This window comes from Semicossyphus pulcher, unplaced genomic scaffold, assembly GCF_022749685.1.
Source record: "Semicossyphus pulcher isolate SPU_LCO1_2020_fin unplaced genomic scaffold, fSemPul1.0.p SCAF_23, whole genome shotgun sequence".
NCBI lineage: Eukaryota > Metazoa > Chordata > Actinopteri > Labriformes > Labridae > Semicossyphus > Semicossyphus pulcher.
The window spans coordinates 9432157-9554052 of record NW_027211697.1 but is presented as its reverse complement, the minus strand read 5'-3'; the positions used below and the strand labels follow the sequence as shown (position 1 = coordinate 9554052).

The 121896-nt window shown below is 44.3% G+C and overlaps 1 long non-coding RNA gene across 1 annotated transcript; it reads left to right on the top strand.

Annotated features, from left to right (window-relative positions):
• Positions 1 to 18110: 18110 nt before the first annotated feature.
• On the top strand, positions 18111 to 72946 carry LOC138603077 (uncharacterized). The gene is made up of 4 exons (XR_011309229.1): positions 18111 to 18686; positions 54683 to 54744; positions 69647 to 69711; positions 72185 to 72946. It is a non-coding gene; the product is annotated as an uncharacterized lncRNA (long non-coding RNA).
• The last annotated feature ends 48950 nt before the right edge of the window (positions 72947 to 121896 follow it).

Below are 121896 nucleotides of genomic sequence, written 5' to 3'. Positions count from 1 at the left end.
CTTTGCAGAAGTACTGTTGTCTTTTGTAAATAATGAGCAATAAGACATATCCAGCTGTGAAGAATATGTTCAGTATACTCTGCCAGATAAAACGGGGCTGAAAGGTACCACTGGGCTTCACTGTTTTGCTTAGCTGAATTAATTTCCTCCAGGTGCACGAGTGGAAACGCTGAAGGGATCTCGTGAGTGATGTGCCATGGATTTCTTCCTTTTTCAGCTTGTTAAACTGCACTCCCAATGTGGTGATGGAAGCTATAGATATAGAAAGTGTTTTGACATATTGCAAATACAGAAACCTGCTCAGCAGACATGGAAATCAAGGAAGCCCTTGAAAGACGTCAAGTGACAAATTATTTGAACAGTTGATTTGAGTTTTATTGTAATAATGATTTGTAAAATGTAAACTGCATGGTAAGTAAAAACCCTGTCACAACGAGGAAAGGGGTTGTTAGTAGAGAACCTTTTTCCTAGATCCAATTAAAAGGGGATTATACAGTATGTCAGTGTTGTGTTTATAACTTCTTTATGCTGCCTTTAAGTGACCCCAAAACAGAAAAAACTGAACTTGCAGTTGTGAGTCCTTCTGCACTCCAGATATTATCAGACTCACTACAGACAGTCAGGAACAGCTGAGGCAGCAGTACGCTCTCTTCCTTATTAAAGGCTTGTGCGTCATCAATCACAATGCAACTGGACTGCAGACAGCTTGGCTTAAGGTTCAGGTGTATTATGCTAATAGCGGCACAAGTAGCCTCTATGCTAGCCACAAGTCGAATAAGAACCAGGTTACATTTACTGACTACAGAATTTTAAAATGTACTAACTTGTAGTTTTCAGGCCTGGTTTACAAAATTTCACAAGTTTACAGACTTGCACATCCTTCCAGAACAATGTATTTTACATGTGTAGTCCTCAAGACCTTAAGACATACTTTGATGTGTAAAATCAGTGCTATTCCCATTGAGGTAAAAACTGGAATTAAGTTGATACATGATTTATAGTTTATGTATTTTTCTTTGCCATTTTAGGCTTCTTTTGAGAGAGACAGCTGGAGAGAGACAGAAAAGGCGAGAGGGAGAGAGAGGAGGATATGCAGCAAGGGGCCTGAGTTGGAATTGAACCAGGGCCCCTACGGTAAGGACACAGCCTTAGGACATTGGGAGCACGCTATACTAGTGATCCACTGGGGTGCACCGTCGGGGTCAAAGTTGAGCACATCACAGTACATGGCCATCCAGCGCCAGCTCCAAAACTCCCATCATTGCTACTGAATGTTAGCACTGGAGGTAAGTTGTGTACGACAGAATGGTCCAATATGACTGTTATTTCCTGAAAGTGTCCATTTCCAGAAAGAAACTTTATTTTCAAAGCTCAGAGACTTGCTCCCCAGATAAAAAAAGATGGTTTTACAGCACATTTTCCCTTCATTCTTGTGGTCTGAATCGCCTGGCACCCTGAAATGGAGCATTTTATCATGCATTATGAAGAAGGAATCCAGAATGAAGTAAACACAAAGGCAGACACGCAAGAAGTCGTCCTTTCTCCCAATTTGAGGAATCTTTTAGTCCCATCAGCCAAACACTGTGCTTGGGATCATTTTTCATCTGCGGTACAAAGACTTAAGTTTGTCAGGCACTCCAAAAAGAGTGAGGTCATGCGCTGTGTGGTCAGGGAATGAAAGAGGTGATGAGGAGAGTGAGTTCACTGTGACCCAGGCCAACCCTGCAGCCTGGGACTTTGGTTTGGGGTTTGGACTCAGAGACGGGCAGAAAGGTCAGCCCTTCGCTCTTGGATCATTCATAGAATCCTACTTATGGACCAGTTTACTTTTCTTTGTTCTCTTTGTCTTATCTCTCTATCTCCATTTCCCCACTGAAGACACATTGTTCTTCAAGATCTTATTATCTTGACCTCCTACAGCATAAATCATGGTAGCTAAAACAAAAGTTTGACATTTCCAGAAATGGTTGTGTACAGAAGGAAAGCCAGAGGTCAATACATCACATTTTGTGAGGGAAAGCTTTGTGTTAGATGAGTATTCACCACACTGTCTGCTACAGGACAGAGAAGAGATGTAATGTCTAGACCCTAACTAAACAAAAACTGTGTAATTAGCTATCTTGCACCCTCCCCAGGATTTGGCAGAGGTGCTTTGCATGTAGAGCTCTAGCTGGGTGAGGTTGAATGGCTGTCATTGCATTCACAGTTTTTACAACTATTATGAACGTTTATGAGGTTTGAATTAATCTGTTTAATCTGTTTTTACTGGGCTCTTTTCTGACACACACTCACACACCTTTTACTCACACCTATCACTCCCACTTCCTCACCTTCATTCCCCCCACCCTGCGTTCTCCCCATCTTCCCTCTCCCACTCTTCTCCCGCTCTCTTTTCGCTCGCTGCTGTTGTAAAGCCTTTCCGTGACTAGCTGTCATTAATCTTCCCTCTCTAGGGGCAGGATCTTGACTGCGTGCCAGCAAGCGCTCATACAAAGCCAAGACAGCCATCCAAAAACAGAGCCGCTTTTCTTGTTTCCAGAGCACCACGTAGCTCAAACTCACGCTGCTGCAGCCCTCGGGGCAACACGGCTCCACACAACAAAGGAATGACTCTGGATACGGCCTCGCACATCACACCTTGACTTGTATCCATTTATTTAGACGCGCATGCAGGCATGCAGGTTGGCACATAAGAAACTGATCTGTTTCTTAAATTAAGGATGAAGGATTTGGATGCATAGTGAATGTACTCAACGCGATTTTGCTATCGTCTCCATTTCTTTCATCAGTACCTGCAGCTTTAACAGGAACTGCAGCAGCTTCTGGGAGGGGGAAATGATTATAGTTACTACAAATACATGAGTCAATCAACCACTGTTGACATTTGAGCATTATATCACCAACAAACACACACCTATGTAGCATAATAATACTGTTTGCAAGAAGGAACACCTATAGCATAAATACCTGGAATTCTTTCTCACGACGTTAAAGCCGCAGACCAGCTCAAGTTTTCCCTCCTTTTAAGTCAACAAAAAAGGAGTCATTTTATTATAATTTTCCTTGCATTTATTATATTTTTGTTCAGTTTAGCTACTTGTTATTCAGCATTTGTGCGTCCTCTGAATGACTCTTTGACCCAGAGAAGCCACGGGTCACCTGACTGTCGTCCTGTCCCAGTAATCCCCTGTTCAGTAGGTGAACCAATCTTCCGCGTCATCCTCAGTGTGTTGGCAGCAGACTCTGGACTTTGTGTCGCAAGCACATCGCACGTCGCAGAGCTGGAAAGAAGAATGAGTAGTGCTTTCAACAGTGGAACGTAATAAAAATGCAGATCTTAGCTGTCATAAAAAGCTACCGTGAGGTTAACAGCCCATTGTTTGTGCTATAAATGTCAGTCAATGGTAAGAGAGCAGGAGAGTGGAAATGTAGATGTGTTGCTACACCTGTTGTGTGTGCACCTCGAGGAGCATGTGTGTCTCAGGGGTTACTCTTATGAATAGACTGGATGAGGCTTTGTTAAATCTGGTCCCCTTGCTTTCTCCTTTCCCGTAAGAGGAGACACTGTGATCTGCACAATAAACAGAACGAAGGGGCCACCAGCAGTGGATGTATCGCAATATCTCCTTTTAACAACAAGTGCCCCATTCAGCCCCCATCAACCACTCCAAAACACACACATACTTTGCCCCCATAGAACACATCATCAAACCTCCACCAACCACCACCACACACTACTTAACTTCCCCACTTCCCTTCACCCTCAGATCTTTTATACCTCCTTCACTTCAACCCAGCCGGACCACCATGCTTTGCTTCAAAAGTTCCCCACCTCTTGAATGATCCTACAGCAGGAACTATGCTCGGTTTACACTCCTGACTAAATAAACATGAAGTGATTATAATGTTGATACGGTTCTAAAAAGCTTTTTCACTATTTAAAGGTTTGCTTTTGCTCAAACCCACATGCTCTTCTATACGGGTGCACAGTAACGTGTTGTGGGTGTACTGCAGATGATGTAAAGAATGTTTCAAAGTAGCTGCTGTCACAGCAAATGGGAATACCTTAGCTTTACATCTGTCTTAAGCAACAAATAGGTGAAATCCTAGCAGTAAAAACAACATATTTGGATGCATATGGTGCATCGGGGCCATTGACGAAAAAATAGAGGGGAAGACATAATTTTCAGACATTCTGAGACAAAATTTACGAGAAAGAAATTCCCTGAGTTTAAAGGGGTATTCCAAAAATTTGTGAGAAAAATACTTGAACATTCTCTAAGGATACTTTAACGCCTGACAGGTTTGGTCCAGACTTTAGGACTTTACTCTGAAAGTCTGGTTTCTTTGGACAGGTGAGAACAAGAATTCGAACTCTGGTGCAGACCATGGTCCACCAGAAAAGCCTCCAAACAAACCACGGTCCAGTTCGATTCAGGTGAGAACATCAACGGACTTAAAGCAGGACCTAATATAGGAATTAAACCAACAAACATTGTGCATAGTGGGTTGCTAACGGGTGCTTACACTCCAAGTCGCCGCTCGCATCAAATTTAAAACCCTGTTGCTTGCTTTCAAAACAGCAACAAAAACTCCTGCCTACCTGAACGCCCTCATCCAGGTCTACACTCCGTCCCGCCCACTACGCTCTGCCAGTGAAAGGCGCCTGGTACTTCCATCACAACAGGGCCCTAAGTCGCTAACTAGACTCTTCTCCTCAGCAGTCCCCCGGTGGTGGAACGAGTTACCAAACTCCATTTGGTCCTCAGAGTCCCTTTCCATCTTTAAGAAGCTAAAGACCCAGCTCTTTCATGAACACCTCTGCACTTAATGATATTGATGCTATTGATGATGATGACATTGAGGACATAGTTTACGTTGACTACGATTTTCATGATGATGATGATGATGACTATACTGATCTTGTGCACAAAAATACGGAGGTATTCAAACAGTTCAGTGATAAACTAAAGGAGAATGGAATTAATCAAACTGTGATACAATATCGGTTAAAAGTAAAAAAAAAACAAAAAACGTTGACAACAAAACATTAATGTCCGCGTTTGTGTTGAGTGTGATTGAGGAGTGTGCTCTCTCTCTTTGTTCAGGGAGTTTTCCCACGTGAAAATTCTGACCAATCAGTAAGCGGTTTCCTCGTGCATTAAAACTTCTGGTCGGCTGGTAAAAGCTGCAGTGTGAACACAAACCAAACTCGAGGCAAAATGCATCATTATAACAATTTGGGACTTTAAGTCTGAAAGCACCCTAAGATAACCAAGTCATTAATTTGCTAGAATAACAATTTTTTGTCTGAAAATAACCCCCAAACTTCACCTAGAATAGTCCTAATACACTGTTGTATTGTGCACTTATATGCTTGAACAACAGTATTTCTCCTGTGTTGTTTCTCTTCTTAGCTTTGAATGGTTAAGAAGTTATGAACAGACACACACACTTTGGGGGGGATGTGTGTTTGCACAGATCCAGGACAAGGCCTAGGTTGATTTAGACAGCTGCTATTTGTCTTACGAGCCAGACATGTCACACACTTCTCTGTTATTGTTTATACAACCCATCCTCTGTTAACAATAGGATCAATTGTACCCTTTATCTTTAAAAAGCTGTACGTTTGGTGGAAGCCTTTGCTCTCCTGAGCAGCACAAAGTCAAAGATAGGCACGTTAAAAGTGTCCTCATTTTGAATAACTTTGAGTCAGTTGAGGAGTTAAATAAGGCACTTACAAAGCTTTTAAACAGAGCTCAGAGAGCACGCTATCAGCCCAGGGGCAGGATGGATTGTAATTGTAATGATCCTCTTCTTATGTGTGCACTGATGTGCATACAGTAAGTGTGTTTAATTGCACTATTTGCACTGACTTCTTAAGCACAAAGATGAGATAAGCCCCATGTAATTACTTTTTTTTAAGCAAAGGTCTTGCTAATAAAACCCCCAAAATGTTCAAACAGAGAAGTTTCCTTTCTCAGCGCTTCATGTCCTCTGCCTCAAGGCAACCGTCAGTCAGTCGTATTTCATTGTGTTTGTCTGGAGGGGGGAACACATTAACCTGCCTCGGCTGTCACGCTAACTCCTGGTTGAGTGAGTCTGCGTCAGAGAGGGAAGTCGGACCTCAGCATACCATTCTCGCACATCAAAGGCAAGCTAAAGTGACTCCATACGCTCAGTCTACATGCCATGGGATTCACAGATTCAACTCTTTTTAGCTGGGACATACTAAGTATTCGTGACTGCACCCAATTGCCAGGTAACCAAAAGGGCAATGATGACAATATGAGACCGAATGGTAATCATACCAGATTTGCCAGCCAGAGAAGCTCTTTGTTGTCCCTTTGAAGTGGTTGTTGGATGTGTAACCTGTGGGTGTTCCCTCACTGCAGGGAAACAGACACAAATGGTAATCCTCTATTGAGATGTCACGCAGCTGAACAGCAAGAACTGTGTCTCTGATGCATTGTAACTGATGACTGTACAGTATGTGTTACATACAAACAATCCGCAAACCAAATACTAACACCAAGAGCTTCCTTCTGTTAGAGGTGAGGATAAATTATGGCTTCTGTGGCTGAACCCGCTGGCTTTTTGGGGAAAGTTTGGTGTTAAGTATACCCTGTTGACTCGTTCATACCGGAGTTCTTGGATTTCACATGTTAAGACTAAGCTGTGAAAGCTACTATAGACATATAATGAGCCATATCTGTAGAAGACCGTCCATGCCTTGCATAAATATTCACCCCAATTAACTTTTCCATATTTCTCATGTTACAACTGGAAATTATATTGGGTTTTTGTGAAATGGTCCAGTGGTCCAGTACTGTTGCGGCTGTGGCTCAGCGGTAGAGTCGGTCGTCTCTCAATCGGAAGGTTGGGTGATCGATCCCTGAAGTGTCCTTGGGCAAGACGCTGAACCCCAAATTGCATAGCCATCGGGTATGAATGGGCATAGATCTGACTGGAGATTGGCACTTAGGCTGTTGCCATCAGTGTGTGGATGTGAGTGTGAATGGGTGAATGTGAGTGGTCGGATGACTATAAAAGCGCTATACAACTGCAGTCCATTTACCATTTACAACATAGTCAATTTTTTTTGCCTTTATTGGTAGAGAGAGGCCAGTGGATAGTGTCAGAAACAGGGCAAGAGAGAGAGGGGTTGACACGTGGGAAAGGGTCGAGCAGCATCGGGACTTTAGCCTCTGTATATGGGACGCACAATTTAACCGGCCAAACCAGCGCCCCAAAATAGTCCATAATTTTGAAGAGGAGAGGAAATATGGTGGTAATGAAAATGAATTAAGTTTTGAGCTATAACCAAGATCAGGTGCAACTAAATTCCTTCAGGTTAACACTTGTGCATCCAACAGATGTCTTCTCCTGTAAATCTACAAATTATTCCACAGGCTATCCAACCTCTGCGACGAGCTGCATGAAATGTCAGCCCACAATTTTTCATCTACATGCAGACAGACAGACAGAATACATTAAACAAATCAGCTGTGATTTTTATACTGTATTTTTTCTGATGAACCTCTCATGTTCGTGTCTTCGTGTCTGTGCTGTTCTTTTCTCTTGCTAGAGCGTGCCAGGAAGCAGCCATTGTATTCCAGCTCAACCCTGTCATTAGCCGGCGTGGGTGTGGGGAGTTCTGTTTACAAACAGCTGCCTGACGTGGTTAGAGGGAAAGTGACACACACACACACACGCACACACACTGTGAACTACAACACAGCCAGCTCGTCTGTCTCCGTCTCCGGGACGAGGTGACATTTTTCTTTCAATAACACTTACACAAGAGTGTCAAAACAAAACCACTGTGCTGGAGAGTCCTGTTAACAGTTAAGATCATTTGCATGGCTCAACATAAAAAAATCAGGCATCACTACATCAGTCTTCCAACGTCTAAAAGGCATTTTTTGCCTGACTTTATTTTGTGGATACATACTGAAATGTGTTAACCACTTAAAGCAGGTAATGAAAAGGAACAATGGCTCCTTTAGCAGCCATGTGGTGTGCATTTACAGAGAATACCTAATCCATCGTTACGTTGCCACGGTGTTGGTTTGTCTCCAAGCACACCTTGTGGTGTGAGGAAGCACAATACAGCTCTTTCACAGCCCTGACCCAACCGTCACACCTTATATCCAGGACATCCATTGGCTTCATAGACAATACCAATTGTTCTGAACAAGAGCAACAGATATGAACTAAGCCAGGAACAATAGGCACAGACAGCTGAAAGATTATAAGTGGAAAAACAGAGGGAAAATATTCTGGTGGAATTATGTGTTTCTGTTTTGTTTTTTTGTGACCTAATCAATGGGTTCAATGACAAACTGTTGATACTGTAAGAAGTATCCCTTTATTCTCCCGCACCAATTGCTTCATATTCCCAATCAAACAGCCCCTTTGTCTCAGTGTTTTGTCCGCGCACTGCAATGACGAGACGCAGACAGATTATCTTGTTTGAATGGCTTTTCCAGAGCAGCAGAAAGGCCAGCACAACAATAGGTAACTTGTTGTAGGCACAACAAATCTAATATTCATTTAACATAGCCTTGTTGCAGGCTACCCATGGGGGCTGCTCATGCTGGTACAGTAACTGTTTGTATTTGCATAATACGCTCCACCTCGGCAGAGCTGCTAATTGGGCCTCTTGCAGGGAGCCAAAAGGCCCTGATGAAAGAGGGCAGCGGCCACAATTATCATAGGAGACACAACAATGTAGGGATTGAAATAATTTCTTTTATGCATGCATGGGACTCTGTGCTCCTCTCTTGCAGTCTGACCTTTCACAATGAAAAGAACAGGCAGGAGTCAGCTCAAAGAAACCTTAAACTGTCCTCGATTCACCAAATCTCTGCTTCTGCGTGACTGAGTCTTAATAAATTGCACTCAGGAACAATGCAATAGCTTTGGTTACCCTGAAATCTGACTTTCCCTAATGTCTGGGTTTGGCAGCACGTGAGTATTTGTGCAGACACGTATCCCTGCGTGGGTGGTTGTGTGTTTGATACGAGCTTTAGAGATTCTTCTGTGCCCATACATTCATTATCACTGATTGAAGTCATATTTGCTGCTGGTAACATTGGCACAGAGGTCTGCGCTTGGACGTGATTGTTACCCACAATGTGTCAGAACCAGTCAGACCTTTCTGCAGTCTGGGAGTTTGTGCATTGCAGCTTGAGGGATGTGCGTGACTGAGATTGGCATTGGTAGCAGAGCTGGATCTCACACACCACATTTGGGCTTGTTTTATTACCTTCCCTCAGTGTTCAACATCTGTTAGATCACAATCATTCACACGCACCAATAAATATTTTGGATGTTATTCACACATGTTGTCTCTATAAGCCGTACCCGGAACCATTTAGCAACAACACACGATGCTGCAAACTGAAGGTGATAAAAGTTTAATGCTTTTGTTGTTCAATCAGTAAATCGCTATGTGAGGTCTACATATCCCCACGGACATTAATATTCATACTCATTCTGCAAACATAATAAATTGATGGATCATGTCATAAAAAAACAAACAAATTGCTTTTTCTGCAAAATACGTTTAATTACTTTGTAAAAATCCTCCCAAGGAATCTCCTCCTTCTCCCTCATTAAAAATTCCTGAATATGCATAGTCCCCGTCCACTCTGTGCTACGCTTCTCCTTTCGTAAAATTACAGCCGAAATCAAAATACGTCTGCCGTCGTTTAGTGGCAACTTGTTGAAACTTAGCTAGCTTGAAATTTAGTAATTAGCAGAGATGTGGACTTGAGACTTGGACTTGAGTCACTGTTTTCTTGACATGCAACTTGACTTGACAAAAAATAAATGACTTGAGAGTCGACTTGGACTTGCAAAGTTAATGATTTAATGACTTGTGTGTTTTCATAAGTTTCAATGTTAGCTGTTAAATATAAAATTCAATGTTGTCAAGTTTCTGTCTAACTATCAAGTATGTACGCAGCGCAAACTGGAAATCCTGATTGGACAACTCAAAAAGCTCTCCCGCTATGTGATTGTTATGATTGGATGACTGGCTGTCAGTCAAACTCATCGCTATGGCAACACGCAACATCAAAGCCCCCAAAGAGATGCCTCATCAGTCGTACTCGTTACTACTCAATACCGTCTGAGAGCAGACCATCATCATGGCTGCGTCTGTGCCAAGATAACACAGATACAATTCATTGTCATGCTTTTTGAACAGGTTATATAAATTGGCCAATAACATCATTATTAGAAGAGCTACTAATAACTTGTCTTTGCTCTTTATAAAGACCGGATACTTCAGGTAAGAGTGCTGTATGTTGGGTGGAAAAGAAGTGACTTGACTCGGGACTTGACTTGCCTTAACTTGACATAACCTGTGACTTGACTTGACTTGCCCAAGAAAAAATGACTCAAGACTTGCTTGAGACTTGGACCAAATGACTTGGGACTTACTTGGGACTTGAGCAAAGATGGCTTGGTCACAACACTGGTAATTAGTAGCAGTAACGTTAACATTAGTAGTCAGTAGTGAGTTTGCAAAAATTACGATGACTGTTACAGCTGGCTCGTGCATCGCCATTTGTGACGACTCAAACCTGCCAATCTGAAAAGGTGTTCAGCCTGTCCTTGGTACACTGCAGTTTAAAAGCAGACAGGCCCAGCCATGGAGATGACTGCTGATGTTGTCCCTGATATGTCTTGTAGCACATGATAAACACCACATGGAGATGTTTACAAGGTTAAGCACTTGATTTACACTGGAGGGGCTCTTTTACTATATCTATTAGTTTTACCTGTAAGAAGAAGCTCGCAATTTAAAAGTCGGTCTGAGTTCCGACCCTCACCTATGGTCATGAGCTTTGTGTAGAGACAGAAAGAATGACATCGCGGACACAAGAGGCCGAGGTGAGTGTCCTCCGCAGGGTGTCTGGGCTCAGCATTAGGGTAAGGAGCTCAGACATCCGGAGAGAACTCGGGGTACAGCCGCAACTCCTTCGCATGGAAAGGAGCCAGTTGAGGTGATTCAGGCATCTGATTAGGATGCTTCCTGGGTCGGGGTTTTCTGGGCACATCCAACTGGGAGGAGACCCCAGGGTAGACCCAGAGCTCGTTGGAGCCATTATACAGTATATCCCACCTGGCCTGGGACAACTCGAGGTGTCCCAGGAGGAGCTGTCCATCTGGTATGGACACAGAGAGAAAGCACAGGTTAAGGATAAACATTAAAGACCCTATTGAGGTAAAATATCCTAAAAAATAATTTATTTTTATGCAATTAATTAGGGCTCGAGGCTTTTGTAGGACAAACTACACTATAAAAGGTTCCATACCAAATTCATTGGTGCAACAAAGACTCGGGCTTTCAAGTTATTTTAGACTGGAAAAACACAAAGGTAGAAGGTGCTAGTAAAGCTTGAAAGTGGACAGGAGTTTCCAGTCAGTCAAAAAATCCAGTCAGTCACTGAGAACAGAGAGAGAGAAACCTCATAACCTTCATAGGAAACAGGTGCTGAGTCAGTGAGGAGAGGAATGTCAGAAGAATGGGGAGGGAAGGGTAGCGTGTCTGTGTGTGCGCTTGGGCGAGAGAGAGAGAAAGGTGTGTGTGTGTACATGAGTGTGTGAGAGAGAGTGTGAGTAACGCTGAGTGGAAGCCAGGGAGGCGAGGAGAGAACAAGGGGAGGAGACTCTCTGGGGATTGCGTGCGGACATCAAATGTTTACCTGTAACAAAAAGAAAGGGGAAGGTGTAGAAGGAAAAAAAAGGAGAGGAAAAAAAGGCCGTGGTTTACAGGGGTGGGCGGGGACCCAAAGCCTACAGCATGAGCTTCGCACGCAACTTAACAATACTACCTTTATGAAGACTGTATTGCGTTAGTCAGTGAGCACACACACACACACACACTTATTACCGTAAGATACCGCTGGTGTTACACACACACACACACACACACACACACACACACACACGTCAAGGAATTTAACAGGAATAGATAACTACACCACGGCACTCACACTGCAGCTATCCATGTAAAAGAGGTGTAGAAAGCCTTCGTGACTTCCAGATAATGGGATCAAAGAGGCTCTGAGTCTTTTGTGGCCACATATTATACACCAAATGGAGCCGAATAACCGACCCCATCTGTGAAACAGCTGGAGTTTCTGTTTGACAGAAGGGGTACTTGTGTCCGTCCAAGCTCAGATCCAAAACGTCTGAAAGCAGATGTTCAGCATTCCCCCTCGTTCCCCGGCCCTCTCTGTGGTCGCCCCGTTCATTTTTCCTCGTAATTGGCCAACAAATCAAGACAAAATGAGAGTCGGTCTTTGTTGTGGAAACCACAGAGGGGCCCGGTGATTTACCGACAGGCGGCCTCTCTCTCCTGCTTTCTCTCCGGGTCTCTTGTCTGACTGTCTGTCTCCTGCTGTCTTCACATGTACAGTATCTCGGCTCTTCATCTCAAGGTTGTCTTATCTTTACCTGGAACAAAAAGCTTGGAGAAACCTCGGCTGTTGTTGAACAGATAGTAGATTACTTAAAAATAGTCACATCATGTGTATATACACTCTTGTATTGTACACCTTTTCAGTAACACCTCAGAGCTGTCTTTGTGTCAGTGTATTTCGCTGTAAAGTCATGAAATTCATCATTTTAAAATTAAAATGCACACACATTTATTTGAACACCTATTTAATTAGGAAATATGATATGCTGCATTTAATTTAATCATGATATGCATGCAAAATATTATCCATTTTACCAAACACAACCTTTTTTAAGTCTGGCCCCTTTGATTGGAAGTCAAATCTGTCAATCGCAGCTCTGACTGGCAGCTTGCGTGTAAACGGCAGAGTTATTGGGATTTACCCCCGGGCGCCTGCGGTCAGCACAATATGTGTACTATAAATAATTTGACTCTGTGTGTCGTGTGATTGTGAGAGGGCGAGAGAGCTACGCACACACTGAGCTCAGGGCTTCCTCTCCTGCGAGCATCTGCAGTCAGAGCGCAGGTACAATAGAGAGCATTGTTCGCCTGGCAGGCCCATGCGTGCCGGCTCCCCCTCCGTACCTGAGCACAGAGACAGGTGTATTTCTCCTAGTCACGCATAGCCCTGCCACACTCCCAGCTGCTTACACACAGCCTGCCGCTGAGATAACACACACACCCAGAAGAGTGTCTGCAGACAAAAGCTAGCATAAACCTGCAAGCCCTCATTTATTTCTCCCAGTAGATCTTTTATTTAAAGCCTTACCTTCACCTTTCCTTATTCAAATTTTAACCTTTAGCTTGATGGTAGCAACTTTAATATTGGCTCTTTGGGGAGTGTTAATATTAATGCTTAACATTTGGTGTTTACGAGCCATCTTTAACTCAGAAACTCAGTGAACAGAGGCACCATCAGGTTAGAAAGATTCACATGGTCACACTATACTAAGTCTCTAGGATGGGTGTGTTTGTCCCCCAGTGTAATATTGTGCTTCTTGTAGAATACAGCTTAAAGTAACACCATGTTTTATCATGTTCAAATAAAAATGCATGCAACTGGAAAACAATTATTTAAATAAATAAAAAAATCATCCTTTGCATTTAAACTTGCATGTAAAATGTTTAGCATTTTACCAAACAGCCTTATTTCAAGGCTGAAACACAGTATCTTGTTTTTCCATCTCAATGGGGACATATTTTATCTATCAATATTCGAATGTGGTTTTTTTTATCACGTTGGTAAAGTTTGTTTCATTTTAAAAATTGTGTTCATATTTTAATTCAATAAGTTTTCAGAGCCTCTCCTTCCTCCTGAAACAAACAAGCCGCTTTGCCATTAAAAGGTGAGACCTTAGCCACGATTGGCTGACAGTATTTGGAGCGACTGCATAGCCCCTCCCCCACATGTGCGATCAATCTGCACCGTCACACCGAAGTTGTAGAAAACATGGCTGCTCTAGGATCGGTTATTCGGCCTTATATGTACGAGCCAGAATCACCAGGAGGTATCGGAGTGGTGAGTTGAAATCTTGACGACTTGACTACAAGCTAGCGCGAGAAGGCAGCCTGAGGTGAATGACGATTGGTCGTTTTCAGGTTCTACGTTGAAACCTGCAGCTGTTCTGAGCGGCCCATTTCAGAGGTGACCTTTTAAAAAATGTAATTCTGGAAAAACATGGAATTATGTAGTTTACACTTTTTCACTGTCAACAATAAACACATGAGAATACCCATTTAAACGTTATGGCCCCTTTAAGAGCCTTATTTCTGTCTCTTCCCTTTGCAGTCTAATTTTCTTCCTCACTGTAGATCCCTCATTTCAAACAATCAGTCAATCTTTTTTTTTTATAGCGCCACATCATAACGAAAGTTATCTCAGGACACAAAATAGAGCATGTCTAGACTGTACACTTTGTTATGTTTAAGGCCAAACCAGTTAATATCTGCCCTTTAAGGTGTGTTGACATTAATGCTTTACATTTTGTTTTTGTGAGTCGTCTTTGACGGAAAACCCGGGTACGCAGGCCTTTCCAGGTAAAAAAAGTTCTCATTGTCACATTAGGGCAAGTCTCCATTATGGGTGTGTTTGTCCAAAGAACACCCCCCCCTCGCCCAGTGTATGCGAGTGTGTGTCAGGGAGGAAGAAGGAATGAGTCATGTCGATGGTACTGTACAGCCAGTCCAAGCCAAAAGTTGATTTAATTTCTCCCTGAGAGGGAAAACATGTTTGGGTAAACTTTGGAACCCCTGTTGTACTTTAACATCTTAATGCAGGGCGAGAGGGGGAAGGTAGCGAGGGATAAAGGAAGGTGGCGAGCGCTCTGAATAAAGGAAGGGATCTGACCAGAATCTTTACCAATCGAACGTTAAGAATAACACGTTTCCTTTGAGAGAGCCTCCACAGATCTGACTCCCTGAGGTGCTGGAAGCAGTCCAGCTCTATCAGTCTCATAGCACAAGAGGATTAGCTCTTTATCCTGAGTGCTTCTATAGAAAAGAGGTACACGCCACATTATGCCTTATTATATAGAGCAGGCACAAGCCATTTTTTAAACCATTTCTCACATGAGTAATCATCACACACGTCGACTCTGAAACCTCTCCGTGACCCCTGCTTTTGCTTCACTTTGCCCGTTCCCACGGAGAGGCCAGCAACCTGACGGAAGTCCACATTTGGCCGAACACGAGCTGCCAACATGGAATCCAACCTCAGGTTTCCTGGCTGATATTTACCGAATTAATTCCCAGGCGGATGTAGAAATAATAACAGCCATGAAATGTGGGAGAGTGGGAAAATAAGGAGGGGAAACCAGCCCGAGGTGGGGGCCAGGCCAAAGAAAGGACATGCTGTTATTGGGAAATACTTGTCATTTCTCATCTACCCTCTGGTTTCCATGACTTCAGCTCGCATCACACTTTAAGATGATCTAAGCGCTTAAATAGCTACAGTATGGCCTGCATTATTGTAACATTCTCTGTCTGTCGGTCTCATAGGCTCTTACTCTCTATCCTGTTGCTGGAGTTCAGGCACTCAGAGCCACATAAGGAAACATTTGTTCCCAGTCTGCTTGAATAGGGCCTTGTGTTGGAGGTAGTCAAAGAGATACAAGGGGATAGGACATCCAAACAGTCCAACACAAGAGCTCTGCTCTGAAGCCCCTCTCTGTCTGAGCTGGGCCAGTAATGAATGTGCTCTAGTCTTAATCACTCTCAGAGCACACACTGGAGATATGACTGACGCCATTGTGCTCCTCTCTATGTTTTGTATGTAGAAAGAAGAAGTCGTGGAGGTCATAGCTTCCAGTAAATATTAGATTTGTTTCACCACCACCTGATGATAACAGAGCCTCTTGTATGAGCTCTTGGCGGGAGTAGTTTTCCACATTTTTTCTGTTCCTGCATCGCACATTTTACAGTTTTGCATGTGGATACGTTTGCTTAAAAATTTGTTTATGCCATTTAAAAATGATGTAAATCTTCTGTGCACTCAGTCAGCCTTTCGCTTCCCCTGGACGCTCTGATGTATTCCTCCTTTTCTCTCCCATCTGTGTGCAGCGTTCACAAAGGTTTTGTGCTCTCTGGATATGATTATCCATGTCGCACCAATCTGGAAAACATTTGTGCACACATTAGCGCACACACACACACACACACACACACTGGGCGTGAGTAGAGACATGATGCACAAAGTTGGGCACACACTTGCAGCCACTTGCACACGCCTGCAGACGCGCGTTATGCATGCACACAATGCTTTTTAATTTAATTTGGCTGTGTTGGTGAACATGCAAAGGAGGAACTGCTGGCTGTGTTGTTTACATTCATCACATTGTTCAGATAAGAGATAATTACCTCTCCAAGATAATTGCCCCTAATACTTTAATTCAGCCTTGATTAATGATTAATGAGCTAAGGGAGCTGAATGACTTTTGTGCAAGAAGCGAGGTCAACACAGTGAACCAGATAAAAATGTGTAAACCTTCCTTTTCTTTCCTTCTTTTTGTCTTAAACGGGAAAAAAAACCCTTCACACAGCAGCGGTGGCTTAGGAATGCGAGACAGGAATGCTGTTGAGTTACTATAAAGGGGGTTTGATCACTGAAAACAATGTCTTTGTGTTTTCATCCCCAGCTCTAGTCACGCAATGCTGTGCGCGCAAACCTCCAGCAACTTTTCAACCCCGGCACACAAGAAAGCCATCAAGTACCTGCAATTGACAGAATCGCGTGCAATTCAGGTACTCCAGGATTGTACTGGATCACGGCCAGATGCGGGGTAAAGCAAAAGGTGGAGTGGAGCTTCACCTGCTCAAAGTGCAACACAGTGTGTGCTGTGTGAATTGAATAGTGGTAAATGTATTCTTCACATCACACATAGTATTTTATGGCAGGAATAACAACGTGCGTGTTCCAGCTTCTGTGTGGAGGAAAAGTTCTTTTAAGATGGACATTTATAAAGTCTTTTTTATCACTTTCAGCCACATTATATTTAAACTGAATGCCATAACACATATAGTTATATACAGTGTGTTTACAATGGTTTAAACGTAGTGGTATTCACAATAAAATACATAATCAGTGTACTCAATAAGTGATTTTATTAACAGGGAATTTAAATCATCTTCTAAAACAGTCTATTACATTACAAACTGATACATGACGGTAGATATCACATTGAGGTTTTGTTCTCAACCATATTCAATAATGACAACCTTAATTTGACTCGGCTTTGTTTAACATCTCTGTATACTCTTTCAGTCAATATTTGCCTTCGCTCCACTCCAAGGAATCCACTCCTTGTTTTGGCGTTTCAAGGAAGCTATGATCCCAGAAATACAAGCAAGCCTGGAGGTGGTTAGGACATGAAAGTGAGGTGAGAGAGACAAGAGATTCATTCATGGGAAGGTGATTTAAGGCACCGACATCCCTGTATCTGTGCGCAGCGACAGATGATCATTATTACTCACTCACACTGCTCACACAGCGCTCACACGCAACCTGGGATCAAACTGACAGCTGATGAGTGATTGCAACAAGATTATAACAGCCTGTATGCATGACATAACACCTTACCCGACTGTTACAGAAAATAATAGTGATCATACTAATATACATTATGATCAAATATAAGGTGATTCATGACAATTTGATAGCACTTTCTGTATTCAAAGGGCGGATTTAATGTCAGTAAATGTAAGTGAAAAATCAGCTGGTAAACATATTTTCCTTTCAGTTTAAGATAAGTGAATTGTACAGTAGATTCAACTCAACTTTGTTTATAAAGCACCTTCTATGCAAACATGCAGCCGGATTTGCTTCACATAAAATTGACAAAAGAATAAAGGAAGTTACAACAGTATAAACAATAAAATGTCAGAATTCAAGAAAACATTAAAGAACATAACAGATTAAGCTATTTTAAAAACAATGTTAAAACCTCGGACCGCCACTGTAATATAATAACACAATGTTATGTTTACGTTTTAAAAGTTTCAAACCCTCCTGTTTTCAAATGTTTGTCAGCAACAACAAAAACTCCACATCCCATCATGCTTTGAGCGCCTACGTCAGCAGAGAGCAGCATGTGCTGCGCTGCTGTACTCCAACTATGGCTCAGTGCGGCTCCGGCTCTTCACAATAGCGCATCGTAGAGTTGGAACTCCAGCGGAGACCATCACTGCGCTGGACCACCAGGAGGAAACCGCTTCTTTTGTCACTTGCTGGAAATAATCACGCTGATCGATCTGCTGGATTTGCCAAATCACCGATCGATTAACGCAATAATTCCTTGGACGCGTTAAGAGGATTAATAACTGCCGTTACAGCGCTGTCACACGTGGAGAAGTTGTTATTATTACTAAAAGTAAAATTGGATGATGGCAGCAGCTGATGGATTCAACACTGCAGCTGTAAAACGTCCTGTGGGATTTAAGGAAATACTGTCTCTCACGCGGGATGAGGGCTGTCCATTACTCAGCTGCTGGACAAACCGTTTGGCGGACACAGGAGTCTCTTGGGATACTTCACGCGTGTTCAAGTGTGGCCAGTGGTGTCACACATTGCCAGTGCCATGATATGGTTTTGTGGAGCTCGATATTTGTTGTGGTGGATTTTGACACAAGGAAAGGAATATCCTGGAATATATTTTTCGAGCGATGCTCCGAAGATGTGCCGCAATTTGGATAATGACATCTCCTCATCCAGCAGGTATGTGGAGGGAAATTTCTACTTCTTGTGAGGGCAATGTAATGATGAGTTCTCAGGAAAGAGTTTTGTTAGTACTTTCCTGAAGTGTAAAAACTGTTGCACATTCAGTGTTATGTGGGCTGCTCGCGAGGGGTCCCAGTTAGGAATACCTTCATGTATTTATAGGCTATTATATCACAATCGAAATTAAACGTTCATCAGTGGATGTTTAGATCAAAGGTCCCTTTCATTATCTCCTTACACACCCATTTGGCCTACATCTTATCTTCAAAATTAAAGTTACCAATCAAACCCTTCTCCCATAGTATCCCTTAGGGCAACTCCTATCAAGTTAGGGTCTATAGAGGGGGGCGTGTTAGGTAAGTCCTTGTGGAACCTCTGACCTGCTGCACATATGAGGAGTTCACCTGTTATTCTCTGGGTCCATTAGGTGCAAAGGTCACCCTTAAAACTGACTGTTCACACTATGACTTGGACACATCTAATTCTTAAATGTGCACTTGCCCTTACCCGTGCATGTATACACCTGCAGTGCCAGGTGTCCACAGAGCTTCCACAGAGCTTGTCAGAAGTTGTGAAAACCAGGTACAGCATAAATGTTCAGTGTGGAAACATATGAAAAGCAACATTTACTCCTCCAACCCTCTGCTACAGTGACTCTATTCAGGTGAGAGTCAATCTGGGGGTGTGTGTGTGTGTGTGTGGGAAGGGGGGGCGGGGGGGTTTGCCATGTGAAGCTGCCTGTCATTCATGCACGCTGCTGCTTCCTGACGCATGGCCTGTGTAAGCCACTCAGGAGTTGGATGCTTCGTTTGAGGGCAGTCTACAGGTGCATGTAAACACTGATGGACCTTATGTGGAGGATGTTCCATCTTTAACGAGCACACTGTGACATAATGTGTCACAGTAGGTGTGTTTTCAAGCAAGTCGCGCGTTGTGTCCACCTTCTCCTCTCTGCGCCCTTCAGCTCTCCCTCCTCAATCTCGTCCACTTCCTTGTAGCGATGAAGAATTCCACCTATTGTTGGGGCAGAGGGACAGAGCCCCACTATATGTCCGTATACAGCTCAGAGCACCCCCCCCCCCCCCCCTCCCTCCAACTCAGCTCCCCCCACACACCCCCTCCATTAAAAATCTTCTCCAAACAAGACCCCCTTTCTCCACTGAAGAGGGACCCTCTGTCTAATGCCAAGTGACTCTCATGGCCAGCATTGACGGTGGGACACTCGCTGCACAAAAGGAGCTGAAGTGTCAAATAAACTCGGTCAGAGCCCCCGACACACAAGAATTCCTTTATCTGGCACCCTGGGAGGCAGACAAAGACAGACTTTGTGTCAGTGAGCAGGCCTTGACTAAACACTGGGCCTTTTTTTTTTTTTTTTACTCCTCTTCTCACAACTTCTGCCTCTCCTTCCTCCTCCTCCTTTTGTCGTTTGAACGGCGGAGCGGGAGAGCATGTCTGTCGACGTGACCCCGGCTCGCCCTGCATCTGTCCCGCACGCTGCCAACATCACCCCTCCTGTGCTGCGTTAGCTCCAGATACACCCATGCACGCCCACTCTCCTCTCGTACAACTCGCCTGTCTCGCTCAGACTTATCCGTTAGACATCAAAGCCGCCAGAATATTACAGTACATGCACTTTTTTTTTTAATGTGGGCACTTTTGTTTATGTCTCGGCCCATAGCTGAGAATAGCAAAGCTGGAATTTGCTTTCTCACAGGGCTGAGTGTGCTGGCTGGGCTGTCATATGATACGCTTGTGGTGAACCGCAGTACAGAGACGTATACACAGCAGGGTCGGACTCACTTAACAACCCTGTATTTACTCCTTCAACATTTCTAGGAACTTCCTCATCACTTGTCTTCTGTTTTCTACTATACTAGTTGCAGATGTTTCTGTTACCTTAAAAGGTTGCAGGGCCAATTTAGGTAACACACACTTCAAGCTGAACAGACACACTCTTTCCATGCCAGTGGTCTTATGCAATGATTGCTCCTTAGAATTAAAGAATGTCTCTCTGCGAGCGAGCCCAAAGTGCTGGAAAATGACCTCACACAGCTTTGAGACATCCCGGCCTCCAGCGACGTGCACCAGGCTCCCTTAGGCGTGCTAATACAGGCCTGCCTGAGGTCGCAGGTCCCCTGCACAGCGGTTCAGGTAAACAGATCGAGTTGCTGTGGTCGAGCGTGTTAATGGTGTGTTTATGAGCTTAGGTCGAGTGGTGATTTATCATGTCTAAACTTAAGCCTCGCCGCCTCGCCTCGGGGTCCCTGCTTGGCCTTGACCGAGCTCGGTGTCTGCTGCTTGTACGTGACATTGCACGCAGGTGACAACGCAGACGGAGCAGCGTGACCTCCAGGTGAACCGAGTCTCGAAGTCATGACCGCTTAAATGTAAATTGAAAGCAATAGAAGCATTTATTACGCATTAACTACACCCTGTTTTTGTTGCAAATTTGCCCTCAGCATTACCTCAGCAGGTCTGCAGGGGCAAAAAGCTCAAATCATTAGTGTCAGATAACCTTCTAATGAGCTATAATATCTAAAAGCTGGAGTGTATCCTCTCATATAGAGCGCCATTTACCCTGCGTGTGTTTAGAATGGGCTCTAAAGTTTGTCTGAACAGGAGAACTGTCATTTATTAGTAGTGCAGGAACAATGGGGAGCTTGTCTCCGGGGTGGTGGGGGCCAGAGGGGGGCCAGAGGGGGCCGGTGGAGCCAGGGGAGGGTGGCCTGAGATTGGGCAGCAGCCTCTGACCAAGAACAAGCCCCTGTCTGATGGAGAGAACTGCTGACCCTTCCTGAGTAAAATGGCACCTTTGTTTCGAGGTGTATGTGTTTGTGCCTATGTGTTTATGTGTGTGTGAGAGAGAGGGAGAAGGAGAGAGGTTTTTGAAAGCTCTGTGTAAAAGTGTGTGTGTTTTTTTTTTTCTCTCAGGGCTTTGCTGATTTTCCCTCCATTTGTGATTTTCTCCTCGCTGCGAGTTTGGTGATGGATTCTCACAGATTGTGGAAGAAATTGGGGCGAATTGATTAGTGATCTGGCACAAAAGCAAAGTTGTTTTGTGAGTGGTCATCTCCTCAGGATATGCCTTGAGTTTGACAATGCACAAGACTTCCAAAATGCTAACTTCATAACCGGGCGAATGCATTCAGTAATACACACCAAACTAGCACGTCTATCATGCTACACAAAGCCATAACCTTTGCGATGCCATGACACCAGACCACCGCTTCAGACTAATTAGCTATTTTCTCTTTTCCTCTGGCCTCCTGCCACATTGTCTGTGTGCTGCTTTCTTCCCACTGGCCTGCCAGCAATTGTCTCCTCTCCCTCTAATGATGCTCATGAGCGAGAGATGCTTTGTTTAAACAGGGAGGTGGGGGGTAAAGGGAATATGAGAGAGAAGGAGGAGGAGGAGGAGTAAATGCTGGTGGGGTAATGGAAGCAGATTGCTGATTTCCTACAGGGGAAACCACAACTTAGAGGGTGGCATGTGTGTGAAGGAGTAACTGCTTTGGGACTTCGCAGGAAGTGAGAGGGCTGAGAGAGACAGACAGCTTGAGTGAGAGTGTGGCAGAGTGCTTTTTAGAGGAAGTGCTGAACATGAGTGGGGGATTCTTCAAAATGATGCCCCCCGGGTGTGACACTTAAAGCTCGTCCTCTTTGATAAAGCTCTCTCTGTGCACCTGGTGTTTAGACCTTTAACTCCATTCCCTTTTGGGTGATACAATCTGGGATACTTCCCCCGACTTTCTCTGCTATCCCTTCTCTCCTTGACCTCCAAACATCCAAGAGCATAAGAAGCCACGCCGAGCATAGAAAGGTGACGGAAAGATGGGTGGAGGACTGGCCTCAACAAACAGCAAAGACACACAGTGCAGCACAGGGGCATCTCTGTCAGCGCAGACAGACAGCACTCCTTTCAAACTCAGGAAGTCTGCAAGCAACACCCACCTTACGACAAGGACGCTTCACATCTGCAGAATAAGAGATGCAAAGAATATAATGCATGCATTATTTTCCCACTGTCGATGCATGTGCAGCTAGAAGGTGTAGACCCCCGGGTGTCTTCTTGCATGCACAAAAACAAAATCTCGCGATGGTTTAAATACCACACATTCCTCCTTCTGTTTCCTCTCAAACTGACCCCACTTGTTCTTTTTTTCACCTCTCGTTTTGGAGGGAAAATTCCTCCCTTTTGTGTCCCGCTCCCACAAATGTCACATTCCACCGAACCTGTGACCATGTTCGGCCTTTACTTTGCCTGGGTGCGTGTTGCCATTGCAACGCGGCTAGTCGCACCTACACAAGTAAGCCATCCTCATTCAGCAGTTGGGTCTCCCTCTTTTTTTTTTTTCTCCATTCGATCCACTCTTTCACTCCCCTTCCCTTTTCTTTGGCTCTCAGTGGGGAGGATAAAGGAGACATTTTCAGTGTGAAGAGGAGCGTGAAATTTCCTGCGTGACCTCCCCGGGACACAGCAGACCACCAGGCTCCTCAGACGGCTGTGTGTTAGTGTGTGTGTGTGCCTTAAATCCTACCCCTGTGCAGGAGATCCGTGTGAGGCTGACAGCTTTTAGTGCGTGTATGTTTTTATTTGCTTTGTCTGACGGATTGAATGAGGCCGAATTACACCCATTCTTCACAAAAAGTGCAATTACAGTGGACTGGTTAAAGCCCTGACATTTAGAAAGGGCACACAAATTATCACGTCACATAAAAGCTGCAGATCGGGTAGCTGGAGGATAGATGCTCCTATGTTTTATGCTACATGGTTAAGCTACCACAGTGGGCCCTGTGCGTCTGTCAGACATGCCGTGGAAGAAGTGGCTGTCAGCGTCTCTGACCAGAGGAACAGATAAGCACGCAGAGCCAAAGTGCTGCGATGACAGCTAAATCAACTGGAGGCTGTCCAGACGTCAGGCTGTCATCACAGGTCATCACTCATTCACAGGCTGGGGAGAAGAGACAGACGGCTGTGTTCCTCTGAGGGCTGCGGCAGATTGGATTTTAAATTACGTTTGTGAGGATTAAAATCTTATCATAAACTGATAGAAAGCACTAAGACAAAAAACGACATTGAGTTATATGATGTTCCTGTAAAGTCTTTATCTTGTAGGAAAAAAGGATTGAGAAACGGGGGCCATACTGTCAGTGGACATGTGTATTTGTTGGACTCTGCTGCCCCCTTTTGGACAAAGTACTCAATGACAGACTGTTGTCTGTTGATGTGAGAGTCTTTTAGGCTGTAGTTCCTCTGTTGGCCACTGAAGGTGTGTGGTGCTAATTGAACAGATTTTTTTTTCAGCTGTTTGTGTTTCCAATGTCAGGTATGCTCAGAAATCACCACCCATAGAAATAAAAACATAAATTCTGCATATATTAAATACAACATTTGCCTAATTTACTTAGAATATAGAAACATGCTTCTTATAAACTAAATCTACATTCAACTGTCCCAGTGATAATGATTATTTGATTGATTGATTGATTGATTGATTTAAAAAATGTTTCAACCCTTTCTTGATGCGTGTAGGATGCAAAGAAGTTACCACAAACAGTAATGCAAGGGTGCACAACATCAAGGATTTTTGAGAATTACACCTCCCATAAAAATAACAACATTATAATAATAACATAAATACATTCAAACAACTGTGCTAAATAAAATATATATGATTAAAAAAAAAAAAAAAAAACAACCACTACAAAACAGAACATAAAAACAGAAACCCATCTGACCATGAAGATGCTTTAATTTAAGTCAAGTCACGTAGAGTAAAGGTGGTGATACACGGTGATCAACTTTTACATCAACAGAGCGTCAACATCAACAAGCAGCATGATGAGACACAGGGCAACAGGCCTATCTTTCTGTACTCCTGTGTTCCACTCCCAACTACGGCGTTACCATAGCAACTCCTGCTACAACCGCAATTTAAGCTAGCTCAAAGGCTCTAATACAAATCTGCTCACTGACAAATTTCACAGCAATAAACCATCTCAAATGTGTTTTTAGTTTATATTCAATTCTATTTTTTCCTGATAGATGTTTTCCACACATTCAGAGTAATTCAGAGTTCAGAGTTTTATCAGTATGAGTTCCTTCTCCTCGGTCCACTGCGCTTGGACTGCCGCCATTGTTCAGAAAATGTTTAAGGCCATGGGGCTGTGATTGGAGCATTTTTGATCTAATTCTGTATTTTGACCACAAGAGGCCGCTGCTGATCTGACATTCCGGGATCACCTTGATGTAAAAGTTGAAGTACATGTATCACCATGAATTCCAAACGTCCTGACACATGAGAAAACAGGCAGTGTAAGGCTTATTCATCCTAATCGGGGCGGGGTAACGGACAAGTTCTGAAAATAAGTGAAAAAGTTTCCACCTTTTACAGAATGAGCCCGTCGACCCTTTAACTAGAGAAAGTACATGGTGTCACACAGAGTGTAGAGGCAGAGTGGGAGATTTCCAGGACAAGAGAATCCTTCTTCTGGCCAGGAGCAAGAGGAAAGAGTGATCATGTCAGACACTGCAGTTTTACAAGGGAGCAGGACTCTAGGCACACTAGAAATTGCTAGCAAAGGGCAGCCATCAGTCTGAACATTTAACCCCTCTGCAATAGTTCTGAAGCTTCGAGCAAGACCAAAACATTTGTGTTTTTTGTGTATGAACCCTTTCCTAACTCTATATCCAATATAGACCTCTCACACAATCTTTAGGATCATCTGGAACAATGAAGGCTGCACCTGAAAGCAGCTTGTGTATCACACGTCTGTCCAATTTTCATGAATTCACATTTGAAAAAAACCCCAAACATTACAATTAATTACAATAAATACATTTTTGTGAAATCTTACAATGAGTAACTAACTGAATATAAATCCTTTTTGTGAAGAAAAGACGTTTTATGAACAAGGATAGCTGATTTGCCACAGCCCTCTGCGTCTCATACAAGGTTCCCTTCAGCATCTGCATGAGACATACTGGGCTTCAAACCATCTGTTATCAAACCGATCCAACTGAGTTGCTGAAGGAGTGTGACATACATACAGCTGGTTGGTGCACAGTAAATGCAGTGCATAACCTTTTGTGTCTCAACTTAGGGAAAGAAAAACTCTGACAAACGTATTTAATGGGATCTCAGTTCTGCTGAAAATACAGAGCATGAAGTTTGACATGACATTTATTACACTGTAATAGTTATATTTTGGAAAGGTTTATGTGTTAAGGTGGGTTAAATCTAGAAACTAAGGTATAGTGATAGCATTAGTATTAGCATTAATTATATAGTAGATAATTAGTATAGTATTTTTCCTTAATGTTCCTTTAGTAATATTTTCTACAAACTAACAAAACGTGAAGTTCATGAAGGTCAAGTTCAATTCTTCAAATGGTTTTAAAAACATGTTACTTCCTGTCTTACCACTAGAGGTCAGTGTTTGTTCATTGTCTGGAGACAGAGTGAATGACTTCACTGCTTGCCTACTTACTGTTACAAACATGACAAAAAAGCATAAAATACAGGTTTAGTTGGATGTAATTGTTTTTCTTTAGTGTCAACAAAATGTTTCTGTACACTTTGTACAGTTTGGAACATTATCTTGAGGTCAAACCATGCTCATGTACAAACTTCACCTTCCGTGCTTGTGTTATCCTGCTCTCGGCTTGGCTGCATGTGACCACAGAGCTTCTTTCTTTTCTAAGTGTGTGCAATGTTATGGCAAAGCTATTGACTACATTACCCACAAGGGGTCACTCTTGCATAAGACTGTGAATATGTAGCAGCAACCATGTCCTCCACAGTGCATAGAGCAGTTCTCTTTTTGTTTTAGTAGATATCCACAATGGTCATATTGCTTAAGATATAAAATATTAAGATTCAGTGATTAGTATTTGTATTCCTTAAACGCTTTATACTTAATTTTCATCGTCTTTATATTTTAATGTAGTAAGAAAAGTTAAGCTTTAACAGGTAAAAGTCTCTCCAGTGCACTAAAAGTCAGTCTCAAATGTCACCACTAGATGGCACTGTGGTAACATGAAATACAGTCCCCCCCTCTAGAAAGTAAAAGTTACTTAGCATGTCGGAGTAACCCTGTGATCTCTGGGGTAATTGAATCAGATTGGCATTATTATCTTCTTATTGCCCCTCATTCCTGCTCATCTCCCTTTGAAGATCAAAGTGGCCGTGTGCCTCTGTGTGTACCGACGCTGATAAACCCCCAGTGAACTTCAATAAAGCCAACTGCTCACTCTGTACATCTGTCGCTCCTAACCCTTTTCCGGCCTTATTAGCAAACATGCTGTTGAAGCTGCAGAGTTTATGTTGTGCGGCATTTCATGATGATTGCTGGAATTATTCTGTATTCCTTCATCTTGATTTACTTTGATAAAAGTTTCGAATCTACTTTTCTAAATGTGTGTCGGTGTAGCCGAGCAGGAAAAACCGGAAGAGCTGAATTTCTGTGTGAAAACAGCAAACAAGCTGCCCGTTTGATTCATGATACAGAAACTTGGCAAGTTCACCTCTTTGTTGGCTTCACTCCTCCCCTACGAACTCCAGACATTACAGAACGCAGAGAATGAAAGAGAGAGATGCAGGTGACATGATTTAGATACAGGTGGGGCAGTTTATGATTGGGTGACAATACAGTTTAGTTCCCACAGGTGTTCAGTATGTGTGTGTGGCTTTGTGCTATTTGTTTGGCACATTGTGCCCAGGCTGTTTGCTGTTTCATGCACGTGGTTGTATCAAAAGTATTCCATGCATTCAGATCTGAATTTGAGCACGGCACATTCAACTCCTTTTTAAAAATGTAAAATCAGGGTTTCTCTTCGGGTTCTGGAAGGCCTTTGTTTCCTCTCAGGGTGTGAACTACATTGTTGAACGCTGCCCAAAGCTCTCCGAAAATCAGATTTCATACTATGTAGTTATTCAGGTTCCTGTCGTTATGCAAAAAAAAATTATTGTGATCATGAATGGATCGTTTATCTAAGTGTTCGATGCATCCAGTTCATGATCATACTTTATGTCATGTATGAGTACGATGTTGTCTTTAAGGTATAAGCAAAGTGCATTTGTGTCTCTGTACAGTGTGTGTACTTTACACACAAAGCCACACCTCTTGCACTGGTGCAAGTGTACTGGTATTTCAAGTTGTGCATAATCTACAGCTAATCAGATTTCTTTTCCTTTTGGGTTCGTCACTAAGGGGACTTTAGCCACCTTAAGGAGCGGAGCGATGAAGTTGCGCACCAACACAAGCACAGCCTTCTGCATAACCTTTGTAATAGTTTGTGTGCACATCTAATGCTTTCTTTCTCACCGTAACCAATGTTCACTTTATCAGAGCTTTACTTTGCTTCTGACCCTGCTTTCTTTTCAGTGACAGTGCACGTTGCAGGGCCCACACGCTCCCTCCAGGTCTTTGTGCAGAGCTTGTTGACATTAGCACCTGTGTCAAATCTCATTCATTTTCAGAGTGGCATTTGCTAACCCACAACAGAAGTCAATTGTTGCAACACTGCTCCCAGCTGCTTATCTTTCCCATCTCCTCTGAGCTCTCCAAAATTGCTCATCTCTTCATAACAATCGATCATCTAAATCCGTCAGCAGCTTTTGATAACAGCTACCGCGGGCGAGCCGAGCCGGAGACCTGACCAGACGTGTCCGTGGCAGGCAGGCAGGCAGGTACTGTAATACCTCACCTGCCTTAAGGGAAGAGATCCATGTTTTTCCCAAGCTGACGTTTATTGCAGACAATATGTAGAGGCATGGCAGGGTGGGTAGAGCGAGGTGGAGCTTTGGTAGCGATACAGAGGAGGAAGTCTGAGTGTATTATCTGTCTAGTCGATGGCGCAGGTAAACCTCCGTCTACTGTTCAGGTTAATCATCAACTCCTGACTCTCTGTGTTTCTGTACTTTGCAAGTAGTTTAAGAAACACATTTCTTCATTAGCTGTATTTTTCACATTTTAAACCTCAGAATGCACATGCTGGCTGTTACATTAACCATATTTTGCAGCAGTGCAATAAAGCATTACATGGTGGGCCTTTCTCTATAACTACCTCTTATGGTTGTGTGTCTTTGCTCCCTGTGGTTCACGTTAATGGGGTGTTGTTAGTGGCTGCAGCTCCTTTACAGGCCCTCTTAACGTACGAGAGGTAGCACCCCCCTACCCCCGCTTTCTGTGCTTTGCAACGGTGCTTCACCCTTCCTCTGGGTAACCTCCTCTCTAACACCGAAAGGCCTCTGTGGGTAACATTGGCAATACCCCAGTTAGAAACAGGGGAAACCCTAGTGCAATGAAAATGAATAACTACGTCTTCCCCTCATGCTGCCACCCCCAATCTTTGCTGCAGCTCTCAATCAGTAGCAGCTTATATGTGGTGCACGTGTGTCGGGTTCGGCAGCTGCAAAGAGGGAGTGTGGAGCTCGACTCGTAGACACATGTGCGTGCACACACATTTCTACACACAAAGGAGGACATCAGCGGCGGTGAGCGTCTGTTGTTAGCTTGGGTTTCAGTGTGGTGTGGCGTAAGGAGGGGAGTTTGTGTGAGGTGGGTACGTATGTTTGTGTGTGTTCCTCTGTTCGTTTACAAAGCCCGCGCTGTCACTGTAAACTCTGCCAACCTAGCCTCTGCAGACATCTGTCTCTACCTCACACACACACACACACATCTGCCTACACCACCTTCTCAGTTAATCCCCAAGTCCACACAAGCTGCAACTTGAAATCCAAACCTTGTGTCCCCAATCTGTGCATATTAAAATGTGTAATCCACCTCCAAATATCATTACAACATTGACATTTCTAAAATTCTGTATTAATTCTACGTTATATGTAGTATGTGGCCTGTAAAGGCAGGGAGGTATGTGGAAGTATTGATGTCAAAGTTGCATGTTTACTGCTACTCAGAGGCTTGAAGGAGAGCCTGGTGGCCTTGAGGACAGGTCAAAGGTCACTCAGGTGAGGTTGGACTTTTTCCACCCTCTCCCAGAGCTGCGGCACCATGCGTCAGACCCACCGGGCCTGTGCTCTGGAAGGGGCAAAGAGCAGATTGAGAAAAGGTTTTGGAAAATGTGAGCGAGGTGGTCGGGGACCTTGTGGTTACTGATGGCAGGTTTCCCTCCTGCCTGCTGCCAGCTTATCGACTTTAACGATGTGAGCGAGCGATGGCCAGTCCCTCTGCCCCCTGGGTCTCTGCGTCCTTCATGCCCGCCAAGGCAGCAAGAATGGCAGCAGCACACCAATAAAGCCCCACATGGTACTGATTGAGAGGTATTAAAGTTCCTTTTGCCTCGCTCACTGAATCATCAAGATCAAAGAAATTGAAACAGCTTAGCGCGTTTGATAATCTTTATGCCTCAGATATCTTGGTGTACATTACTCATATCTTTTAATGAGCAGGTTTGCTAAAAGATAGAAAACTCCATCCAGGGGCTGAACTGCTTTTACAAACCTTTATTGATAGAGCCACTACCCAAATCCACAACAGCCTTCAAACTATGCAAATATGGCTCTTATGTACATAACAGTAAACATCTAAAAGTTACATTTAAAAGTAGTTTCAATCATTTAAAATTCTAAAGCCTTTTAGGCTTCAATTAGGTGTGGTTATACGGCTGTGCACACCAAGCTTTAGCACCATCCACGACTAATAATTAATGACACCAGGTGATCACAGAAGGCCATGGATGTTGAGTATCAGCTGTTGTTGACTATTTTCTGCTTCAGGAGTTTAGTGCGGGACTATTTTCTGCTGCGGGAGTTTAGTGAGGGACTACTTTCTGCTGCAGGAGTTTACTGCGTGACTATTTTCTGCTGCTGCAGGAGTTTAGTGAGAGACTGTTTTCTGCTGCTGCAGGAGTTTAGTGAGAGACTGTTTTCTGCTGCTGCAGGAGTTTAGTGAGAGACTGTTTTCTGCTGCAGGAGTTTAGTGAGGGACTATTTTCTGCTGAGGGAGTTTAGTGCAGGTGCTGATCTATTTTTGGTGGCGGGTGTTGTGCGTCGCCGGAGGGAGTTTCTTTCCGTAATAATATGGCACAAGCTAACGCTGCAGAGCTATCATTTAGCATTGCATTCATAGCTTTGAGAACAAATAGTGGCACCTCAGCTAACCTTTAATGCATATGCTAACTACTAACTATGATAAGGATAGCAATGCGGCATATCACCATTCAGTGACTGATTGAAATAACATTTTTCAGACAGCCGGGCGTCTGCACCCTCCTCTGTTTTTGAAGCAGAAGAGTCAAACATACTATTTAAGGCTGCATAACACTGATTGTCACATGCATGGATGCGGAGCCAGGCAGATGTCAATCAAAACGTGACCTTTACGATGGGCTGCTGCAGGGTGACCTACCAGCTCCCCCTTTACTGTAATTTTCGTCCCACTTTCCCTATCAGCTCCCTCCCTCCCCTCTTTGACTGAGCTGTTTTGGAAGGAGCTGCAGGGGCAGCATTCATTTAAGAGTCGCATATAAACAGGCATTAAAAGGCAGCGTGGTCTTAATTAGCTGAAGCTGCTCATATGTTTGGTGTGATTGTGTAATGTTTATACTCCACTGTGTGCATGAGTGTGTACATGCTGTGTCAGGCCACCGTGCTAATCACCTAGTTTTATTGCACTGTGCAATGTTGTAACTACGCCAAAGTGCATTCTGACATTAATCATGTCACTGAGAAAAGACGCTCTGGTATGACGTATGTGTACCTTATTTTTTTATATTGTGCAACATTATACTTACCGGAACATCACAAAAAAGATCCCCGAGAAGGAAAAACATCTTGCAGACTCTCTCATGAGGCTCGACTCAGTGTGTAACTTGTTGTTTTTTATTGGATAGTTGTTTTGTGAAGGCAACAGAAAACACATGAGGTGCCAGAGTAGTTTATGCTGCGGCCTTTTAGTCCAAACCGTGTGCGCATGTGTGCACCAGGGCCAATGATCTACTCATCAAGCCTTCCTCATCCTGACCACATTCCCCTGGTCTATTTCCTGGATCCTGCACTCATTATGAAAGATAAAATAACTGTCCACCTCCTCCTCTGAAGACCTACCTGCCTCTGCATTGTACAGTACAGCAATGACATTTGGCACAGTCATAAAGGAGCTGCAAGAGCCATAAAAACACCTTACGATGTCTGGGTTTCTGCAGCCAGGCTATTAAGCTGTAAAGCCCTATTGTAAAAATCTAGATTGAGCCGATATAGTTGAGGAGCGAGCAGCAAAGATGAAAAGAACCTCGACTCAGCCATGCTTTCGTAACCCTACAGTGGGCTTGGTTTTACCGGTAAGCACACGGGAAAATTCTTTGAATTCCCCGGCTTCACACCCTCACTCTACTTTTGCCGCCTTGCAGCCAATACCTGGGCTTGTTTGTGGTGCGTTTGACGTCACGGAGAGATCGATTAGTTCCTCAGAGGTGCGAGTTGTTGCATTTCCTCCTTACTTTACAGTTTGTACATTGGACCGAGTCTGTAGATAAGAAGGAACAGCATCTGCGATCGGGCACATTTAACCTTGCACATACTCTGACTCACATCCAGCTACTGCCGTGTAGGTGGGCCAGATCTCACAACTGTCTGACCAAACTGGCAGCCGTCCACATGTGTCAGCTTGGACTCCCCACTCTCCTGCCATTTTCCTTTGTCTCTCACCTCCTCTATCTATCTTTCTATAATTGTGTCCCAGACCCAGACATGTCCATAAATAAACGGGGTCTCCCTCTCCTCAACCAGACCCAAGCCATGTTTATGTTCAGGCCTGTGCTGGGGGGGCCATCTGGACCGCTGGGCCCGGCCTCACCGCCTCTCCCCGGGCTCAGGTGGAATCAAGATGTACCACCAAACACCAGCATCTGCTTAATGGACTAACATAGGCTTAAAACATAACCGCCGGGTCATTGGAGATACATATTTTTAGACTTTTACCGAAGATTAAACAATCCTTGACTCGTGTCTTGCACATTTGTATTTCAACACTTTGCAGTCTTAGCATAGCACTTAAAAACCAGAAAGAAACCCAGATGTAGTTTAATAATTATTTACTCTGTATCTGAACCCAGAGGGCGGGTAAGAATCACACAATACCTTGACATCTTTTCATTCATACCTGCTGTACTTTTTCCATCAGAATCTTTCAGCTCCTGCTCTACTCTTGCCCGATTTGTAAAGTGAGAGAAAACGTTCAGGACAGACAGTGGAGGAGATTCTGGGTTTATTTACATTAGCTGGATGTGGTCTCCTGGTCTTCATTTCATTTGCTCCTGGAGCCGGGCTATTAAAACTAATGAACACTTATTACCCCGAGTTGGATCCTGAGCTCCCTGCTAAACATCCCTTCTGTAGCTGTTTGTTTTACTTGTACCTGATTATTCAAACAGAGCGGTAAAACATGTGGCTGAGCCTTTGCCTCTGGTCTTTACAGGTCGTCTCATAAACAGTCTGATCCGTGATATGCGATTGGACGGGAGAGCCACAGCTTTTATATATGGGTGGTCTTGAAGTGATTTTCATTTAAATAAATGTCTGTTAAGTCACTGTCTATCGCCGAATGAGGCAACACGATGGTGATTGAGCCTATGACCCTGAAAATCACAAGCGGCGCCCAGTTGGTGACGCGTTTTCCATCAGCCAGCAGTGGTTGGTCTGCCGGAGAGGGTAGGCGGAGCTAAGCGGCTGCTTTTCCGGTCTCTGCAAGTGTTGCGAGTCAACAGTAATCTACTATGGCTGAACAAACAAAGAAAAGATCGATGACTACAGATACAACTTCAACAAGAAGTGAAAATCCAAAGAAAAAGAAACAAACTCGACGCTCAGATGAAGGCAAACAGTCTAAAAAGGAAAGCGACAATCAAGAGTTACAACCGGAACAAACCGTGGACGTCACACATGCAGCAAGTGTGCTCCCGCAATTACCGTTTATCGCCATAGGTGTCGCCAAAGAGAAGGAAACTGAGATCCTCAAGATTACCACTTTAACTTTTCTTAAGAAATCATCTTGGACTGAATATAGTAATTTTTAATTCATTAATTGTGCAATCTGGTGTCTTTACTGATGAATAGTTTGGATATTCTGTCATGATTAGGAAACACAACTGTCTCCCTCGTGTCCACAGCTTTTCTTGCTTTGCTTTAATGACATCTGTTGTGCAAATGTGCGGGCCCACGGAGCTCAGCTGAAATGCTTTTTGATGCATTGTGAAGTTTAATTTTCATGACAAATGTCAGCATGCTTTTGATTATGAGAATTTCACTGCAGATAAACTTTAAATGAGTCTGTATTCTATAAGAGATGCAGTGCTCCAGTTTACAGTGTGAAATCTGCCAACAGTTTTTATCACGGTTTCAACACCACCAGGATTTGCTTGCTTGATGGCTTTATAATTGTTTGCTGATCGCCAGGTGTCGGATTGAAGATTACAGCGACGACTGACAGATGCACAGGTGAATCTACTTTCTGTGTGTGTGTGTGTGTGTGCATGCATATGTCCACATGCTTACATGTATTTGCCTACATGACAGCTTCACCGTGTGACAGCAGAGTGTAGGTGAGCGACTCAGCCCCGACAGCTCGCGTATTGTTGAGGGAAGGTCCTTCTGACTCCTCTCCCGACACTTGTGGTTTTTAATATGATACGTGCGTACGGAAAGCATGGTCAAATAAACAGCGTGTAGAGTTTCCCCATGTCTGTACCAATCCATCAAAAAGAGATGGGGCTCCACTTTCATCCCTCCCACCGTTCTGCCCCAAAGCCCCTCCCACTACCCCGCAGCCCCTGTCATCCTCAGCTGGAATTTCCCTCGAGTCGGAGCGGGACATTTTTTACTAGTCTGAACCTTATTAAACATTGTTAGAGGCATGTAAATAGCTCCTTTGTTTGTGAAATGCAAGATAAAAGAAAATGCACACCTTTGAGAAAAAGGGGTCGGAGGAGGAGAGGAGAGGAGAGAGGGAGCTCAGAGAGACAGAACGGAGTGATAAGCCTGAAAATGAGAGACAGATTTAGGGAAGGAAAGACTGAGAGATAAAAGTTTCCTGTCTGCTTTTCTGCCTCAGCACCCCTGAGGAGGAAGCATATCTGCCCTTTCTGCTGAAACACTATATGGGTAAATTAAAAGGGTAGGGCTTCACGGGCCGCCATGTCTCGGCCAAAGCAATGGTTCTAGCACTCTTGTATTACATTTCATTTAACATGCTATCATTGTAAAAATCTGTAATTAGATATAGAACACAAGGCACCACACCTATAAATCTAGCACAATTATAAAGGCCTGTGTTGGCTTGATACTCGGACTCCACCTACGTCAGTGGCACAGCTGGCACTCTGCGCCTGTGTGTGTGTGTGTGTGTGTGCGCTCACAGGTTTTAGACTATATCAGTCCCAGTTGTACTTAGTCATTCTACAGCTTTGCTCTAAAGAGTTTGGAGATCTCGGAACAGCACGAAAACCTTCTTTTTACGACCTTCCTTTCCTTGTTTGTACTGCAAATCGTAGAATATACTGGCAGCTCGGCAAACAATGGAAAGAACAGATTATGAGATTGCAGAATGACGTGATGACATAATATTTAAGGCCCTGGGCAGCTGTGTAAAGTAACATAAAGAAACAGGGAGAAGGAGAGATGTGAGCCAACTTGTTAGAGAACATCCAAGACAGGCCTACGGAAAGAGTTTCAGGTCCTTGGAGCGTCTTAAATGTGGGTACTGGTGGAGGAAATACTGAATCCTCGCTGCAGGGGCCTTCCTCTGTTCTCTCCTAGAGCGAGGGTCCCTCCAAAGTGCCTGATAGTTCGAGTTTTTCTTGGACGCCTCACAAAGTCTCACATCTAAAGATGTATTTTTATCACAGAATAGATGACAGAGGTAATCCTCTGGTGTCCTGCCACCCCTCCAAACTGACCGTTCACTTCCTCTTTTTGTTTTGCTTTCACTCTTTTTCTTTACCCCCTCTTATCACCTAATCCCCCCCTGTATGGAAGTGTCAATTAAGAAGCTTACTTGATAGAAAACGAGACCATTTTGGATGCATTGAATGTGTGAAAATGCAGTGAAAAGGGGGGTTGTGACTGGCCCTCCAAACCGAAGAAAAGGGGGGAAATGGAGCCTTTTGGTTTGGACTCATTCCCCAAAGGGGAGCCGTTGCAAAGCGCTGAAAAGCGGGACCAGAAATTGAGTCGAGGAATCTCACATTCCCGCTCGGGTTTTTGTTACACAAGGTATTCAGATCCCGAATTTGACGTCACAATCAGACACTTTTGCAACTCTAGCACTGCTGACCTTTGTGTCGGATGCAGGAATAAATGGCACGGCAGCATCTCGCACTGCAAACACACACACACACACACTTACACGTACACAGATTCTGATCTGCTTACTAAGATTAGTCACAAATGACCTGGCTTATGACGTGGCAAAACGGTGTGATTAGGATCCATAGAATTATGAGTTTTAAAGCTTTAGCCAGCTACTTTTGACTCGTTGAGGAAAACTTCATTTCACAAGACCGGTTTAACGAGTGAAAGCCTCGAGTTTATCAGCGGTAAACAACGTCAAGTTCAGGAAATAAATCTCTGTTTGTGGTTATAAAAGTGAGAGAAAATCAATTTCAATTTTGTGTGCATTTCATTGTCATAGATGCATACAAAGTGATAAGTGGCGATGATTTTTTCCCGATCCCTCCAAAACTAAGAAAGCACCCACCTTTCCAGCCGTACACCTACGTCTAATCCGCCTTAAGTTGCATGATTGGAAGACCGTTTTTTTTCTGTGAAGTTTGAGATTCAGCTGGAGGTGAAAGAAATGCTTTCTGTGTACAAAACATCAATGCTTTGGAACAGACTCCGTGCTGTGCTGCTGGGAGAGGAGCGAAGAGGTGAGGGAGAGGGGAGGGAAAGGGGGGTAATTGCCACATTAAGGGGAAGGAATTCAAAATAAATTTAATCTCCCAATCCCTTTCACCCCCCAAGAGCTTTACAGTGAGCATGCTCCGTCTTGTTATGAGACACAAGGAGAGTACAGAGAGAGCGAAATGGAGACGGGAAGAAAGAGGGCGAGGTTCTGATCGAGGTAACTGACTGGCTCCCGACCAGAATGAACTTGTGTGGGAAGGTTCACACCGAAGGGGCAACTTTGTATGCAGAAAGTTTGTTGTGGCCTGTTTGCAATTGCGTCTCTCCTTGTACTTTACCCACAATGCCTTGCTCTGTGGCTGAAGAGTGTCATCAAGAACGGGAGCATCCTACGAAAACACACACCAGCAGTAAATTGCTCTGACTGGCACATCTTCAAGAGAAGGAGGTAGAAGCGGTGGGAGTGTGGACATCGTTAACATCAGCTGCTAATGTGTTTGGTTGGACTTTAAACTTCAAGACGGAGCATGATTGAAAACCAGATGTTTAGGTCACCAAAAGCCTTCTTAAATACAACTTTCCCATCAAAATTAGCGAGTTGACGCAGGTTTTTCAAAGCTGGGAAGACCTGCTTATAGATGCCGATTGTCTCTTTTCCCATTGCCAGTGAAGTACACACCTGTCTGTGTTTTTTCTGCTGCGTCACCGTCTGACGTCACATATGTGCCAGGAACAGGGTGAATAAACAGTGAAGATGTTACGGTGGTTAGGTCTTTATTGTATCTGTTACTCATTCAGTCTGTTTATCAAACTTGCCTCTTACAAATTAGGAATGATGTTGGAGCGCTGCTTGGACGGAAACGGGCGGAATTTGTAGCTGAGAAGACAAGAAGTCGCAGAAGTTACTGACAGAGTTAGCCGGAAAGGGGGCACAGATTAGCGTGTTGACACAGGTTTTCAGTTCACATCAATGCCGATGGCATATTTACCCGGGTCTACTGAGTCATTTGACCCGGTTCTGAATGCCGATTGTAACCTTTCCCACTAAGCAAAAAAAACGGGTGTTAGTGGGATTACGATCCCATTTTTACATCAGCTAGAAACATGCTAAATAAGTATTTGACGTCCCTAAAGTAACCATTTTTCTGAATTAAGCTTCAGGTGAGCGGATCGCCCAGAGCCGCGATGAGGCTGTGTCAGCTGGTGAGGTGCAGAGGCCTGCTGGAATCTACCGTATGTCATCGTGTGGTTTGGGCTCTCACAAGGACATATGGTGTGGGGTATTTTTATAATGTAATCATTCCTCCTCCTGCAACAACACTGTTAAAACCTTCTGCATGCTGGGGCAAGAATTCAGTGAAGAGCCCTGCTGACCCAGACACAGCAGAGCATAAACAATAGAGCTCAGGCCTTGCTGACACACATGCACACACACTTTGCCCCATGCAACTTTTGCTGGCTGCGTCAGGTCCTGCAGACTTGTCCCAAGTATCCCTGCGACCGCCTCCTTTATCTTTATTTTTCCTTAGCAATAAGCTCAGTGTGGTGATTGGTGCATACACGTGGGCTGTTTCAAGTAGTTTTATTAGCGAGGTGTGTTTACTTGACCAAACGTAACCTGCGGTGTTCTGAGTTGAGTCATCTTCTGCAGTCTGGGAGGGACGGCGAGGTCACCTAGAGTTTTTCCTACCAGGAGCAGTTGAAGTGACATTGATTTTGGCTTTCAGGTAGTAAAGGCAATTAAGAAGATTGCACAAGCCTATAATTATGGCCTCTCCCTATGCGTCACCCACGTGTATCTGCTCTTTCTATACTCATTATCAGCTCTAAATATCCTTCTACTGTATGTACTAGCACTAAAACCACTTCTCTGAAACTCATGATGTTGCTGAGAAAATATAAACTTCCAGAGAAAGAAACAAACCTTTTAGCTCACCTATTAAACAGAGACAGAAGTCATTCTGTTGTAATCCTGCCGGTTTGAAAATGCTTCCTGCAGAGGTGCAGAAATGTCGCCCAACCTGCTGCTGTGGCACAGGAGGATTGACAGCATGATTGAATGGGATTGTCTTTGCTCCCCATAGCTCATTGAGGAAACACCCGCCTGGGTTTCGGGGTGCTGACAGGCTGATTTGGGTCTGATGAGGTGCCCGGCGCACGAACATGCTATCCTCGGCTGCCGGGCAAACACTGCGCTCTGTGTTGATGGGCACGACGGTCACTCGGATCACGTTTCCAGCAGAAGCAGGAAGTGAGAATTGGAGGGTTCCTGTTACCAGGCCCCTTCTTTCCTCCCGGTCGTACACGGGGCCAAACTCGAACCATGTGTGTTCTCACCCTGTGGACCTCCGCGTACAGCCGGCCTGGCTGACTGGTTGGCAAGCGCTTTGGTCGTCTTAACAACATGTGATCTCAGGAAACATTCAGCCCCTCCCTCTTGCCATTGTTATTTGAATCCCCCCTCTGTATAACTCTATTGGGGTCTCGAGGGGGGGAGAGTGGTAAGTGATTCCTCTCTGTGTCCGGTCTCCAAAGACGCTCCCCCTCCCTCTTGGAGCTTTCATTTAGGGTTAGACACACGATGGATGTGATTGGGGAAGTACAGTAGTCTGTCCCCAGGGCCAAAGGTCATTTCCTGATACTCAAGCTGCCACGGGTTAACCAGGAGCAGATTAAGAAAAATGGCTTAAACTCACAATGACAATCGAGGGATTAAGCCACGGATGGTTACGTAGTTACAGAGTAATCACAGAAACTGGTCAGTTTTTGTGACTAGCCAATCAGGAAACTTTATTCCGGGCTTATTTTATGGGAGAAATGCTTATTTGATGCCTCCTTGTTTCTCTGGAAAAAGGACCTTTAAGTCTCTCTAAATCTTTTGCCAACAATAAAAAACACATCACTCTCTTAACACGCATGGCCGACATTAACAACCGTAAAGAATACAGAGTAAAAACACCTCACGGACCGGCCTCAGTGATTCCACACAAACATGCTGTCTCTGTCAGTTGGTGCCCATGTGCTCCCTCTGCGAAGTTAAACTCGACCGTGTACAGATTCGACAAAGTCAGAATATTTTAGTCACTGGTGGCATGTTGTGGCAGGAGAATCCCCTTAAGATGAGGTATTTATGTTGAGGCTGATTAGGCGAAATACCTGTCTCTGCTCTCAATCCTTCCACTTCAAAACGGCTGTTTACAGAAAACACCGACTGATGATGGGATAATCTGCCGAAAATACATGTGCCACTTCTTTCTCTCGATGACTTTTCTGCGTCTTACATTTTTAAGAATTTATCCTCCGTATAGGAGAACGTGCAACAAAGGAAAATGCTTACTCATGCAAAGCTGCTGTGTTGGCATTCCTGCAGCCGCTGTCAGGCCTTTTGTGAGGGATCGTTCTTCCCTTCTGTCTCATGTGAAAGTCACCCCCAGTCCACCTCCCGCCATCCATTTTTTTTCTAATGAGACATTGTATGGACACCTGTGGGCTGCTTTTTCCACTGAGGGGGTGTTTGAGAGATGGGGGCGTGGCAGGATTGCCAGCTTTTAATCGAGACGCGTTGACTAATCGCCTAAGGATTAGCCTCTTAGACAAGGCCTCTTTCATTCTGACACTCCATATACCGCAAAGACTCTGTGTGCAGATGAAGAGGGCGGGGGAGAGTGAATTTTTTTAGGGGCTAGTTGGTGGGGGAGAGTACAGATGGCATACTGTACCTGGATGTGCTTTGTTTGATCATGCCTGAGCCTTCTGCATGCACACACACACACCACACACACACACATATCCTGAGGCTGGATCTTTCCCCAAGTTCCCCCGCTAAAGACAGCTCTGCATATTTCTCACAGCAATCACGTCCTGTGCCACTAACAGGAGAGAAATGAAAGATTACGACACCAATCTGCCCTTTTCGCTGTCCGTTACTGCAAAGCATCAGCTAAACGTTGAACAACACTTACACCATCTCACCATACTGAATGAAGATGACATATATCTTGGGAACCTTGCCCTTTCCTCAGCCCACTCACAAACAAACACATGCACGCACATACACTCGTGCACAGACGCTCCCTGAGTGAGATTGAGTTTAGCATGCTGTGAATGGTTTGTGTATGTGTGTTTGGGAGTGGGCTGTGGACCTGTATATTGTTGTATGTAAATGAAGCGAGGAGACACCGTCAGTGTTCTGTGGAGCAGCTCCAAACTGATGTTGCCCAGATCCCGCTGCTGTATAGTCTCAGGTTTGATGAGGTCATTCATAACACACAGTTCATACAAGCACATAGGACGCATGCACACAGAGGTGTAGGCAGAGAATCAGAAGTAAGCCTTGCGTTGCTCCAGGCTACGTACACGTAAATTCTGACTCATTATTTAATTGATCAATAGCTATCCGTTTACTCCGATGAAATATACGCAAAGTATAACAAACCTATTAAATATGTAGTTCTTTTCTGACAGTGGACGTTGGTCCTGTCACGACCTGGCTCATGAGCCGTGACAAAAGGAGGAAATACACGGTTCTATGGTGTAAAACCAACCAAACAATAACATAGTGCTGGGAGCATGGAGAGCGATGATCATAGAGAACCACACGTGGGGAAGGCCAGGGCTCAAATGCCCCTAGGGAGACTGGCCAGGTACTCCCAGGTGCACGAAAGCCACTCCTACCAGAGACCTGCAACACAGGAAAGAAACAAGGAAACACAAAGCAGGCCCTGCTAAGCAGGAAGGCCGTCACAGTCCTGTTAAGGATATGTTCATGTTTTATCTTACAACAGTACTCAGAAGCCCTTATGTGTCTTTTAATGGCCGGCATGAATGCCTGCTACAGTGTACCTATGCACACCTGCCTGTTGTGTTGAAGTAGCTCTCAAGCGATCTGGCATTGGACTTCTACAGTCGAACACTTTTTGACGAAGTGGTGAAAGAAAAGGTTTAAAATTGTTGCAGCAGAGTTTCAGACGTTCTCTGTCAAAACCTGCAACTACAATAACCACAATGCAACTCAACGCTGACAGTTTGCATGGAAGGTCCAAGGCCCCAGGAGGCACATCAGGCTTTGAGTGTAATTTTTGCCGAAGTGTGTAATTACAATGATATCTTTATATATTCTGAAGAAGGTGTCTGTTAATCAGCGAAAAAAATGTTGATAACTTCCCAGTAAGAACACACAGGTCGTGAATTATACAACTTCAAAGGTTAATGATTTAAATATGGGCTAAGCGTTGAATTCAGAGTCATTTTCCAGAGTAAAATGCGTCAGAGCCATTACAGTAAGGAGGCGGGGTTAAATAAAATGCTTGTGTAATCTATGGCCATGGTTGGGACCCAAAAGTGTGTCGCGGAGCTGCTTTCAGTGTGTCACAGTGGTGTGCTTGAAAAAAAAAAAGTTGCGTCAAAAAGTCTTTTATTTTGAAGGACATGGGTTTTCTATGACTGAGCTACAGCTGCATTTACATTCTTGAAACCTGATGGGTCCTACAGTAGTTGCATTTTTGTTGAACTTTTTGGGTTTATTTCTGTTGTAAAAAGGCTGCTAATTGAAGGAATTGTAGAGGGACTATTATCCACGCAGTTCCGCCTGCTGGTCATTTTGACTGACTATTATATGGCTGTGATTGTGAAGCTGACATACTGTGATTCGTTACATCTCAGGTCCAAACTGCACTATTTTTTATTAAATAAATTTAAGTGGTTAGACAATTTGGGTTGCGATTTGTCATTAAGCAGGTGCTGGTCCTGAGAATTGAGAACCACTGCCCTGAGGGACCTATGTTGCGGAAACTATCTGGATAATTTACAGGAACTTCTTTTTACTTCAGGCTACTCAGCAGCTTTCAGAGTAACGAGCGGGACCACACATCCAACGCTGCATCCAGTTCTCCTTAAACATCCATGGGATTCTAGTGTTTTTATGCTAGCAGCAGTTAAGGTATCCGATCCGCCTCTAGCAGAGAGGGATAACAGACTTCAACTGACATTGCCTGAAGTGACATCAGTACCGGCAATTTATCATATGTGCAGCTTTCTCTGGAGCCTCCTCAAGACCTATGACTTTGATGTGTAAAATAGTTGGAGTTCACCTTTTAGACAGACTTGATAAATAGAGAAACAGTTCTTTAAGAGTGAGACCAAGTCTGAGATAAGTTGGACAGCGGAATTAAGTTAGTTAGTCCAGTAAAGAGGGCGCTTGCTTTCTTTACGTGGTTGCTGATGAGCTTCTGCATTACTTCTTCCAACTACTTTATACCTAAATGTGTCATTAAAGGTCTTTCATGTTCCAGTCTCATGTCAAAGAATGCCTTGTTATTCTAGATCTGCTTTTAGTTTCTGGGATTCTTAGCCTTGTAAGGTGTGACAAGCTGCTTTTCTTGATTCTCCATTTGCATGCAGTTTGCCTCTAAAGCTTGTGAGCTTCATGTTTCACACACCTTTCAGAGTAACCTGCTACACACTAAGCTCTCACTGAAAAGGACATGGCGCAGAGCAAGCACAGGCCCGAGACAACCTTGTAACATGACAAAGGAGGGCAAACACCACAGTGATTCTTGCCTTTCTCAAAGGCTTCTGTTGGGGTTGCACGTTCCAGAGGTCCTCCATTGTTCCCTCGATTTACTCTGACTGAAGTGTCTGTTTGTACTGAGCAGCCCTAAACCAGCACGCTGGGATCTTCAGAGGTTTTTTCTTTGGTCAGATTTGTCACGGTGACAGCTTTTGTAAAGATCATGTGTGGCGGGCGGGCCTAGCTCAGGTGTACGACGTCAGCCATGTGTTTGCTCAGTGGTCTTAGGTGTTCTTTCAACCGTGTACGCTCTCAAGTTGCCCTGGCTCAAGCAAACATAGATGAAGAAACCCGCCAGAAGAAGCCATGGCGGTTAAATATGAGGCTTTTAGAATCATAATCTGTACCTGAAACTGGATTAGAAAGTTCCTTTTCTTTTGTTGAATTATACCGTTCAACTTAGAATCCCTTTCTCCGTGCTGTGTTTGCTCAGGAATACATACTGCGGCCTGGTGTTTGTCTAGTTACAGGAGCAGCCTGGAAGCGGCTGCCAACTGGGCTCTGCAGTTTGTGTGCTGTTTAACTCAGCTGGTGTGGATAATGATAACAAAGGAAATAAATTAAATAGCACTAAAGCATTTGCGGTCGAGGAGATAGAAAAGTGAGACATATTTTACAGCAAATGGGAGGGGCAAGGTAGAAGCTGAGGCTGCAGGATATGAATAGGTGTGTGTGTGTTTATATATATGTGTTTGTGTGTGTGTGTGTGAATGCGTTAAAAGGCTGTGTTTACGAAGCACAGAGCTGGGAACTAAGTGTTTGGCCCTCCAGGTGTGTGTGCCGGTGGTTGTCGAGGCTTGTGAGGCCCGCTGCGGAGGTGGCTACGTGACAGCTGTAATGATAGGTTGTGGCGGGTGAAGACATGAGTGTGTGTGTGTGTGTGTGTTGCTGCAGGCAAGGGTTAGCTTGGCTCCCGATGACATACACACATACACACACATACACACACACACACACACACACACACACACACACACACACACACACACACACACACACAAAAGCCCGTGCTCACAGTCAACAATGTACCTTATATCAGACTTCACATCCCACGCAGCAAGCGCAATTAGACACATGACATCAGGGCAAGTGAGCACTTGCCAAGTGAGGAGGGCCAAGTTCTTCTTGTCTGGGGTCAGATAATCCTCAGCCAACCAGCTCCTTTTAAAACACAGGTTCTTAAATAAGGTGAGACAGGGGTCAAGTTCAGGTTGAGCTGTAATCAAGCAGAGAAGGTCAAGTGCCTCTGCTTGTCTGATTGCCCATGACCTGCTGACCTAACAAGATGATATGTGGTGTCTTTACACCAAACTTAGCAGTGCTGTAAGTCTAATAAGAATTTATGTTTGTCTTGTTTGTGCAGATGAGAAAACCTTCCACCATGTTCATGTGTACACCAAGACTTCTTGAAATAGGCTAGTCCTGTTTTTTGAGGCAGCTTTACTTGTGCTCTGTCAGGGTGACACTTAAGCACACCAACTCCACAAATCCAACCCTAAACCTGAAGTTAAAGACAACTTTTTGTATTTAACCTTGTTGCATGACCGCAAGGAACTCAAACAGGCCCATAGTTTAAGTCTCTAAGGTATCGGAGAGGCTACTGCTCAATAAACAAGTAATGTGTGCGACCGTATAGTCTTAAGTTTCAAGCTTGGTTTCACTTTTATTTGGTAGAATAATAGTTTGGAAAGAGATGAAATCAATGATTTTGTCCAAAGGAAAACAGAGCGATTACCATCAAGAAGAACCGTTTTAAACTCACAGTTGTCTGTAAAGAATTCTGGTTCATATCCCAAGCTGTCTTCCGAGATGATATTTAGGACAACTGATTAGATTTTGTGGACTTCATTTCCGCAAAGCTAAAACTCTGCAGATGTTCAAAAACGAGTTCCTCGTTTTATGAAAAGCACATACCTGGAGCTCATTTAATAGGATCTTCCGCACACTACCCTGTCCTGTCATTTTCAGTAATGTGCCAAGATAATGGTGTTGCTTGACAAAGATGCTCATTGTTGTGGCTGGAAGGAAGGCCCTGCATCTCGGGGAAATAGAACTTTCTGCGGCTAGCCACCCGACACAAGAAAGCTCTCTGGAGGGACCTTTCAGTGCCGGGGCGTTCCACAATGGTCTCACCACTCTGGCCGCATCCGTTTGCCAGTTTGATGCTCCTCTGTTCTGTGATACCGCAAAACACACACAGAGGAGAGAATACAGCGGGGAGGGGAGACAACAGGCAGGCTATTGTCTTGTCTTACGTAGGATGGACTCAGAACTACTCATGTCTGCATGTCTGATCTTATAGTATGAGTTGTGGTTTTGTGTAAGACGGTTGCAGCTGCTTTATGTCAAGAGGACTCTTTTACATATCGGCTACCATTGAACCTATTAGAAGTAAGACATATAAGAAATGGAGGAAATGAATTGCTTTTAAAGAGTTCCCAGTCATTCTCATAAAGGCAACTTTCCACATACCATGGCTCTGGAGCAACGTAATAAAAATTTAATCCCCGACACATGAATAGTGGGCGACCGCTACTTTGGTTTGGTAGCTTTTGTCCACAAAGATCAGACGCCATTGTCAGGTGCATCTGTGTAAATCCTTGTGAGATTATTTTTCTATTACTTTTTGTATTGGGACTTGAACTCTAATGGGGCTGAGTTCAAAGACGTGAAGAGGATATTTCCTGCTGTCTCAGGGCTTAGTGCTAGTTCAAAGCCTTTCAACCGTTGACAGCAGCTGGTCTTCTCAGTACCTCTGTCTTTATCCTACTGTATGAAAAAGCTACTACTGCTTTTGTCAGTCTCCAACAGTACAACACTATACATCCTGCCATGCACTGCACAAGAAAGCTTTACGATTAAGATAGTATTAAGCCGTCTGGAGAGATATCAAAGCTTCCCTCATCCATCTCTGACTCTTGTTGTTTCTCTTCAGTTCACTTCTTTTCCAGTCACAGAGACGGCAGTGCCCGGAGGCAGTGTCAGTGCTTATATTTGTGATTCTGTTGGCAGAGGAACAATGGTTTAGTTTAGGCAGTGCATTCCTGATTATTGACACACTGTGGTATGGAGAAGGATTAGTGAGCGCCTTGGCTTTCTGATTCTTCTGCGCTGGCTCGTGAGCAACACCTGGGTGTATCCATGACAACAGGCATCACAATGAACAGTGATTTCGCCACCAACCGGTTTGACAGAGAGTCGGTGGCGATGCTTGTGCAAGGAGGGTCACTTAAGGAGGTACGAGTGGGAAATGCTTGCTTGGCGTCGCAAAAAGCAGAACAAAGTGAGTTCTTGCAAAAGTGCCAAGCTACCATTTTCTACTAAGAGAATGAAATGTGTTTATGTGCAACTTTATATTGGATGTTCTGTACAAACAGTCTTACTGGGTGGAGATGATGGTTTTTGGTTTCTGCAAGAGGAGCTGGTCCCATTCTGACAGCCCTGATTACCTGTGTCCGGCTAGCCCACATGTGGTCTGTGGTGAGATGGCCCGATAGCCGGGACTGAGGCAGCATTGTTAGCCAACATGGAGTTTGCTGAGGGTCTCCTAATGACCTGCTCTTCAATCTTATCAGCAGGAGCCCACAGGACCCATATCAAGCATCCTGGTAAAGACTTCCACTGACATCATGGCCTCTCGGGTCTACCCCACTTATATTTTCTGCTTTGAATACCTGCAACCTGGTTCACAAGAAAGCACTGAGAATTTGACACCACATATTGACTTGCATTTGGTCTAATTTGACCACACTCCATGTAAATGTTCCTCAAAGGACCATCTATTGGTAGAAATGGAATAATATTCATTGCCCAAGAATTGTTGTGTTCTTTTTACTTTCGAACGAGCCCTTTATATCTAAATGGAGCAGGTTCTCTTCCATGGGGACCACCATTTTCTACAGTAGCCCAAAAAGGACAAACCAAACCTTGGCTCTAGAAAGACCCTTTTAGCATTTTAGGTATGTTTAGTTGCCATCGTAGTGTCTTTTAAATGCTTGGAAGGGAAGGGTTTTAGTCGGTTGCAATCTTCAGCCTTACTGCGAGATGCCAATACATCTTACACACTTGTTCTTTAAGATACTTGTTTGATAACATGATGTTTTTTGACGTGACACAAATTAAGCCAGCTTTAATTTAAAAGATCATTCCTTGTATAAGATCAGTCCTGGCATTTTCAATTTATATTTTGGCGAGCAGCACCCAAGTTTGATTGACTGGTCCAAACTGTTCAGAGCGGTTACACACCAGAAGAATTCAATATCATCATCATCATTCTTCTAAACATAGATTTTGATAAGTAGTTTATACAACCTTTAGCGCGGTATGTGGGAAAAGTAATGCTCGGATGCTCTCGAGGAGCAGCTGCAGTTTGAATTTTTGTGTAAACGCTTCCTCACAGAGCTCAGTATTGTTTTAACTTGTACTGGAATTAAAGAGTGGGTTCATTTCTGTGTATGTCTGCCATTAGACAAGAGAGTGGTGTGTCAGCATACTTTACTGTCCATGCATCCCACGGTTGACTGTACTGTAAAGCAGGAACTTTATCTCAAACTTCTCAAACAGTGTAACTAATGAGCACTGATAAGTATGGTATTTAGGGCATTTGCTTACCCTGTCATGTGCAATGAGACTTGATAATGCTTGGCAGGCCAGACAGCTGACAAATATACCAAGTGGGGGAAAACCCATCAGTTTGGAGAATGTTTGAGTGACTAAACCAACCAACTCACTCTTAGCTCACCTGGTGTGTGTGAATAAGGATTTCTCATGAAGATCTGACAGATTAGACTTTTCCTGTACCTGTGTTAGCTTTCAACTTAGTTTTACCAAGCGTTGGTGTGACTGTCTGATCATATTGCTATAAACACAACTGCTTTTTTATGCCTGGAACTATAGAAAAAACCTGGATTTGTTATGTGATTAAACGCACGTGTGTATAATCATATCCTCTAATTAAAATCATTCATTCATACTCTTAATCTACCTGTTATTTCCCCAAAAGATTTTGAGTTGAAGGTGGGGAAATGCCAAGGACTGGTCATGCCAGTCTGTCTCAAAATAGCAGCAGCAACAAGTGAAATTTTAACTACTACAAAAATAAACAAACAAATCGCCTAAAGAATTCAAACGCTCAAAGGGTCATCTGAGAGTAAGCGTGGGCGGCTGCTGAAGATAGAAAAAAAAACAAACATAAAATGTTCTTCCTGATTGCCAAGACGTCAATCAGAAGTAGTGTGACTGGAAGTGAAGGCCGAGTGCTGGGGCAGAGTGTAGTGGAACCGGACCTAGCCTGTTCTGGAGCCCTCTCGCTCACAACAAGTGGTTTTGTTTGGCACTGTCCCTTTGTTGACACTGTCAGGTTCTCATGCCTATTAGGTTGCTGTCGACAAATGGGCACCGTGATGACATGCCCCCGCACAATGCCATTGGCTGGCACAGTGTCATTGTCAAATTATCACCTGCTCGTTTAACTGGAATGATTCTAGACTGCTCGAGTGCATGCACATGCTTCATCATTTTGCACTTCAGTGTAACAGTATTAATAACTTACATATCTTTATTGTTTAGTATTTGTTAACAGTGACATCACTAACATAACTTACACATTTTCCCTTTGATTCATGGAAAAAATAAATTTTCTGTATAAATGTTTTTCTTAGTTATCCGTCCTGGGTGTGGAATCGGTGTGTTCGCCTTGTCATGCTGATGAGGAAGTCGGGTACGTTTTTTTCTGATGGCTCATCCCCGTGTTGGCGTACTGGCCCTTGCGGAAACTAAATTCCCCTGCCAATAATGAAGAGCGTTAAAGGCTTTAAAAGCGATCGTATGGTGCAAGGCAGCGTGGGAAGTTTGGTGAACTTCCTGACCCCACGCACCACCGCAGCACATTGACCCTCATCACGTGACAAAGGAATGCTCCGCATCTTTTGTTTTAACATCCCCGGCACTCATGGAGTTGAGAGCAGTTTTGCATACTATAGAATGATCGCTAGCTTGGCATTTTACCTCCCCATTCTCCTCTAGTGTTATTCCCAAACAGGATTTGCAGGCAGCTCTCTCCTGCATCTTTTAAATCACTTCAAACGCTACTGAAGCTTTTTTCACCCGAAGCGGGCACCCAATCTAATGGCATCATTTGGGCCTGCACACATCCAGAAAATCAACCCCTTTTTTTCTATGCTTAAGTTTTTGTGAACAGGCGAAAACAAAAGGCCGGCCCAGTGAAGCGCATCTCTGCTGGCGGGCTGAATAGAGGGGCCCCTTTCATGGCTGTTTATGAGCACCCCTCTTCAAAAACACACATACAAATCACATCCAGTTCTCCCAATGGCTCCTCTGATACGGGGATGATGGCAGGGAGAGGAGGGGAGGCGGCTGGAATCTCGCGGTGCCTCTCTCTCCCCTTTTCATACGTTCCAGTTGATGGATTTCCACCCAGTGTTGCACCGGCTTTACTATCGGATCCATCGGTTTGTTTTCCCGGACGTTACATAAGTCTCTGATGAAAACATCATTAAATGTTTGACACGACAGATGCTGGACAGAAGGCAGAAAAAAAGCACTGTTATTTAACTGTTTTTGGTGTTTCATGTAATTTATGGGGAAAAACATCGTGACACACTGCAGGGGAGTGACCCTCATAACAATGTGCATATAAAATGTTAATCACTTAGAATTTCTTCTTTCATGGTTCAGTCATTTAAAGTTATTTTAATTATCTTGTAATTGTTCGAGTTCATTTTCATGAAAAAATTCTGACCACGGGTTTAGCACCAGACATCGAGCAAAACAGGGAATTTAAAGAAGGGAATTGTCATGGACATTTTTACTGTTTTGTGATGTTTTATAGAGCAAATGATGAATTATTTATTCAAAAATCACCGAATTAACAATGATGAATATAATCAAAGTTGCTGCTCTAATCCATTTAGTATTTTTCTCTATTCGTTAATTTGATATTAAGTATGAAAATGTCCTAACAAAGTGTAAACACCATCACTACTTCTATTGGTATCACTACACTACAGGTCGAGGTAACTAAGTTCTTTGGTTTACGATGACATAAAATAAAGAAAAACACCTTAAAGAAAATTACATTTCAGAAGCTGTGATGATCAGATATGTTGGTAATAAATAGACTTATTGATTTAATTGATATAAAGAAACATGATAAACATATAAATAATTATAATCACATATTATAAGCTATGATTTTTATTTATTCAGTAAGGTATATTATGTGTTTGCCCCCCTTGGTCCTGTCACCCGCAATATATCTCTGTGAAATCATTCACAAGTGCAAAAGCTTTCAGATAATTTCCTATAATATCCGTCTGGTCTGTCAGCCTGTTGATCTGATGTCACAGGAAGCTTTGCACCAGCCTCTCTCGTATGAACAAAACATTCACACAACACAACATTCTGTGCTGTCAGTGTCGTTTTATAATTAAAGACGCCTGCGCTTCATGACTGTGCACTTTTTATACTGAAATAGTTTTGTTTTTTTCCACTAGTAAAACGTCATATGGTGCTGTCAAGATGTGATTTACAATGTTGTCAGGCCATTTGGAAAGTCCTTAGCACAAAAGAGTAATTAAGTGGAACTGTAATGCTGCGGTTTGATTGACTAAATAACCAATGTGTTATATCCATCACACCCCGTCAAGCAATGCTGTGAATCTAGAATTAAGATACATCATCAGCCACTCGCTAAAAAAGCTCCATCAATCCTTCCATGAGCTCCATCTGAAAATGTAAATGTAAAAGAAAAATTGACAATGTTTATGAAGCAGTGCTGAAGGGTGTAAACATAAGGCCCACCGGGGATAATCAGATGCTAACCGGTCTGACCACGGGACTGAGCCTCTGTATTAGCACATGCTCACAGAGAGAGACTCCTGCAAACGTACGTGTGCATGCATGCCTCTTTCCTTGGGTCACGCATGAAGGTCAGAGAGCTGACAACCTTTAAACAAATTGCAAGTCATCCCACCATGAAGTAAGATGTTCCTGTAACTACCTTTTCCGCTGTGTCATATCTTGTCGAACAGGTAGGGTTTGATGGACAGGAGGAATGCATGCAGGCTGAGAGATTTGTTTTGTAATGGCAGTCCATTCTTTGGGTGTACTTAAGCAAACAGAGCGGCGCTGTGTCCTGTTTTTTACGGGTTTCACACGTCACTGTTCAAACTCTCAAACAGGCTGGTCCCCAAGAGTACATGGAGGAGAGCAAACAGTGCTCTAATACTTCACCACTCTGACCTTCTGCTAACTAGATACACACACACACCTTTCACTCGTGTTGCCAAAGCATGCAGTGCGAAAAGATGTGTGAAATGTTTGTTTTAATCTTATTTTTTTGTCATTCATTTGTTGTAAAAGAAAGCATGAAAAATGTTACTGTTTCTGATGTTACTTACACAGTTCCCCTCAGTTTGCAGCTTTAACAACATATTATGATATTAAAAAAATGTAAATCTCCTGATTGTATTTAATAAAATGCTTTCCGTTGTCTACATATTAACATAGCATTGTGTTTAGTGCAACACAGGGCTCATAAACCTAGGCGTCAGGCTCTGTATGTCATGTTTAAACAGCATATGAGCGCCCCTTTCTCTCGGCGTGCCGTCCTAATTGAGTGCTACTTTAATGTACATGGGTCAAATGCACGGAAAAAACGTTGGGAATTCTGTGGGAAAGTTTTTAAAAGCTCATAAAAAGATGGATTTTCAAGAGCTCCCAAAATGTATTGAAACACTATAATGTCTATTTTTATTAACGACATGGAAAAATATAGAGGAAGCGTGCAGAGCTCCCCAGTTGGTGCGCGCAACTGTGCGTCTCGAGCTGATTTAGTTTATGTAAGCATGTGTGAAGTGGTTGGGTGCGTATGTGTCTGGACTTGTGTGTCACTGCTGTGTGCCTTTACAGTACTGCCAAGCTCCCTGCCATGCCGAACGCGGAAGAACCAAACAACACCTACTGCTTCTATACATCCCTCTGCAATCTTTTCTTTTCCGCTTGTTTTCAATCCGTCCGAGATATACGAGGCATTCCTTTGTGGTTGTGTAACATGATTTGAGGCGGACAGAGAGAGAAAGAGAGAGGGAGAGGTTTGTCCTGCTGGGTTTCATGTCCTACTGTGCACTCATATTTCTCAGCACCGCTTCAGTCTGTGTGTAACTGGCTTATCGTTGGCCTCCTCGGCGCTTTCCGTCATGCGTGGCCTACGTTAATCTCTCCTGTGTACTGTAAACCGCCCCTAATAACCCTGAACACGATTAAAGCAAACATCTTAATAACGGCCTGCCTCATTATCAACTCGCACAAGGAAAATGAGTGTTCAACCTCACCTCTGTAATCACACAAAAGTGGTTTAGCCAGAGGACAAGACAACCTGCGTATTTTGGTGTCTTTTACAACTGCAAATTAACCAACAGCACGCCTGTTTTTCACCTTTCAATAAGTAAAGGAACAAACAGGATTTGAAGCATTTTAAATCAAGTAATTGTCACTAATTTTAATGTCTTTTTCTGCCTTTTTTGAAGAGTGGCAGCAGCAGCAGTGAGAACGAGGTGCAGGATTGAACGGTGTTGCTCTAGAGGGTGCTGTTTACTGAGGAAACGTGCCGTCCTCACCCTTCATCTCTGCTGCTCTCACTAAATCTTCTGCTTTCTGTGCTTGAGAAAAACACAACAGTTTAAAAAAACATCCCATAAAGAGTGAATAAAGTCGAACATTTCTTGTGCAGCTCTTTGATTTATGTCTAAATAAGTAGATTGATGCAGCACCCGAGGGGGGAAGTCAGACAAATCATATGAAATTTAATAAATTAAACAGCAATTCCTCAAAGAATGTGTGGTATTGTGCTGGAAGGCATCTCTGACATGACATTAGGCCACTGTGATCCTTCTATGTGCATGTGTGTTCCTCTCACCTGTGGCTTCGACTCCACACACACACACACACACAGGAATACAAATGCCCGCAGATGTTTACACAAGTCTCACACAGCCGACAATAGCAGATGATGAGCTGTCAGTCAGACCACCTCCACCGGCAAGAACGCAGATGAGGAAGAATGTGTCCGAGGCGATGGTTGCACCTGTGGGTTTCCTGCGGCGGTATCGCAGGGTGTAATCCCTAACATCGCTTGTGTTTACGCCTGTGTTTTTAGTAACAGGCCTGATACTCGCATGCTTTAGAGCTTAGACAGGGACTTCTGCTTCACGTATTCCTCAGCCCGGCCTCGGGGCGTCCTCCCCATGCAGCCTGCCACACACAGGCTCGTCCCTGACATGTGTCAGCAAAGGAACAAACACAGTAGCTTTCTACATGTGTCATACACCCTTTGTTCACACATAAATAGGTAAATTAAAGGCTTTCACGTCTTCATATCAAACAAAAGACTTCTGTTTTAGGTTGTTATGTAAAGGTAATGTTTGCACACGCTTTAGTCTAAATTTAGACATATTTTTCTGTTGATTTGAGCTTGGATTGCCTTAACAGGATCATTTACAGGGAACACTAAATTGAGCCTGCTTCTTTATATACTCCGAGTATTTGAGGAGGTCTTTTCTTGTTGTTTTATATGGTTTGCGTTTCGTCACGAGTGACGCCGGCAGCACCGCTGAGGTCATGAGTGAGGGAGGAGAAAGTTCCAGTGCCAGTGACTGAACTCACTTTTTATTTCTGAAAATATGCTAAATTTAGAGCCTCGGCCGCAGCCAGAAGCTCGTCCCAAACTCCCCCAATGACACACCTTTCGAGAAGTGACTCCAGACATCTGCTATTTTTATCATCATCTCACTTTTTTCCCTTGTTTTTCTTCCTTTCTCTCCTTCTCTTCCTCTGACAGGCACACTATAAATGATGCAGCCCTGGTTTTCATTTATAAGATTTGTTGGGTGGGTTATTATTGAGAGGATCTTAATTCCCACTAAAGGAAGTTCATGTTCGGCTGTGTTTTTGAAAACACTGAGCTCTGACGTTAGTGGCAGTGGGGAACCAGTAACAGGTCCTCTCTTCTTACACACCCTCCGTACACCGCTGCCCACTGAACGGTCTGAAGTAATGGTGCCATTTCAACCCCTTCAAAGTAAAGTGCCCAATTGGATAATGGGATTTGGTTTGCCGTTCTGGGGCGCAAACCAAGCTGTGACAGAGCATAAAGTTACGTGTGACAGCCTCTGCTGACTGAGACGACGCTTACAGTACATAAAGTCTAGCCTAATAATTACAGTATTGAAGCTTTGTGGTCGCTGTTCTGCATGATGTGACATTGACGAGATCCACCCTCCGCTCGCCTGTTGTTTCAGTCTCTGACCCGTTATTGTCGAGCGGCGCTCTGCTCCGCTGTACAGCGGTCAGTGTTTTTGGAAGCGGGTCCTGTGGGTTGAAGCTTTGAACAATTTTCCATTTGTACCTCACATTACATCCTTTCACTGTTTTAAAGAACCCAGTCGAGCACATGGAGAGTGGAGGGTTAAGCTGATATAGAAATGGAAGACTGTATGGTTTGTGTGTGAAGTGACGTTTGTTCTCTTTTTGTTTCACAGAGAAGGAAGCTAAAGTCTTGGAATGAGACGTCAAACTTCAACTGCCACTGAGAGATTTCCTGGTGAGTATATGTCTCTAAAGACAAACTTTGAGTGTCTGTGGTGTTTCAAACTAAAAGCTCTCTCCTCCAACCTCCTTTATGTCTGTATTCTTCATCGTGTGTCTCTATTTAGCAGGCTTAGTTGGCTTAGCTGGTACGCCCTCATTATTTCCAAGCCTTTCTGATCAGTAGTGTTTTGCTTCACAGCTTGAATGTTCTCATGATCTGTAACACAGCACAGAGACTTACAGACCTCCGAGTAAAAAAAAAGGTTGTCAAGTTATTTATATCATTCCCAAAAACAAGTTTGCATCATTCACTGATCGGGAGAAGGTTCATGCATTTCTCTCACCACGTTTAGACTATTGCAACTCTTTGTACGTACATTATGTACGTCCCCATTGCCTCGTAATTAGTGGGTGCAAAAGATGTCATAATCTATGTTAGATTCTCTTCATCTGTTACCGGCCCCTAATTCTCTGAGCTGTCCTCCCTTTATGACCACTCAAAATGTTACATTTGATGTTAGAGCCTCAAGACTGTGGAAGGCCCTGAAACGGTACCCCATTTAGATCAAAGCTCAAATGTCCAAAGCCGTTAGTGTGGCTCCTAAAACTGATCGAACATAGCCTTGTGATTGACAGGCGATCAGGATACCTGAACAGGATAAGAGGTGTAGATAATGGATGGATGGAAACTGATCATACGCCTACTTCCGGTAGCCAATTAAAGGGCCAGTACGATGATTTTCAACCTCAGTCCTATCGTGCTATTATGGGGGAGCTAATGCCATTTATGGTAAGAATAACAATTTCGCTCTGTGCCTTTGGAGGACGCTATCCGCTTCGCCAATGGGCCCTGGAAAACCTCCGCCAGACTACGTAACATGCATCATCTGGCGGTGGCCAGGGAACTCGCTAAACTACACTTCCTCAGTAGGACCTGCCTCCGATGTCATGTCTCGTTAAAATCGTCAGGTTTGAAATGTAGACTGCAGACCCCAAGATTTTGTAAGACGATCCACCGGTATATTCTCGTCGTATTTCAGGTTCTGTATCGCTCTGAGTCATTGCCTGCAGCGATCAATGTCCTGGAGAGTATTTCACTCCAGCGTCTCTCGCTGGGCGGTTCCTTTCAGTGGCGCCAATTTTAAATATTATTGCTTCTATCGATTACAGAGAACACCAGCTTTGACTGACTTTTTTCAGGGGCCAATTGCTCCTTTAAATCTTTGGCTTAACATGAAGACAGAATATAACGGATGAAATTTGTGGTTTAGTTTATGGTTTGTGGTTTGTTCCCATCCTCAAAATGGCATTTTAAACATGAATGTCAGTTTAAACACCACAGCCATCATTACTGTTTTGCGACTGTGCAGCACACACTGTACTTAGCCCCTCTCCCACATCCCACCAGACCCCCTCCCCACTGGTGCCCCCTATCCCTACCTCCCCCTTTCAGCTGGTCCACCCTCTACCAACCAGTGTGTGCCTGTCAGCGTGTCACCCCAGGGTGATGCCCCTCTCTCAGCCCCTCGGGGCCCTTTTGACTCCGCAGCACTCCGTGTTTGCCCAATCATTTGGGAGCCGGATACGGGGATGAATTGTTAACTACAGCAGGTCAGCCTGTGCCCCACAGCCCGCCCCCTCCGGCCCCCACCCTTCTGTTGACTCATCTCCATGGCGATGGGGCAGGAATTTGATTTCTCTCATGTATCCGCTGCCAGCCCGCTCCCCCGCCACCAATGCCCCCCTCTTCTCTTCATCCTTTCCGCCTCCGAGCGTCCAATCAAAAGGCAGCTGGAGGGAGTCACATGGTCAGGAAGTTTTGAGGGTGCATCCCAGTGAGCGGAGCGCGGCTGTCTCTGGAGGTTTGAGACGGCCTCAGGGGAAAACGGTGCGATTTGTTCGGCCTTAAAGCGAGCACAGTCATCAATGATTTCCTGAGATACTCGCACACGATTAGAACAGACACGCTAGTTTTTAGGAGGCTGAGCACACACACGTGGTTTGTAATGTGCAACTTATTATGGAATAGACTTGTGTAAGCTGCTTAAATCCTGCTCCTGCAGCCATTGTGATTGCTTTATTTAAAAAATACTAATTCTGTTTATTTTTGCACTGGAATTAATAAGAACAACTCTAAACAGAGCAAGTCTATAATATACATTATAGCAGAGTGTACCAGCCTATTTCCACGCTTCACAAAGCACAGTAATACAGCACCAAGATCCACAGATCTCTTGCATTCCTCTCTTGTGGTTCATTGTGAAAATATGCTTCACGCAAATCTGGTCCTAACTTTACGCTGACGCCGTCCCGCTCCGTCCAATTCCCATCATTGTCTCAACATATCGACAAACTCAAGTGTGTGCATGTGTGTGTGTTTGTTCCACACGAGTTATTAGCTCAGGGCAGGTGAGTGTTTGCCGACCTGTCTCCCTTTATGAAGTGAGTGTTTGCCCAAGGAATGCACCACGTCCGATTTGTCATTGACTCTTATTGTTCGGCTCATCCAACTGGTGCCTAGAGGTTGAGTTGCGCTGTGCCCCGGCAAGTGAGAAATATGTGCTTTTCTTCCTTCCTGTTTTTTTTCTCCCTCTTTGGCTCGGCGTATTTGCACATGAAAATATGACTTGTTGGAAAAGTATTCCGGTTAATTCTGTTCCCTGCGTGCAGAAAAGTGGGGAAAGCAAATGATCTTTCAGTAGCCTGGCCTCTGCTCCACATTTGTAGCTGCATAAACGGCTCTTGTTTGGGATTGCTGAGATAGAAAATTACACAACCCTTCAATCTTTAATTTTGCTTCATGCAAACTAGTGTGAGAAGAAGGAACAGTATGACGTGATTAAGAGGAAGCACTTCTAACCAGGCACATCCTGTAGATACATATGAACCGCGATGAGCGAAGTTGGCTCGCTTGCTTTGTGGTAATGAGGAAGCATCCGCAAACTAATCCCTCCTACGCACTTGAGTGGTTAGCAGAACCATTACAAATGGCATGTGCAGCTTCTTTTAATCTTTAATATTTAACATCTAAATAGCAATATTTGTGTTTGAGTCAATATTTGTTTAAGCACATGGATTTCTTTGGCTACCTGTGCAAAAAGGTACAAAATCGCGCCTGTGTGAATGCATATTTGGGTTTTGCGTGCGTGTGTGCCCTGCGTGTGTTTGCGCGGCCGTCGTCCTGTGCCACCATCTGGGTGGTCCTCACGGCTGGTTTGATGGTAATCCCCCCCTGTCCCATAAATCAGTGTCCGGGCTCGGGCCGGGAGCTGATGCTGTGTGACCACTGGAGCGAGGGGGCTTGAGGCACTAAGCCGAGACCCCGGCAGCTGCCCCGGCCCGGCCTGGCCACACGTCAGCTCTCCACACCACCTTTAAAATAACTCGTCATGCATGGCCGGCTTTGGGAAGCGGCGTACGAGCCACCGACAACAGCACACTCATAAACCGGAGCACTAAAAGATAAAGTTCCATGACTTTTAACCTGAAACTTTTTCATTACTGATTCTCTTCTTACAAATAATCCACTTATAATACAATTTGTTTGTTCTGACCAGTGGCTAACAATCTGAAGTGACTTCTGATAGCTCTTTGTAGAGCTGCACTCAGTTCAAATGTTTCTGTCTGCCTGGAAGTGCTAAGATTAAAGCCATATCTTCGTCTTTGTAGGGCCTATACCTCTCTGTGAGAACGAGGAGGGAGGATGAAGGCTTGTCCGAGCTGTCTGGCTTGCATACAGCTCTCCGCTGAGCTTTTATCTAGGGAGATTGGTTGCAGCTCTCTCCAGACCCGGCTCCCTGGGAGTGCACAGTCGTGAGACCTGTGGCATTAATAAAGATAATGCTGTTTGGAATAATAACAGTCAATTCTGCCCGATAGAGGGGAGAGACAACAGACACAAGCGCAGCGGAATACAAAAGAAGCCAAGATGAAAGGCTGAAAGGTAGGCCTGTGCACCTCCCTGGCTCTCTTGTGGGAACTGATGGAAGCAACATACTCGCACACAAACAGCACTGAGAGGGACCCTATGCCGATTTTGACCCTCAGGGGGCATGACGCAGAAATGTAATTTGTTCTTTTGTCTGCCAAGATCACAGAGGGAGAGCAGTGACTTGTCTTTCTTTGTGTTCTTACTTATTTTTTTCTCTTGCTCCCCTCCTTTTCATTCTCTCCATTCCCTATTGCCTTCAGTGAGTGCAATTTAGTTTGATGAGCAGGTGGTCTTTTTTTTTTTTTGAATCTCAGTGCTTTTGGCTCCCACCTCTGGCGTGTGGTGCTTTCAGTCGGAGTCAGTCATGTAGGCCAGGATTAGAATGGCGGAGGGAGAAGGAGGAGGAGGAGGTCCAGTAAGAGTCTCGGTATTGGCGACCTCAACGCCCTGCAGTCAGAACCACGCAGAGTGCAGACTGAAAGAGTTATTTTGTTGCTAAAGCTCTCAGCATCGCGCCCCAGATGGCTTTTGTGCGGGCCTGGGACATGCTTGGGGACAGGGTTAAAGCGACAGAGTCCTTCAGGCTTGGAGAGTCTCCGGGCTCAGCAGGTAAAGCACGGTGGGCCAGACAGACTGAGAGGGCAAAATGTTGTCGTCTCGGCACTTTTCCACCTTGAGTCGGAACAGTGGACCGAAACAAAATAGGTGGATTAGAGCAAAGGGATTACTTTACCTCCCAGCACACCCACAAACACACACACCCATACACAGAGTGACATTAAGGTCTAAGAAATTCCATTGTAGTAAAGCCACATCACATCTGATGTCACATAAGAGCTGGTGGAAGATAATTAAACGTGTTCTTGCTGCATTACTGCCATACCTTTGATCTGTTTCATCACACGCTGCTAATTAACCAACCCTGTTACTACTTAAGGGAATGTATTGCCCATTACTTTATCCGGCCAACATTCCTCTGCAATAATCTCCATGGTGAAGGCTAGACCAGCAATCAATATTTTGTCAATAATGCTGAACAGGTGTGCTGCTGTGTTGTCTTTGTGACACGGTCCACAAATTTCCAGCTTATAAAACTGCATTAGATCATATAATAAATAAAGCCAAAGTAAACATAGACTTTTAAAGAACATAAGATGCCCTCTCTGGTGTGGTTTTCTCATTTGTTCAACCAGCTCATGTCTGGTACATAAAAAACAACCTTGCCAATCTTATACTCGCTTTATGCTGTCTACATCAGCCTTGTTACAGACTGAAAATTTTCAGTTAAAGTCGCCGGATATGTGTCATTTGATGGAGATTGGTTAAAGCAAAATCTGATTGCCGCCCCACAGAATATGGCGAACAACATTGCAGTGTCAGAGTGAGTAATGTAGCGGTACCAAAACGGCCGTTTCAGTCTGAATATCAAGCTGAGGATTTTGAGGTCTGAGCTGTAAATCAAAGTGGGAGGAGTGATTGCTTACACTCCTCTGTTGGCCGTTCTGGGTTTGTCCCTCAAGTGTTTGTCATGGAGGTTTCACAAGTGGCCGCTTCCACTCTCACTGATAAACAGCAGGGATTGGATCCAGACCCTGCTGGGTTCGAGCTGGAGCCCTGAGGCTTGTAACCACACAGGCCGGGAATGTTAGTCATTTGTTTATTATTGGTGATATTTGCCTGCTGCTAATCCCCGGCCGGATTAGTCTTGATGGTGTTCCTCATCCCACCTTTTTTCCACCGTTTCACTCCCCTGACATTTACATCAGGAGATTTGCGTGTTTTGTTAATGAGCGCTTGTACAGTATTTAAACACACAAGCACATATGTGCGTGCAATGGTGTGCTTCTAGGCTTGTCTGTCGATGCATGAATGTGTGTTTAAGTGTGTGTGCCATTTCCCATGTGTCGCCAAAGGATGTTTGTAATCAAGGGAGTTTAACAGATATCCCCTCTAAGTCCGTCCCATGTTACGCTCTGATCAGTGTCAATAGGAAAATTCTGTTACTGTCGGGGAAATTTCATCCCATGCCAGTGCATCCTGCTCTGTGGCCGTGCTTGCGGCAGGAGGCTTGTTTGGATCCAATAATTCAGGGCTCCAGGAAGTGTTTCTTCTCATTAGGTTTTTTTTCATACAGAAACACATAAGAGCCGTATAGGAACCAATTAATCAAAGATGTTAAATGTCAGTGTGGCGTCATTACTGATGTCATGAAGGAGAGAGTGATCAGAGTGCTGCTCTCTTGTCCGTCCTGTGTGTTGTAAAACGATTGGCCCGAGAGTTGCCTGGATCCGACAGCCGAGCTAACTTGTTCACTGTGACCTTTTAAAGAGCTGATCCCGAACACTGCATAAATCTGTTTCTCGTTTCAAAACACGACCACGCACATGCTTATTAACATGCCGTGCTCCCTTGCCTATCATGTGTTTGTGGGTGAGGAAGTCCTGCAGATCTGCACAAACACTTAGGCCCTGCACAAAACCCCTGCTCCACAAGCCCTCCCACAAGCAGACACACCAATCTCGCAAGACTGACAGACGTGCACATGACAGACGTATAATTATCTTTATAATAATTGTCTATATGTGTAGGCCTCGAGGCCAAAAGGTTAAGAATGATGCCTCTATATACATGTCATTTAGGACATATCCAACCAGACCACAAGTCTCAATTTGCTGTTCAAAATGCAAGTAAATTGCACAGCGTTTAGCATTTTCATTTCCAACCTGTCATGATGATTGACATACCGAGAAACAAGTCTACTCCAGAGGTACAAAAGTTCACTAAGTGTGAAGAATTTTGTCTTATGTATAGATTTGTTGTGTGATTTTAAAACACTACATATCCCAGGGCAGAAAAATGTAGTTAAAGCAGAAGTGCAAAAAACTGCAGTTCCATGCTGCCCGCAAGGTGTCTGCTAACTTGCTAGATGTCTGCTAACTCGCTAGGTGTCTGCTAACTCACTAGATGTCTGCTAACTCACTAGATGTGTGCTAACTCGCTAGATGTGTGCTAACTCGCTAGATGTCTGCTAACTCACTAGATGTGTGCTAACTCGCTAGGTGTCTGCTAACTCACTAGATGTCTGCTAACTCACTAGATGTGTGCTAACTCGCTAGGTGTCTGCTAACTGGCTAGATGTCTGCTAACTCGCTAGGTGTCTGCTAACTGCAGTCAGTAAACTGGACTTCTTGGCAGTGTTTGCGGAGTTGGGAAATTTCTATGCAAATTTAAACCAAATAATAAAGCTTGCTTTGCAGTGAATTGTACTAACAGGCCTGCCAAGAAGTATGTGAGTGTCTGCACTCACTGTAACTGACTTGTTAGTTTCTTCAGTGTTGACTTCATTTTTCTTCTCAAAAATCCACCCATAATAGCTCATAATGACAAAGTGAAAACAGTTTTTTAGACAGTTTTGCAAATATATTAAAAATAAAAAACCTAAAATAACACATGTATTCACACCCATAACTTAATACTTTGTTGAAGCACCTTGGCAGCGATTACAGCCTCAAGTCTTCGTGGGTATAACGCTACAAGCCTGGCACACCTGTATTTGCCCAGCTTCTCCCGTTCTTCTCTGCAGATCCTCTCCATCAGCTTAGATGGGGAGCATCGGTGCATCGGGATCGGGTTCAAGTCCGGGTTCTGGCTGGGCCACTCAAGAATATTCACAGACTTGCCCGGAAACCACTCGTTTGTTATCTTGTCTGTGAACTTAGGGTCATTGTCCTGTTGGAAGGTGAACCTTTGCCCCAGTCTTAGGTCCAGAACGCTCTGGACCAGGTTTCCATCAAGGATCTCTCTTTACTTTGCTGCATTCATCGGACTAGTCGCCCAGTTCCTGCTGAAAAACATCCCAACAGCGTGATGCTGCCACCAGCATGTAGGGATGGTACTACAGGTGATGAGCGGTGCCAGGTTTCCTCCAGTTGTGATGCTTAGCATTCAGGCCAAAGAGTTTAATCTTGGTTTCTCATGGTCTGAGAAAGTACTGACTGACTGCTCAGGGGAGTTGGGATTGTTGTTGGCTTTTTCCCACAGAGAAGACGGAGGGCCGTCGTGTTAAAATGACTGAATATTTCAAGTTTACCACGCTGCTTCTTCTCCTACTTGAGATATGTGTGAACAACTGGCGAGCGAGCGGCGTTCCACTCTCTCCCTCAGCTTAGCCTAATAGGTTAACAACTCTGGTCAGCTACCACCACAAATAGACTCTCACACTGTCATTTATTATCTTATTAGCCTGCCTTTGAAATAGCTTCGGGTAGAGACTGTACAACTGCAAAACCCGTCCAAATGTGTTAACTTCTAACCGAGATGTTGACGGCTACAATGCCAGACTGGAGGCTTCAAAACAGTTTACTGCTTGTTAGCAGTCTGTGGGTTTTTATCAGGTAGAGTCAGATTGTGTGTTTAGAAGTCTTTTGACATGTTTTATGACTTGGTTTTAGTGTTTCAAAATCATCCTGAATAATGCTCAGTGTTTGACCCTCCCTCTGCATCCTTTCTTACCCTGCACACAAAGTGTTTTTACTCACTGCACATGGAAGCTGCCCAGCTGAAGCGGTCACAGCTGAGCTTCATGGGGTGTTAGTTAATTGGCAGGTTTTTGGTAACTGCAGATATGCTTCACTATGCATATCTTCCTCAATGTCCCTTGCACTATTTGCCTTTTTAAAGTGTCCTTTAATTGGCTGCACAGTCACAGTCTCCTGCTTTAACTGTCCCCTGTGGTACCTGAATGTGGCCTATTTGACCCCGAGGCCCTGGGGGTGACTACCTCATATTTTGCAGCCAAATGCACTGAAGCATTTACCAGATTTTTTTTTTTTTGTTGCTTTTGTTTTCAGTCCAACTCCACCTTCTGTTTTTACTCTAGCTCTGTTTCTGTCTTTAATAAGAGTTTTGAAGGTGATCTCTTTTTCATCGGGCCTCTGAAAAGCGAAATCCGCTCAGTTTCAACACCTCTTCATAACCCTTACCTAGCCTGTGTTTGTGCGAGTGCCTGCCTGTCTCAGTCCGGCGGCCCTGTCAACATGCTAACAAGCCTGCCTGCTCCGCCCCAAAGAAAGGCCTCAGATTCGGGCTCTAGAGGACCAGCTAACTAGTCCATGTGATAGATCTGGCCACTGCTTCTCCCCCTGCACACCAGCCACTTCCAACTGGGCTGCATCAGCAGTACTGAAAGACCTGAGAGGACTGTGATCCCACCATGGGGTGTATGGCTGTGGCTCCGGCTGCACTACGCTTTAATCCCCTTCCCTTTTAACCACAATGGGAAACATGTGCTTACTCCGTGTAGGGTACAGGCCCACCATGGGAGAGGCTGTTTACCTTTCGCTCTTAAACTAACATTTAACAGCTCCTGTGACCACTCCTGGTCACTACCTCTGCAGGGTTACAAAGGTGACAGATGATCCACGGTGACATGTTTGTTTCAGACAAGACAATTCATCACCACTGCTGCTGCTGAGAAGAACTTTCTCCTCACTTCTCACCTTGTAAAATTTGACACACAAACTCGGTTTTTCCACAGTATGCTCACAAAGGCAGGAGGGTTGAGCTGTCTAATTTGTCTTATTAAAGAGGCGCTTGATGTAATTTTATGATCCTCTTAAATTTCCATTCCAGATTGGGTTTCGGGTCAGTGTTTGACTGTAATTATTGCACCTCTCAGCTTCTTGGTGAGAGAATTAAGCAAAACTGGGAACTTCGCTTGTCAAAACTACATCCTAAACCCTCATAATCCACCATGTAGCATTTTTCCAGATGTGTGTAATACATCGCACTCCTCTTGATTTTTTTTTAATCCACAACAGAAGTCTTTGGTTGTGGTCCCTGTCCGTAAAGTTCTGTCTTGTTTCCAGTGCCATGACAGTTGTTTCTGTGCAGGCAGGGGACGACAACAGACGTGAAGTGGTGTAAAACAGGAACTGGTGGCCATATGCCAACCCGGAGGACAGGAAATGCACTCCAGATGAAAATACTACATTGTGGTTTATTTTACCGGTGTGTGTTTGTGTGTTGTCAGGAATGTGTGCTGTAGGACTGACCATATGTCTCCTGAGTTCCACCACTGGGTTCTCATGCAAAGTGACTAGTTGATATTGAATTAATGAAGATCAATGTGATATACAATATTACCAGACCCCATGTTACCTATAGTAAAAATAAACTATTATTTTCTAAAAACTAAAACTACAAATCCTTTGATATTTTAATAATCATGATGCTGAAACAAGCTAATACTTTCACTCAGAAGACACTTGAAACATACTTGCCTTTTTATTGCCGTTTTCATGTTGTCATCGAGCTTTGTAAAACAGGATTTTGGCGATCTTTAATTTCTGAATTTAGAATTATGGCAACCTTTAGAAAAAGGTTGCCAGTAATTGATTTTTACACGTATTAGTATTTTGGCCCAAACCATCAGTAAAATCATTGATTGTACAGTTCTAAGCTGCTTAACATCCGTTACTCGAGTTTACCCTGAGACTCTGTTGACCGATTCCCAACTCCCGGCTGGTAGCACTGTGTGACTGAACCAGGTCCTGGCCTCCACAGGTGTGGCAGGTGATCTGAGGGATGAGTGAGCTCTTCCTGGGGTAACAGTAGCCCCAGCCAGCTTCCCCTGTCGCCCTGCTCCAATCTGCCCTTTCCTGTCTACTTATCTGAGCGTCCAGTGCAATCCAACCCCAGGGTGCGGCCTCTCTGCCGCTCCATTCCCCTCGCTGCCGGTCTCCATCGCTGCTCTTCTCGGATGTCACTGTGAAGAGAGAATGACCCGCTTGAGTTGAACTTGAGTTAGGCTGACTGACAGAGTCCTGACGCCCCATTCTCAGCTTCCTGCCACCCACAACTTCCCCGCCCTCTGACCTCCATGGAACCAAGGGCAAATAGAACACAGACAATGAGGAACACATCTGAGCTCTGTTTGTTTTTGTTTATTATGATGAGTACTGATTTTCATATTTGAATACAAGTAGAATTTCCTTAAACAGTTGTAAAGATGAATGAGATTTGGTTGGTGGTAGGGCCAGGGGCACATGCTGATGTAGTTTTAAGGGCTTTCAAATTAGCATAGTGGAGACTTAAAGTAGATCCTGTTGGGACAGAGACTTGTACTTTCTCCAAATGTCTGGGCTTAATTAAGCCAACCAGCTTCTTTTACGTCATTATGAAGATTGAGCAAAAAGCTTGTTGCAAATCTGATCACCGAAGCTGAAATGTGCCGAAATGTTCAACAACAATGAAGCACACAGTGTAAAAGAGTTTGCATACATCACTTTTACCATGCATCCCTTCCTTCACTTATTTAGCTGCTAATTCACGACCTCAAAGGAATAACTCAGCTTGTTAACAGATAAATTGTTAAATCATCTGCTCAGGCACATTTGACACAGTTTAAGTAAAGGAAACTTTCCTGCTTCGACACATCAGTGCTTAATAACCTGAATTGGACTTGGATCATTTGCGAATCATCTATCATTTGCATTCCTGCCAAACACACTATAAACATGTTTCCACATGTGCTCATTCCAACGTAGAGCTGCCAAACAGCAGTCGAGCGCTGCTGAAAGGAGGCTTATCACGGCCCTCTGTGATTTTCCCTGACAAAAAAATGTTTGTGCTTATTTAAGGGAATCTGTTGCCTTAGCTAAACTCAGTTTAGAATACAGTGTATAGTCCATGCATGCTGGACATTAACTGTATCCTCCTAGGTTTATATTGGTATGAGCCAGTATTTCCGGGATTGGCTGTTGCAGTGTGCATGCATTCACAAAGACGAGAAGGTTTGTGGGGCAAAATCTGATTAAGCTATGTGTGCGTGTGTGTTGCGTGGACCCGAGCTCAGGGCTTTAAAATGTGTGTGTGGAATTGCAGACCTCAGCTCGGAGATGTAATCTGATTTGCAGAAAGGTACGGGTCGTTTCACATGACTGGTTTAAAGGACCACTGGCGCAAGGTTGTGCCAGCGTCCCTGACGGGTTTGTGTGTGTGTGTGTGTGTGTGTGTGTGTGTGTGTGTGGGGGGGGTGGATGCATGCATGTGTGCCTGCACGCTTGTGTGTGTATTTGTTTTTTACAAGATGCACTGCACAAATCGAAGCATTTGTTAGCATAACTGCTAAATAATAATCTAGGAAATTTGGGAATTTGCTTAAGATGGTATTTGCAACTTTGCATCTAGAAATCAGTAATTATCAGAGCTTTATTTTGAACTAAAGGACCAACAGAATTTCTATCAAATAATTGAAATCATCCTATAGCCTCAGCTCTCTTCAGAGGACTGCAGGGAAAGCTTTGCCTCTCAATCCTCTCGGTTTCTTTAACATTGTTTGTTGATGTTTTTCGTGGGTGGAGATCCTCTGTTGTTTTTTTTAGTGCTGGATGCGGTCCATCATGTGATTCTCATTGGAGAGTGGCCGGGGGGAGACAACCGCAGTACGAGCAAGTGAGCATACATGAGGCTGTGTGTTTATGTGTCATCTGGCCTTGTTAATAAAGGCAGGTTGTTTTCCATCTGGGGGTCATCAGTTGTGGTCATCACATACCCAAGTGGAAGAAAGAGGGCCCTAGGTAGGAGGTGACATTTGCAGCCATGATCTCCTGCCTTTTCTGAGGGGCTCAAGTGTGTGTGCTCGGTGTTCGGTTGTGTGTGGGGAGCTCATAAGCAGGACGATGAAGCGGGCAGGAAGCTCTGATCCCATCAGGCGCGTCAGCAGGGGCAGTTTTTCATAAGGTAGTAATCTCTCCACACAAAGGGGTGTCCAATATTAGACAGAGCTCCTACCCCTGAGCTAATCAAGACCTGACCAGCCCGTCTGCTGGCTCGCCGGCCCTCTAAACATTACCTCATCTGGAGGCTTAGCCTAGCCACATGCAGCTCCCAGCCTGCTGGTGTACATGATAACTCACTTAGCTCAGTACGATAGCTCGAAAAACAGAAATATAAGAAGGGGCATAAAAGAAATGGGAGCAGAACACTGCTACCTATGATGCCTGGTGCCAGGGAAAGGTATTTTAAAAGGGAGAGGAAAGAAAGAATCATTTTACCATGTCCTCCAGAAACTCTGGGAAGCAATTTGCCGGTATTCAGTTTCTTTCCCCGTCGTCCTGTTATTGCTGTTTTCTCTTCAACTCTTGGAGCCTTCAACCTGAAAGGAGGTTCTTAAGTTTAGTCTTTGTGTCACTCGGAAACAGTGCATTTGTTGCCAAGGTAACTGGTCTGGGATATTGAAACTCAGTAGCAGAGAGCACCTTTGTCCGTGAATGGATGAAGAGGGACCGGAGCTGTCAATGGTCCAGAGCACAGCAGTCTTAAACATGTCGGGATCAAGAAACCTGCGATCAAGAGCACTTTCTCAATCCAATGATCTACCTGAACTTGTTAACCTTATGAAATGAAACCAGCACACCGGTTATTTTCAGTGGTATAATGGAAAAGCCACTTTGACTGCCGCCATTCTCTTGATCTGCCAACTCCTGCTGAGCTCCACTGAAACTTTAGATATACATAAAACAGCGGGCTGATCTATGTCGCTACTCAAGGTTTGACTTTTTAAATGTTCTGTGAAGATACTGGAAAAGGTCTGCGCCCTGTCGACCAAGAGCCAAGAGCCTTCAAGAAGGCAGACGGGGCAGTTGGGCGCTGCTAAGACGGCTTTTACCTATGACGCTGTGGTGGGGCAACAAAGATTTTTGTACACTTTTTTTATACGTGCAGATGTTTCGTTGCCATATTTTCCTTCCTGATACCAATTCAACCTTTGACTTGAGTAGTGGCCAATCTCAAGTACCCTTCTGACACTAGTACGAATGACATCAAGCCCCTTTCCAACTGGTCAAAAAACACACTAACACCCGCCTTTTTTGCTAAATGGGAAAGGTTACAACCGGCATTCAGACCCGGGTCAAATGGCTCTGTAGTAGACCCGGGTAATGATCGCCTCGGCTCCGATCAGCAATGATGGGAACACAAAACCCATGTCCACACGCTAATCTATGCCTCCTTTCCGGCGCGATGCTATGCTCCGTCGGTAACTTCTGCGACTCCTTGTCATCTCGGCTACCAATTCCGCCCGTCTCTGTCCGAGCAGTGCTCAAACATCGTTCCAAATTTGACAGCGCAGAGTTTGATAAAGTTTAATAAACAGACTGAATGGGTAATAGATACAATAAAGACCATCGTAACATCTTCACTGTTTACTAACCCTGTCTTCGGCGCGTTTGTGACATCAGACGGTGACGCAGCAGAAAAGAGACCGACAGGTGTATACTCCACTGGCAATGGGAAAAGAGACAATCTGCATTTATTAGTGGGTCTTCCCGGGTCTGAGAAACCTGTGTCAACGCGTTAATTTTGGTGGGAAAAGGGTATAATATACATAATATTGGTGGAAAAGCACTGATTGCTGACATTTCACTAGCTTCGACTAGCATTACACTCTCTGTAAGCACCACCCTGTTGTCACAGGATCCAGCTGAACTCGATCCAGCTGATTTTTTGGGGCTAAATGATTCTGAGATCAGTATCTACTTATTTTACTGTAAGTATCATAACAAAGTTCCCAGAATTCTTTGCTCATGTCTCATTAAACTGAGGCTCTGCGGCCCATCGCCACTAGTTGCACATAACTCATTGGTCAACCACTGTAAATGATCTGGCGCATCACAAGAAAAAAATCTGATCTTCTATGTAGCACAAATTATTTTCCTTTGCAGTTTGTCATCTTTCGATTCTTCACATTTATTCTGACACCGTGTCTGACTCAAAGGTTGGAAACCTCTGATCTGTACCTCAGAAAACGAAAGAACCGATTGTTCTCTCGTTGCACTGTAGGGAAATAAATACATGCAGTAGTGTTGTGCAAGTTCCGGCAAAGCCAGACTAAATTACGTCTGATTCCTGTTTTTTTTCTGTTTTCCTTGTGAATGAGCGCCTCTCTGAATCATTTCATTTCCCCGTCCTTTATTTTTTTCAGATGAACTCAGGTGAGAACCGAGAAGAGGCTGACTAATGGAAACATGATCTCAGAGGATTCAGCAGGTAGGGATGACTCTGTTTTTTATTTGATCTTCACTCATCTGTGATCACACACAGTGCCGTGTTATTATGACCTGTCAGTTGCTACAAACAACCAGAGTACGGTACATCCACTGATCAAACAGAGGAAGCAGTGGTAGTTCACATGTACGCGAGACATGATCAGGGTGGTGGCAGTGGCTTTAGGCCCATGTTCTTGCTGTTTTTTTGTTTTTAATTGTGTAACTCAAGTCATGACAGCACGGTAAAGAATGCAGTTGCACAGAGATATCACTTCAAACACGGCGTCTCTCAGGAGCCTGGGATCCTTTCAGTGGAACTGAATGAAGATATGCTTTGATGGCCCACCACAGAGTCGGTGGCCTTCAAAGAAACCTGTTGATGGGCATGTGCAGGGCAGCCAGCAGCCTCAATGAGCGGTACTGTATACGTGCGCCTCTCAGGGCAGCCGTGGGTGTTCTCAGTGAAGGTCAAACATGCTTGACCCCAACATGAGTAGTCTTTTCTGTAGATTTTAGCCTTTCATTATCTTTTTTTTCACTCGTCCACCAGGTTTGCTGGGTAAATGAAGGGGAACTGTGTGTGTGGATGGCAGGGTGCCAGCAGACAGGTACAGTAGATGTGCTGATGAGGGAGGGCGATAGGGGCCAGCCTCGGTCGCAGCCCCAGGCGCAGGCAGGCGTACACAGGCAGGCTGAGGCTCAGAGGCAGGTTGGGACCTGGTTCTGTGTGCTGATGCTGCTATACTGGCTCCCTTCCAAGGTGAAGTACAGGAGAGATACGTAACCAGAAAGGAGGTCAAAGAGAGAATTAGGTATAACTATAATTGTTTAATAGTGAGGCTGAAAAATAATAGGGTTAACAGAAAGCAACAGAGAGGTTGTAGCTGAGCTGGCTGGGATAATATGATGATGCATGAGGCCCAGAGGAAGGAGAGACAGGAGTTAAGGAGTAGGGAGGTGAAGAAACAGTGAGGCCACATGAAGGCTGGTGGAACGTGACTCAAGGCAGGTAAACCAGCTCAGAGGTGCAGACAGGCAGAAAGAAGATGAGAAACACTGATGGATGACTACTTATCCTCTGACACGTTGTTCCTTCCCCGGGCCAAGAACTGGCGGGACAGGCCGGTCCCGTCACTCTGCTGCCATGGCAACTGCGGGGGCAGACAATGTCATGTCATTCTGTGGGAGGTGTGTGTGCACAGGTAGAGCAGAGTGCAGGTTGTCAACAGGCCACCTACCTGCATTACCTCACCTTGGGAAGTTCTGACCTTTTTGGGCAAAAGCAGATGTTGCACACTGACAACATGTTCTCATCTCAGGTTGTCAAATACAGACGCTGTGTCACTTCCCTCTGGCGTCTCATCCTTTAGCATCTGATATAGACGCTCAATGTAACCCCTTTTTACATTGCGGTTCCACCATAGCGGAGCTTCACCATTTACGCCGCCATAAAGCACTGACATTGTTACGCCTCCGTTACTACCGCAGATGCTGGCTCAGAGGCAGAACGAATTTGCCCCTAAAAAAATGAGTAAGCCCCCCAACCAATCCCTGTGATTCTGTTCTTAGCACTTTGTTTCAGGCCAAACAATCATGGAAAATATAATGTAACGCTTTACGAAAGCTTTAGAAGATAAAATAAACTTCGAGAAACCAGATACAAAATACATCAAGTATCAGGCAACACATTTTGCGTTTGTTTTTATCTGGTCTAACGCGTGGTTAACATCAATAGTCTGTTTGGTTAGGTTTAGGCAAAAAATTTAGGTTAGGGCAAACATGCTGGGGCCCATTTCCTTCTCCTGGGTGAAGGTCCTTTGTTGTTTGGCCCATCCATCAGCCCTCATCACTTTCTCAGCCTTTCTACAACGCCAAAGAACAGTTGCATCTCTTGCAGAAGCTAAAGGGTTTCTTGTGCGTCTGTATTTTGACGCCATGGGAATGAGAACTGGTTGACACTGATCAACACTGCTCTCATAAGGCAGCAACAAAGTCACCCAGCTGTTGTGTGCTGTTCCTCAACTGTACACACACTTGTATCAAAGAATAATTTGTACCAGGGCGACATTATAATCCTGGTGTTGGGTTGAAAATTGGCTCGCTCCAGCTGCGCCATGAGACGGCCTGGTGATTTGTAGCCACGCTAATGGAAATGTTGGATTTTGCCACCACTCATAAAGTGATCATTTCAGCTTGTTGGTTTATCTGCCAGTTTAAATCGTGAAGCATGTGTGGAAAGTTCACGAAGCAGCCAAATCTGTCAGAGGAATCAGTGCAGCCGGAGTTTGTGTTGATCAGTTTTCTCTGTTTTTTTAAGCCACATTTCTGATAAGCGACTATTAACACTTAAATGAAGAATGTTGCCTAAAAAAGGATTCTACACTGCTAATTTTCTTTAATATGGATATGAGAAACATGTGTCAAGCTTAGGTTTTGGCCTCAGTCAATCATTAGTTTCTGTATTATGTTTCTAGGATCACACTAAATCCTGGTTTGGACGTTGGACCAAGCATCGCCCTGCAGCAGATGTTCACTCCTGGCATGGCTGCGAACTGCGAGAGCTCTGTCTTACTGACAGCCTCAGGATGGCGCGCCAGCAGTTTGGACTTGGAGGAGCTGTGACGTCAGCTCAGCGGGACGGTGGAGCGTATTCAGCTGCTGACACATTAAGGAAAAGATCCGTCTAGCCTGTCTGGAGAGGCGCCGGATAGGAAAGTCCGATCCATGGATGCACTTTTACCGTATTCGCTACAATGGATCTACACATTGTTTGACTTTTCTAACCTGAACCTGGATTAATATTTTCCCGTATGTACTCCGGCTTTGGAAACAGAATCAACAAGTGCTGGAACTGTAAACGGAAAACAATCAGATGTTGTTTTCATTTTTCAGTTGTATGTTTTCAGCGCTTACACCATCGCAGTTGCTTACAAAGATGATGTGTTTAGAGGGAGTGTAAAATTAATTAATAAGTATGTGATCTAGTTTCCTTAGAAGGATTAGTCAATCATTGCAATGCAACTTTATCACTAGACATCTTGTAATTGAGATTACAAAGAAGCCTTTGTAATCAAGGTGCAAACCAAAACCTCCTCTATTGACACTGCGTATCATAGTGACACATTGGCAGTCTGTGTTAATATTGGTTAATAACCCTGTCAAGCTGTTTAGTCTCATGATTTATTGCTCCATTACTTTTGTTGTGTCTGAAAGCCTGTTAGCAAAAATAAAGTGTATCCAAGCTGCTGTCTGTTTGTTTTGTCGTTGCACCTGCAGATAGATAACCTATTAAGATGTTTCATAGTGTTACACATGTCTGCTGTTGGTGTCAGTCATTCTGGTTTCATTACCAGCCAGGCCAGTATCTGCTACCAGGGCAACTACGGAGAGTTGTATCACTTTGTCTTTTTCTTTCCTGCTTAGCGAGAAAGGAAAAAATCTGACATTTAAGTGATGAACTGATTTATCGTCGGAAATCACATGATTCAACTTCACCATTACAGTGAAGTAAAAGCTATATAAAAAAGTCATTCTGCAGTTTTCCTAAAAAAGATGACATCATAGAAGATATGTGTAGTTTCAGTTAACCTTACATGTATGATGTTTACAGAGAAGTGCTAAATGTCACAGTCTGTGTCAACATGGGTCAAACTGTAGGGAGTTTTCATTTAGTGGTAAGAAATCCCCACAGCCCCTCGCCTTCTGCAGAAAGACATTCCAGTGCATTTTCTATTACTTAAAGTTAGTGCCGCAATTCAGCAGTGACTTCCCATTCAACTGTCTTTCACTGTCAATTTCAGCTGTGATTCAATAAGGGCTGGCTTGAGGGGGGGGAGGCCGTGGGGATTGGTGCGGGAGAGCGGGGTAGCAGAGTTGCTAAGGAGGTAATTATTCCTCAAGGGGTTGCTTATTGTTGTCTTTCTCTGTGCGGTAAAACAAAGCAGCTCCATTGCTGCGTGCTCGGGCTTTTATTCCGGCCCTTGACGATGTTCTGACAAGTTTTTCAAAGCATCTAAGCGATCATATTAAGAATCAAATTTGTGCGGGACGAGGTCATCGCCGCCTGAAAGAGAAAAGCAGTGTGAAGGCCCCAGAGGCTGATGTTTTGGAAGTTGAGCTTCATGACATCTTTATGGCCGTGCTTATGGTCAACAACATTAGCATGTTCACAATGGACTTCCCTGCTCCCCTGCCTCCCCTCCTCTCTTTTTTTTTCTCTCCCCCGCTTTTTCTCACACACATACACAGCTCAGGGGAAAAATGACCTCTCTGCAGCTCTCAATTCACTGCACTTCTATAGCTCTGAATGGACCGGCTCAACAAAAGGTGACATAATTTTCTCAGGGTTTGATTGGCCCCCTCCATGCCATGGGATGACATCATGCAACCCCCCCTAAACACATCACTACCAAACCTTCCGTCCATGTTCCTGGATGCTGGGTTGCCAAGACGACAGAGCTCGGGGCAGGACTTGGCAGTATATTGCGCTTTGGCGGTCCATAATGAGCTCAGGCAGCGTTGCTCTTGTGTTTGCGCTAAACAGTCTTGGGAAATGATAGAAGAAGACGGGAAGAAGGGGAGGGATGAGGAACGCTGTCTTAGGTCTTCATTCCAACTCTCGTCTTCAGGCGGTGATGATGTAACTTTATGCAAGAAGTGTCAAGCCACAAACTTTTAATGTCAAGCGTGAGCTTTGTGTCGGCTGGTGCGCTCTCACTTGAAGCTCTGCCAAGTTTCATTGTGTCTCACTTTCTCTCTCATGAGGTTCAAGGAGGGAATGTGTGTGTGTTTGTGGGATGGGAGAAGGGGGGAAGTGGGTACAGCCCACAAGGCATTATTCTTTTTCTTAAATTAATTAAGTCATTGTAAAAGTGCGGAGGATTCACGCCAGTTCAAAAATATTTTCGTCCTTTGGCATACTGTTTCTTTATCCATCCATCGATCAATCTTCCGCTTATCCGGGGCCGGGTCACAGGTGACCCAGGCGTCCCTCTCCCCAGCAATGTTTTCCAGTTCCTCATCGGGGATTCTGAGGCGTTCCCGGGACAGACAGGATCTGTAATCCCTCCAGCAAGCTCTAGGTCTGCCCCGGGGTCTCCTCCCAGTTGGACGAGCCCGGAAAACCTCCAAAGGGAGGCTCCCAGGAGGCATCCTGATCAGGTGCCCGAAACACCTCAACTGGCTCCTTTCGATGCGAAGGAGTAGCGGCTCAACTCCGAGTATGTCCGAGCTCCTTACCCTATCTCAAAGGCTGAGCCCAGACACCCTCCAGAGGAAACTCATTTCGGCCTTTTGTATCCGCGATCTCATTCTTTCGGTCACTACCCAAAGCTCATGGCCATAGGTGAGGGTTGGAATGTAGATCGACTGGTAAATCGAAAGCTTTGCCTTCAGGCTCAGCTCCCTCTTCACCGCGACGATCCGGTACAACACCCGCATTAATGCTGATGCTGCACAGATCCTCCTATCCATCTAACGATCCATTTTACCCTCACTTGTGAAAAAGACCCCGAGATACTTGAACTCCTCCGCTTGAGGCAGGGACTCACTCCCCACCAGGAGGGGTCAATCCACCGTTTTCTGGCAGAGAACCATGGCCTCAGACTTGGAGATGCTGACTCCCATCCCTGGTTTGTTTCATTATATTGCTGTATAATCTGCATGTTAGACGTTTGATGAAATACATGATGTTTAATGCCCTTATGTACCCAGGATTTGAATAAGGGCATTGATTGGGGTCTTCCTCCAATCCTCCGTCCATGATGTCAAGTACCAGATCCGAGGTTCTCCCACAGAATCAGAGCCAGAGTAGCTGCGATTGGCCGCCTAGCTCCGCTCTCTACAACCCGTGACCCTGACTAATAAATGCCACTTTTCATGCTGGTGCGCATCCAGGACTTTTACAGACCCTTAACACCAGAGTATCACACACATACAAATGGCCGTTTCCCCTTGGAATTGTCGTTAATGAGGATAATTTGAAGTGAGGTTGACATGCAGCTCGAAGCCAAACCTTGTTGGTTCCAAACACTCCTGCAGCACAGACGCCTTTTAGTGCACTCCAAACCATTTCCTCGAACTGGAGCTGCATCAGAAGAAAAAAATGACACAATTACTACTTGGTCTTGGAAAGGGGCCACATTTCATGTTACATATTGTGCTAAAGAGTCGTGAGTGACGCATGTTTTTGTGACAAAAATAAGAAAAGTTCATCTTTGCTCTTCTCATACAGCTCTCTGTCTCCATCTTCCTTAATCATGCCAAGTCTCTTTCCTGATTTTAAGTGCACCTCTTTACAGTTTTCATGCTCTCCCTTTCTTGCCGTTCCTTGTGGTGTGATGTGATTAACTGTGGTGTGCCGGCTTGGCCACTCCTTGGACTTCCTTGGAAGAAAGCATGGCTTTAGTGGGTTTTGGAGCTTGGATGAGCGTTGACTTGGTATCGGTTACCTCTGGCATGCTGAGGGTGCGTGGGCTCCCAGTGACCATGACGTCGATCCACTCAGCTCTGCTTGCACAGGAGAAGTGGTGGGAATCCACAACTTTCCTTTAGCTCTGTATTTTCCACAATTGTTCTTTATAGGGGTAACCTTTTTCCAACAGGTTTTCACTTTCTTATGTGTCATTGGATTTACCTTGAGTTTATTATTCTTACCCAAGTAAGAACTGTATCAATGCATCAATAAGCAAATTGATAGTGACATTAAGGTTATGTACTTCCCGAAAATCATAAAACATGCGGCAGTGAGTCTGGTTTATTCATGGTGACAGCCTTTGATTGGCAAGGTGACACAGATGAGGCAGTTGCATGGGAAACCCTCAGCCTGGCAAAAGCACCCTCTCTCACCCTCTCCATCTCTCGCCTCTCTCTTAATCCCCATTGAGGAGAGGAAGGGGAGACTGGGGAAGCAGGAGAGGATGGGGAGAAGGAGGAGGAGGAGGGGGGAGGAGGGAAGCACCAGATCAGGCCAAAGGCTCCACTGACATCCATGGGAATCTGCGGATCCATTCAGCGGTAATTATTAGCATCAATGCAGAGAGGCAGTGGCGAGGCGAGGGGCGGGGGCAAGGGGGTGTGGGAGAGTTTGGGGGTGGGGTTGGGCGGTATATGGGGGGGGGGGGTGGGGGGGGTGATGAGAGGGAGAGGGACAGAGGTTGTGGGTGACGTGGGTTTACTTTCAGTTATGGCAAAGATGAGGCGAGCTTGACCTCATGAGCGAGCACATTTGATTCACTGCTGCGTTTCCCTTTTACTTTGTGTTCTCTGGAGGACTTACAAGAAAACACATATTTATAGACAGAGGAACTGTACAGTGCATCTTTAGAGATGAACATTTTGTCAGATTTAGTCATTTCCTGTTTGGTTTTTACGTGATAGGTCACGTAAAACCATGTGAGTTCTTTTTAATGAACCACAGGGAGTCTTGATTAAGGCAGTAACGGCATTTTTTGTTTACTGTTGCTAGGTTACGGAAGTTGTCTGACAGCACTTCCAATTTCCTCGGTAGTTCGGGAACATTTCCTTTAACAAAAGCATTTATTAAGAACACAGAGGCATTTAAAACCAAGAAATCATAAAACAATGTAAAGGAATAGTTTCCTGGCATTAGCCGCAGCTCTAGACCCGGAAATTGTACCCTCGAAAAAACAAGTCTGGGTGCATGAGATTAACCGTGCGAGGAAAAGGCTCGGAGAACATCACCGACAGGTACAAGAGTTGCGTCTGGATGCTGCCAGTTTCAAGGCCTACTTCAGACTAAACAGGGTCCAATTTGAGATCGTTTTGGAAAAGATCAGCCCATCTATCGCGCAAATGCAGACCCATTTTAGGGAGACCATCAGCCCGACTGAACAGCTCTGCATTTGCCTGAGGTCGGTCAAGAAACACGACATAAATAGACACTCAGCAGACATCACGACCGATGTGGCAACATCTCTCTGAGCTTTAGCCTTTTTATTTATATCATGGTAACCCTTCAAGGAAACGTCAAAAATTATTGGGTTGTCAGTTAATGCCAGAATTAGTTTCTCCTCCGCCATTGTTGTTGACAAAGTGGATATCGTAAGTCCCACCCCTTCTCGATTTTGATTGGTCGGTGTGGGAGAAGTGACATTGATGTTGTTTCATTGATGACACTGTTTTCAACTGAGAGCGCCGTGAGCTCAGCGACAAAAACAGCTGACGCCAGGGCGTTTTGCGCTGAAAACGCCGAACTGCATTGGTTTCAATAGGCGCAAAAAGCAGCATTAGTGGACACGCAGCTGAAGTTCGCTTTCTTTTACTTTATTTCAGCTTAATTTACAGCATTGTTGGTGAATTGTTGTGACTCATTCTTCATGCAAGGATCCTCATTTTTCATATGGATGTGTGAGACAGTCAAAGAGTTTGTGTGCGCCCCTCTGAAGAGGCATGTTAGAGGATGCCAGCCCTCTGTCCCCTCTACATCATACATCACACTGACAGGCCATTTCACTCCTGGATTCAGAATTCCGGCGGAGCGACCACCTCAAACACTTTGGGTTGTCCCTGCTTGGTGAGAACGTCACTCCCAGCCCGCCGAACACCACGTTTGAACTTTTGCCGACTTAGCCCTGCAGAGCCAAATCTGTCCGACGGGGGAAATTATGACAAATGATTTTTTTATTTTCTCCACTTTTTGTGTTGAACATTTTCCAGAAGAGGGTGATTCAGCGCAGCCGCTCCGTAGCAGCCTGACCTTTACTCACTGGCAAAGAGGAAGGATCCGATTTAAATGGATGACACTAAAAAGTTTTAGATGTGCGTTTTCACTAAAACAGTGTTGCTCATTTCTTCTCTCTGTGAAAGAAAGGTCAAGTCAAAGGTCAGGTCAGTACTTGTCCTCTGTGTAAAAAGGTTGGCTGATAGTCTGGAGTTTACCTTGGGAAACACAGTCAGATAGAGATGTCTCATTATGCCTCTGCTGAATTTAGACAGAGGGTGTCAACCTGTCAACTGCAGGGACAAATGATGTCTTCATGTGAAGCTGCCAGACACAAACGTTACAAAAAGTGATCATGCAGCGTCACTAAAAAAAGCATTGTGCATGTGCATCAACTAAATTCTGAAACTTCCAATTACATTGTCTGTGTTTGAATGTAAAAAATCCTGGCAAAGTTTTTAATTGATCATAATGACAATGTCCTTAAAAAGCAGATTTGAAATGCTCAGAAACATTCTGATAAGTAAGTATACAATTAACTCTGGTAAGGTAAAAGCACTGATTAAATTTCCTGGCTGAGGTGAGGTTCAAAAGTGTCCTCACAGTACAAAAGTAAAAAGTAAAAGAAAAGCTAAAAGAAACACACGTAATAAATGAAACTTCAAATAACAACAATTATGTACAGTACTGACAATCAGTGTTATGTAACATTACTGTGAAAATTAACATTAGATTACTTTTGCACCAAAAATGAAACCCCCTTTGCGACTCGTTACACGCTGCTTATATTTAGGACGGTGTGTAGCCTGCTGTACGTCTACCTTTGAATGTATTGACTCTTCCGTCATTGCATAGCCTCGTTTACGGCCCATAATCTGCAGCCTAATAACAGGAATGACAGACGCAATATAACCTTTACAGCTCGCCACCAGTGTTGTGGAGTTAGCTAGCTACGCATGCGCACTGAGACAGCTGTGTTTACCTTCCGCTGGTACGCAGCTGAACAGTGCTTCAGGGAAATATGGCAATTACTTGACTTGCAGAACAAACACGTTATGTTACTCGTTACAACATATTGTAATCCCAGTTCACTTTGAAACATTAACCAAAACACCAGAATCCAGATTCCAAATCAGTTCGTTTGGTAATATCTTGCTGCTCTGAATCTGCTCCGACATCCCATTCACTAGATGCCTTTTTTCTGTGGTCGAGTTTCCCTCTCAACTATTTTGTCTTGTTACGTTTTTAACATTGTTTGCATCATGTCTGTCGTGTGTTATATTCCCTGATGGATATGCTTAGAGATCTTCTAGGGACTTGGAATGATGTAAAATAAAAGTAATCAATAATTCCCCTCAAATGAATTAAAAGGTAATATCGAAGATCTCTTTAATTCTCTACGGCGATAAACGGTAATTGACAGAGCACACTTCCCAGATATCCAGACAGTGTTGCATGTGTGACGTCCACGGTTGGCTCCGGTTGTAACTCTTGATTTTCCTTGCTGATGGTCGCTTTCCTTTCAGACTGTTTGCTTCATCTGAGCTTCGAATTTGTTTCTTTTTCTTTGGATTTTCACTTATTTTTGAAGTTGTATCTGTAGTCATCCATCTTTTCTTTCTTTGTTCAGCCATAGTAGATTACTGTTTATTCGCAACACTCGCAGAGACCAGAAAAGCAGCCGCTTAGCTCCGCCTACCCTCTCTGGCGGACCAACCACTGCTGGGTGATGGAAAACGCGTCACTAACTGGGCGCTGCTTGTTAATTTTTCCACGTTAGCCACACCAGACACCCAGTCTGTAATACTGCAAATGTAAAGGCTTTCATCAGTGGGCCATAGGCTCAGTCACCATTGTGTTACCTCATTCGGCGATAGATAGTGACTTAACACACTTTAATTAAATGAAAATCTTCGAGATTATTACTATCAGCTAATGAAGGAGCCTGTTGTAAGCAGTAGGAAGTACATATGTTACAATTTCATTTAGCAGACGCTTTTGTCGAAAGCGACGTACATCTGAGAGTTAATACAACACAAGCAACGATCAAGACAGGAGGGAGTCAGTAGGTGCCAAAAAACAGCTTCAAGTGCGATCGGACACTGCTGCCAACAGGCAGTGTATAGGGCCTTTTTTTATTTTTTTTTTAAGAATAATAATCATCATCAGCAACATTAACAAGATCAGTATAGTCATCATCATGAAGTTGTCCTACTTAAGTAGAGAAACAAAGTATTGGTACTTTGTTATAATTCCTATTACATGTTTTCATCAAAAGTGACTCACAGAAATTAAATTGGCATTTTCTTTAACTTCCCGGTCTTATACCAACTGAAAATAACTTTCCCTTTAAATCCCTTTTTACCACTTTAGTTGGTAGAGTAGGTAAAGTACCTTGTATATTTTGGAACCTCTCATGGCGCAGATTCATCGTGCATATTCAAAGAAATCCCTAATATAATACTGTAAAATGGAAAGTGTAATCAAGCTGCCTGCTGTACCAGGGTCCAGTGATTTTATTTCCCCTTTGTATGGGTCTGATGCCGCCCACGCTTGCAGGAATCCTCTGGTCAGAGAAAGCACTGACCCCTTGACCCACACACACAAAGTTCCTTTTTACATGCAGCACATGAATTTCGTTTCCTGATGTGTAGAGCTGGCAGAGGGGTGAGGAACAACACAAACTCGCACAGCCATCTATCACAATGATAGCACAAACAAGACGGTGGTGTTGTGTGACTTCTGCTGTGATTGTGTCCGTCGGCGCAAAGTTTAAACAGAGAGTTACTTTAACACGCTGTCTCACATAGACATCAATGTAAGTTGCCGATAAGAGCTGTCATTCCTGCGTCTGGGATGGTCGATAGCCATCAACTCTCAGGGCAGTTAGGCCCTGTTTACACAGCCAGCGAGGCCCTCCATCACCTGCTTCACCACTGCTGCACACGTATCCACAGCAGGGTAACTGCTGCATTCACATATTTGCACAGAGCCAAGGACATAACAAAGATATAGAAAAGATAGACACCATCTACTCCTTTCTCACCCTCTGTCAGGGACCATGGCACACTTTCAGGCCTCCAGAGTTGACGTTAAAACAGATAAATTCTAATGAAGCAAAAGAGGGCAAAGTTAAATCCAGCTTGCATCCTGCAAGAAGATGAATCAGAGGACAAACTTAGACCTCTTTTTTTTAAAATCTTGAAACAGAGGGTGATCAAAATACTGCAGACTCTGCCTCTTCCTTCACTGGTGTTTTATATTTCAAAGGCAGCTTTGTCATCCTGCTCATCCTGCTTGAAATTTGGCCCAGAAAGTTGACGTTGTGCGATCTTATCAGCGAGGCCCCGAACATCCTCGCCAGGGATACAAAACTAGTTCTACTTCTTCAAAAGCTCTGGGGTCAACACCATCCATGATCCTTTTGAGTATCATATTTAATCCCTTTTTGGTGCCTTGACCTATTTTTAGACCCCCACAGTCTTTTAACACAATTCTCTTTGCCTTAACATCAGAGGAAGTAAAAATTGTTAAAATTTGACTTTTTAAAGGGCCAGAGCGGCGATTTCAACCTCAGTCCTAATATGCTATTATAGGGAGCAAATGCGATTTCTCTCGGTGCCTTTGGAGGACGCTATCCGTTTCTCCAATGGGCCCTGGAAAACCTCTGCCAGACTACTTCAAACATGCCATCTGGCGGAGGCCAGGGAGCTCGCTAAACTGCACTTCCTCAATCTAGGACGCCCGCCTCCGATGTCATGTCTCGTTAAAATCGTCAGGTTTGAACTGCAGACTGCAGACCTGAAGATTTTTTAAGACGATCCACCGTTATATTCTCGTCATATTTAAGATTCTTTACCGCTCTGAGCCGTTGCCTGCAGCGAAAACGGTAGTATTTCACTCCAGCGTCTCTCGCTGGGCCGTTCCTTTCAGTAGTAGGGGCGCAATGTACACTGGGTGTTGTAGGAATGCAGAATGGGTGAAACCACGAGTTGTTTGTGCAACTTTCTCCACAGCTATGGCGCCAATTTCAAATATTATTGCTTCTATCGATTACAGAGAACACCAGCTTTGAATGACAGTGGCTTTTTCCAGTGGAGAATTTCTCCTTTAAGTTTCTAGATTTAGTTTCGTACAATTTCGCATGACAAATGTTGCGTCAGATATATCTAAGTTGAAATCTAGTTGATCATAGAGACAATGCACATGAACAGGAACAAATCAGTTATATCTATCTTTTTATTGTTAAAGGTGCCCTGTTGAGTTTTGTGTTGACATTGTCGAGGATTAGCAAACTTGATGAATGCATTCCCTTTTGTCATTTTCAAAACTTATTTGTAAAAGAATTTTAAGCCTGCATCTGTTTACACATCGCTGCGTGTCTTGGTGCATTCACTGTAGCTGTACCGTAAAGGCTTTGGCAAGAAAGTACATAAACAAGAACAAACAAAGCAGGAACCAAAATGTGGCATGGCGCCGCTAGTTAAAGACTACATAGGGTAACTTTAAGTGAGGAAATACAAGAAGATTAATGGTTCTCAAATCAGTGTATAGCGGGAATAAGAGCTTCTTTATGTTCCAGAATACTGAGGATTTTATATTAGTCATTTCTTCAATAGTGACACTTTAATGTCCTCCAAATGATGATGCTAATTTCAAAGCCAATCAAGTCATGAATCATTTTATAACATCCATATTTCTAGAACTTAAGCTCGGTGTGTGTGTAGCAGTTCAAAAGTGTCTGGACACGACTCAGCCGGTCCATTTGCTAAAACAACACAGTAAACGAGCTGAGCTACTCCCCAGAGTTTACTTTCACATTGCACAGAAACAAACATGAATTCACTCATTTGAGGGGATTTTATTTGGATGGAGAAATGCATGACTCTGGCTGTTATCCAATCAGTAAGAGTCCTGGCCCAGAGTGCAGCAGTAGCGTCTGTCAGTAGCAACATTTAACACATAATACAACCTAAACGGGGAAAGTGGAGCACTAAAACGCCGCCTTTTTCAGCCACACGATCTGAATATGGATGTTGCGTGTGACACGCTCGTATGCTGGGTCACGTTTGATTTTCTTGGGCCAGAATGAACACACATCAATCGCTGACAGAGAGTGGTGTTTTAGGGTGGGTGCCTTATATGACTAAGGCAAGACTGTGCAAAATTTTCCAGCAATTGGCTCCGTGCGAACTCTCTCTGAGGACAAATTCATATGGGAGAGTAGGACCAGGAGCTCTGTGCCTCGTCTGAAAAACCTGGTTGCAAGGAGGCCAAAATGCTGCCTACTCTGGCTGTTTATCACACATATGGTTCAGCTTGAGAAAACGCAGGAACTTGTAATGCTGAAATTGTTGCCTTGTTTGTGTGCTTCTGTCAGGTGTGTTTTTATTCTGAGTAATTGCCTGCACGGTATGATTCAGCTCTTTCTGTGGATGCAAAAGCTTCATTGTGTTCAGTGGTGCATAAAAAGCATTCCCACGTTCAATCTCTCTGAGAACGTCCGTTAGCCAATCGTCCCATCTTAACCAGCAGTTTGAATGACGCTGTCATGTTACAGGTGAGTGTAATTTGGCACCTGTTTGGATCAGGCCCAGTTTCTCATGGGATATAATGCAGATATCTTCTGGTCTAATTAGAAATCACAATAAGTGCATGAAGGTACTTTAAGTGCTTCCTTTCATTTTGTGCCTTTCTGTACTGTGAGAAAGCAGCTTAATGATCGATGATCCAATTTTCACCTACAACATAACCCTTGTTCACCTGTTTAAAGTGGTAATCTCGAAGATCTTACTTTTGTTCTCTTTGGCGGCATAAACGGTAATTGTGGGAGCACACTTCCCAGATATCCAGACAGTGTTGCATGTGTGATGTCCACGGTTGGCTTAAATTTTTCCTCGCTGAGTCTCTTTCCTTTTCCTTCATCTGAGCGTCAAATTTGCTTCTTTTTCTTTGGATTTTCACTTAATTTTGAAGTTGTATCTGTAGTCATCCATCTTTTCTTTGTTTGTTCAGACTATAGTAGATTACTGTTTACTTGCAACACTTACTTAGACCGGAAAAGCAGCTGCTTATCAGCTAATCTTCAAGGTTATTACTCTTAAGGAGCTATTCGCCCCTGGAAAAAGCCACTGTCAGTCAAAGCTGGCATCCTCTGTAATCGATAGAAGAAATAATATTTGAAATAAGTGCCATAGGTGTGCAGAAAGTTGTACAAACAGCTTGTTGTTTCGCCGTTTTTCACTGCAGGCAATGGCTCAGAGTGGTACAGAATCTGAAATACTATGAGAATATACCGGTGGATCGTCTAAAAAGAATTTGGGACTTTTGTCTAAATTTAAAACATTGACATTGGCGAATGCATGTAAGATACCTCCCTTAAATCCAATCTGATCACACTTCTGAAAATCAGACCATTGAACGCCCCGTCGTCAAAGCAAGCTGTCGTTCCTTTTTTTTTATATCTCATATTTCAGTCCCTGCATTCATTAAAGCACCTGGGAACTCCCCTGAGAGAGGAGAGCAAAAGAGGGACTTATTCGGTGTAAGAGACAGCAGGAAGTGACAGTGACTGCGGTGTGGTGTGGAATGGGGGAAACATTCAGCTCAACTATCCAAAGAATCCCTCCAGCATAGCAACGTGCTAGGCTTGTGTTTAACTGTTTACAATCCGGGGCACGATGGAGTCAATCAGCGAGCCGATGGACAATGGGAGTGAAGCTGCGGTTTCACAGCTGGAGCCAAGCTTCGCATATCACATGATGAGAGCACTTGTGATAGCCATAATGACAGCAGCGGCGGCGAGGTTAGCGAGAGGTTAGGGCCGGCTGAGGAAGAGCCACAGTTTATTGCCACTGGAGACGGGGGACGGGGGACCGATTATCTCTGAAACCACAATGTTTTTACGGTTTCAGATGCAGAAATTTGTGTCATTTGAACCCATTTAAGGACATTATTTATAGCTGTTTTATAATGTTACATAAAAAAGTTAAAACGTTGCTGCTATGGGGAAGTAGTTTGAAATGAACATAGAAAGTGCTTAGAGTGATTGATAACAAACAGAGTGTGGGATGGCTGCATGGGAGTGAAGGAGTATCTTGGGACAGGAGCACATCCTGTCAGCTGAGCTCACTTTCTACCTCTCCCTCCCTCCGTCGCTCCTCTTAACAGCTGGTGCTCCCAACTGCATGCAGGGTGATGTGTGGGTTGAAGGGGTCTCTCCTCGGGGTGTCCAGCTGAATCGGGGCTCGGCTCTGGAGTGGAGCTCTGGGGTTACGTGACCTTTTGACCCCCTGGGTTAACCTCTCAACTTCATCGCTCCCCAGGGCCAAACGCATAGCCATACTGAACACATTAACCCACTGACCCCCTCTGTCCTGCTTATTGATACACAAGACACTTTACCCTCACGCAGTAGTTACAATAGCTATTATTATAGGCCTCGAGACACTCATTTAAAAATAATATTGGATTGAAAATGTGAGGTATGATACAAAGATAACAAGGAAGAGGAGGCTCTGCATGTGAACGGAGATTCTGAGTGTGGACGGGGTGGTTTAGGACACAGTCCCACCAGCAGCAGGCTCAGGGTCTGTTGAGCAAGACTGATCGAAGCTGAAGGCCGAGTCCCCGGGCCTGCAGCCTGCAAGGGTTTGCCAGGTTGGTCAGGTGGAAGGCTCGGGGCTGGGTGACTGCCACGGGGTAGCACCACTCCTCCCTCAGTCCCTGATCTGCCCAGCGTGCACAGGACTTAGGGCAAAAGCTGGGGATTATCTCCTCTGCACTTCCACCCCTACCACCCACTGCCTCCTCGCAAAGCAACACCAGGCCAGAGCCTCACCTCCTCCTTCACTGCTTTACGCCTCGCACCTGCATTACATCACACAGGACACACACATGCACATACATCTACGAGAAGTTTTCTTGATCAACGCACATACGCATACAAACTTAATGGAATTAAATTGTGTGTTACAGATTAATACAATCTCTTACACGCTGATCACCTGACCACCTTGCAGGCAGCCAAACACTTCCTGTGAAATGAATGGATGTTTGCCAAAGGTGCATGAACGGAAGTGTTCTTTTCCCAAGTAAAACTACAAGTGACAGGCAGGCTTACAATACTTGTTTTTCGTGTTCTTGCTAATGCCTCCTTGGTTACTCACCCACACAGTCAGTCATCACTCACTAATAAACTCAAACAGCATTTGCAAACACACGTATTAGGTAAGATTGACAAGTCTAGATTATCTGATTGAGACTGTCTGGAAGGTATAATTAAAGACACTTTAAGTCATAATTGTAGGTGCTTTTACTTGATTAAATATCAGTCATGTAAATATAACCCTACGCTGAACCTGAGCTCAATTCCACATGTGATTCTGTCTTGATTTCGATACCGATATATTAGGCACATGTTTTTTTTCCCCACCTAATTGCAGAGAACATCAAGTCTCCCCTGTAGTGGAATTGATATCATGCCTACTCTTATTGTAATGGCCAAAAACTGCCATAAAGCAGATATCTTGCACCCTTCTTCACGCTTGACGGAAGAGGCGTTGTACAAAAGGTCACGTGTCAGATCGCTCGCGTTTCTGAGCGCACCTGAATGCAGCATTCCCCCGAAACAGTGAGGGAGACATGCCCGGACTTGTTTACTGCACCTTCTACGGAGACATCAGTGATCGCCAACAGACTGTTTTTATCGTGTGTGCGTCCATGAATGTGTAAGTTAGTTTTGCATTGATGTTTATGTTACACTCTGTCAGCGTCGGCTTTGGTCGCGAGTGTGTTTTCAGCCTGTTTGATGTTGTTAAGTCCGGTAAAAGGACGAGAATGAGAGCTAGTTAAGAGTAGTGAAAGTGTTTAACTGAGATTAAAAGGCTCAAGTTTGACTTTTCAGTGTTTATTTGTATATTGTCAATGAAGTAGCATTACGTCAAGCTCTTTTAGGGAATCATCGAGCATTTAGGCAGAATTAAAGCGTTGTTTTATCGGTGGAAAATATCAGCAGAAAAATGACCTATCTGCCAATGCCCATATGTCGTTTTCAAGCCATTATCTGCAGATACCGAGAACGTGCCCATAATATCGTGCATCCCTTAACAAATACTTTTTAAAACTTTAAATCTGAGATGAGTCATGCAGCTTTTGAATGTGCTTTGCATGATTAGGCAGATCAGGATGTATCCTTGTTGGGAAAGAGATGACAGGAGGTTCCAAAGGCCTCTACTTTGCCCTCTCTCGAGCTTCTCTCTGCAGGACATCACTTTACAAGAGATCTTATGTTTCATTTCCCCATAACTCATGACCTACTGCGAGCTCTACCTTTCTCCTGTTTCTTTCCCTCGTTATATATCTGCTTCTCTTTCTGTCTTAAACACACACAAAAAACATGGTCCAACCTCCCCAACAACTCACTCCCTAATGAGCTGCCTCTCACTCATGAAGTCATGTGGGAGTGCTGACAAGAGTCTCGTCTCTGTGTGGGTTGAAAGGCAAACAGTAGCTGAATAAGATGACTGCTGATAGAGACACTACAGGAAAAAAAAAAAAAATCTGCTTTCACAATCGGGTGACATCAGTTAGCCTGTGGCTGACCCTGCCATGCAACAACAAAAAGAACGGAGAGATAAAAACCCACCAGATTCACAGAGCGTTGAAGATGAGGTGATACAGCTCTGGTTTGGAGACCAAGGGAATAAAAGATGAAGGGAATTACCTCATTATGTTGGAATAGGGATGTGTCTCTTGCAATGATTACATTATGTTCTTTTTGCTGATGTAATGCGGGGGTATATTTTCCGGCTTTGCATTGTTGATGTGTGTCTGTGCAGTCAATGCAGCCTATAGCTGTAGCCTTACAGCTGTTGGGTGGATCTTCTTGGCAAGGTGACATAATTTTGTGTTGTAGTCTGGGAGATGTGCAGTATATAATTCCCTGTGCATTTAAGTGCATGGTGTTGCTGATGTAAAGTGCCATCAAAAAAGACATTTGGGAGGACAAATGTCTCACAGCTTTGTCTCCTCATCTCAGGCTCAGACAGCTAAATAAGCTAAAATGGCCTCCAAGAAAGTGTATGTGTGGGGACATGTTCTCACAGCTCTGCCTGCTGCAGGCTTTGGCCCAGACTCCACGGTAGAGGTGGCAATGTGTGTGTACGTACATGCTTGTGTATTTTTGTGGGGCACAGGGGGGAGTGGCAGGGAGCACAGGCAATGAATCATGGGCCCGATGCCAGGTGAGATAATGACACTGGCGAACAGGATTTTGGGTAATGGGGGCGATAGTAGCTGTGGAACAAATGATGTCATCAAGCTGTTTTGGCTGCTATCTGGAACCACTGGTTTCATGGAAGGTGGCAGCTTTAACTTGAGGAGAAGACGAAAGGGGGAGGAATGGGAGATAAGGGTTGGAAGGAGCCAAAGGATGTCGTAGGTGAGGTGCAGGGGAGTTTATACGAGTGTGTTCACATAGGAGGGGCTGCGATGGAAGTGATATGGAGGGGATTACGTGTTATTTTGCTTGTTCTTGGTATGCACTTGTGCACAATGCATATGGCATATCTATATGCAGAGCATGGTGGCACTGTATGGGAGATTTATCATTGCACATCCTCTCCTCCCACCCTTAGCCTGGCCCCCTTAAAACCATTTTGTAGGCACGTAGCCACCGAACCCCTCCCTTCACCTGCCCGTGTCTGCAAACACATTGCCCTCACACAGTGCTGGCAAAAGGCCATGTAGGCAATGTGCAGACCACGTTTGCCTGCATGGCCGAACTCCCGCACCTGACAGACTGTTATGAGGGTGCAATGGCGCTGGAGGATTACAAGCACAAGCAAAAAAAACTTTCCTTTTTCATCAACTTGACACACACAGTCCACCTCAAACAGAAACAGGAAGTATTGCGGGAAATAAAGGAAGTTCCGACAAGACCTTCACTCTGTGCAAGTTCATCAAGATGAGGATCTACACACATGTCTGGGTTAGAAAGAGCCTGCTTCATTTCATGTCTGGCTTTCCCGTAACATTTTATTAACCGCCTACCTACAATCCCTACGGTTCAAGACTTACAGAGGACTTAACAAGAGCAAACAACCTCAGTCCATATACCTTAGAAATGTGTTTGAGGTTTATAGAGCATGATAGAAATGTAGATAGATTTACAATGCATGACTGGACGTGCTTGCACAACTAGCCCGATTTAGCTACAGCAATATATTGTGCAGTTTGGATCTTTGAGTAAGGGCTGCCTGCGGTTTGAGGTGAAATCCAAGGCCTTTGAGTCTAGGTGGGCCTACTGTGTTAGCGTAGCTCTCACAGCACCTGGGACTGGTTAGCATCCTTGCTAGAGCTGGAAAAAGCTGCTGGACAAAGTTCAGCTCTGTGGGAGAGACGTAAAGGTTACAAAGAGAGAAAGATCTTTTTTAATGTGAGAATGACGTGAACGCCGCTACAAGTGTCAAGAACATTATCAAACTTACATATCAATTCACACATGCTAATCTTTTCCCTTCTGCTGTGAACGGTAGGTGCTTTGCAGCTGCATCACACACATCCTCAAAATCACATATTGGCAGGTCAACTGCATCTTGCTGATTAGCTTACACACAAACATCATCAGCTGCAAAATGAGCTGTTGCAAATCAGGAAATTGGACAAATCTATTGAATACTCAAGTATTTTGTCGAGATGGCCAATACGTAGAAGTGGTTTCAGTCCTTTAGAGTTCCTTAAGAGAGGAGCACCTCTCGCTGACTCCCCGAGTATGGGCTGTGAATAAAACACTCTCTGAGGATATAAGAAGATTTAAGATTGATCTTTTTTCTGCCCTGCACATATCATTATATCTTCCTAGTCTTTCATCCATCATCAAGCTTCTTTTTTCCATTTGTGTCTTAGCAGGATGCATTCTATCACCACTTCAATTCATCCACTAAGGGCACTCTAGCCTAATCCCAAAATGCTCCTTCTCCTTGCTCTCCCACACAGCCTTACTTTTCACATTAGTGCAGGGTTAGAGCAGTGGTTCCACCTCCGTTGCCAGTTGGCTGTTATCCTTGTTCCGGCTCCAGCATCTGCCCCGGTGCAGCAGCATGGCAGCTCAGTCCAAAGGGCTTGCGCAGACTAAGGGCCTGGGTCAGAATGAGGGGTTTCTCTCTTGTGACGCAGTCTTAACCGGGGGGCCGGGGTAAGCCGTCTTTGCCTGTTTGCAGGATGGATTGGGCGATGTTCTGCCCTGACCAGGATTGACCTGACTAGACGACCACAAGCACTTGGCCGGCTCCAGCTCATTTTTGGGCTGCCAGCCCACCCCCATGTTCTGTGCTCCATTTGGGCTTTCTTGATCCATCCCAAACAAAACCACATAAGTGGAGGGGCTAATGCAGTGAAGTTGCCGAGCAGCTCTACCCAGCCGCAAAGCAGTGAGGTCATAGACTGTATGCCCCAGCCTAGTACTTGGCATGATGCATGGGAACTGTCTTTGACTCTCTCTCAGCACCCGTACCTCCTATTCCCTCTTCATTTTCTTCTCCACCTCTTTCCTTTCCTTCCCTCTATCACCCAGCTTTCTGAGTGTCAAGGATCTGACGTCCTAGCACCTCATCATCCTTCAACCTAGTGGATTCGCAGAGAGGCAGGGAAACATATGGTATCTATATCATGGTTATATATTACTCATCTTTGAATTTCTCAAGATCCTATGCATGAATTCTGCACCAGCTTTCCCACACAGCACAAATCATTAGCGTCTCTTCACCTTGGCATTTCAAAACGTTTCTATGACGTGATATGTTAGCATAACTGCAGCGCTGCCAAACAGGGCTATAGGGTAAGGCTGACAGGATTTTATATTCGGATACAGTTACACGTCAGAAGGGTATCAATACTTGAGCCAAACCTTCAGCTTTCTCAGAAGGCAACAGAACCTGTATGTCTCCTAATTTGTGCCTTGCTACTGGACTAAACAAGATGAGGCAGAGAGAGACAGAGATTTAGCTGCGGATGGTGAGGGTGTCGGTTTACATGTTCGAATATCCAAGGGCTTCTCTCAAGGTACAAGTGGAAGCTGATAAGTGGCCACAGGGTAAACTAAAATTGCTGACTCCTGCAAGTTAGATATTGTGCATGCTGGATCCTGCTTCCTAATATTTGTGTTGCACATTGCACCAACAAATGCCAAGCAATCGTAAATAGGAAGGCAGAGATCGTTGGATGTCTGTGCTGCAGTGACTTGCAAACAGAAGACTGTTACACTTCCACAGCTCGGTTACTGCCTGGGCAAGCTCCAAGGGCAATTTTATTGTACCATACGGCGTTGAGCGGTAATATCCCCCTGTTGTACAAACTGTGCTGCACTTATATTCATGATGAGGCATGCATGGCTTGGGAACATATTGCTTGTCACTCATACATTACCTTGTTCTAACACCTCCACAGACACAAAGGTGCCAGTATTGTTTCTATAATGCTCCCTCTTCCCAGGGTTTAATTCTTTATTTTACAGTGCAATGGGAAAAAAACGCACTTCCTGCATCGGGACGTGTCATGTTTCTGTCTCACACAAACAGCCCCTTGTTTCGCAGTGCAATTTACCTGTCCCATAGCCATGAGGGCTGTTGTTCCCCTTCGCTTCGTCAGGGCACAGCGCACAGTTCACTGGGAGGACAGGCTTATATAGAGTAGATGTTGTCTAGGTGGTGCACAACCACGTGACAGGGTTCGACATATGGCATGTTTTGTATAGCCATAGTGAGTAAAAGGGAATGGCTCTGATCTTTGAGTGTGTGTTTGTAAGCTATCTTGAGTTTTAATCATTTTAGAGTCCTGTGTTTTACTAAGCACTTGAACCTTCACCTTGATACGTGAATTGGTACTGAGCTGTCAGATGAATCACAGTTAAGATCTGCTCTGACAAAGCACTCGTATTTGTGCGAGCTCTATGGGACTGTTCGTTTTTGAGTATTACGCCGCCCTGCCAGGTCGGTGGTGCCACAATAAAAGGTTTGTGAGCCCCACCCTGCTGCGACTGCCTACTGTGTCGAAGCCTTCAGGCCAAAGGTAATGAAAAGTGTATGAATCTATGCTGCTCAGACTTGTTTGGCCTGTCACTGTAGCTGCAGAGTATCTGTCCAAACTAACTGTCAGCAGCTCCGATGGCTCTGTGCATGGTGTGTGTGTGTTTGCACACTTGCATGTTTTTGCATGCATGTGAGATTAGACAGCAAAAGTGAGCAGTTAGGAGACTTTGCACGTCTTTATATGCTGATACAGAGCAGTACATACTGCTGTTTTGAGTTGTGGCTTTTTAACAGTTCGGATCCAGCAAGGTTTCCAAACTCCATTCATGCCTTGAAATGTTGAATTGAAACAATTTAATTGTGCGTCACTTGAAAAGCCTCTTCCTCAAGTCACCATGAATCTGTCATCAGATTGCAGCCCTTCCAATTCTTACTAGTTACTTTATTACCACGCGCCTTAAAAACTAAGAGGGAAATTAAGGGGGGAAAGAGATTGAGATGAAAGAACTTGGGTGGGAGTGCCAAAATTTTATGATATTATCCTGCTTGTAAAAGTACAGTGGTGATGATTTCACATTTTGTGGAAAACTATACATAAATCACAAAGCTGCTCTTTGACAAATCTCTCAGAGGCTCCTTTTTGTATGACCATGACTTGCAAATTGACCATGGTGCCAGAACATATTAAAAGACAACTAAATAAAGTTTAAAGGTTATACAGAGGAATATGGGTGGATGTTTTAAAGCCAAGCGAAACCCAAAGCCACAACAGCCTTCTTATGCTATGCAGTTTAAGGTCTCATGTACACAATAGTAAGCATCTAAAGGTGTTTAAATTAGTTTCAATTGAAATTCGAAACATTGACATTTAAGTTTCTGAAAGACTTTCTGTTTTATGTTACGACCCAGCTTGTGAGGGGAGTGCCCAGTCCAGGTGCGACAAACCAGTGCCTCAGAATAACAATGTGCCACAACTAGTTCTGCTTGAACATACACAATTACCAACATTGCAAAGTTAAAGTAACAAGAGGCACAGGCGCAGCGGCGAGCTGAACTCGATCAAATGCTGCGCGCCGATTGACGAGCTGGTCATATTTTTAAAGGGGAAGTCGGCAGTACTCTCCTCTGATTGGGCGTCGTTCTGGGCCGACACCAATCAGTTCTCCTCCAACCGGCAGCGAAGGTGAATGCCATTTTCCAGCCTAGAGGATGCTCGACTCTACCAAACACGCACACATTCCAACACACTCCAACATAATTAGTTACACACGGGGTGTATGGCGTAACATATTGCAACGATAGCGTACCTGGCTAGTGATCGTGAACATGAGCATTTGATTATTGAGGGCCGCAGGTAGTGACTGTTAACCATGGTTGTCTATATGTGGCTACCATTGATGACCTATTTTCAGGGGCGGCTGTAGTGTTAACTGAGGCAGTAATAATACTGCTCTGGCTAACGCTATTACGTATTAGCATTGCATTCATAGCTTTAGACCATAAAGGGGCATCTCTAAAGTAGCATATTTATGCTAACTGCTAACTATTATACAGATAGCAGAACATTTTGTAACTCACTCAGTGACAAGTTTAAACATATAGGGGGGCTTCTGCTTCCACCTCTGATTCTGAATCAGATCACTCAAACATTATGTATAGGGCTGCACATATCTGTTCATCACATGCGCCATTGTTCTGTGCAGAGTCAGGTAGGTATCAATCAAAATGGGGCTTGAGAATATTAATAATTCCAAAGGTTTATTTATACTCAGATGTTTGTGTATGCTTACTGAAATCCTAAACTTTTGCATCATGTTTGTATTTTTCAAGCAATTTTAAGCCAAATTTCTAGCGGCTTTAAGCTGATTATAAGTCTACAATCATAATTCCTGCAAATCAAACAGATCCTTCACAAAAATGTCATCTTGCCTATCTGATGCTGAGGTATCAGTGCAGATGTGTCTACCGTGAGATATATTTTGTAGAGACTATGCACCATGATGCACAGTTATGACAATATAACTTCCTTCAGTGTTATAATCAGTAAAAAAAAAGATCACAAATAGCAAGATATAAGCTTATATACATGCATGAACAGGTCTTGTTTACTTTGAGGTACAGCTCTTCTCTTAATCTCCACATATAGATACAATGCCATCTGATTATAAGGATGTCTGTATGGATGTTGGAGCATCACACGTGTTGAAGAACATCTAAACTGAGCCCACAGAGCTTTTCTCCAACGTGCACCGACATTATTAGACGGAGGAGTTTAACAAGCTTGTCCACGGGAAAAGGGTGGAGACTTGTCATTCTTCAATGAAGTGAAGCGTCAACACAGCTACAGGTGCAATACATCACCAGTGTTTTGTCTTAGCATTGTCGTAACTACAACAAACTTCTTTCTGTGGTTAAGTGATAAAAGTGATGATTAATTGTTCCGTAACGTAAAAGTAAACTTGTGTGTTCAATGAAAGAAAGTGTAAAAATCTTATTGGTGTGTCTTTGTAAGTATTTGTACCACTGCAGGCCAACTTACAAACATGTGGCACACATAAGTAAAGCACAGTCGGTTTTGAAGCCAGAAGGTCAAGGCCCATGTCACATGACCATACTCTGAAACTTCAATTTCACTGAATCGTTCCTCTCACTGGAGCATGCAGTACGTGATACTTCAGCCTGTTCGTTTCTTGTTGTGCTGTATCTATGCAAACAGGCCTCTAATCAGAAAATCTGAGTCATGCAGAACACATAAGCTGACAGCTTGCGCCCAGTAAACTGAGCTGGGTGGGTGAACTGCTACACATGGACCGGTGTGTGCTACTTTATGCCACACAATTGTTTACCCACGTAATAAAGAAAACAGTGAGTGACGTGTGAATACTGGGCTTTACCTGTTGGCTTAACTCTACTGTACTGTGAGAATGTAGCATGCATTCTGTACTGTCTCATTGTGTGGTGAACTCATTGAGCCTTTTCAGAACAGGTTCTTGAATTTTCTGCTGCAATATCAGGTTTTCTAGCTACATACTACATTTTTTGTTAAAAACCACCACTTAAGCATGTACAGGACAAAATCAGCAAAGAGATAAGAGGTACGGCTTTGTCCACAGGGGGCGCCAAAACCGACGCAAACAGAAAGTTCCTCACAGGAGCTTTAAAGGGGGGGTATAATGCTAATTTCAAGCTTCATATTTCAATCTGTGATACCTGTGGAGTAGCTTAGCATAATTTACAGTTAAAAAAAACTCATCATTTTTCTCATACTGGTGCTGTGTGCAGGCCCTCATACAGCCTCTGCCTGAAACGACTCAGCCAGCTCTGTCCCTTTAAGAAACCCCGCCCCCTACAAGCCCACTTTCTTCTGATTGACCAGCTCTGTCACGTCACAAACTGCAGTTTGTAGCAAAAAAGTATGTTGGGATTACTCCAACATACTTTTACCTACAGGTTTTAAACTTCACCCACGTTTAGTACGGACATACATCATTGTAAAATTATATATATGTCTTAAAATGTGAAACAGCATAATACCCCCTCTTTAATAAAAGTTTTCAGGTATGTGAACTTCTTTTACCTCCTATAATTTTAAACAATTGTCTGTATCTTCTACTCCTAACAGGCGCATTACTTTAGCTTTATCCATTTATAGGGGATTAACTATATTTTTTATATTGCATCATTGCACACCGCCTTACCAACATCAGAAGTGATCACGTAGAAAAGGCGTATCAATCAGTGCAGATCACACGGCGCAACAACGTCGGAGCAGATTCAGAGCAGCAAGACATTCACCATGCAGATTTCAGCAAAGATAGTACACATTATTATCAAGATATGTTTTTTTATTAGATTTTAAAGGCCCAACCTCAGTCCTATCATGCTATTATGGGGAGCTAATGCCATTACTGTAGAAAAAAATGCTATTTTGCTTTGTGCCTTTGGAGGACGCTATCCGCTTCTCCATGGGCCCTGGAAAACCTCCGCCAGACTACATAAAATGCGTCATCTGGCGGAGGCCAGGGAGCTCGCTAAACTACACTTTCTCAATGTAGGACGCCCGCCTCCGATGTCATGTCTCGTTCGAAATTGTCATGTTTGAAATGTAGACTGCAGACCTGAAGATTATTTTGACAATCCACCGGTATATTCTCATCGTATTTCAGCTCTGAGCCATTGCCTGCAGCAATCAATGTCCTTGACTGGAAAACGGTAGTAGTATTTCACTCTAGCGTCTCTCGCTGGGCCGCTCCTTTCAGAGGGAGGGGCGCAATGCACGCTGGGTGTTGTAGGAATGTAGAATGGGCAGAACCACGAGCTGTTTGTACAACTTTCTCCACAGCTATGGAGCCAATTTCAAATATTGCTTCTATCGATTACAGAGAACACCAGCTTTGACTGACTGTGGCTTTTTCCAGGGGAGAATTGCTCCTTTAAGTTAGGATGATCATAGTTTAATAGTCTCCCAAGTATGAGACAAGGTTCTGTTTGATTTGCACATAAGTATCTGATACAAATGTACTTTAGGCAGCAACTATTTTACTTTTACACAGTGTGTACCTGGAGAAAAGTACTTTTTTGCTTTAACTTGAATGAAAAAATGTTGCATCAGTACTACTTCTACTTTTACCACAGTGTTTTATACACAAGTATTTATACTTCTTCTTGTGTAAAGAAAGTGTGTACTCTTTCCATTTCTCTGTATTTAAATATGAAGGCCTACTTTGAGAGGACATGGTAGTTGGCCGGAATAGAGTGTGAAAACTGAGGCAGCTCTACCTGCTGCTGCCTGTCTCTTAAGAACTAATAGAGGCATGTGAGTGTGTGTGTGTGTGTGTGTGTGTGTGTTAGAGACTGGGGGGGCTGCCAGGAAGAGCTTAAGGGGGAGTATACACAATATGAAAATAACAATATATTTAGGAGTAAGAAAGAGATGAGAGCAGGAAAAGTAGTACCAGAGAACGCCTCAGTGGTTTGACAGGAGAAATGTGAAGAGGGGTGGAGAGATGGAGTGATCCTAAATGGCAGGGTGGAAATTCTGCTCTGACACAAGCCTGTCAGCACTCCCAGCAGCCATCTCAGAGCGCTGCCATCTCTATGGCGACTGCCGAATGTTTTCTTTAATAATAGGCAACTGTGAGCCCGTGAACGTCCCCGTGCACAGATACACTTACTCATACTTTAACGACACCTGTCAGAGAGGCCGTCTGCTTAAAACCTGATGAGCTCAACAGCTACTGCAAGGAAATGCGCAGGCTTATGTTTGCTCATGCACGCACACACACACACAGATCCGCACAGATAAGTGGAGTCATCTAAGCAGTCAACAGATTGGAAGTCAAAGTCTTCATGAAAAAGGCCTGAAGGAAAAGGGTTTTGACAAGGAATCTGTCTCTCTGTCTCCGCTTGACAAAACAAAAGCTTACGTACTCTAAGTGGAACTCCGGGGAAGAGCGAAAGAGGGACAAATTAGCGATATTGTTTGCGGAGGGATGTTTTGGGGCCTGCATCTGATGCTATCACTAGCATCTGATGCTATCTCACCTGGGAGATGATGCGCCAAGGGAGGGAGGCTTGGTCACGTCTCATTGCAACGATCAGGATAACAGGCGTCTGTTTACAGCGCAAGGCAGCAAAATCTTTGAGTCTGCTCTTCTATCGCGTCTACTGTTTTTTTTATGCGATGAAGTTCCTTCTCTTCCGATTTCCATCCCCTTCACAATCATGTTTTGTACTGTGTTGAGATAAATATGATAGCTTAGAGACATGATTCACTTCCATATAAACAGTGCTGTCATTATCAAAGGATAAATCTGCCACCGGCTGACTTCATGTTGTCGGCCTTAGAATAACAACCGCAATCATAAAATGCGTTTTTTCATGTTCCTGTAAAGTGCACATTCAGATGAAAGCTGCTGAGTCTGCTTATTAACCTTGAGCGCAGAAGGTGCTCATTAAAACTGAAATTGATATGGCGCTCTATCTCCAGTTGCTTGACGCTTTTGTTCACTATGGGAATGGCACAATATCCCAGAGTGCTTGGCAGTAGAGCAGCGGGTCCCCTTGGCTCGGTGGCCCGTTGTGTCTTTGTCCATCACCTGGCCCTGGGAGGAAATGGCTGTCTGTCGCATGGGCCAGCAGCGTCCTGGCAGGCACCTGGGACAGCTGAAACCATGGGAATGTCTATGGAATAGAAACTCAGGGCACTTCTTTTATTGTGCAGTATTATTGTGTATACATTGTGTACGAGGTTTTCTTATGGGAAGAAGGAACCTGTTGGAGCTTTTCTTGTGTAATGAACTGAACAAGATTGCTTGCAGGATTTGTGGACAGTTTGCATTGTTGTTATGTTGACTTTCATTATATATTCTCCCTATTTAGTGCTTATTGAGGTCCTGCACTGACTAAATCATTTCACATCTAAATGACAGCAGATTTATTGCTCTTAAGTTCAGCTGATGAGCCTCAATGTTCCTTAAAGAGCAGCTCCAGTCATGTTTTCAGACATATTAAATGTTCTGCTTGAAATGATAAAATGTGTCTGATATGTTTTTTCTGCTAAATACAATACAAATATATTACCTTGTAAAAATCCTCCCAAGGCATCTCCTCCTCCCCCCTCATAAAAATTCCTGCATCTGCATAGGCCCCGCCCACTATGCAAATTTCCAACCGGCTCCTCCGTTGTGAAAACAAAACACGTCTCTGCCATCATTTAAGGGCAACTTGTTGAAACGTAGCTAGCTTGAAATTTAGTAATTAGTAGTAGTAACATTAACGTTAGCAGTCAGTAGTGAGTTTGCAAAAATTACAATGACGGTTAAAGCGGGTTGCGCATCGGCAAAGTGGTTGCCATAGGTTGCACATAATCATATGCATAGTGTCACCCCGTCCATTAACGGGATTGGCTCCTTAGGTTTGTGACGTCTCAAACCTGCCAATCTGAAAACGTGTTGTTCAGCCTGTCCTTGGTACACTGCAGTTTAAAAGCAGACAGGCCCAGCCATGGAGATGACTGCTGATGTTGTCCCTGATATGTCTTGTAGCACATGAGAAACACCACATGGAGATGTTTACAAGGTTAAACACTTGGTTTTCACTGGAGGGGGTCTTTAAAGACATACTCTAAGAAACAAAGAAAAATCATGTTGCATTTACTGCTTTGCTTCAGTAAGAAAAAGGGATTAGAATAAAGAAAGATAAGGAGGCTATAGTCCCCGACACAGTGGCTGCAGGCTCGACTCCCGCCCTCGGCCCTTTGCTGCAGGTCATTCCCCACTCTCTTCTTCCCATATTTCCTGTCTCTTTAGCTGCCCTATCTAATAAAGGCAAAATGGCCAATAAATAAAAATAGAGAAAGATATAAAGAAAACTATAGAAATTATATCAACTGTATGTGTTTTTCTGTTTGGGTACTTGACAGAAAGTATTGTTGTTGATCGAGCTTCTGTATAGAAATGTCTAACCTGATAAATGATCGAACACACCAACATACTGACTGTGGAAAAAAACTACATCTGTGGAAGTTGTCAGGTTGACAACTATGACAACTTTGCAATGCACCTTTAAGTGTGTTTTTTCATGTATCATTTGAATAAGTGTAAATGTGCATCTTGTTCAACTATAAGGGAGAGATAAAATTAGATGCATGATCTAATGTAAGTGAGAGGTCAGATGGAGTTCATGCATTTGGCAAATAATGTTATTAAAGGCATATTCGAGGAAAACTATAATAACTAGCTAGTTACTAGCAGCAAGTGGCCAATTAATAACTTAGCAGCTTGGCCGAAAAAAACTTTCCAAATGATTTTCTAATGGAAAACATTTGTTCTTAATTCAAAGAGCCAGTAACAGCTTAATAAATGATGTGGAGTGGTCTTTAGTTGATTTATTTGTTAACCCTTTATTTTAGCAAAAGGAACCCACTTAGACTGAGGCTGCCCTGCAACCATACAGGTCGAAAAGTAATAAAGTACACACATATCAACACAGTTCATATACATGCTTTTACTTCCTCATTTTGTCTTTATGACCGGAGCTAGTCAGCGCGGCTCTTCTTACAGCAGCATGCCAGCAATACAGCAGCGTAAGTCTAGCTGAGGGAGAACACATCACTATGAGAATCCATGCAGTTTGTCATCATTTGAGGCAAAGCTCAGTCATGATCCTGTAATCTCTCTGAACCCCTATAACAAAGAACAGACCACGCAAGTACATCTGATTCAAAGCAATTTGTTCAATTATAGGGAGCTGGAAAGTGGAAGCTGATACCTGGTATGAGACTTTCGTTCCACGTTCGGGAAGGGTGCTGGAAAAATCCTTGTGCTATGACCACGACTGCTGCTTTCCTCTTGTATGTGCACTGTTTCTTCAGGACTCTGTGACACATTTGCTGTGCTGTTGTTCGTAGTCGGTGACACAGGTAGAGGTGGATTAGATGGGTGAGCAGCAGGTGTAAGCACAACTCAGTAATAGCGCTTCGTTAGAGTAAGTATCTGTACTTTACTTAATTTTATTTCTGTAAACTTTCCCCCAAAAAATCTTTGTGACTCACTGTTTGGAACGATCTGCTCTGTTCAGCTTCCGACAAAAATAGAACCAGCGCGTATCTTTAGCGGAGCAGAGCGGAGACACGCTCCTGGGACGCACCGGAGATGGGCCGCGGCGCGTGCTGTGGAATCACGAGCATTGACTTGCACACGGAACGTGCCGGAGACGGAGGTGCAATATTTCGCAGGCTTGTAGATACTAGTTTAATATTGAATGTTTAAGTGTACATAGAGAGCAAAGTTAAACTGGAGTCAAATTCCTTGTTTGTGTACATACCTGGTCAATAAAGCTGATTCTGATACATCTTGTATCATATAAAAAAAACACCATATGGACATGTTGTGGACTCTTAGCCAGATGTTTGCATTGAATGCAAAAGAGATAATAACGTGCCAAAGCAGGGTCACTAAAGTTTTATTGTAGACAATAACAGGGGGGGAAATGACTGTCAGAGACACATGCATTGTGTAATACACTTTAAATAAGACTTTGATGATTCCTCTATTTTCAATTTATAGAGTTACTATGAACTAAGATTCAGGAAACCTGGTGTCATGCCTTATGAAGTCATACAGTGAGAACAGTGAGATCTTTTCATGTTATTTCCACGCTTTTTTTCACATTCTTATCATGATCAGATGTTTGCTCTGCATGCGAGGCTTTGACATCATCACTGTGGGCTGAGCACAGACATTATGCACTTTCACTTCTCTCTTATTTTGTCACGTCTGTCCGACCAGACGTATATCATACAAACACATTTTTCACCAGCCCCAAAAGGGGAACTTCTGTGTCCGTCACATAGCCCCATCAGTCATTCCCTCTGTGTAGTGACGTGATGAATGTGATGATTTGTTTTTAAGTGGTATTTTGTTATAACCTTTGAGGTTTGTGTTTCTCTTTTCTCTAGAGCTGGTCGGGAGTGTCCTGTGGCCTGCAGGGGTGCATTCCCTTTGCCATGGGGAGTTCAAAACGTCACACGTTTCCTACTGTAGCCTTCGGGGAGTGGGGATTCACAGCTTCTGTCTCAGCATGCTTACTCCTTTGTTTTCATGTCCAACCTGCCTCTGTGGTTGCTTGTTTTCCACGCCAGAGCATGGGTTAAAAATTTCCAATTGCCCCTCAAAGTTGCAGTAAATGTGCTTCTCAGAGCTGCAGTAAAAGTTTGTGTCTTCATGGAAAAGGTCAGAAATTTGACAAGAACAGAATGAAGAGCGAGCTCCAAAAGCTTTCCTGTAAACTACAAAAACAATTATACATCAAAAGGTCACAAGTTTTTATGGAAATTCCAGAATCACTTTTTTTTGTATTCGAGGTGTGTCAATAAATTACTCAACACATGAACCTCACACATGTCCAACATGTGCACATGCACACATGCAGGCACACAGTCAAAACGAAAACAAGAAGTATTTAAACCATTGTAAGTTGCTGTTCCGGGAGCCAAATTTATGGTGAGAACACAGCAGAGAGCAAACAAGCGGGGAAGTGTAGGATGCTTCATGAATACTAATTTTGGTGCTATTAGCCAAAAAAGCTAGCACATGAGACAGCTGGAAAATCCCTTATTGCTGGGGGGGGGGGGATTTGTTTGAGCAGCATCACCATCCATTGGTCACTTTTTGTTTGAAATCACTTGCTTTTACTACCGATATTAGCATATTATGGACAAAACAGCATTGTGAGACTGTTGTGCGAGATGGCGACCGCACTGGCAAATCAAAGCGAAATTGAGAGTGGAAAGTAGGAAGGGTGGGTGGAATAAGACGGGGGCAATAACACCCTGAATCAGTGGAGCCAGACGCCTGACATCTCAGGTACCCACACCAGCTTATTGGGCCAAGCACTGACTTCACTCTTGCTTTGTGTGTTTTGTTTGTGCGTGACAAGAGTGCCAAGAGGTCATCTGAAAAAAAACATTCCCCTGTCTCCCCATTAATAATCTGATCCTCATTTTCCGAGATTTTTTGGTAATCCCATCCCCCTGGGGACGTAACGACTTGGGATTAATCCATACTTAATGGATCTGTTGAATATGCCTGCAGCTTCCACGTCGCAAAGCCAGCCTATAAGAACTGGGTCAACTGCCAAGAGGAGGTGATTAAGGTTTGTCTGCTTGACAGGCACCCAAAGCCTGACAAAAAGAGGTAAACTTCATGCAGGAGCTTTATTCCTCATAAAGGTGAAGGATGAAGGCACCCACCCAAATCCCATAGACCTACAGGGGCGGTGCACCCCACCCTCTGATCATTTACAGGCCTGTGACCTCCAGCTCTGCTGTGATCCAAAGCTATTACTTTCCTCTTGGACCTATTCATGTGACTGTATTATTTACACTTCTTGGCTTTTCAGCATTTTATTGGAGAAATCACTGACAAACATGGCTTGTATGTAGATTCAGGTCCAGCTCTGGTGCCAGGGGTGCAAGGTGAAATGGGCTCTCTGTAGTGATTGCCGTGGGTTTCGGATCCAGGGCTTTGCACTCCATGCGGAATGATCTACAGACGTCACTGGTGCTCCCCTCCACTGGTCGTGATGGATCACTGGTGGCTTAGATGATCGTTGGGTCTTACATGTATCCAAGACAGAAATGCATGACTCAAGCGGTAGAGTAAACGCCAGCGGGGCCTCTGCTGCTGCAGGCCTAGCTAGGTTTGGCTGAGACTGTCCTGTGCTGCATTGGACTGGGTTGGCTGCAGATAGCTAAAGCTACCAGATAGCTAAAAGTAGAATTGGATGTTTATGTGTCGCAGAGACCTCTTATGGAATCGCAGGAGATTATGATTGGGTGGTAATATAGGATAGAGTGTTCTCCCTCTTGGTCTATATGCACCTCTGATTTTGTATGTTCCTGTTCAGCAATATGTGTGTCAAGTACGTGACTTCATAGCAGATATTCCGTAGAGGGCAATTATGTTGCAATGCTTAATGGTTAAACTTCATGGTTCACGGTTTACTGTTGCTTTTGCTCGGCCTGTAATGCAAAACAGGTGAAGGAGTCAGTGCCACTGAGGCACGGCAGGAGCAGCTCGCCAGTTTGGATTGGGCAGCTTTCGCCCATATATTGTTCCTTGATCTATCAACACTCCCCCCCCTGCCTGCGATGCCCCTACCCTCACCCCTTTTCAACCAGACCTGCTCCATTAATGACATCCATTTTGGGAGGCGGTAAGCGAGGTCCTTTTATGTGGCAGCGATAAAATAGCTTTTTTGCCTATGCTTAGCAATGGTGCTGCTCTGGGCAGTAGACCATAACGTGAAAATAAACCTAATTATTCACTGTGCCGCTGCAATCGTGGCCCCCAGTCTCCAGCTGCAGAGTCAGACTAATGTTCTGGCCCCGGCTCCTGGGCCTCATGAAGCTCAGCCTTCCCCATCTCTGTAAAGCTGACCGAAAGCGTAAGATTGATTCACTTAACCAATATCTGGAACAATGGACTTAACTCTAAATTCATAACCATCATCAGATTCGGTCTACGACAATAATCTGTGAAGTGTCCTCTTTCAGTGCATTAACTCCAACCTGATGTAAGCTGGTCTGAAAAAACATGACCAGGGAATCTATCTGGTAAATCTTAATCTAATAATACCCATTCGGGCATGAATACATATGTAAATGAGGCTGGAGGGGTTGGGTAAAAGGGGCAAATGGTGTAAGTCTGACATGCAACAAACATGAACCATATGTGTTTCCCTCTTTGTCTTTAAATGCAGTCAGATGGCTTTGTTCTTGCAGTACCTCCTAGGAGAAGGTTCTGTTAAATCCAGAGCTCCAATGTTTCCCCCCTCCCCAGTTCATCCCAGGTCCCTTCAGGCAGCCACAGACCTCTTCTGCCTGCTGGAGTTTCGTTTCCTGGAAGATCCTCCTCCAAGTGTCCCCAGCCAGATAAGGATGGCGTGTGTGTGTGTGTGGGTAGTGGTGGTGTGGCTAGAATACCTCTAAATATCTGTGACCAAGCCCAGAATAACTGCATTAGAGAGGGGAGGTGGACCGGAGGAGCCAGAAGGCAGAAGTAACCACAGTTACAGCAGAAAATGGACAGGAAGTGGATGTGAATTCACTGCAGGATATTTTGCATCTTGTCTCAGTAGCTTCAGCTCGGCCAGGTGGAGCGCCGCACAGACCAAACAAACCAGGAAGTGCCCCTCACAGTGGGAAACGGGGCTCATTGCTCGGCAGCTCATGTGTGCCGCTGGGAATGTGACACTGATAAAAAGAGCATTGCTCATAAGTCTTAATAATGCCAATAATAATCGCTTTGCACTCTGTCTAGACGAGGAACGGTTAAATTGGGTGTGCGAGGGTGTTTGGGCGCGGGGGGCGGCCACTGCTGGAATGGGTGAGTAAAGTGAGCATTCTATTGAGGTCTTAGTTTGGCTAATCTCCCCCATGTGACAGCACAGCCAGATTTGCTGCCATGGAATGCCACAGGCTGTTGTGCTGGGGACAAAAAGAGACAGAGGCTTAAGCTGCAGGGGGGCAACACTCCGTGGTCCTGGAGAGCAGCGCAACTACGCCAAGAGAAAAAAAGTTCTCAGGGTTTCCACACACACCCCTTCCTCTTCCCCCACCCCACTCCCCCCAACAGTCATAACCAGCAGCGCGCTTCACCACCAACCATGACCCACGTGTGCACACACATGCATACTTACCGAGTCTCACCGGCTACTGGAGCATGATCAGAGGGAGGCATCTTGACCACTCTGTCTTCCTCTCTCTCCTTCCATAGCGCTCTCCCTCCCTCTCTCTCAGTGTCCCCTGTCCTTCTACCCAAGCAGCCTAGGACCACATCTGGTCCACAGCCGCACAGGGTACACAGAGTCTTCCTATGAATACCAGAACCGTGGCGAGGACAAACAATACAGATCCTGAGGGTGGATCGCTCGTCTACCCAACATTCAATGTTTTTCTGCCCGCCTCTTTTGTGGACACAAACCAGCAGCAACTGCCTTAAGTTTCACCCCGCAGTAACAGACAGCTATTAATCGCATTGCTTATTTATTGCTGGCGTTTCCAATTCAGCTCCGATTGAATCCATCTTCTTCTTCGTTTGGGGTTTTTCAGGAATTATTGTTGCAATCATAAACATGATGAACCGTGGAGAGGAACATTTTGTCCTTGTGAAATTATGACCCCCTCCTAGAAATAAAAACAAATGTGATTGGCATTGATCAACGCGGGTTGCCAATTTAATATCTGTGCACTGCAAAAGGAGAATGCTTTCAACCAGTTGTGTTCTCTCAGTATTAAAACAAAGGTCTTGGCAGGCTTAGACTTGTTTTGGGGCGTAGATAAAATTATATTGTCTTAGGCAATATAAGTGACCTGTGTCACAGATTCAAAGGCTCAGCCTCAATCCCCTAACCCAACCAGCCTTTCACAAACCAGCCAAATCCCCTGGAGCCCCAGATCTCCAGTCTGGGACGGACGTGAGAATCCTTGTCTAGTAGGGGTAAGGACATGCAGTTCTGTCAGTGTCAACTCCACCCCTTCTCCCCTCTTGCCCCCCCTCTGATGCTTTAATTAAAGAAATAATCAGGATTTGCATCACAATGGCACCCAGGGCTCTTACTATTAGTGTCCCGTTTGCCATCAGAAGTCTAATGAAAATGTAACATCACCTAAGCCCTCCTTCACAGATTCTCAGATTAGCTATAGCAGACTAGAAGAGAAAGCTCGGACCCTGAGTTGGTTTAATTCTTTTGTATGATAAGCATCGACCCCCTAAATCCGGCCCAGCCAAATCCTCTTGAGAGGGGCTAAGTGGCAGAGCCGAGTGAAGAGAGAAGAGGAAAGAGGAGAAGAGGAGAGGACAGGGGAGCGGAGAAGAGAGAGGAGAGAGAGGAGAGGAGAGGAGGGGAGGTAGCCAAGGCAGCTATACCAGGCTCAGGCTAGGCCAGACCCCTCCTCCCTTGCCAGCCTCCGCCCCATTGCCCTCCCCCCTCAGCTGTCCCAGGCCACAATAGGCCGAGCATCTTTTGTGGCATTAACGGTTTGTAGGAGCAGGAGAACAATGTATGAGAAGTGAGGAGCGCGGGGTTCCCACACACAGGGCCGACATGTCCTCACACCCCCACCCTGCCACCCCTCAAAGACGGCAACCTGCACACAGCTGATCGCGGCGCCCCTCTGTGCCCCCCTTTCACACAAAACACACTTCCCTCCACATGCATGTGCAAACACACACACACAAAGCAAACACTCACACGCACCTAAATATACATTGCTGGTTTTGACACAGATATTTGCTCATGTTTAATGCATGAATAAGAATTTATGAAATGGGATGCAGTTGTTGTTATAGCTGCATAAAAGCATGTGCACATACACTTGCACATGTAGTTTAATTGCCTGGTGAGGCCATAGAGGACCGGGGAAAATCCTTTTGTTGCGTTAAAGGGTGAGGGTTTGTCTGGGATCTTGATTAATTTGTACTGTCATACGTGGGAGGGGTCTTTCATGAGGGGGTGCGGGGTGGGAATGTCACTTACTCTGGGTTCCTCCCTGTCAAATAGACTGACAGTGAACTGGGAACTCCACGACCAGGGTCCAAATATCCGATGAAGAACACTTTTGGCTTGATCCTCAGTTAATCAGCACTGATTCAAATTTGCACACATCATCCACTGCCAGAAAGTACAGTATGTAGATTTGTGGTAAAATTGAATATTTAGTCATGGTGAGCAAATATCGCAGTTTGAGCTCAGGCCAAAACCCACATAAGAGTTTCATTAAACCCGTTCCTTGTGTCACCTTTAGTCTCTCCATGGCGTTTCCTGTTTGTTGCTTGAATTAATGTCATAACCCTTACATTAGTACGCAAGATAAATCTGTCTCCTGGAGGAAATAAGAATTACCCCAGACAAGTGTGTTGATGAATTCTGATCAACTAAGTAAACAGTGCAGAAACATTGGCAGCATGTACTTGCCAAAGTGTTCCCTCCAAGACATGACAGAAGTGATGACAGCCTTGAATGAACTTTGATTATGATGTTTAAGGAGGTTTTTTTTGGCATTTTTCTTGACTTGAATTTATTTATTTATCCAATGGCTGGTTTCTTTTGTTTCACTCTCTGGGCCTGCAGGAAAGGCTGGTCACATGTTTGGGCCTTTTCAGTTGCAAAGTGGCCACACTGCCACACTTTGGTGTGCACTCAGCCTTGAGTGAAATTAGCGTGACTGCGAGCTCAGCAAGTGTGTGTTTTCTGCATGACAGAAAGCAAGTCTGCAAGTGCATGTGTAAATGCATGCATGCATGTTGTAATTTCATTAAAGCAGAGCATTTAGTCTCCTAAATGCTCAACATGCCACTATCAGCAGCTACACATTTAACCCTGAACAGTGTAATTTCCTTCTGGGCTGCAGTAGTTATAATTAAGCTACAGAAATATTCTAAATATGAATTGTGTGTTAGTGTTCAGATGCCATCTGTTAAAGTGTCTGTCTTATTTACCCTGTTTGCATGCGCTCGGAGTGTGTCCTTGTCAAACTGTCAAAACGTCATTGTGATAATGTGGAATAACGTGTCTTGGCCCCTCCCTCTCCCCTTTGCTCTTCCTCTGCTCTCCTACCCTCCATCATCCAATTTAGCTGTGTGTGGCACTCAGCGGATTCCCACACTCCACTGCTCTTGTGCTGTCAGGCCAAATCAGAGGCCGGATCTGTATTGATTTTCAGCCACCTGTGCCAGGCGCCTCGCTGATGCAAGGACTCCCCCCGCTCCCTTCCTCCTCTGCTCTCCTTCCCTGCCCCGAGTCCGCCACCGTCCGTCTCCTAGGGCAACTGACGCACAGTGTGCAGTGCAGTCCATTTGTCACCAATTGTCAGCGTTTAGCAGGGCAATGAAGTGTGGCAAGATGGGGGAGGGAGGGAGGGTATGAGGGAGGGATGTGGGGGCAGGTGGAGGGGGTGGAAGAGCTCCCTCCAATGGGATGAGAACCACATCCAATCACAGAACTTCTTCTGAGGAAATATCTCTAAAAATGCAAGTGTGTGTGTGCATGCATTCTCATTTGTCCTTCCCAGAATAGTTGCTGGAAAACTTGAGCCTCTAAGTCAGGTAGGCACACTCCCTTCCTGCACACACTGTTATCAAATATGCGGCTGTCTCCTTCATTCACTTCACAGAATAAAGGCTGTGCTGCCCAGGCTTTACATTCCAAATCACCATAAACTGATTTGATTTTCAACTGGGGACTATTGAGTTGCGCCAGCAATCCATAGGATTGCTTAGGGATGGTGTTTTTTTGCACGGAGAGTGAGTGACTCTGATGTCCTTGTTTGTTTTCCTTAATAACCAGAGACTTTTTAAGAATGTCAGGGGCTGGATGTCATTAGCGGGGTGCGGCTGGTCCCTAGTGAGACAAGGCCTGAGTTCAGCTTACTCACTTCCAGCTCTGAGTCAACACAGAAGGGGCAGTTTTCCGCCATCGCAGCGCCCATCGCTAAGCCCAGACCCTGAACCCAGTCGGGACTGAGAGAGGTGCCCCAGTAGGAGAGGAGATACCAGTGTCCTATAATGGATCTGTTTTCATTCCAGGGGAAGTGGTTATTTAAGTAGACTATGGGGAGAGCCCCCTTTTCCAAACATCCAGAGAGGGGTTTAAACTCTGAGGGTGAATTGATGTTTTGAATAGAGGAGAGGCTATCGTGGAGATATAGAAGTGAAGCTTGAACAGGTCTTTATTTTTTTCTGTGTAAAAGCTCTGTCAGTGGAAGCAGGAGCTATATGATGTACAACCGGAAGATGTCCCTCTCCCTGTGAGATGGTTGCTTATCAGTATACGCAAACTCCTGGATTGGTTTATGCACCTATAATAGCTGGAAAGGACCAAACAGTCCTAGCGGCTCGAAATGTCACATTCCTTTCAGAGCAGGAGGTTGTGAGGTTGTGGGTACTGTTGCACTGACCAGAACCAGTCTTAAGTCCAGTTGCCAGGTTTTGTTTGGCACGGAAACTTGAAGACTTTAGTCGACTTCCACCTTGTTAAAATTATTTGACGCCTTCTTCAGTCCAAGGTTGACAAACAGGCTCCCATTCTGAAAAGATGCTGCTTAAATATGACACCGTGATATTTTCTGAAGCAAACACAGATGAAATACTTTTGAGATACATTCCACATAAATGGCCCTTTTCATAGGCTGCCAGGCAAAATGTGTTGACTTGGCCTTGACTTCAGGTGCCTCCAACAATTATGAAAATATGATGGGTGTAATCTGTAACAGTGCTTGGTGTGTGTTTAAGTGCATGTGAAAGTAGGGGTGATTTTTGGCAGGTTGCTGCTCTGCTTGGTGCCACTGTGGAGTCCGCGTTAATGGATCTTCAGTAGGGGGTGTCCTGATTGCCCAAGCGCCTTTCGTCTGCTCTCCTCCCGGGCTGCAGTGCCAGAGAACGAGTCTCTGGACACGTTCTGGGGATCAGCTCGTGTAAACACAGACTGACCATTCCTCGGTCCATATGGAAGAGATCATTACATAGAGGGTGGCGTGACGCCTGTCATAGTGGGGCCATGGGGCCACATATATCCCCACCCATTCCCCCTAAATATCTCCCTGGTCCTCCTCTCCCAAAAAGCCCCTCCTTGAAAATACATTCAAATCTGTCAACAGGGCTTGCAACCTGGCAAGAACTCCTGGTGTTCCAAATCACTGCCTGAACTTCTGGCCTCCCTGGGTTGGCCGGTGGATGCTTTGCGGACTGTTTTTTTAACTTCTAAGACCACCACTAACAAATCAAGTTCAACCTGTTACCAAACGTACTTGATTACAGATATAAAACATCATGGAAAAGGAATATACCAAATCCCGCTCTCCTGTGTCCTGAGGCTCAGAGGTTAATGAGCAGCAGTGTAATTACTGTGCTGAGGACTTGCTTCTTCTCATCATGGATGACTGGCTTGGGATTAACTCATTACCCCCTGTCCTGACCGTGCAATTAGGCCTTGCACCACAATTAAGTCTCCATGTTACGCCTCGGTAGGCACTAGACACAGTGATCGCTGCCAGCGCTCCATTGCTGGTACCTCTTATCTCCACTCTGCCGATGATCACTGAGTTTTTGATTGTGATTGTAATGACAGCTATTGTTTCCACAAGTCCTATCTGGTGTATGGTATTGATTAGGTTGGGTGTGCGCTTAGACTCCAGAAGCGTGTGGATGGACAGGCACAGATGCAGAGGTGGTGGGTCGTCCGTGGCTGCTGTCAGTAACCTTTTGGGTCTTGCAGAGTCTTCCAGACGTCTGCTAGGGTGGCCCCGGAACAATGCTGCCCATCTGGAAGCAGCTCTCCCTGGGTCTGGACGATCTGATTGATGGGAAGATCTTTCTAGGATGTCCAGCTGAGCCTGCCGACAGGGACCCAATCAATCACCCCCCTCCTGTCCCCAACTGACGGGCACTCACCCCAACTAAGGCCCACAGGTCAAGGGTTCTGTCAAGGCATTTCCAGCTTCTAACACTCATCCCTTGACCACAGGCAAACCAACTTGATCATGTTAAGTGTGTCTTTATATTAGAAGTGTGCATTGTGTATCTACGTGTTGCTCTCACATTCGATGATCATTGGTTTCCATGTTTCTCCTTCGTTTTCCCCATGGAATGTTATCCCATCCTTGAGTTTCACTTTTAGTTTGTTTAGGTAGCTCCTGAGAAAAGAGAGCAGCTAATTCATATTATTGTAGGTGTAATCTGGTATGAAAAAACATCCCCAGCTTCAGCCTGTTGAAGCTCTTCTTTTAACGGCACTAGTAGTGATACTGACTTATCACCTACAGTAGCTGCACAGTCTGGAAAGTATTTGATTTACGATCATCCATCTCTTCAGTCAAGCCAATTTGACGGCTTCACGATCTATTATCTTGTCAGGATCTCAGACCAGACTGTTAGTGAAAAGCAGGTCCTTCAACCATCTCCTGTGCTGTGATTGATGGGGTTTCAGGCTGATTTTCCATTGCTCTAGAGAATCCACTTGTCAAGAGACGTCTTAGGTTTCTGGCAATCGTGAGTTGGAGTTTTTCAAGCCATACCCACAGAAAATATGTAAATGCAGTGAGAAATTCATGCTTGCATTATTTTTTATGTATTATAATATTTCTAGTGACAGTACAATAAAAAGGCATCTTGTAGTTTAAGATAAAACTAGTCACAGAGCCAATGGGAGGCCTTTTTTTCTGTCACTCGGTTGGCCCAACTCGGCACTTGTCAGTCATAATGACAAATGGCAGCGCTTGATGAAACAGGAGGTTACGTTATCACTTCCCTAATGAGGCAGCTCCCAGCAGGAGGGGGAAAGAGGGAGCAAGACAGGCAGTATGGAGGGAGAGATGGATAAAAAGAGAAAGAGAGAGAAAAACCACTTTACTGTTGCCAAATTCGCATGGCTGCCCAGAAATTTTCTGTCCATCAATGAACAGAATTTTTGAATTGCTTTGGAATACTGGAGCTTTAATGAGTTATATAACACAAGTGTATCTCAAATGATTAATTTGTGCTTGATTCCAACCAATTGTGACATTAATGTGTCCTTCTGTACTGATCGAACTCTAGAAATAGTGTAAATATTTGTACTCTGTACTGTCAACTGGAGCTCAAACACGGAGAGCCATGTGAAGCAGCTTTGAGGCACTTTACATAAACAGTAGCACTTCCCTACTTCAGTCATGAAGCCACAAGGGTCGTTTCTATGAAATGTTTCCTTAATTATGACAATATAAATTATCTTATTGTAGTATTTGCAGTGAGTATAACGTGGCAGCAGCAGCAGCAGCCAGGCAAGAGCCCGTTCCCTGTAGGCCTGTGCCTCTCCGCGTCTCTATGGCAAGCTCTGGACTTGGCGCTGGAGTCCGAGGGGGGAGATTATCTGGCCTGTCTAGCTTCAGGAGCTCTCAGGGTTTGTATCTTTGTGCGGCATTCGAGCTGGCTGGGAGTGCGCCCACCGAGAGAGGGGAAATGTGTTTGACATACGCTCAGCGCACACGGTCGGGGAGGCAGGAACAGCAGGATACGATTAATGACCACAGAATAAGATTGTTACAATATGGCTTCCCTCACCCCCACCTTCTTCACCGTGGGGCTGTCATATTTCACGGACTTGCCTGCCTCTGTGTGTGTGTGTGTGTGTGTGTTTGGCCAGTGTTGGGAAGGGGCCCTTTCATCCTCTCTTTTTGTTGTCTCTCTCTCTCTCCCTCTCTCTATCTTTCTCTGTTGATTTGGGTCATTGATATGCAACAGTGCATTCCTGGATCTTACAGGAGAGTCTGTTCTCATGGTCATTGTGGAGTTCTTTGGCAGATTAGACACAGGGACACAGGTCCTTGTAGTGGTCTAGGTAGGACATAAAACCTGCAATGTGGAGGTTAACAGACCCCTGAATTATCAGATGTAGAGAGTAACAAACATTGGGAAACATTGAATTTGTTTAACAGTTACAAGGAGCTTTAAAATGTTGTTCATGTAAAAAAGAAGCAGGAAAAGAAAAATCTGGAGGCCAGATTGTTGCGGTGGTTTAGGAGGGACCCTCTGATTGATCCTCACTGTTTTGGGGTCAGTGCCCGAAGCCCAAAGGCCGCAGGAGCATGGATGTGCAGGGGTAGACAGGGCAGGAGGAAGGAGAGGAAAACCTTAACAAGGTGTCAACAGGCCCGATGGATCTTAGCACATGAGCACACGCATAGCTGAACCTGCGCTGTGATGTTTGTTGACACGTCTGGGAGAGAATTTTGAAGTTTTCACAGCTATCATAAATCAGGAGGAGGCATGATTTTTCCCAGGGTTAGGAGCCTCATCTTACTCGCTATTTTCCAATTCCAATGGGCCATCGAGGCCCCAAAACGCCAGCGAGCTTTATTAACATGGCAACCAAGGATTCCAAGGCCTTTCTCTATCATCTTCTTGGCTAAACAACGATGACATTTGCTAGGAAGCGAGACACTTTTGCGCGCTGACGGACGACAGAAACAACAAGAAGTTAAATTTGTCCTGCAAGAAGTACTGCCTTCAAGAAATTGGCTTTACTACACATAAAAACGAAACGTCTGCCCCTAATTCTTCTCTTCCTGATGTCTCCTTGGAATTTCACAGCAAGTTACAGACAGTGACTTGAGAAAAAAAAGAAAGAGAAAGAGAGAGACACAGAGAAAGAAAGAGGTCTGGATGTACCGTCTGGCAGCTCTTGCTCTGTACTTGGGCACATCGCTCACTGATTTATTGAAATCTCGCTGTGTGATCCTGCTTTAAAGTGAGGGATTCAGATTTCTCCTTCATCTAGCCCACGTCAAAAAGACACTTAACTGGCACCTTTTTCTTCTATTGCTTCCACAGTCTCTTTCTGCAGATGCTACTTCTCTTATACTCTTATATAATCTGACAGAGACACAAAAACATGGGTCCAGTAGAGGTTAGCGTCTCTTTCTGTCTCTCTCTGCAAGCAGCAATGCTGTGTTTTACGCATTAAACATGTGGCAGACCTCGTCAACCGCGCCATGTGCTCACCACACACACCTGTTTCCCCCAGCTGCTGCTGCAAAGGACTCTGGGACCTGATGCTAATTCCATTTTTAAAGCCTTTTTCAGAAACAAGGGTACAAGGAAAGTTAATTTTGTGTTGGAAAAACAGCTGCTGAATTAGTTTTAAATCTTAACGTTAATGCCTGCCATGAAAATAAAGCATGAGCATCAAACAGATAAAACTGTCACAGAGGAGTGGGCAACTGTAAAAGCAACTTCTCTCTAAAATTCGAGTTGCATAAAAGAGTCCTGCAGAGCGACCCACTGCACCTCGTCTGAAAGTATTGCCCTCTGCACACAATAAGGCCAAAACTGCTGATGCTTCAGAGGTAGTTGGAAAGCACTAAACTGCCTGTGGAGAAAATAAAAGGGGCACACAGCAGAACAAACCCATGCCCTGCCCAACCCCCATCCCAGAACTGCTACCAATTAATGCAGTAAAGAGGCTGCACACATAACTGTGCAAGTTGCAGGGTGGAAGCACGAGCACATGACGAGCTCTCTTATTGACAGATCTGTCAAATTAGGTTTCATGTTCCTGAATCATATTTCCAAAGCTAATGCACATTTAACTTGCTGCTAATTGTCACCCAGTTATGTGAGCACTGAGCCGTTTTGCAGCACGAATCCAGCCAGCAAACCTTAAAGGGCCAGTGCACCGATTTTCAACCTTAGTCCTGTCACGCTATTATGGGGAGTTAAATCCATTACTGTTGGGAAAAAAAGCTATTTCGCTCTGTGCCTTTGGAGGACGCTATTCGCTTCTCCAATGGGCCCTTGGAAAACCTCCGCCAGAGGCCAGGGAGCTTGCTAAACTACACTTCCTCGATCTAGAAAGCCCGCCTCTGATGTCATGTCTCGTTCAAAATCGTCAGGTTTGAAATGTAGACTGCAGATCTGACGATTTTTTAGACGATCCACAGGTATATTCTTGTCGTATTTCGGATTCTTTACCGCTCTGAGCCATTACCTGCACTGACGGTAGTATATCACTCCAGCGTCTCTCGTTGGGCCGTTTCTTTCAGAGGGAGGGGCGCAATGCACCCTGGGTGTTGTAGGAATGTCGAATGGACGAAACCACCCGATGTTTAGGACTTCCTCCACAGCTATGGCGCCAATTTCAAATATTATTGCTTCTATTGATTACAGAGAACACCAGCTTTGACTGAAAGTAGCTTTTTCCAGGGGCGAGCTGCTCCTTTAAGCAGCGAATCACAAGACTCTTGTGTCTTATTAGCCTCTTTACTCAAATAGAGTTACTGCTTCTATTTGTGAGGTGATATTTGCTTTAATTTTAATGGAACTTAATACTGTCTGTCTGCTTCCTCCTGTGCTGTCAACATCAGGCCTTAGGGCTCTGCTTAGCGCGCTCTGACAGAGCTCTGCGAGGAGGAAATGAGGCTGGTGAAGACCCCATTGACCGTAAGGCCTTCTGCCCATATTTCACTGAGCCGCCCTCCCAAAGGAAAAGGCTGCAGAGACGGACCATGTCAGAAAACATGCTGGGACTGGAGGTCAGCAGAGGAAAGAGGCTGGGAAGACACATATAAAAACAACATTAATACAAAGAGACATGTAAGGTGGAGGATGGTATTAAGAAATTTTACTTTGAAAGCAAAACAAGAGCAGTTTTTCATTTCCTCCTGTAGTGTGTGTGTTTGTAAGAGCGAGAGCCTGCAGGGTTGTGTGTGTGTGTCACTTCATGCCTCCTTGACAAACAGAGTCAGCTCTGTGTGTAATTAATTGGTTAACTGCCAGGTTAGGCTCTGTGTGTCTCTCAGGAATCTGCATTCGGCCCTGAACTTTACTTTTACATGTTAGTTTAGGTATTAACTTATTTGGACAAGAGATTAAGTTTTACTGGTTGTCCCGCAGATGGAATGGACAAATATAAGGGAGGCATGTTTGAGAAACTGGGCCCTGTAAGTAAAGAAATGGTAGGCTCAGTGTCGTCACCGCAAATACGAGCAACTAATACCTCTGTTCATCCTGGATGGACACAAATGTGCACTCCCACACCATGTGCAACTCCTCCTACACTCTGATCTGAGAATGTGTTAGCTTAGCTGACATTTTTAGCAAAAACTACTCAGTATAGGTACATTTTTACGCTGTTTACGCGCAGGATAAAGCTAATTATGAGCCTACAAAGCAAACAGAAACCTCAGAGCTAGCTCCCTGTTTGCGATCCAGTAGCTGAACAGATCTATAAAGACTACAAGGCAGAACAAAAAAAGATCACTGGCAGGTTTTTGGTTATTTTAAACATAGCTGCGGTCACAATTTAAAGCAATGAGACAACACAGAAACTAGGCTGCATTCCTTTGTTACACGTCAGATAATCTCTCCGTTAAAGCCACGGTTATGCCTCAAGGATCAACTGCCAGAGCCTTGGCTTTAATTCAGCTCTCATGTCCTGTGAGAAGAAAAGTCTTGCTAGCATGTCCATTTGCATCCCCTCGCTCAACCTGTGCCTGATGGGCACTGTAAGGCGATCTGTTCTGCGGAGATTTACCAGGTACAGACGAGGGAATTAGCAAAGACAAACTACTGTATCCGTGGTTAGTCGTACAGCCAAAACTTTCCCTGAGACGCTAAATTGGAAACAAATGTAACGATGGATGGAAAATCTCATTTTTATTGGAGAGAATCCTTTTCTGAAGAAGGAGGGATAATAAAGATAAGGATGAGAAAGCTTGATTATATTAAGCTTAGAGACAAACCCACTCTATCCATCATCTCATCTAGGCTCCTGGCTTCAATTACGGAGAGCTCTCCTCCTCTTCAGCATATTTGTATATATTTTATTTTTATACTTTTTTTCTGGTCATACAGTCGATTTCTGTCTTAGAAAATATCACACTGTAAAAAAGGATTTTTAAGGGTTGTAAATGAAATGCATGCAAATTGTGTAAATTATTCTAAAAGTGAATAAGTTGAAATGTAAAGTTTACCTGCATTACCTTATTTTCAACAGTGATAGTTGCAACCAAAAATAACATAATGAAATCTACCCAAAGATATCAGGCCTGTACTGCAAAGTGCGCATGCGTCAACGATTGTTGGCTGCAGGCCAGGGTTGGATTAACCGGTGCAAGTATCGCCAGGCCGGTGTGCCATCGGAGTTTGAAGTTTAGATTCCTGTTTGACATTGTTCTGTGTATCAGAATGAATGAAAGTGTTTATATATTTATTAGTTAGATATACTAGATGATTTGTTGTCAGCGTGTCTATATATGACAAGAGATTCAAATTTGTAGCCCTCTCTTGGCGGTTACACTGGCTGACTTAGGCTCCGTGTCCACATAGCAGCTTTTTCTGGCAGAAAAGTTCTGGCAGGGCGCTGGTGAGCACTGGGATGAACCGCTTGCGCGGTAAGAGAAAAAACGCTGCATGTGGGTTTTGTTTCTATGACACTAATAAGTTTAACTTACTACACAGCTAACAACAAGCTTACAACGCGTAGGGCGATGAAAGCACAACACTTACGAGCAACATTTAGTGTCCGGCCGATCTGCTCCCACACATGGGTTTCTCGGTCTCTATTGTGATACTGTTCGTTTGTCATATTGTACAGCTCCAAGTTGACACGGCCAAAGCAAAATGCTCCCCCTAATTTGGTGGTAACCATGGTGACGAGTGGCTCCCCATCTGATTGGTTGCCTGGAAAAGCTGCGTTGACGACACCAGCGCCTTTCTGAAAAGTTCAGATATAAGATAGATTATAATTTTGTTTTATTTGAGCATCTTGAACTCCCAAAAGGCTGCACAGTGGTGCAGTGGTTATTGCTGTTGCCTCACAGCGAGAAGGTTCTTAGTTCGAATCCTGGTTCTGATGTAGGGGGCCTTTCTGTGTGGAGTTTGCATGTTCTCCCCCGTGCATGTGTGGGTTCTCTCCGGGTACTCCCACAGTGTTACTAATTTTTATTAATTAATTAGTTGTGTAATCAAATGAGAAATGTAGAGTAGAATTGACCTAATTTATTTGAGTGTATCATAGTTGTTAAATTTAGGTACTCTTGACTCAAAACATGGGTAAAATGTACTCAATCAAATAAAGCACAAATTGTTACCTGAGTAGTTTCTATAGCTTGCTCTTCATAGTGCACATGCTTTCATACAACACATATTATAGGATATCCCAACTAAAGCCTGCATTACTACATGAGTTTAAGATACATCTGTGCATCTAATCCAGGATAGAAGCCCAAATGATAATACGTGCGGTGATATAATACCACTCAAAAACACACAGGTGAGCTACCGTCTCATATCATCCACTGGCTGTGTTCTCCAGCCTCAAACCCACCCGCTGGCAGCCCTCACCTACCTTCCTCCCAGACTGAGCTGGAGCTCATGAGGCCTCAGACACACTTAATGGGATTATGGTAATATAATTTTGTGACGCTGACCTCGGGCCGGTGCCAGGTTTCTTCCACATCCTCAGACAAAGGCAGGGAGCTCACCAAGGGTTCCAGCAGGCTGGCCCGGCTCAGCCTCTTGGCACAGGCCGATGTCCTCATGGGGGCCGGCGCAAGATGGATGGCTGCGGGGCAAAGTCTCACTTCCTAAGTCGACTCAAACAGGGAGCAGAATCAAACTGTGACAAGAGGGGGTTGTAAACTTTAATAAATATGATTCCAAAAGAGCGATTTGACAGTTTTTCATGCATCTTTTGAGATTTAATCAATACAGCTTAAGGTGGAGGAAATGTGTCCTCCCGTTGCTCCAGACTTGAATCAGCACTTAGTAGTTTTTCAGCCGAGGATGTCGTTCCCATGCAAACGGCCTTGTGGTCGGCTTGTGTTTCGCAGTGATTTAGCAGGGTTTCCTCCTCTTGATGTTTCTTATTGGTTTAAGAGAGAAACTTATGGACAGGACAACTTTAAAGCAACTCGGAGTGGGGGTTAATTCAAACTGTCCCTGTGGGTAATCCAAGGAGAAGATATAACTTTATTATTTGGTCATTTTAGGAACAGATTGTCTCGAAACACTGTCAGGCAAATACACACATTCATGCCAAACATCATTGTCCATCATATGCTTAAAATATGTTGATTTGCTCTTTAACTCTTCATCTCGTTTGTCCCATTTTACTTTGTTGTGTATTTTATTGTTGTCCAGTCACCCCGTGTGTATCACCAGATTTTTTTTCCTCCCCTTTTCCTTTTCTTTTCCTCTTCCTTTGGCCTTCAGAAAGACCACCCATAGGGTTCGGAGGGGGCAGACGTCTCTGTGGAATAATAATGGGGTCGTCCTGGGAAAATTGCCCATGTAAAGGCCTGTCTGGAAAAGAAAAAAAACGAAAAAAAAAAGAAAGAAAAATTTGGTCTTGTTTCCGATCCTTCTCGGAAACATTCATCGGGGCACTCCTGCTGTTTGGAGGGGAGCGGTCTCATCCTTGCACCGAATCCACTGGATTGGCTGGATCACTCTGCCAATGCCGAGACTTTCCAGGCTGAGGTCAGGAGGCCGGGGCACGTGATTTGAAATAGATGATGAATATAGATTTATGTGTATATTCTGCCTTAATATCAGATGTTCCTGTTGTCTTTATCATCCCTCTTGGCTATAGGGAATACATTACATTTCTCATTATGTTTGGGCTGCTACTGGGCAAGGCTGCCTGTGTCAAGCCGAATGTATGAGTCACTGTGGTCTCACACAAGGAAAGCCTAAATCCTGATGTCATTTCCTGATGGGGTGCTGCTCTGTGACAGTCCCACATGACGCACTGTTCTGATGAAATATGCTGAAAGTGTCCGTCATCGCTCCACGCTTACAGCTGAGTGCAGAGGAGCAAGCTTGATCCAGCTAACTGTATTTTACACACAACGAGATTCTATTCTAGATTTGAGATTCTATTTTTAACCTTGTCTGATCCACAGCTCGTTCTCAGTTCAATATGATCAGCAAAAAGAGGAACTGAATCTTTTCTCAAACACAGTATTCATGGTTGCTGGATGCTTGGCTCGTCATGAGACTTGGATGTTACATCACGCAAATTACTTTCTAAGCAGTCTCCATGTAGACAAAGCCACTGGCTTAAAGAGCAGCTCCAGTCATGTTTTAAGACGTATAAAATGCTCTGCTTGATATTAATAAATTGTGTCTGATAGGTGTTTTTTCTGCAAAATACGTTTAATTACCTGGTAAAAATCCTCTCAAAACATCTCATTCTCCCTCATTACACATCCCCCAATCCATCTCTGCCGTCGTTAAGTGGCGACTTGTTGAAACTTTGCTTGCTTAAAATTTAGTAATAAGTAATGACGTTAACGTTAGCAGTCAGTAGTGAGTTTGCAAAAATTACGATGACGGTTACAGCTGGCTCATGCATCGCCGAAGTGGTTGCCATAGGCTGCACATAATGATGTGCATAGCGTCACCCCGTCTATTAACGGGATTGGGATTTAGCCTGTCCTTGGTACACTGCAGTTTAAAAGCAGACAGGCCCAGCCATGGAGATGACTGCTTCTGTTGTCCCTGATATGTCTTGTAGCACATGAAAAACACCACATGGAGATGATTACAAGGTTAAACACTTGATTTTCACTTTTTTTAAATCATTAGTTGGCTTTTATTTTGAAGGATTTCACTTTACCTGATCTCATTAAAGCTTTTCGAGGAGCTGAACTTGCAGATGTAAACTACTCAGATGCGCACACGCTGCCAACAATCTGAGTGTGAAACATTACAACAGAAACGACCTGTTCATTCTCTCAAACTAGACAAACACTGACTTTTTTTCTTTTTTACGCTGAACAGAGACGTTGGCCCAATTTAACCTTTTATGCAACTTGTTCCATCAGGATCCAATCATGTCATGAGTGCAGGTTTACTATGTTGGAGCCAGGACAGACAGAACCAAGATATTCTGATTACTATAGTTCGAGATTTATTGCCTTTTAGAACTTCCCATAACAACTTTATTGTGAAAGTGTGGGTTGAATTTGAAAACGTAGAGCCCCAGAATATTTCCCTTCATCATCATGTCAATCATTATCTCAACTTCTCGTTTTTTTGTGTCCTTTTCCGTGCTCAACCTCTCTGCTCTCCACATAGTTATCTCTAAGTGGCCTCCATTTACCCTGTTAGGCCCTGAGGCCCCGCTGCCTCCCTCCAGGTCTGAGCCACTGGAGATCCAGTGATGGATGTGGCCCTGGGGTTCTCTGTGGGGGGGCAGCTTTAGGGCTTCACAACTCTCTGCCGGGTCCTCACCGTCAGAGGGGAAGATTTAACCAGAGACAGAAGAGTCGAGCCTGCAGGAGGATCATTGTCTTGTCATCAGCACAACGAGCCTTTAGCCAGTGCATATTGATGTGTTTTATTTTTCAGCTTTTTGTGGGCAGTTTATGTAAGACAATACTGTTTTCATCAGCAGCGAGTTAAAGAGACACTTTAAGAAGAAGAAGCCGGAGCGG